The 127,417-nt window shown below is 38.1% G+C and overlaps 5 protein-coding genes and 1 pseudogene across 11 annotated transcripts; 2 read left to right on the forward strand and 4 right to left on the reverse strand.

Moving 5' to 3' along the window:
- Nucleotides 1-5,842: 5,842 nt before the first annotated feature.
- LOC128861544 (carboxypeptidase B-like) lies at nucleotides 5,843-7,468 on the reverse strand (annotated as a pseudogene).
- Nucleotides 7,469-19,119: 11,651 nt separating this feature from the next.
- On the reverse strand, nucleotides 19,120-52,076 carry LOC128860224 (carboxypeptidase B). Of its 3 annotated transcripts, none has more exons than XM_054097584.1 (8): nucleotides 52,005-52,076; nucleotides 47,156-47,393; nucleotides 24,907-25,113; nucleotides 24,662-24,770; nucleotides 23,504-23,815; nucleotides 23,246-23,356; nucleotides 19,680-19,834; nucleotides 19,120-19,563 (listed from the first exon to the last, which is right to left on the reverse strand). In XM_054097584.1, exons 2-8 carry the CDS (start codon nucleotides 47,233-47,235, stop codon nucleotides 19,272-19,274), a joined length of 1,266 nt encoding a protein of 421 aa, XP_053953559.1. In that variant the 5' UTR covers nucleotides 47,236-47,393; nucleotides 52,005-52,076; the 3' UTR covers nucleotides 19,120-19,271. The 3 variants fall into 3 exon arrangements, with proteins under 3 accessions (XP_053953559.1, XP_053953557.1, XP_053953558.1); XM_054097582.1 differs by having other exon boundaries at nucleotides 51,964-52,052; XM_054097583.1 differs by having other exon boundaries at nucleotides 51,978-52,045.
- A 35,319-nt stretch (nucleotides 52,077-87,395) lies between these two features.
- LOC128860607 (carboxypeptidase B) lies at nucleotides 87,396-92,086 on the forward strand. The gene is made up of 3 exons (XM_054098234.1): nucleotides 87,396-88,490; nucleotides 91,486-91,590; nucleotides 91,683-92,086. The coding sequence occupies exons 1-3, from the start codon at nucleotides 87,688-87,690 to the stop codon at nucleotides 92,017-92,019; spliced, it is 1,245 nt and encodes a 414-aa protein (XP_053954209.1). The 5' UTR covers nucleotides 87,396-87,687; the 3' UTR covers nucleotides 92,020-92,086.
- A 10,497-nt stretch (nucleotides 92,087-102,583) lies between these two features.
- LOC128861548 (nuclear valosin-containing protein-like) lies at nucleotides 102,584-106,843 on the reverse strand. 2 transcript variants are annotated; one of them, XM_054099748.1, is made up of 11 exons: nucleotides 106,682-106,843; nucleotides 106,408-106,531; nucleotides 106,206-106,294; nucleotides 105,955-106,129; nucleotides 105,671-105,883; nucleotides 105,201-105,595; nucleotides 104,628-105,133; nucleotides 103,662-104,556; nucleotides 103,260-103,589; nucleotides 102,942-103,160; nucleotides 102,584-102,876 (listed from the first exon to the last, which is right to left on the reverse strand). In XM_054099748.1, exons 1-11 carry the CDS (start codon nucleotides 106,736-106,738, stop codon nucleotides 102,796-102,798), a joined length of 3,084 nt encoding a protein of 1,027 aa, XP_053955723.1. In that variant the 5' UTR covers nucleotides 106,739-106,843; the 3' UTR covers nucleotides 102,584-102,795. The 2 variants fall into 2 exon arrangements, with proteins under 2 accessions (XP_053955723.1, XP_053955722.1); XM_054099747.1 differs by having other exon boundaries at nucleotides 105,650-105,883.
- A 3,077-nt stretch (nucleotides 106,844-109,920) lies between these two features.
- Nucleotides 109,921-111,832, forward strand: LOC128861549 (PH domain-containing protein DDB_G0287875). Its single transcript, XM_054099749.1, has one exon. The coding sequence runs from the start codon at nucleotides 110,040-110,042 to the stop codon at nucleotides 111,501-111,503; it is 1,464 nt and encodes a 487-aa protein (XP_053955724.1). The 5' UTR covers nucleotides 109,921-110,039; the 3' UTR covers nucleotides 111,504-111,832.
- On the reverse strand, nucleotides 111,599-117,804 carry LOC128861550 (uncharacterized). 4 transcript variants are annotated; one of them, XM_054099753.1, is made up of 4 exons: nucleotides 117,384-117,804; nucleotides 117,194-117,305; nucleotides 111,983-112,260; nucleotides 111,599-111,687 (listed from the first exon to the last, which is right to left on the reverse strand). In XM_054099753.1, exons 1-4 carry the CDS (start codon nucleotides 117,402-117,404, stop codon nucleotides 111,616-111,618), a joined length of 483 nt encoding a protein of 160 aa, XP_053955728.1. In that variant the 5' UTR covers nucleotides 117,405-117,804; the 3' UTR covers nucleotides 111,599-111,615. The 4 variants fall into 4 exon arrangements, with proteins under 4 accessions (XP_053955728.1, XP_053955727.1, XP_053955726.1 ...); XM_054099752.1 differs by having other exon boundaries at nucleotides 117,381-117,803; XM_054099751.1 differs by having other exon boundaries at nucleotides 117,194-117,311; nucleotides 117,384-117,802.
- Nucleotides 117,805-127,417: the final 9,613 nt, after the last annotated feature.

Here is a 127,417-nt window from a genome sequence, read left to right on the forward strand (position 1 = left end):
TAAGAACTCGTAAATTTAAAATTGTATATTTTTTTTTGTTAAATCTCATTTACATGTAAGCTTATATAAAAACATAGTATGTGTGTAGACTTAAAAAATTCTAAAAATATTTTACATTTATTAGCAGTACGTGGGCGCCTTAAGAGGTTAAGGGTATTCAGAGGTCCGAAAAAATGATGATTTTCAATCATTTTTTTGCTAGTCAATTGCTTTATTTTACAAAAATAAAAACATAGCACTAATATAACATCAAATTTCATTTCAAAAATTTTGTTATGGTTTTCAAAAACCATATAAATTTTATTGAAATCTACGAAGCAGTTTTTAAGTTACAGTGATCACCAGTTCAAAAAACATAGTTTTGAGAAAAACGCATCTAAAGATTTGCTATCCGATTTGCGAGCGCCTAAGCGCCCCTTGTTAATTGTTGAATAACTCGAAAAGTATTTGTCGGATTCACTTCAAGTTTTCACACACAAGATTTTTAAGATATTATACTGCAAAATGCAAAAACAAAACTCCAATTTTTTGAAAATTCTGACTACCCCTAACCCCTAAAAATATTTTCCATCAAAAAAAGGTAACAAAGGCGTAACAAACTTTGACTGTGGTTTTTTACATCAGAATTATTTACTTGTTGCTTGTTGAGTACAAAATAAACGAACTTAAACATATCCAAGCTAAAAAATTATTTTGCGTTACGTCACTTTTGTAGAACTTCTTTGCCATTCTCAAAAGACTGAATGAATTGTTTGTGCTGTGGACCAATCAGCAAGTGTTGTTACTGATAAACAGCGCCGGCACCACATTTTTCCGTGAACCGTGAACATTGTAATTGTCATGAACAGCATCTATCTTTAATTTAGTAATTTGTCATCGCTTGACCCTTAAATATGCGTTGTTATTTATATGCAACGAACTGAAAACTCGCGTTTCTGAACTATTCACCTTAGCCTGAGTATATTTTAAGTTTGCAACATTTATTTTAACAGCTAACAACACTTATCCTCTCTTCTGTTGCTACTTTCGCGCAGTTAAATGATAGCAACAATAAAAAGTAAGTAAGTTTTAATCTCAATTTTCGCAAGTGATGATAAAACCATATTTTTGCAGGTGGGTTCGTAACAAAATATTAATTTCTTGCAAATAATTTCCAATTTGATAGCGCGCTGATAGTTTCAAATATAAACTAACCTTTTGAAGTATTTTATTACTGTTTTTCATTGTTGTCCTTACCACTTTTTCACCTAATGAAAACTCCAAAAATGGTAGTACCTTTGACCATTATTCCTTCTATTATTATTAGTGTACTAAATACGAGTAGGTTCTTAAATAAAAAATATATTTTTCTTTCTTGCATTCAAAATATTTTTTTTCATGCATAATCGTGCATTAAATATATGAGAAGTTAAATATTTGAAGTGGTATTCAAGGGAGTTAAGTGCCGGATTGTTCAATAAATTTTGCAGTCCGGAAAGAAAAACATAATTTTGGGGTTTGAAATGCACTTTATTATTCAGTATAATCTCCCTGAGTCACAATGCACTTGTTCCAACGAGATTTCAGTTTATGAATTAAATTCCTAAATTGAGAATCTGGAAGGGCTGCAATATACCTCATCATTTGATGAAAAACGCTTTCCACGCATACATTTTTTTAGTCTGGAAACAGATCTGGTGAATACGCTGGATGCTACAACAATTCGAACTTTAATTTATCGATTTTAGTCATTGTCAAAATGCTCTTGTGACATTTTGCATTGTCCTGGATCTATTTTCAAGAGTTTTCTCCTAGACTTTTCAGCTGATCTAAAAGGTTAAAATAATACTCAAAACGTATTGTTTAACCAGTTTGCAAGTCATCCACAAACAAAATTCCTTTCCCATCCCAAAAAACTGGTGCTAAAATCTTCTTGGGCGATTTCTGGACTCGAACTCGTGCGGGAGCCGAAGAACCAGATTTACACCACTTTTAGCCTATTGTTTTGATTTAGCATCATGGTGATAGACCCAAGTCTCATCCATAGTGATGAATCGATGCACAAAATTCACTTCATCCTTTCGAAAACACTCAAAATGTCGCATTCGAATGTATTTTTGTTCCATTGTTAGCGAATGTGGCACCCATTGTGCACACAGCTTTCGGAAATCCAATACTTCAGTCAAAATATGGCTTACATCACCCAATAAGCTGCAGGTTTTTACTAAATCTCTTTCAGTCACTCGATGATTTTCCAATACGATTTTCTGAATTTTTCCTACGATTTCTGGTGTTGTTGCAGTTTTTGGACGACCTTGACGTGGATCTTATACGATCACGTTTAAATTCAGTAACCCATGTTTCTACTGTACTAATTCACGGCGAAAAGTTCTTATACACTTTCAACATTCATTCATAAATTTCCCTTGCTTTTAAACGCTCCAAAAATAAAAATTCATTCACTGCACGATACTTGATTTTTTCCATTGTAGAAAATATTCTGACACTCTAAAATGACTTGTAAAGAAATAATGTATTGGCAGATTGAAGTGAAACTTCCCTTTTTTTGTGCCAATGAATTTACCTTTACCGTTTAAGAGAAATGATTGCTGCACGTTCAAGACGTTTGATCTCCTCCTTACAGGAGTTGACAAGAAGAGATCTGAGCATGGCGACGACTGCGCCGTGATCGCAGCTTAACTACAATATCGGAAAAGATCTCTCCCAACAACGATTCCTAAGCATATTGAAAGCCTGCAGGATCGCGAAGACCTCTGCTTGAAAAGCACTACTAGTTTTCGGCAGTTTAAAACAGACTGAAATATTGGCTGATTTAGAGAAAACCCCTGCTCCAACTCCAGATTTCATCTTAAATCCGTCGGTGAAAATAGAGGTACTAAGTCCGTGCAGATTCTTCCCTCTTTCTAATCCAACCTTCTTGGAAAGATAGCCCTAGCACAACCCTCAAAAACCCAGTTTGCGGATGGAGAGACCTATACGAAGTACGAAAAAGATAGAGAAATATGCCTCAAAATGCTATCATGTCATACAGAGGCCAACCTTCTTCAACCTAACAGCGCTCTAAGCAGCATGGATTAAACTTGACAATCAACAGACCAAGTGCAGAATGACGTTAAGGGCAGAAGTGGGGCACGTTCTGCGCGTCTCAGTAATGCCAATACACGCAGTCTTCTGCACTCTCTCTAATTTAGTGGTGTTATAGCTCTTCCAAAGAAACTAGGCAACCATATGTCAAAATTGGCAGAAGTACTAAATTGTATACCCAGAGCACGGCCGAACATAGATTTACAGAAGTAGAAAGCTGTACTCTCCTTTTTAGCTCGATTTTGATGTGCGGCCCCCAATGGAGCTTGGAGTCAAGTATTACTCCAAGATACCTGATTTCCGACGAGAGCGTAACCAATAAAGGCATAATATAACTTTCTCAAAGCAAAGTTCATTAGGCCAATGCAGTCTGAGAATTCCCAATTCGCGTACAGTAGGGCCGTTACATACGAGCGAGTTGCCCATGGTTCAATTTTGAAGATTTACTTTTCTAAATTATTAAAACAAAATTTACACTGAAATATTTTGAAGAAAATATCAAATATGTATTGTACTATTGGTGCTAGAGGAGAAATAGATGTTCAAAATCAAAAATTGTAAACTTTTCTGGTGAATTTTGCATAATCGTGCAATTCTATTTGTATCAGTTTGGTGGTTCTTCTCTTCTTAATTGGCGTGATAACCGCTTACAAAGGTCCAAAAATCTTGCGCAAAGTCTTTCTCTCAAACACCCCAAGCGTCGCTTCATCGGATGTTGTCATCGTCCACGATTCTGCACCATACGTTAGGACGGGCGTGATGAGAGTCTTGTAGAGTAAGAGTTTTGTTCGTCGATAGAGGACTTTACTACTCAATTGCCTACTTAGTCCAAAGTAGCATTTGTTAACAAGAGAGATTCTGCGTTGGATTTCAAGGCTGACATTGTTATAGGTGTTAATGCATGTTCCTAAATAAACGAAGTCTTTTACAACCTCGAAATCATAACTGTCAACAGTGACGTGGGTGCCGATACGCGAGTGCGCCGACTGTTTTGAAGACAGGAGGTACTTCGTTTTGTCCTCGTTCACCACCAGACCCATTCGCTTTGCCTCTTTATCCAGTTTGGAGAAGGCAGAACTAACAGTGCGGTTTTAAGGCCGACGATGTCAATATCACCAGCATACGCCAACAATTGTAGGCTCTTATAAAATATTGTGCCTGAGCGATTAAGTTCTGCGGCTCACACGATCCTCAGGTTAAAGAAGTCACACAACAGTGGGTCACCCTGTCTTAAATTTCCTTTGGAATCCAAGGCTCGGATAAGTCTTTCCCAATTCTGACGGTGCTGCTCGTATTGAGCAACGTCATCTAGCCATATTAGTTTTGCGGGGATACCAAATTCAGACAACGCGGCATACAGGTAACTCCTTTTCGTACTGTCGAATGCAGCTTCGAAATCGACGTAAAGATGGTGTGTGTCGATTCTCTTTCATGGGTATTTTCCTAGACTTGGCGTATTTTGAATAGTTGGTCGATGGTAGACTTTCCAGGTCTAAAGCTACACTGATAAGGTCCAATCAGGATCACACAATACGCTCGCTAGAGCATTATAGGCGTATGAGGCTGTCGCCAATGCACCAGTGAAAGGCGAACGCTATCGAAGCTTTTGAAGCCCGTGATCTCCACAACATTTGGTTCCAACAAGACAGCGTTACTTGCCATAAAGCCCGTGAAACAATGGATTTATATATGAATTGCATCGGCGTTTCGGTGAGCAATTTATCTCTCGTCTCAGACCAGTTGATTGGCCACGAAGATCGTGTGATATCACACCTTTGGACTTGTATTTTTGGAAGTATGCAAAGTCAGTATGCTTTGAGGATAAACCAGTTCCAAGTGAGACATTTGAAGTCAACATTACTTAAGTTATTCACGAGATACCTACCGATGTCCTCCAGCGAGTCATTCAAAATTGGTGTTTACGGATGGAAGAATTACGGCGCGGATGCGGCCAACATTTCAAAGGTATTATATTTAAAAAGTAAATGTCTACACAAAAATTATAAAGATTGCCCAGTCAATTTGAACTTTCGTCGTTCTATTTCAATTTAAAATCCCATACCTCTAAATTGATCACTCTTTATAGTAGTTTCACGGAGAAATATATCCTTGTTTATAACACTGACCAACACTGGTTACCCAACTCGAATACACACTAATAGTTTTAAAAGAGGATACCTCCAGAATCAACATGGCTGAAGACAGCATTAGTCCGAAGGTTCTAAGTTTTTTTTACATAGGCTTATCGGGTCTCATTGCAAATTGTTTATCAAAAATATGATAGACAAAATGACTTCGAATATAATTTCTCTTCTCAGATTTCAGTAGACTTTTTTTGATGGTACATTTTAATCCTCTGCCTCCTACTTTAATGGGTCCTTTTAACGCATTCTCAGAGTATGTGTCATGAAATTTCAATAAAAAAGGCTGTTAGAGAGTTAAACTTTTAAGCAGATACTTTTACTGGGTGTCACCGAAGACAAATAACTCGAACGGGTTAAGATGAATGAGCGAAAGCCAAAAACGGAGCATTTGAAGGCAGTTCCCCAAATAGGCAATTGCCTTACAATAGATTTTCCAAAACACGGTGTAGTGTTAAAATTAGCTAGGATTGACTTCATAGACTTGGAAAAAAATTCAAAACCTATTTACATATCCATCAAGCACTCCAGTTAAACCTCACATTTTGCAATATAAAAACCACGAAATTAATTCTATGCCAATGCATTTACCTTCAATTAATCAACCCACATTATCAACTACCGTTTATAACTGTGAAGTTTAAGGTCATAAACTTCGGCAATAACAACTGAATAAATTTATTGCCGCTATATTATTCGCTCAATAGTGCAACAAAATTAGGTCGCTACAATTAAAGTATTCTATATATATGTATATATCATCGTTCTCTGTCGTTGTGTAATCACAAAGGCGCTTTTCACTCGAATGGATATTTCACTGTCACTTTCTCAAACAAAGCGTGAATTCCCACCCAGGTTTCCCTCACCAAACGATCAATGTCAGACGCTGGCGGCTCAAAACCACTACTGCCACCAGCCGGCAATTCCATGGTGTATGATAAAGTAAAACCATCATTGAAAGCGTAATCATCGCTAGCACCAGCCGCTTCACCGTAAAGTGCAGTCGATGCACCCACAACGTACTCAGTGCCACTGTACTCGCGTATCGCTTCCGCACCAACTAAAGCCACTTCGTGTAAATCCTCCCAAGTGTCTGGAAATTCACTGAAATACACAAAAATGTCATGAAGAGACTACTGATTAAATAAATTTCAAACTTTTTGTACTCACGGTCCCCAACCCCAAGGATAAAATAACGCGTTGCCATATGAATGCACGGTCAAATATAGAATACCACGATCACGCAATGTATGCATAATATCACGCACTACCATCGTCTCGGGCTCCGAAAATGCACGTGGTCCAGCATAAATATCTGAGCAAGGGTTCGAAGAAGACCCTTTTTCCATCCAATGGAAATCAAAATTTCGATTCGGATCTGTTCCATAACAAACTGTGCCATTCACTTCAACAGATTGACGTGTTTTACGCCAAAGCCTTGTCTCACTGGACAGTTGCGTGTATTCATAGCCATCCGGATTTACCACCGATAATATAACGCAATCGTAGTTGATTAGAAGTTCGGCATGATTTGCGAAATTTTCAACCAACTCTCCAATTGAAAACACAACTGTTGCCGGTGATATCCATTCGCGTGCATGAAATCCACCATCAATGAAGATCACTTTCTTGCCCGCACGTCCATCGCCATTCGTAATGGTAATTGACTTCAGCAGTCGTCCTTCATATGATTTACCAACAATTTTGACAAATACACGTGATGGGTAACGACTTGCCAAGTCATCCAAGTATGCATTGATTTCGTCATGGGAATAATAACGTTCGGTGCCAAGGCGACCAGTGCCGGTGTATGGTTTCGACTGGCGGAGTATGCGATGCTCCAACACTTCAGCGTCGATGGCGCGTCCGAAATTTAAATTTTGTAATTCAAATGGTATTTGTTGGTGTTGCAGTAGCGCTTTAAAGCTATTCTCGTGTTCGGATGAGGACTCTTGCTGGGTGGTTTAAGCTGCGGCTTAGGGAAAGAAAGTCATATTTGTCCCCATCCGTTTTGGCAAGTAGGCGAAGTGCCTCTAGTTGGTCAAACGTATTTGGTTTAACTTCATACACTTTATATCTGTAAAAATATTTATTTGTGTACATATAAGAATTAGTAGCTTCATACCCCAAACTGTGATTCCGATCTTACCCTTCATATCTGCCAGCGCTTGTGAGTGCTAATACTCCGCACAAAATCACTAACAGTTGCAAAGTTTTCTCCCACATTTCCATGGCTTAACTGGGCAAGCTCCACTAAATGACTGAAGCCATGAAGAAATGCACTGATATAGGGAACGTCTCGTCACAGCTGATAATTTCACTTCCACTTGGAGTGTGAATATTTATCGTTCCTCGAATTGCTTGGCCTTTGGTGCAATAAGGCATTGTCGATTTATCTTCAGAACTAATCGTGAAAACTCCGTTGCTCTACCAGTAACGCATATTTGATAACATAAATAGCTTTGCGGGTAATAACGTCGTAAATATTTAATAGTTTTTCATCTAATCTCACTCTTCGATAAGGCAATAAGCAGTTGCTGTTTAATTGATATTACTAAGTAATTAATGGAGTAATTGACAAAACTAAGAAAAATATGTATTAGTCAGTGTATGATGACGAGAATACTTTTATAATGTTTTATAATGCAGTATTTAATCACACAGCACAACTAATTGAGATTTTTGGAGCCGCATATAATCCTAAACGTTGACTGTAAATAGATCATTTATGTGGAAAAGTTATAATCTAGAACAACTAAATTTATGTGTAGGGTGAAATAATTTTTGTGAAACATTTGAACTCCCATATTTCTTAATTAATGCTTTTTCAGGAATACGAGGGCGATTCAATAAGTCGCTGATGACGAGCGTGCCTGAGGGAAGTTGTGTTATTCCATCTATCAAACGATGACAAAACAAATTTTTGATAGGTTAATTTGGATTTGGCTAAGATGGTAAAGATAATTTTCGTTAAGATGTAAAAAGAGCAGTATCGTTCGGTAATTCGCGTTTTGGGTGGGAAAAATGCGACGAGATAAAAGCAAAGTTGGATGCTGCCTATGGTGACGCTTCGCCATATATGGCCACAGGTGTTCAACGAATTTAAACGTGGGCGAACATCCGTATTTGATGAGGAGCGACCAGGACGCCCGACAGTCGAAATTACCGAGGAAATCTTACAAAAAGTCCACGACATGATTCTTGCTGATTGACGAATGGAAGTGCGTGAAGTAGCAGGGGCCATAAGTGTGTCGACCAGTGTGTGTAATTTATTATTATTATTATTATCCCACGCCACTCTCCCCCCCGCATACCGCGCGAGGCGGGGTCCATTTTCACGGAGCACGACGGCAGTTTCGTGCTGCAAGTCGTGTCGGCACTTTTTTTTTTTTGTGTTATGTTTTGTATTATTTTATTAATATTTATGTCAGTGTTTATTTATTTATGTCAATGTTTTTCTAATAATGTTGCATGTTTTTAAAATGACTGCTTTTTGTATCTTATGATGTATAATTGGGTTGATGTTGAGTTCTTTTAAGCTTTTAATAAATGTTTTGTGGAGTATTCCAGTTGCTGAAATCACAAATGGAATTGTTTTTACAGTTTTTTGTTTCCATATTCGTTTTATTTCTTGCGTTAGTTCACTATATTTTTCAATTTTTTCTACATATTTTCTGTGTATGTTGGTATCATTTGGGGTGCTGATTTCTATGAAGTATGTTATTTTGTTTATTTTATTTATTAAAGTAATATCCGGTCTATTGCTTATTACAGTTTTATCGGTGTGTATTGTAGTGTCCCAGTATAGGGTATGTTCTTCATTGTCTAAGATGTTTGAAGGGATATATTTGTAATATGGATCTTTGTTTTCTTGTAAATGTTGTTTATTGGCTATTTCTTGATGTATTATTTTTGCAACTATGTTGTGTCTAAGTGTATATTCTGTGCCTGCTAAAATTTGACATCCTGCGGTTATGTGGTCTATTGTTTCTGGGTGTATTTGGCATCTTCGACATTTGTCGTTAGTTATACTTGGATCTTTGATTATGTATTTTTGATAGTTTTTGGTGAGAATTACTTGGTATTGAACGGCAATTATAAACCCTTCCGTTTCAGGATGAAGCTCTCCTCTCTGAAGCCAAGTGCAGCTATTCATTTTGTCAATATTTGGGTCTTCCATATGATGTAAGTGTTTTCCGTGTAACTGTTTCTGTGCCCAAATAGTTTTCTTTTCGTCAACAGTTGTTTGGGTGATTGTTATTTCAGTGTTTTGTAGGTTTAGTGGGGTGTAGTGCTTATCTGCAAGGACTATTGCTTTGTGTAGATCAGATGTGTGGGTGTGGAAAAATTGTCTTAATGTTGAGATTTGGCTATTGTGGAGGTTTTGGATATCAATAAATCCTCTTCCTCCTTGTAGTCTTGGTATTGTAAGTCTTTGTGTGCATGAGTTGGGGTGAAGTTTTCTATGTTTGGTAAGTTGTCTTCTCGTTGTTCTTTCCAGGTAGTCAATATCAGTTTTAGTCCAGTTTATTATTCCAAAGGAGTAAGTGAGTATTGGTATGGCATAGGTGTTGATTGCTTTACAGAGGTTTTTGGAATTTAGTTGTGTTTTCAGTATCTGGTTAAGGCGTTTTTTGTATTGCAGTGAAAGGTGGTTTTTAATAGAGGTGTGGTCTATTTTTGTACTTTGTTGGAATCCAAGATACTTGTACGTTTCATGTTCTTCCATGTTTTCAAGGATTTGATCGTTTAACGTTTCAGTCAGTGTGTCAGTCCATTTTCCTTTCTCTATGTGTTGTGCTTTACATTTACTGATGCCAAAACTCATTTTTATATCGTTTGTTATTTGTTCTGTTATTTTTAAAAGTGCTTTTAGGTGTGTTTGTGTGGAGGCGTATAGTTTGATGTCGTCCATGTATAGAAGATAGTTTATCGTGTGTTTTGTAGTCTTTTCGTGTATTATATTGTATCCATATCTTGTGTTGTTGAGGGTGTTGGAAAGAGGGTTCAGACAGAGACAAAACCAAAGAGCACTTAGAGAGTCACCTTGGAAGATTCCTTTTTTTATGTCTATTTGTTCTGTTGTTATTGTTTCTGAAGATGTTATTAGATTTATTTGTGTTTTCCATTTATTCATTGTGTTTTGTAGAAAGTTTATTAGTTTTGGGTGTATTTTGTATATTTGAAGCACTTTGATTAACCAGCTATGTGGCACGGAGTCGAAAGCGTTCTGGTAGTCTATGTAGCATGAATGTAGGTTCCGTTGTTTTGATGTGGCTTGTTTCATAATTGTTGTGTCAATTATAAGTTGCTCCTTGCAGCCCTGACTGTTTTTTTTGCATCCTTTTTGTTCATCAGTTATGACGTTTTGTTGTGTTAGATGAGTTTCTATTTTCGAGGAAATTGTGGAGGTGATTATTTTATATAGTGTAGGTAGGCATGTTATTGGTCTATAGTTGGACGGGTTGGTAGTTTCATTATTTTTTGGTTTGATGTATGTTTTGCCTATTGTAAGAAATTCTGGTAGGGTTTGTGGTTGGTCTATTATTTTATTAATTGCTAGTGCTAGGTGATGGTGTGTTGAGGTGAACTTTTTGTACCAGAAATTTTGGACGTTATCTATTCCTGGACATTTCCAATTGTGAGTTTTATTGATTATGTTGGTTAGTTCCTCTGTTGATAGTGCGATATTGTGTTGTGGTTGTAGATCTTTTTGTCGGTGTTCTTCTTGGCGAATCCATGTAGCTGATTCGTTGTGCTGAGTAGGTATTGACCATAGGTTTTTCCAGTAATTCGTTATTTGTTCTTTTGTTGGTGGGATAATTCGAAAGTCTTCTTTGGATGCTAATTTTTTGTAAAAAGTCTTTTGGTTATTTGTGAATAGCTTGTTATCAGTCCTCCTTTGATTGGATTATTTATAACGTGTTAGTCTGGCCGCGTACACCTTAAGTTTTTGTTTATGGGTGTCTATTATTTCGTCTAATGGTTTGTTATTTTTTTGTTGTAAAACGTTTATGTGTTTGATTATATTTTTTGATCTATTACCATTCTTGTATTGTGTTAGACGTCCTAAGTTCCTCCGGATTTCATTTATTTTATTTTCAATTCGTATTTGCCACTTATGTTTTCCCGAGTTAAATATTTTGTTGTTTTGTGTTATAGGATGTTGGTTGTTAAGTATTATTGTAGTTATTGCAGCTACGTATATATATGTGTGAATGTTTTCTATTGTGGAGTTATAATTGAGCATTGTTGGTATTATAGTGTTGTTTATAGTTTCGATATATTTAATGGTGTCTTTTTTAAATATTAATTTTGGAATTCGAGGGCGACTAACTGGGTGTACACCTTCCCACTTTATTTCAGCTCTGTTTGTGTTTCTATTGGGACTTTGTTCTTCATTATTATTTTGGTCTATTAAATCGTTTATTTGGTTATTATTATTAGGATTTTGTGTAATGTTCTGCTCTATATTGTTGTTATGTATGCTAGCTAATTTATTGGCTACTTCTTGTTTAATATTTTCAATGTTAACGTCGGTTAAAAGCTTATTTGTCATTATTGCTCGCTTTTGGTCTGATACTCTTTGTGCAGTTATTTTGTGTTCGTATTGTGGATATAATTGTATAAATAGTCTATGGAAATCTGTTCTGTATCCTGTTTTCAGTGTGTCCAATTTCGTTGCAGTGTAGTAGCAGTGCATAATATCTTCATTCATTTTTGTAGTCCATGCTATGCGCTGCCTTGGTTTTCCTGCTTTTGTGGTTGTCTGTTGTTCAGGCAAAACATTTGGAGCAGGTTGTTGGCTATTGTCATCATGATCGGGCTCTTGATTCCCGCGTCGTTCCCGACCGTTACGACGCTCGTCCGAGGCTCTCATATTTCGTGGAACCGTTTTTTCACACTAGTAGATGGTTAGTCTATTCTAGTGGTTGACTGGGGTCCGCGGATTCGTCATTTCCGTAATGCCAAAGGGGCATTCCTTTGCGGTTTTTGTTTACAGTTTTTCTTCTGGGTTCACAGTTTTCCTTCAGGCATGCATTCAACCAGCCAGTATGCTAGGCTTTTTGACGGGATTGTTCTTTTCGTCGTCTAGACTTAGGTACCGTGGATTCGTCACATCCATGATCCCCTATCGGAGGATCCCTATCCGGTTTTTGACTAGGGAAACCGCGGGATTGTCAAGCCCGTCATCCCCTAATAGGAGATGCCCTTGCGGGCTTTTGACTAGGGAAACCGCGGGATTGTCAAGCCCGTCATCCCCTAATAGGAGATGCCCTTGCGGGCTGCACGAGAATGTCACTAGACCGGAACCCGCCAGAAGCAGAGGTCGCGGTGGGCCAAAGGATATTTGGACAAGGTCGACGCGATATTGCACATTTGCAGTTTTTCCAGTTCATAGTATATAACACTGACTTCATGTTAGAGTTGAGTATGCGCAGCTTAGTTTTTTGACTGATTTGACCTGACCGCTATGTATTGCGCAGCAACTCTTATTTGTAACTTTACTAGCCAGGTACGCAAATCGATCAACGCATTCGATATTGCTGTTGTCTAATAACAAATATGGCCTTTGCACTGATCCGTGGCCACTGCTCAATATTTTCATCAGGCCAGCACACTTTGCATTTTTACTTAAATTCTCTAAATTATTCTGCAGGTCACTCAATTTCTGACCTATTAGACATCGTCAGCATACTCGATGTCTTCCAATTGAGTAAAGTGCGTCCATTGCTTACGATGGCGGCCACTGATTGCGGAATGCGTTGCGGCAGCAATTCACAACGCAATTCATGCAGTTTGGCCGCGACAACTCCGGATGAATGTGCTGGTGCGTTTTGGTGGTGAAACAGCACGTTTTTTTAAATTGTTTGTGAAACAACTGTAGTATTGTTTAGAGATAGTGAAGGTGGCACCGTTCGTATCCCAAAAAATCGTTGCCAAGACCTTTCGGGCCGATGGGACTGTTTTAGCCCTTTTTGGAGCAGATTCACTGGGAGAAATTCATTGTTTTGATTGTTGCTTAGTTTTTTGCGTGTAATGATGAATCCAGATTTCAATATCGGTGACAACTTGAGGCAAAAATTCCTTCGGACTTTCCTTAAATTGTCCCATACACTGTTTCGCTTGGAATTGCTTGTGAGTAATCGCGACACCTATCGGGCCGACAATTTTTTATCGCCAATTATCACGTAAAATATTACACACACTGAGCCGAAGGTGTTTACACTAGTGCTCCATTTCTATGTAAAGTAGTGGATCTCCTCTACTTTTCTTATATATAATAATAATAAACACCCGGTAGTCATTATGTGTCTAACTGTATTGTAGTTGACTCTCATAATCTTCATCTTGTTGATCTCCAATCCGGCAGTGTCTGCCAACGTGACTTGTCTGTCCACCTTGGCTTGCATATCTGAGAGTTTTCTAAGAGGAGAGGTAGATATGAATAACGAAGTCCAGGTGCGCAAATTGTCTGGTTTACTCCATACGATGCCTCTTTTGTGCAGGGTCGATTAGCCAACCATATTAAGTATCGTTTGATTGTGTCGATTGCTTTCTTAAATACGAATAGCATATAAAACGGGGAGCGCCACCCAACTAATTGTTCTACTATGATGCGAAGCGTGTTGGCTTGGTCAACACAGCTTCGGGGAGGATGAAATACAGCTTGTTCGTTTCTTAAAGAGCGTTCGATACACTTGAGTCTGGTTTGTATAATCGTGGCTAAAATTTTATAGACGGTGTTGAGCAGGGTTATTCCTCGCCAGTTCCGTACGGCGAACATCGGAAAGAAAATCATATTAAATAATAGGAGTGAGTTCTAGGAGATATGTTAGATGCCTCTACACTCAGAAAAAGTCACTGATTAGAGTGCATTTATTATCGGCCTTTAATATTAGCGGTATCAGATGATGGTATCATCAAACTTTTTATGGCCTAGCGTGAATGGCATCTGACAAACATGCCAGTATGGAATGCTCGGGAAATATTGAATTTAAAGGAAACACGTTTGCGAGATTCATTTTCAATTACTGCACTTACATTTTATTTTGAAATTTCCTTCAGTTTCATTATAAAACACCGATTTCCATATATTTTTAGATTAGTTTACATTTTTTTCTGTTGTTCATTTATGGTACACCCGTGTTATTTAACAAAACAGCAGCAACGTTTGTATCGAAATCAACAAGCAGTGCTAATGAAAGATACCAGCTCTGTAACAATAACACCTCTGTTAGTTTAACATTGTTGTGAGCTTAGCAGTGCCATAATAAACTAACTATAAAAATAATGTGGTAACAGCGTACTGAATGAGCTTTTAACAGTTAAAGAAGGGCTTTTAATCCAACAGCTACCGAATCTAACTTGATGCTGGCACTGAAAATGAGACATTCACGGTGCATACAGAATATATAGACGATTTTCCGACCCAAGTCCACACTTGCAAATTATCCCTGTGCTCTGTTAATAATCATGAATGCCTCCGCTACGTACTCCAGTCCTGGGGTGTGTGTAAGCCTTTGAAATAACTTTGCATTGCCGTTACTATCGGTGCATTATCTTTTCGTTTATTTAACAATTTTATTGTTATTTAAACTTTATGTAAATATATCTGTCTAATATGTAGATAAACTCGTGACAGGGAATATTTTTGTAGCTGTTAAAGTACATACATACAATATTTCCATTTTAATTTTTCTACTTAATGTGGCTAAATTTTTTTTCACAGAGGTGAATATAGCACTAAGTACTTCAACTATAATTCTGGCAAAAATGTCAAAATTACAAAAAAAAATTATTTCTAACAGCAGTCAACCACCAAAAAAGCCAATAAGCACATCGGCAGGAACCATCGTTAGCACGAAACCGTCAGCCAGTATTTTCAATGTGATTTTGTCTAAACACTCCAGTTCTTTTGAGAAGGGGTCCCATTAAAATCTGAAGCACTTTCGAAAAAGACGTATTGAATGGCCTCTTCCTCATCTTTAAAGCTTCCACAGATATCGTTTAGAAGTTTTGCTTATATGTCATTTACATAGACCTAGTTTTACAAGCCACCACAATGGTACCTTTGTTATACCGGCTCAATTTCTTATTCACAGTCACAATTTCTGTAAAAGTCATTGTAAAGTACAGCCATTCTACTGGCTACAGTGTCAATAGTGCAGTGACCCATTATAACATATGTGAGGACGCTGGTAGTGCATCTGTTGAATCCCAGCATACATTTTGTTCTTTTAAGATTCAGTTTCGGCCAGAGTGCTTTGGAGACCCTACAGTTAGTAGTAAAAGTTTCCGCGAAAAGTTTCAAGTCAATACAAACTTGTTTAAAGGAATGCTTATGTACTCTACCACTCTTTCATTTCCCTCCACTCCAGAGTGGCCAGGAACTGAACAAAGTGTGGTGTTGTGTTGTTGGATGAACGAGAGCGACCTACTGCATTCTTTAACACATCTTGAGCCGTCAGTATAAATATGATGACAACTATCATCTGATATCACTCTGGTCTGCCAATCCATTCTGTCGGGTATTCGTATTTTATAGTGTTTTGTTCAGATCAATCTTGTGAACCAGGTAGTCTGTTTTCGTTGAGTCAAAATGGGTATGATGATCGTTAGCACTAAAAAATATCAGAAATGTGATATGCTCCAATGAAATTCTTCGTGAGTAGGGGTAGATTATGCAGAATTATGTAGAATCATAAGTTAGCGTTTGAAGCCGAGCCGCCTACGTGGCAATTTAAAAAATATTTATATAAACGCCTATATTTCTATAGAGTCTTAGAAATCCGATTACCAATGCGAGCTCACCAGCTTTTGCCCTATAAATGACGTAATCTTAGACTATTTATAGCACATTCAACTTCTAATTATCCGGAATTATCAGCTTTTAAGAGGTTCCCATATGGCATTATTTAATTAATGCTCTTAATTATACAGAAAAAACAAACTCTTTTAAGGGGCTTACTTTGCCTTAAGCGGCCCCGGTGGTCTAGAGCTCGAATATTTAGGGTATTTTCAGGAATTTTTTTTACAATAAAAAAAATGAAAAACATACAAAAATTACATTTTTTTGAATTTTAATAACTTTGAAAATGGCACTTTTTTTGGCTATAGAATACTAGAATAAAAAAACCAAAAAATTTACACAATGGCCCGGTTTTGAATTTGAAGCTCTAAAAATCGGGTTTTTTACAGTTTTTAAAAAAAAAAGTACAAAATAATTGAAATAATAATAATAAGACTTTAGTACGAGCGATAGCCATTGATATTGTGAACAACATATTAAAATTTCAGACGATTGCATTAATAGTTTTTTTTTTTTTGACAACACCAGGCCGAAAAAAGTAGTTTTGAGATAAAGTTCAGTTTAAAGTTTTGAGAGTGGATATTTTCCATTGATGCCGCCGCGTGACGAATCTGAATCTACCTGCTAAAACGGCTGTAAAATCGTAAATACTGGGAATACCTTCCAACAATTAGGCAGTATATTCTTAAATGCCTATACTTTCGAAATATCAAAAAAAAATTCTAGACCTCCCTTAAACATACCAGCATACAGTATTTCTTTTCTTGTTTGATTTAAACAAATACTGAGCTTTTCATATGTTTCTATTTCTTCACCTAAACAAAATTATCTAGTCCAACAGAAGGGTAAAATTCTAAAGATTTTCAAAAAAGTAAGTATTATGGGTCTAACTCGTATTTTAGTCTTTTTAACTAATATCATATTTTATTTCTTTAAGGAAACTTAAGGGGTAACACCACTCTACACGCGTAAAATAAACACGATTTTTAAAGAATTTTTTTGTGTAGAAAGAAAAGGAAAACAATCACTCTGATTTGGGAAGTTATTACTTATATACTAAAATACAAAACTACAAAGTTTGATCGAAAAATTTTACAAAATGGCGGCATTGGAGACTTTTTTGTAATGTGGTTTGTCTTGAAGGAACTCCGCGGCACGCAGCACAGAGGGTGCAAATTTTAATCTGGAACAAGGAAATTTTTTTTTCTTAATCTAGATAAGAATAGCTAGAGAAACACGTAGGGGATTTAAAAAATATTTATTTTTGTGGAATTAGCAAGCATTTGAAGGAAAATACTCTATTTTGGACTAAAAAAACGGCACTTAAATAATTATAACAATCGTTTAAATTAATCTATCGAAAATCCCCTACGCTCTTCTCTTAAGAAGGTTATTATACAGACGTAGTGAAAAACCTGATTAAAAATATTTAAAATTGTTTGAGTTATGCTGCGTGCCAATTTCAGAAAACGTGTTTTGAGAAAAACGCGTTTAAAGTTTGGAAATTTGGAGAAATCGTTAGGTAGCAGTCACTAATGCTTGGTTAAAAGCTTAAAATATTTATGAAATAAACTTCGGTAACGTATAAAACTTTTTGTTCTGTATTTTAAAAGGTTCAAAGAATTTTTTAAGCTTATAAAAAAAAAATTTTTTTTTGAAATTTCTACAGTGGTGTTACCCCTTAAGCAATTCCTTTACTTAGATTAACATTCTTATTTATAGTTACTTAATAATAGGACTATGAATAAGTTCGTGCGGTTTTACAACAGATGGCGTAACTTGATTATTATTCCATCGATCCACATTTCCAAACATTCATTGGAGAGCTACTGTCGTAAGGCACAAACGTCAGTATAAGTTTTTTATTTGAAGCGTAAACAACAATATTTTTACCACACTTGAAAATGTCGAATTTCGTGCCAAATAATGTGTTTTTGCGGGGAATTCTTCTTCATTATTTTAATATGAAGAAAAAAGCAGCCGAAAGTCATCGTATCTTGGTGGAAGTTTATGGTGAGCATGCTCTATCTGAGCGAACGTGCCAGAAGTGGTTTGCACGCTTTAAAAGTGGTGATTTTGGCTTGGAAGACGAAGAACGCGAGGGTGCGCCGCCAAAGTTCATGGATACCGAATTGGAGGAATTGCTCGATCAAGATCCGGCTCAAACGCAAGAAGAGGTTGCAAAAACTTTGGGAGTTGATCAATCAACCATTTCCAAACGTTTAAAAGCCATGGGAATGATCCGAAAGGTAGGCCATTGGGTGCCGTATGAATTGAAGCCAAGAGACGTTGAACGCCGTTTTATGGCATGCGAACAACTGCTTCAACGGCACAAAAGAAAGGGTTTTTTGCATCGAATTGTGACTGGCGATGAAAAGTGGGTCCATTACGACAATCCAAAACGTCGGGCAACGTATGGATACCCTGGCCATGCTTCAACATCGACGTCGGCGCAGAATATTCATGGCCTGAAGGTTATGCTGTGTATCTGGTGGGACCAGCTGGGTGTTGTGTATTATGAGCTACTGAAACCGAATGAAACGATTACGGGGGATGTCTACCGACGACAATTGATGCGTTTGAGCCGAGCACTGCGAGAAAAACGGCCGCAATACGCCGATAGACACGACAAAGTTATTTTGCAACATGACAATGCTCGGCCACATGTTGCACAAGTGGTGAAAACATACTTAGAAACGCTCAAATGGGATGTCCTACCCCACCCGCCGTATAGTCCAGACCTTGCGCCATCCGATTACTATCTCTTCCGATCGATGCAACATGGCCTGGCTGACCAGCACTTCCGTAATTACGATGAAGTCAAAAAATGGATCGATTCGTGGATTGCGGCAAAACCGACCGAATTTTTCACAAAGGGAATCCGTGAATTGCCAGAAAGATGGGAAAAAGTAGTAGTAAGCGATGGACAATATTTTGAATATTAAATTTGTAACCATTTTACGTCAATAAAGTTTCAAATTTCGAAAAAAAACCGCACGAACTTATTCATAGTCCTATTATATTTCATCAAAAACTAATTCAATTTAAAATACATAAAGTTCTTCTTTCTTCACTCTCTTTTTTTAATTTATTTTTTATTTAAATTTAATTGTACACGCAGTTGCTACTTAAATATAAAACTAATTAACACACACAAAAATAGTATTAGGTACTTAAGTACATAATTAACATTCGCCACAACAACACAATACCATAATATTTGCACTAATACACTAATACAAACTAACGTGTCGAATAAATTCGATGAAACCAGCGAATGTCTCTTTGCAGATGTGAATGATATCAGAAGTAGCCACTTGGAAATTCTCACCAGGCAACTCGACCGTAAAGGACATGGGGATGCCCAAATTGCCATACGCATAATCATCTAAGCCGCCAGAAGCCTCATAAAGAATACCAGCCGAAGTGCCAATGGTGTAGTGGGTGCCACGATATTTGGCTATTTGGTTGGCGGCGCGCTGGGCGACCGAATGTAGCAGATTGCGTGTGGGAGCAACAGCATTTCTAAAGAAAAAATTGGTAATTAACAAAATTAAATTTGTGTAGAATATTAATAATAAAAAGCTGTATGTTATTGTAAAAGTGATGGCAAGGGTGGAAAGACTTGAGCTTTTGCTTACTTCGAATAGCCAAAGGGATAAAACAAGAACTTTCCAAATGAGTGCACATCCAAGCTCAGTTTTATGCGATTTCGATTGTACTCCAAATAGCGTGCGATGGCAGCAGTTTCCGGTTCGGATGTGGGACCAGTGCCTGAGTAAACCTCAGAGCAAAGCTGTAAAAATTAAACACAAAGTTAGCGAAAAATTTGGATGTCAATACAAATTTACGTGTGCGTGTAAATAGGAAGGTAAAAATTAGAAATTAAAATTCAGTCAGACATCATTTTTTCATAAGAATGCACCCATTTAAAACAAATGCCAAAATTAATAGGAGCAAATCAGATTTTGCAAGTAAAGTCAAACGTTTCAACAATTTCAGAAGCTTCATTAACCGAGTGGTGTAGAGAAGCCTAAAGAATGACAGTGTCAACCGTATAGGTAGCAACTGTTAAGCTTTTATTCTGTAGTATTGGCATGTCAGCAATGAAGATTGTGTACAGCGTTGGCCCAAGTGCACTGACTTGCGGAGCTTTATTTCGTAAATATCGGAAGTTTCCCCCTGTATATTAACAAAAAAATGCTTCTGGGTTGGGGAATAAGTGTCCGTAGCAGCCCGGGACAAGGTTTCATAGGCGAGTCTACAGCACAGAAATGATTTTCAAAGTTCACAAGGGCGACTTTGACGCCGGCGACACGTCATGCAGTGGAAGGTCTTCGGAATTCGATGAAGAACCTCTGAAATCACTTTTGAAGGAGAACGGTAGCCAAACCAGTCTTGAATTGGCGGAACAAATGAACTGTGATCATAAAACGATTCTCAATCACCTTCTCTCAATGGGATTTACTGAAAACTTGGAAGCCTGGGTGCCTCACGAGCTCAACGAAAAAATCAAAGATAGTCGCCTTCAAATTGCTTCTCAGCATTTCGCCCGCCATCAAGCAGCACGCGGTCATAAACAGAGCTTTTTGTACCAATTCATCACGGGAGATGAGAAATGGTGTCTATCCATCCATATGAAGCAAAGAAAGAAGAGGGTGGCTCCATGAGATACACCAAAGCCGAGAGTCAAACCGGATCTTCATCCAAAGAAGATCATGACGTGTGTTTGGTAGAACTGGAAGCGCAAGGTGCACTGGGAAATGCTCGAAAAGAATGCTCTGGTCAACAAAGAGCTTTATATTATCCAGCTACACTGCGTGAATGAGGCTATTCGACTGAAAACACCTGATCGATATGGTCAAGTCTTACTCCTCGACGACAACGCCAGACCAGAGGTCCTTAAAAACTGGCTCTTTCACACCAGACCAGGCTACTTTTGGCGGAACAGTATCAGCAAATTGGTTGAGAGGTGGGAAGAGGTTGTAAACAGCAACGGCGAATTTTTACTTGTTGATATAATTTTTGTTTTTTGTTTAAATAGAAGTATTCGGTAAGAACATTACGAACTAATTCCCCAACCTCATATGATCTCAGAAAGAGGTAAAGAGGAGTGAGTAGTATCTCTTTAGTTTATATATCAGACCTAAGTGCCGAACTGTGTCAAAAGCTTGTTGTACATATGCGGAACAACTTTTTTCTCCTCAAAACATTCAATTATGGTTCTAACAACCTGATGACATTGCTCCGGCGTACCATGCATATGCCAGAAAGTTAATTTATGATCAATAATGTATATTTTCAGCAGGCTAATCGACTTATGTATATGAGGATAACTCATTTTCAGGCTTGTTTGGTTAGGTATCATTATTATTTCAGCACATTTCCACTGAACTGGGAAATGGCTCTGGCTGAACTGCTTTTGAAAAGCAAAACTAAAAATAAGAAGTATTTCTTGGGAAGTTTTTTAATTGTCCAGCCGTCAATGTTGTCGTGATCAGGGGGCGTTAGGTTTTTTATCCGTGTAATTTCGGTCTGAACTTCGAATAGTTTTACCCAACACATCGGATTGTCCATGGGGCAAGGACAGTCAAGATATGATTCGATACTCTGATGGTCCTGGCTAAGCTGGAATGGCTCAAAAGTTTCTTTTAGATTGTCAGGAAAGCGAATTTTCTTCTTGCTAATTGGCGCGATGACTGCTTAGGTGATTTTGGCCAAGTTTAACAAAGCGCGCCAGCCAAGTCTTTCTCCACCTAACCTTTCCAACGCAGAGGAGGCCTTCCTCTCCCTCTGCTTCCACCAGCTGGTACTGCATCGAATACTTTCAGAGACGGAGCGTAGCCGCTGGGTCTTTATTCGCTGCATTATGCCCATGTCGTCGTAAAGCTCATACAGTTCAACGTTCCATCGCTTGCGACATTCGCCGTCGCCAACGTGCAATGGGCAAAATATTTTCCGCAAAATTTTTCTCTCAAACACTCCAAGTGACGCTTCATCGGATATCGTCATCGTCCACACTTCTGCGCCATCCGTTAGGACGGCCATGATGAGATCCTTGTAGAATGTTAGTTTCGTTCGTCGAGAAAGGGCTTTACTACTCAATTGCCCTCTTAGTCCAAAGTAGCACTTGTTGGCAAGAAAGATTCTACGTTGGATTTTCAGGCTGACATTGTTACTGGTGTTAATGCTGGTTTCTAAATAAACAAAGTGAACACTTTGCATTTATTTACATAATCTGCACAATGTATTGTAGATATATTTTACAGGAACCTGACGTATTGAAGGTTGGTTAAACATCTAGTACCCTTTCAGAGATTATACTCATCATCTCTATTTGGATCGTCCTTTTTGAGATAGTCCCAAATGCCTTCTTCTTTCATCTCAGATAATTTGTAAGTAAGTTCCTTGATAGCTTTGTTAAGTGCTGTTTTATCAGTCGGATTTCTGCTATTATGCCAAATCCTTCTCAAACGTTTTATGTGTTGCACTAACCTAGAAACTTCGTCTGAATATGGTAGCTTGTTCCACAGGTGCTGAAGCTTTTTTTATTGATGGATGAAGAAGCGAAATAGGCTGCATTGTGTATTTTGTTGGTGAAATAAATAGTCGGTTCTGCGCTACCGGAACGACCTGAATTTAAATCAGCCTAAAGACTGGCAACAGAATTCCTTAAAAATGTATCGATAATGTTTCATACTGTTCCAACAAGAACGAGGTTAAGGTGGGTACTATCAGGCAACAAGGTTATGGAGAAAGTTCTTTCGGAGGCGTGCGATGTCATTCACATCAGTTACCTCCACAAGAGTAAAATGATCACCAGCACATACGAGAGCCGATTTGAAGCAAGAGTGTATCGATTTGGAGAGGAAAAAGTTCTCTTCCCAAGGCAATTGCGAAAATCAGGTTACGAATTGCACCTAAATCCAGTTCACAACTATTTTATGTTCACCACTATTAGGAGAGGACTGTACGGTAAGAGACTTCAATCAAATAAGGCGATCATCGATAAAGCAAGCGCCTATTTTGAGGGTCTCGAGGAATCAACGAGTAGAATGTAGGGAGGGTATACAAATTTTGAAAATTGGTAGACATATTGAAAACCGCCTAAGCTGACAAATAATTTTTTTTTTTTTTGCTGAATGGGATTTTTCTTATTGCCAATTTTAGGGACTTGGGCGCCAACTATTGCACTTGTGCTACTTACATTTTGACTTGCACCAAGATAATTCCAGTTGTTTGGGAAATTACGATTGATGTCCACACCAGCGCAGGAGCGGCCTGCGTAGCGATGACGATTTTTGCGCCAAAAGCGATCCTGATAATGAACAGAGTGTTAAAAAAGTGAATCCCTTCAATACAAAAATCTTAACTTATGAAATAATATTTATACAAAACGCCACTTAAGTGATTTAATAAATAATTTAAGTGATCTCATAAATTACTATATCTTTCGGTTACTCACATGCGTGAATGAGTACTCGTAACCATCGGGATTGACCAACGGCACCAGGTACACCTCAACATCCTGCAGTACGCGTTGGAAGGCGCGTATATTATTCAACAGCTCATTGGCCAAATAAAGCACAGTTTGTGGTGTGATCCACTCGCGTCCATGCGCTGCTGCCTGTATGTAGGCAACACGACGATCACGTACACGGCTGTTCAGCGAGATGGAGAGCGCAGCAATATGGCGACCCTCAAAAGAGCGGCCCAACGATTCATAGCGACAATATTGCGGATGACGCGCGGCCAAAGTACTCATGAAATTTAAAATCTGTCAAGTTGAAATAAAATTTTAAATGAAGTAGTTGAAAGCAAACAATTTGCATATGAATTAGGGGTGTCACTTTTTTCGATTTCTACGATCCCTCGATTTCGGAGTATCTTTAATACAATCCCGGGGTTTCCGGAATTTTTTGCTTGTAGTTAAAAAGCTTATTAAATTTTAATATAATTATGTGACAGTTCTAAGCCGCTAAAATGTCTCATTGATGACTTTTTCCCCTGATAATGTTGTGCTTCTTTTCTAATTCGAAAAGGGTGAAAAGTTTGTGTAATTTTTCTAATTTTTGTAGAGAGTTTGAGACTTGGTTTTATAAAATTTTTAATAGACAATGAGATACACTTTTTTTATGTAGGAAAAATAATAAACATTCAAAACAAAAAACGAAGGAAAAATAGCTGAAAGTGAGCAAAATGTTTAGATGTTTTCATAATTTAAGGTTTTTTGAAAAAAGTTGATGCAAAAAAACTTAATATTTTGTGGTTGAAAGAAGTTCATATATTTTTTTATCCCGTGAAATCGGAGCGGAATAAGCGGAAAGTAGTAGATTTTAATACATATTGATTTATGTAAAAATAAAAATTATGTAAGGCAATGTAACTTTTTGTAACAAAAGCAAAGAAACATTTTTTAAGAAGAAAGAAAAAACGAAAGCATATTCATATTTGCTAAACAGTTAAAGCCAAGTTTCATTTTTTTGCTATAAAAGTGATTTTTACTGTCTCCAATTAGAAACCCCGAAAAACTCGCAATTTTTGGAACATAAAAAATACCGCGATTTGGGCGTCGCGAAATTGACATCCCTAATCATTTATGTTATGTATTACGTCTTGGTACCTCTGAGTAGCGCGGAAAATGTGAGAAAAAACCGCGTGCCTGACGTCGTGGCCGATTCAGCTCACATTCGGAACCCTCACAATTTTCCAGTGTATCATTGAAAGCGTGCCTGCAAAATATGTAATGAGAAATTTGTGTTTTAAATAATATTTTTTTTTTTTTTGTCTAATGTATTTGTCATAAAATCGCCATCTATTCTAAGCGTAACTATTTGATAAATCAAAAAACATATGCCATTCACTTACATTTCCTCCATTAATGGCTTAACCACAAATTGGGCATTCAGATCGTTGAGACGTGCCTCGAAAATTGGTTGTTCTGTGGGTGAAACTGTCACGACCGACATATTGCGTGTGAGCAACCAAAAGTCCAGTTCAGCGGATTCTGTTTGCAAATCAACAAGATAATTGAACACATCCTCCCCGTCATGAAATACAGTGTATTTGTTGTAGCTGCGAGAAATATTACAATATATGAAGAGAAATAAAATAAAAAAACTGTATTAAGGATTCAATTAAAATTTGTTTTTAAAATTACTATTGGAAATTGAGTAATTCACTGCAATGAACGATTTTTCCCCACAAAATCATAAAGCGGAAAGTTTATTTTTATGCACCTCATTCTTAGTTATATTACTGAAACAAACATGGTGATCTTATAGCAATCATAGCAATTCCAATAATTTATCACAATATTCAGTAAGGTTGCCATTTCATCAAGTATAACCTCCAAAAGGCATATCTTCCCGGAAAATACCCAGTTTTGGCATAGCAACTACGACAACAACCAACATAGCAATCATTGAAGCGAACATACGGTAAACCACGTTTTTTCCGGTCGCCCCTCGGCAGGCAATGGCAAACCTCCGAGTGTATTTCTGCCATGAAAATGCTCCTCATAAAACATATCTACCGTTCGGAGTCGGCTTGAAACTGTAGGTCCCTCCATTTGTGGATCAACATCAAGACGCACACCACAAATAGGAGGAGGAGTTCGGCCAAACACCCGACATATATTTACTATATACGCTATAAGTTATAATAATATTTTTATTTGCATATTCAATATTCATTATACATTATGAAATATATAAATTTGTGCAATATATTAAATAAACGACATTTCAGGAATTTCATTGTACCTTCTACTCAAATATGAACAAGACGTTATCAATAAAACGGTCCTCGGATGGCATATGGCAAAAATAAATTTTTTGTTTTTTGGTAGAACTGTTATAAGCTTACATGGCAAATTTCAACGTGATATGTCACATAGTTTGTTTTCTGTGCTACTGTAAACAAGTCAAGCTCGAGTGTGTTCTTCGAATTCTCTTTTATGACTTCAATTGTCTCAAACTGTTTTCCACGGAGCGGCAACTTGAGCTTGGGAAACAGAAAAAAGTCACATGGAGCCATATCAGGCGAATACGGTGCTTGCGGAACGATATTAACATTATTTTTGTTGAAATAATCGCGAACAAGACGTGATGTATGAGCTGGCGTATTATCGTGATGCAAGAACCATGACTTGTTGTCCCACAATTCCTTCCTTTTAAGACGAATGTTCTCGCGCAAACGCTTTAAAACGTCTAAATAATATTCAGCGTTAAACGATCGGCCTTGCGGAAGGAACTCCGAGTGCACCACACCTTCGTAATCGAAAAAAACAGTCAGCATAACCTTAATTTTTGAGCGACTTTGGCGTGGTTTTTTGAGTTTCGGCTCCTCCGGGGAGCCACTTTTGTACCACTGGAAAACACGTGCACGCGATAGAGCAGAGTCCCCATAGGTTGTCTGCAACATTTTTAAAGCGTCTGAAGCCGAAATTTTGTTGGAATAACAAAATTTCAAACAAATTCTTTGTTCAACTTGAATTTCCATCGTTAAATTCGAAGAACACACTCGAGCTTGACTTGTTTACAGTATCACAGAAAACGAACTATGTGACATATCACTCTGAAATTTGCCATGTAAGCTTATAACAGTCCTACCAAAAAACAAAAAATTTATTTTTGCCATATGTTATCCGCGGACCGTTTTATTGATAACGTCTCGTTTATATTTGAGCAGAAGGTATACTTATATAGGCCGGGAAGAAAAATTATATTAGGTGCGCAACTAAGTTTTTGCTGCATATTTTGAGGCTATTCACGGATCAAGCCATTTTTTGATGTCTTCATATGAATGGAACTGCTGGTCAACTAGACCATGGGCCATCTATCGGAACAGATGATAATCGGACGGAGCAATATCTGGAAAATATAGCGGGTGGGGTAGGAATTCCCATCTCAGTGTTTCCAGGTAGGTTTTAACGGGTTTGGCAACGTGAGGCCGAGCGTTGTCATGCTGCAGAATCACTTTTTCATACCTCTCCGCGTTTTGCAGCCGCTTTTTGCGTAGTACTCGGCTCAATCGCATCAATTGAAGTCGATGGTTTTGCTTGGTTTGAACAGTTCATAATAAATAACACCATCTTGGTCCCACCAAATACATAGCATAACCTTCGCAGCGGGAATATTAGGCCAAGGAGATGACGTAGAAGCATGGCCGGGCAGTCCCCATTACTTTCTTTTCTTTGGATTGCTGTAATGAATCCAGTTTTGATCACCCGTCAGAAAGTAAACCCTTCCTTTTTTGCCTCTGGAGCAGTTGTTCACAGGCGAAAAAACGACGTTCAACATCCCTTGGTTTTATTTCATAAGGAACCCAATCCCGTGTTTCTGAATCATTCCCAAAGCATGCGATCGGTTGAAAATGGATTGGCGGGTAACTCCTAATACTGAAGCAAGCTCTTCTTGCGCTAGACACGGGTCCTCATTGAGCAATGCCTCCGATTCAGCGTATTCGAAGGTTTTTGGCCTTCACCCGGACGGTCGTCAACATTAAAATCACCATCTTTGAAGCGACGGAACCAATCTCGGCACGTTGTTTCACTTAAAGCAATATCTCCATAAACTTTTTGTAGCTCTCGATGCGCTTCAGCCGCCGTTTTTTTTTTCGAATGAAAGAGGAAAATCAACACTTTGACGATTATTCGGCACAAAATCAGACATTTTCACAAAACCAAAAGTATGCGATACCAAAACAAAATCACTAATGTGTCGAGGCAGTTTGTTTACCATATGTCTAAGCTTGGCTTATGACGTTTAGGTTATGTTAGAATCGACTAGCACACACTGCTAGCGGCATCTACTCGTATTGACAAGCAGCGGGAACTTTGGTGCGCACCTAAATGTGCAGTACTAAATGGTTATGTTCATATTAAGACTGCGTTTTAGTTATGCACCACAGTGTTTCAATCGAAAAATTTTATTTTTTACTCACCGATATAAAATATAACCTACAGTATAATAATTATCTCCAATTCTTATCCAAAATCGAAAACTTAAAAAAAAGAATAACCCTAAGAAGCAATCAAAACAATTAGGCTTGCACCTTTCGTCAAACTCACACTAAGCCTAAAGCGCTTACGAACTCAAAAACCTATTGCAGTGGGACATATTCATATGTATGCAATTATTTATATATATTTGCAGATACATATATTCACAAAAATCCGAAGCGCTAAGCTGCTAATGTCATTAGAGTAAATTATCATTTTTCGTCAACGTCTTTGCACAATGGTAGGATTATATGGGAAAAAACCGATTAAGTGTGAAAAATTTTTAAAACCCAATAAAAACAAAAATGTTGATGAAATTCGTCAAATAATACACAGGCAGCACAGGTATAAATTTAAAACAAAAATTATAAGATTCTCACATCAAAAATGCGTTAGGCATACACAATAATAGTCTCTACAATAATAAAATTAACACCAAATATAATAAAAAAGATAACAGTTATTGCAGCAGCAAAGAGAAGAATTTCGAAATACTTCCATTATTAACAGAATACGCGAGTCTCGGGTTTTTTTTTTTAAGGTATTGAACTTAAAGTGCTAATACAAAACAGAAAATTGTAGGAATCAATTTTTTGGCATTGAAAATAATTCGCTGGAAAACATGCAAAAGCGACATGGCATAAAAATCGTCACGCAAGTAAAAATGTAAGCCTATCAAATACCGCCGTAGCCGAATGGGTTGGTGCATGCCTATCATTAGGAAGTGCGTAGCTTCGATTGCGCATACATGAAACAGCAAAATGATAGTAAAAACTTTTTCTAATAGCCTCCGAGCGTATTTCTGTCATGAAAAAACTCATAAAAAACCATTTGTCGTTCGGTGTTGGCTTAAAACTGTAGGTGCCTCCATTTGTGGAACAACAGCAAGACGCGTGACACAAATAGGAGGAGGAGCTCAGTCAAATATCCAACAGAAGTATAAGTAATGAGTAACAATAAAAGAGCAAAATTATCAAATGCCGAGCGATTTATAAAACATCGTGAAACTTTAAAGAAGAATATAAAGATTTGTAGCCATTAAAAAATAATGCGTGCATATATTTTTCAGTCGCACCTTTGATACATAGTAAGAACGCAATGGCTAAGAGAAACAGAGAGGAAAGTGAAGATGGAGAACCCAGTGAAGTTACTAGCAACAAAAAATATGCAATAAAGCCAGAAAGTGAAGATTTTGATTTCCATATTGGAAATGGTTTTTTGAGAGATGTGAAAAAAATGATCCAATTCTTTTATGTCGGAATGTAAACGCTGAATAACTTTTTCATTTAGCAACCGATCGACTTCAACATAATATATGTACATGTTTTCGATACGTCAATTCAGTATAATCTCAACCATGGATCACTTTACACTGAAACAACGCGCTAAAATAGTGACGCTATACATCGAATATAGTCTTTTTATTGTTCTAACTCAACGCGCCTATCGCAAAATTTGCCTATCACGGCAAACAGGCACCGTCTGACAACACTATTCGTCGTTTGGTGTCGTATTTTTTTGAGCTCGGAACAGTAAGAGATCGTCAACATGCCGTTCATCAACGACCAAGACGTTCCAATGAACTTGTTGAAGCAGTGAGGGAGAGCGTTGCCAAGGAGCCAACAGTGTTGTATCGTCGTCGCGCTCAGCATTTTGGCGTCAGTGAAACCACAAATTAAATGATTTAAATTTGTTTCCGTATAAAGTGCAATTGACACAAAGAATATCACCGACAGACCATTCAAGTCGCTTGGAATACGGCTAAACAGTGGCTCGAATGGTTGACACTGAACCCAATTTTTGGAAGCAAATTTTAATGACTGACGAGGCACATTTTAACCTCTCTGGCAGCGTGAATAAACAAAATTGCCGCATTTGGGGAATTGAAAAACCACACGAGATCCATGAAACGCCATTGCATGACCGAAAAGTTTGGGTCGGCATTTGCGACAAAACCATCATTTGGCCATATTTTTTACCGAGAAAACGAAACGGTCGATGGAAACCGATATCGATGATGTTGGCTCATTATGTCTGCCCGCAAATGCGTGAGAAAGGCTTAGACGGTAACTGGTTTCAACAAGATGGTGCGCCATGACACACTGCGAATGCAACAATGGAATTCCTGCAACGAAAATTCCCAGGGCGTCTAGTGTCAAAAAGAGGCGACACCAACGGGCCACCCAGATCACCTGGCATAAACCCCCCGGACTTCTTTTTGTGAGGTTTTCTGAAAAGTAAGGTTTACGCCAACAAGCTGCAGACCATTGACCAGCTTAAGGCAAATATTCGTGCCGAAATCGACGCTATAAAAGCCGAAATGCTTGGCAAACGCAGAAAAAAGATCGCAGTTTGTGATTGCTATTAAAGGTGCCCACTTTATTGATTGTATTGTATTCAAAAAATAGTTTTAATAAATTGTAAATAACCAAACCAAATAAAAATACCTCACTTATACAAATCAGTTTTTTTTTGTTTTTAAGTTATTCAATGTTTTCACGCCGACATATAGTAAAAGATGGCTTACCAATAAAAGCACAAAATTTAATAGGAATGTTATCAATAGATTCGTTTTATTCAATATAATTAAACAAAAAACCAATTAAATTTGTATGCATTGGAAACATTTTTCTTATTTGTGTGAGTAATTCGGAAGTCTTTGCCGCAAAAACAATTATGCATAAAATCAACGCTTTAGACTAACAACTTAGACAACTATTCAATATAAGTGGCACCTGGAAAGTGATGAGTCCATATTCAAAGATCTTATTGAGGATTTGCGCTAATTGTCTACAAAATCCAATGAAGACTAACCTCGCATCGCAAAACTTTTAAATGAATAAAGTTAAGTTTTGAAAAAACTGCGTAAAAAGCACATTACATCCTCGATTGCCCAAAACCAAATGTATTCGGTATAAAACTTTTCACGACTCAAGTCCAGCCGGTCAAAATTACGCTTAAATTAACAAAGAATGGCATTTATTTGGATTTATCTCTTGACTTCTTAGGGCTTCATGCCGCTTAAAGACATTGACACTGGAATACCTGGAGGTGTCAATCTATAATTCTGACATCTGAGTATGTTCGCCCATCCAAAAAATTCAAAACATATAATGACGATGAAAGCGATAACGAAAATACTAAATATTAATTTTAAAACATTCAAAAATATTGTAAAGCCTTTCAAATTTTAAAATAAAACAAGTTAAGGGGGCAGCTCCTCCAGACAATGAGTTTTTCAATTATTTTTTGGGAAAAACTGAGAGTATTTGGTATCTTGAAATAAATTTCACATTGATATTCCTGCTTAAATGAATATATATAATTATGTTTAAATAAAAAAATAAAAAAACAAAATTGCGGTGTTACAGCTGCTCAAACGTGGCTCCTTTAATTTGCGCCGTGGAATACAGCCTCTTGTAATCAACAGAAATCAACCAGACAAAAATTCTTCATTAAACTAATTTATTCCGCTTTGCACTTACCTACTTTTAACGAAAAAAAAAAAGAAAATTGAAGTGAAAAAGAAAAAAATTACACTTATTTTTTTAATTACACTTTTTTAAATTTTATTTATAATAATATAATATATAAAATTAAAGGTTCATGCAAAGGCTAATATGTTGAAGAATATCACTGTAAAATTTTAATTTGATACTTTGATTACTTTTTGAGTTATATTCGGCAGCGCGGAAAAAAACGTATTTCGAGAAAAACGCGATTAAAATTTTTGTTCTTACTCAGCTTTGATTCGACGCTCAGCACTTCACTGGCTCTATAAGAACTTTTTAGACTTTCTATTAAACTTAAAACATTTAAAAGATATTCTTTAGATTGTAAATGAATTTTTAAAGCGAAAACAAAAATGGGATTATCTGAAAGTGCTAAAGGAGCTGTACCCTTTAAATTTGTTTTGCCTTTTAAATTTTATGGACTAATAGCATGCAAAATCATTTTCAATGATAACGCCTTTTGCGTGTTGGCAAAGACTGTGATTTTTTTATTTTAATCTGGTAGACAATTTCCCAGCACTCGTTTTTTGAATATCATATCCAGCACATGTTTGCCGCAGCTCTGAGTTACGTAGGTACACGGTCCATTCGATCAGTCAAAGTTTTGACTACTTTTTCAAATATATCTGGCCGTACGGTGCTAATGGTGGCTTAAATAGTGACTTTTAAAGTTTCAAAAATTTCTGGTTTGTCGGCATAAGTCAGTGACTTAACATAGCCCTATACAAAATTATCCAGATTCGATAAATCGCGTGAGTGAGGAGGCCACCATCACTTCTGGAAAGAAAGTTGTCACCAAATTGATTTTGCGCTATTCATAATGACTTGGCAAACCTTACCGAAATATCAGCACAGTTCGCCACTCTCAGTTCTCAAACCATAATTATCGATATCGATATTTCTCATGAAATTAACAAAACACCCGGTACGTCTAATTAAATGCACGAGTATAAGCAGATCTCTCGAACAAAACAAAAGAAATATACATACATATATTATAATTAATTAACCAGTAGCAAATGCAGAAAATACTGCAACTCTGCCGGTAGTGTCAAGTGCAATGCGGACATGGCTGGCACGAACAGCTGTATAACAACTTAGCATACTTATACTTTACCCCTTGTAATACATACATACAGACATATTGTATGTGAATATGTACCATGTAGTGACCAAAACAAGTTTCCATCTTCGCAAGCAAATCAAAATATTTGTTATATTTTACGACATTAACGGAAATATTTTAACTTATTTCATTTATTTTTAACCTTTCGACACTGATTCACTGATGGATCAAAAGTGGAAGAGAGGGTTGGCGCTAACGCATATTGAGCGGAACTAAGCATCTGTAAGGCATTTCAACTTCCTAACTATTATACTGTGTTTCAAGCTGAGATATTTGCTGTAAGGAAAGCAGCAAAGCTTGTATGTACAGATGCAACAATTAGCTGCACAATAAACTTCTACTTGGATAGCCAAGCGGCTATAAAAGCAATAAAATCATATTGTGTATTATCCAAAAATATCCATGAATGCAAGGAAGCAATTAAAAAGCTCAGTCGTAACCGCAGGCTTTGTGTGTATTACTAGGTTCCGGGGCATAATTCATAGAGGGAAGTGAGATACTTAAACTCCTGCGCACAATTCGAAAAGAACTAGGAAACGCATGCTAAGAAAGGCGAAAGGCTTAGCTTAACCTATTGGAAAGTTGCCAGGATCATGTGTAAACACGTATATGATAACAGGTATACTAAGTCGGTTATATCGTTCGGAGTAGGAAGGAACTGCAGAACTTTAGTTGGTAACTACCTACCTTGGGCATTACCTAGTTGCAGCATACGCTTACAAGCCAAATTTAACCCTTAACAACGTTTGCAGGAAATGTAATGAACCGTGTACAAGAGAAACCCTGGAGCATCTTCTATTCCACTGTCTGACTCTCTGTAAAACTAGACTATGCTACCTGGGTGCTCTCAGCTTTGATAGTCAAGAAGCGATCACTAAACTGGAGCTTGAGTGTCTCTTAAAATTCGCGAACAGTACGCGCATCTTGAGTGATGCCTATTTTCGCTAAATAGGACTCTTATCTGGTACGAGTATTGCTATGGACCAAAATGGTCTCTATGTGGGTTCGGCCAACCAGAATAGCGTAAACCCAAAACCCTTTCGACACGGCTGATACACACATATGTACATGCATCAATTAAAGTTGAAGCAACAATAAAAGTGTCTAATTTAATTTAGATATTACTTTAAAAACCTCCTTCAATCAAAGGTGGAACCTCTAGGTACAGCTGGTATATTGCTAGTCGGATAGTGACAAGGGAATCGATAAGGTTTTCTTTGTCTTCCTTTGAGAACTTTAAGTCCGCTGAACCTGACGAAATATATCCAGCAATGCTTAAAAAAGGAGGAGACAGGCTGATTGAGGCCCTGAAAATGATCTTCACAGCCTGTCTTGCATTTGGTGATATATATTACCCAATGGCGACGCGTAAGAGTAGTATTTATACCGAAACCAGGAAAAGATGACTATTACCTAGCAAAAAGTTTTACACCAATCAGTTTGACATCGTTCATGAGAAACATATTCGAGTGGGGGTATTGCCGAGAAGTCCACTTAGTAGAAATCAACACGGTTAGCAGAGTGGAAAATTACGTGAAACAGCCTTACACGATCTTGTTAGCAAGATTGAAGCCGGGCTGGAAGCTGACGAATGCACAATGGGAGTGTTCGTGGACATTGAGGGGGCTTTTGATAATGCCACTTTCGGCTCGATATGTTCTTCTGCCGAACGACACGGAGTTAATCAAGCCATCATAAAATGGATATATTCCATGCTCTCTGAGAGGCTATTAACTGCTGGTGGGAGCAGTGACGAACAAATCACAGTCAGGGCCAAGCAAGGATGTCCCCAAGGGGGTGTTCCTTCTCCGCTGCTGTGGTGCTTCGTCGTAGACTCTCTATTAGTGGAGATGCAAGAACTCGGTTTTCACGTCCAAGCATATATCAATTTCAAACATTTTATTTCAGCATTGCTATTCGAAAGTCAGGTCGAAAGAATGAAGCTGTACCGTTCATATCTCTAGAAATCTCGACAAATTTTTCAAGTTTTTTTTTTTGTATAATATCAATTCAGGTAATTTACTCGTAAAAAATTGTTTCATTATAATATTTTTTTTTTTTTCATTATAAATAATTTTTTTCAACAAAAACTCGGTTCTGAATCCACCACAGGGTGATCAATGTGGCGTTTAAAATTTGATCTATCGGCGTTATTTACTTTGTCAGTATTTACGAATGATTTGTTGAACAAAGTTCTCTTAACAGACTGTTTGAAGATGCGCTAGATTGAAGGTCTGTATTTTTATCGATGTATTTTCTCTGTATTCTATCATATTTTCAGATGAAGCTCATTGCCATCTCTGTGATCATGTTCAGAGGCAGAATTGTTGCATTTATGAGCCGAAAACTTTACAAGTCACCAGAGAGAAGTGAATGCATGCACAATGTACATATAACTGTTTGGTGGCATCATTTTTTTCGAAAAAGAGCAAAAAAACTCCATTACAGCCAATGGCGAACATTACCGCGTCATGTTAACCGATTTTTCGTGTTGTCAAATTGGAGAGCCATAGAAGACATATATAGCGGCAGGCTAATCACCTACCCTGTCAGAAATCAAAATAGATTAACGAAACCAACGCAAGACTGAGTATCGAAAGGAGTGAACAAGAAAAAACGACTAAGTAGAAGACATTTGATTTGAACAGAGCGGCTGCATGTATTTGAATATATATTTATATAATTGGCGCGTACACCCTTTTTGGGTGTTTGGCCGAACTCCTCCTCCTATTTGTGGTGTGCGTCTTGCGTTGTTCCACAAATGAAGGGACCTATAGTTTCAAGCCGACTCCGAACAGCAGATATTTTATGAGGAGCTTTTTCATGGCAGAAATACACTCGGAGGTTTGCCATTGCCTGCCGAGGGGCGACCGCTATTAGAAAAATGTTTTTCTTAATTTTGGTGTTTCACCGAGATTCGAACCGACGTTCTCTCAGTGAATTCCGAATGGTAGTCACGCACCAACCCATTCGGCTACGGCGGCCGATTCAGCCAGATTATAATAAATAAATTTATTCATTCCAACAATATATCTGTATTGTATTATCATTCTAAGATGGCAAAAAATGCCCTTTATATATCAAAATTTTGAATAATAAATAACTCTGAAAATTATAAGTTTTTTTTTCAGCTTATTTCTTATTGCACTGAAGCCTACAAATAAACCAATTTCCAGAAAAATGGCAATATCCAAGTACCTGGATCACTTGATGGCATTTGACTCTATTAGAGTAAACATTTTTTTGTCGATCGCCATTGGAAATGTTACTCGAACCATTTAAGGAAAGAATTTAAAATTCGACTGACGGAAGATGTAAAGGTAACTGTGGAAGTAATTTGTGTTTGAAAATGTGTTTCAGGTTTAATGGCACGGTATAATAGGCAAGGTAATAAAAAACAATCATTGGAAAATAATAATGTTCCTTTTATTTATAGCCAAATGAACAATAAATTTCAAACCCTAGGCGTACCATTTTGAAAAGATGAGTCGCCTTAATATACCTACTCAAACATAAATTTCTAATTAGCATTCGGTTTAACTAAATTCGAGTTTTAGTTTATTGCTTTATAAAAATGTTGCATTATTGCTGATTATTACGCATGTGTATGTGTGTGGGTATAAAATACCTAAGCTTCATACTCAAACATTTATTTAAAAATGCAGACAATTTTAATTGCATTGTCCTCTATATATTTTCGTCTGGTTAAATTTAGAGCCAGCAACATTGGCGCCAAGTTGTTAATTAGTGGAAGAAAATTAATGTATTAAAAAAAAAAAAAACAAATTAATTTAGCTGTTAGCTTTGGTTTTTTTTTATATTAAATAATCGAAGATGCACTTCCAAATTTTTTTTTTTTTGTTTTTCTTAATAGTTTTTTACTTAAATAAGTTTTATATAAAAACAAATTTTTTGTTTTGTTAATTTTTTCTTAATACTTTGAAGTAAGGCAACATTATAAACTACTATAAAAGTTAAATAACAAAAACAATGAAAATAAAAATTATTCTGAGTCTGAACTACACCTGGAACGGGAAATTCAGACTTTAGATATAAGAGAAAACTGTCAACCTATATTGAACTGTATGTTCTTTCCAAAAAAACGGGAAGGAATAATTATGTGATCCAGTAATAGTTGCCAAAATACCTCTGGTATAGCGCTAAATTTTCATACAGACTAGAAAGTTGTGGATCTTATGCAAAGCATTTCTTAATTTCTGTAGATTAATTCGGATCACTGTCCAGTATTGTGTAATTTGTATTATATAAATAAATAAATTGGCGCTTACATCCTTTACTTGGTGTTTGGCTGAGCTCCTACTCCTCCTTCTATTTGTGATATGCGTCCTGATGTTTTAGCACAAAAAGAGGGGCGCCTCTGAATAGTAGGTCGTTTTTTTGAGGCTCGTTTTCATGACAGAAATACTCTCGGAAATTTTAGGTACTTTTTTACAGAGGCTAAACTCATAATTTTCAATAAAAACTTTAGTTCTTCCTATAAGAAAATTAATCTAGGTTTTTTCAATAATAATTTTAATTATAAAGAGTACTACTGATGGTCAAACTTACTGCTCCTTCTTCAAATTCTTCATAATCAAGATCCTCCAACATATGCTTACACTAGAGTAATTTTTGATATTATTAAATAAATACATTTTCGCATCACTTGCAACAGATAATTTTTTTTCTAGCAACTCATTAGTGTTTTAGTGGCTAATGAGTCACTCACAGATAAGAGTCGCTGTCAACAATTTGTCCACGCTGGTCGGCTGCTCGTCTTGGCATTATGCAAATATTTAATTGGTCCAACAGTTTATTATCGCTTGCAGCTGGTTTGCTATTATTATTATTTTCATTTTTTCAAAATATCTGACAATTATGTCATTGTTTGCTGATGGGCGATAGATATCAAAATAAAAACATTATTTTTTCATCTTTTTGATATTTTATGCACGCCGGTATGTTACGCATAAAAATAATCGGTTGCAACAGTCAATATATATTTTATTTTTAGTAATGGAATTTTTATTTAATTACTACATATTTATGCAAATTAAATGTTGGCTGAGTATTTCATTTCTGGCGCCATGAAAAATTTTAAGTGAAGCATGAAATAAATATTTAAAAAATTAACTCTAAATTAACTCAATGATTGAAATGTTTACATAACTGCATTTAAATGAACCATCCACGGAAGCCATCTAAGAAAATATTTTGTCAACTAATCTCTACACATTTATACAACATCCAAACATACATATATAAAGTGTCACTTCAAAAGCCAGTTAACCAAAAACAATTTATATTTGTGAACAACATTCAGTGATTAGAATAGCCTGCCCTTGACTAGACGATTAACCCAGTGTATAACAAACTTTGAAAGCGGAAGCAAATGCACATTGGTCACATGTTGTGTTCGCATAAATCATTTATCATTTATGTGCCTTTTATTTATCTAATATATTTTTCAGAAGTAGATTTCAAAAGTAGATTGCGTTTCATCTATTAATTCGCTGCTTATCTACACGCTATGTTTAGGCTATGCGCGCTTTACGACAAATTTGCATGCGAAAGCAACAACAAAGTTATCGTGCAAAATTCACCACTTGCGAGTATGAGAGGAGATTTACCAGGTTTGCTCATTAAATATGGTGAAAAAGAAAATTGTGAGGAGAACTTTAGCTCCCACGTCACTTGGGAGAATCGGCTGCCGAATTCTGCTCGATAATTTCAAATGCATTCACACACTCGTCCAATCAGCCGTTGTTCAGATAGCAACGATGCAACATGGATGGAAACTGCGTGGAAACTGCGTTCGTATGTCACTAACACAATCATACATCATTATTTTTTTCAATAAAATTACTAGTTTGTAAAACGTATAACGCCGAAAAGAATACAATAGGCTTCAGAAAGTTCTAAATACTCTCTTTAAACTAAATTATTACATAAAATAAATATGTAATTATAAATATTTAAATCGACACAGTTTTCCACCAACGTAAAAACGAACTGTTTTCGTCAGTTATTTTTGCCTCGTTTTTTCTGGTAGCCCATGAAGTGTGAATGCTGCCCAGTTTTGAAATGAGCTCATTGGCTCACTCTCACTCAAAATGAAAGAGTTTCGCATCTTATTATCTATGGTTCAGACCGCAACAAAGAAACATGAGCGGAGATTTTTTTTCGTATATCACCAACACCTCTGTAACGTCAACCCATCAGCTGATTCTGTTAAATTTGCTCAGGTCCGAATAACGGTCTGTTATTGAGGGGACCTTCTCAATATTTTTCACCGTGGCAAATTTCATTAGTCCGTTTTCATATAGGGAAACTTTTATTACTTCATATCGTAAATTTTGGAAGAAGGAGACGAGGAAAGGAGAGCGCCACCGAGTTTCAAGACGCTTTGTGATCTCGATCTTCTGAATATTATTGTTGGCTGAAACTAAAATACCTATAAGAACCTGATCTACTAATACTCATAAAGTGCTTCCAAACAAAAGTAGGACTATGAATAAGTTCGTGCGGTTTTTTTTCGAAATTTGAAACTTTATTGACGTAAAATGGTTACAAATTTAATATTCAAAATATTGTCCATCGCTTACTACTACTTTTTCCCATCTTTCTGGCAATTCACGGATTCCCTTTGTGAAAAATTCGGTCGGTTTTGCCGCAATCCACGAATCGATCCATTTTTTGACTTCATCGTAATTACGGAAGTGCTGGTCAGCCAGGCCATGTTGCATCGATCGGAAGAGATAGTAATCGGATGGCGCAAGGTCTGGACTATACGGCGGGTGGGGTAGGACATCCCATTTGAGCGTTTCTAAGTATGTTTTGACCACTTGTGCAACATGTGGCCGAGCATTGTCATGTTGCAAAATAACTTTGTCGTGTCTATCGGCGTATTGCGGCCGTTTTTCTCGCAGTGCTCGGCTCAAACGCATCAATTGTCGTCGGTAGACATCCCCCGTAATCGTTTCATTCGGTTTCAGTAGCTCATAATACACAACACCCAGCTGGTCCCACCAGATACACAGCATAACCTTCAGGCCATGAATATTCTGCGCCGACGTCGATGTTGAAGCATGGCCAGGGTATCCATACGTTGCCCGACGTTTTGGATTGTCGTAATGGACCCACTTTTCATCGCCAGTCACAATTCGATGCAAAAAACCCTTTCTTTTGTGCCGTTGAAGCAGTTGTTCGCATGCCATAAAACGGCGTTCAACGTCTCTTGGCTTCAATTCATACGGCACCCAATGGCCTACCTTTCGGATCATTCCCATGGCTTTTAAACGTTTGGAAATGGTTGATTGATCAACTCCCAAAGTTTTTGCAACCTCTTCTTGCGTTTGAGCCGGATCTTGATCGAGCAATTCCTCCAATTCGGTATCCATGAACTTTGGCGGCGCACCCTCGCGTTCTTCGTCTTCCAAGCCAAAATCACCACTTTTAAAGCGTGCAAACCACTTCTGGCACGTTCGCTCAGATAGAGCATGCTCACCATAAACTTCCACCAAGATACGATGACTTTCGGCTGCTTTTTTCTTCATATTAAAATAATGAAGAAGAATTCCCCGCAAAAACACATTATTTGGCACGAAATTCGACATTTTCAAGTGTGGTAAAAATATTGTTGTTTACGCTTCAAATAAAAAACTTATACTGACGTTTGTGCCTTACGACAGTAGCTCTCCAATGAATGTTTGGAAATGTAGATCGATGGAATAATAATCAAGTTACGCCATCTGTTGTAAAACCGCACGAACTTATTCATAGTCCTATTAATTCTTGTCGGATCTAAGTCAGATCTTTTTGCAGATCAGACAGCGTTACGTTCCCTGTAGTAGCACAAACATACCCTTACAGGTATTCGGTGCTTTTTTAGTTGCGTGAGAACAATCGTCATCGATAACGGTGGTTATCTATAATGACTTGGGAATAGTGAACTGTATATTCGGTAAAGTTTGGTAAGCCTTCACGAATCTTTTAACGTCAGAAAAACGTTTCCAAATTGTGGAAATTTACTAAAATATAAAAATAAATCTGTTCACGAAGTTCATAGAGCACTGGCAGCATCATCGGTTCTTATTTCTGTCGAAATTAGGAAGGAGCTGCCGTTACAGTGGATGGCGAGCGCTATAGAGCCATGCTGGCTGCATTTTTGTTTTCAAAAATTAATCAGCTAAGCTTCGACGACATTTTGTTCCAATAAGACGACGCAAGTTGCAATACAGCGCGCTTAACAATCTATTTATGGGGCCGACCAAATGGACCATATGGGATAGGATGGACATATGCGAATGTAGTATTAAAAATATGAATGCCATGAAATTATCTACCAGATTATAATTAAAAATATTCACTTCAATAATATTTTTACTTTGCCTTATCATTTTAAGATCTCAACCTATTAAAAACGTACACAAATGTTGGTGGAATGGCAGTCCTTGGCCGGATATAAATCAGAGTCATTCCGGTAACGTAGAACCAACTGTCTTGGGACAGAATAGAAACGCTCGCTCCGGCTCTGAAGGCATTCGATGGAGGTGAAGAAGGACTTGGCTTCAATTGGTGTGTCCAACTGGGGCCGGTTAGCATGAGACCAAAACGACTGGCGCGCTTTGTTAAACTCGACCAAAACCCCAAACACTGATTGTACTCAGCAGTGGTAAGACCGATTATATTATATGGAATATTAGTATGGTGGCCGGTACTTGATAAAAATATTAGAGTGAGCAGATTGACTCGTATTCAAAGAGCAAAAAGCTTATGTATAAATGGAGCTTTTAGAACCACTCCTACAGAATCATCAAAATTTTATACTTACTTCTTCTTCTTAATTGGCGCGATAACCGCTTACGCGATTTTGGCCGAGCTTAACAAAGCGCGTCAGTCGTTTCTTTCTCGTGCTAACCGGCGCCAGTTGCACACACCAAGTGAAGCCAAGTCCTTCTCCACCTGATCTTTCCAACGCATAGGAGGCCTTCCTCTTCCTCTGCTACCACCAGCTGGTACCGCATCGAATACTTTCAAAGCGGAGCGTTTGTATCCATCCATTTGTCTATGTCGCCGTAAAGCTCATACAGCTCATCGTTCCATCGCCTGCGATATTCGCCGTTGCCAACGTGCAAAGGTCCAAAAATCTTACGCAGAATCTTTCTCTCGAACACTCCAAGCGTCGCTTCATCGGATGTTGTCATCGTCCACGCTTCTGCGCCATGCGTTAGGACGGGCATGATGAGAGTCTTGTAGAGTGTTAGTTTTGTTCGTCGAGAGAGGACTTTACTGCTCAGTTGCCTACTTAGTCCAAAGTAGCACTTGTTGGCAAGAGAGATTCTACGTTGGATTTCAAGGCTGACATTGTTATCGGTGTTAATGCTGGTTCCTAAATAAACGAAGTCTTTTACAACCACGAAATTATAACTGTCTACAGTGACGTGAGTGCCGATACGCGAGTGCGCCGACTGTTTGTTTGAAGACAGGAGGTACTTCGTTTTGTCCTCGTTCACCACCAAACCCATTCGCTTTGCCTCTTTATCCAGTTTGGAGAAGGCAGAACTAACAGCGTGGTTGTTAAGGCCGATGATATCAATATCATCGGCATACGCCAACAATTGTACGCTCTTATAAAATATTGTGCCTGAGCGATTAAGTTCTGCGGCTCGTACGATGCTCTCCAACATCAGGTTAAAGAAGTCACACGACAGCGAGTCACCCTGTCTGAAACCTCGTTTGGTATCAAACGGCTCGGAGAGGTCCTTCCCAATTCTGACGGCGCTGCTGGTGTTGAGCAACGTCATCTTACATAGCCGTATTAGTTTTGCGGGGATACCAAATTCAGACATAGCGGCATACAGGTAACTCCTTTCCGTACTGTCGAATGCAGCTTTGAAGTCGACAAAAAGATGGTGTGTGTCGATTACTACTTACTACCAATTGATTTATATGGTAAGCAACTAGCTGTCGAGTCAGTATTAAAGCTCAGGGAAGTTCAACTAAAATGTTCCTTTATCCTAGCTACTACAGATTCTCGTGACCGTGTAGGGCTTCATTTTAATAAATTCTGTAGCACGATATTCCCTTCAAAAGATGTCTGGGACAGAGTACAGTGGATGATGAAAATTGAATCAGTATACTTACTGACGGAGCTAAGCTTGATGAGCAGGTAAATGGAAGAGTTTACTTCGAAAAGCTAACCATCAGTGCATCTTAACAACGTAATGTCGGCGAGAGGTCTAACTTCGATGTATATAGGTACTTATACTCGGATAGTCTGGCAGCTCTGAAATCATTAGCGTCATTATTTATATACTCGTCAAAAATGGCAGTTGAATGCTACAAATTAGTATCACAATATTTAGAAGTAAACCTGACCAGGCCATAGAAATGTAAAAGGTAATTGCAAACCAAACGAAATTGCAGAAAAAGGTACTACACTAAACATTCACCCAGATAATGTACTAATACCGATTCTCTTAGCTACGTGCAAATTATTAATAGATGGCACTATATTCAGGCTGCTAATGCCCGTTGGAATGGGCACCTTTGAAGGTACCACATAATGATTTCTGTCGAAGCTGTCACGGTATTGAAGGAGATTTAACCGTGGAACTCCTCCTTTATACATGCATTTCTCTCTACAGAAAAAGGTTTTCCACACTCGGTTTCGCCTTTCTTAGTAGCATTGAAGAGGTATTCACAAAAAGAGGTTGGTTCAGAAAAGACTCAGGAGTGTAAAAGATGAGCTCCAGTGGCATCAAAATGGGACTATTCAGGTCTAAGCGCGTCGGAACACAGCCACTCAACCCAACCTAGATGGATGTGGCATAGATAAGCGTAGAATATCATTTTGGCACACCCCCCAAAAAAATTGCATCGTTGTTGCATAGTCGTCCTTCAATATTTGTGCCTGAGGGTAGTACTTCCTACGGGCTACTCCGTATGGAAATGGAAAAAACTTAGCTCACAAAATTTTCGGAGAAATACTAACCGAAATTTGGAAACTTTTACTTATATACTTTTCGTGGGTTTTTGCTTCGCTTTATCAGATATTTTCTACGGCCGACAGGGATTTTTCATTAGTCTATACTCATTTTTTACACAATTTGAAGCATAATATTGTACATTATTTATCTTTTGTACTTTAAGAAAATATTGCAGCCGAGCATTGGACACTTTTTCCGAACTGGTGTTTGTTGTGCCCCAACCGCGCTACATCAAATGACGCATTCAAACAAATCAAGCATTTTCCGTTTTAATTTCCCCTTTTTTCAGTTCGATTGTCGCATCTATTTACTTTAACTCTATATATGGTATATTATTCAGTAATATTTAAAAACCCTTGAAACAAAAATAGTATTTTTTCCCCTCACTCTTCATTTTTCCTACCCTCACTTGTTTTCAAAAGAAGGTTTTCATACTAAAGCAATGATTAAGCTAATTTTTACTGACCACGACCTAAACACTTAAAAAATTCTTAGGAATTATAATCGAAATTGTTTCCTTGTAAACAAATTCTTATGACTTGCAACGCCACTCAATAGACCCACATGAAAAAATTATACTTAGCTACTTAAGAGATACACTTTGCTATATTTGAATTATTGTACAAATCATTGAATCTGGTATGTTATTGAGTGGTTGAATGGCTGCATCTGCCTTCATATATGTGCATAGGTACATCAGCGGTTGCTATAAATAAGTTAGACAAAAACAATGCAAACAATTAACGTGTGCGAGTACTTCCACTCGTGTAAAGCATATTTTGCACATACATACATATTACATATGTTTCTATTTACCAGTATTTTGTATCTTAATCAAAACCAAAACAGTTATCAGAAGCATGGGTAGAGCAAAACCAAGTGTACTTGTGCATTGGCATTCAGTAAAATAACTGACCACTTAACCAAAAAATATAAAATTCATAAAAATGAAAAGCAAAAAATGCCAATAACAGAAAAGTTAATAATGAATTTGTATAAAAACATTAAACTACAGCTGATTTTACATTTGTTATACATATACCATTCGCAAAAAACTACTAGTACATACGCAATATTCCTACTAATTGAAAAATATTTTGATTGCCAAAAAGTTAAATTTGTGCCAAATTTTAAAATATTAATTATTTGCGTGCAAATTTGTGAGCAAACTAAAATAGAATTTTAAAAGCATTCGCTTTTTTTATTACTCGGCCAAAGGTATGTGAAATGTGGGATTTTTCAACAGCGAGTTTGTGTCTTAAGTCTTTTGTTTTTCGCACAATCAACAGGCGTTTGGCGCTGCATTGCGTAAGGTCAACAATTTTGTATGGCTTACACAAGGAATTAAAGTGCGTTTAAAAAGTGAATTGAATGCTTAAAACCAATTGGCTAAATCAATTTGGTATTGCATTGTTTAAGGTCGATTTAAGTGGAGAAATAAAATAGCAATTAAACTGCAGAGTTCATGGAAAATTTGTAACTTTTGAAATTATGCATAGAAGGAACGAAGATATTAATTTTAGTATTTAAGATTAAAACCTAAATTTCATGAACAAAAGCAACATTAAAAAATGTATTGGAGTTACCGCTAAAGGTTGCTTTTGCATTTTGCAAGTACAGTACAAATGACTGTAGCACTAGGGCTTATTGACATATTTTCAAACTTTATTTATTTCTTATTTAATTTTAATATTTTTTATAATTAATAATTTAATAATTTTCAAACCAAAACCATATCAATCCAAGCTCCAAACTTTGTGCAAATTTAAGAAAGAAAAATTTTGGGTACGCTGCTTTATCGGTCATGGAATTTTGACATAATAAAGTACAAGTTTGAAGTTGCTCAAAAACTCATTACTTTTTGAAAAGTATTTTCCGGGTGTTCCGTGTTTTCTTTCATAGCAAAAAAATACTTTCCAAGTATGTATAAGCCAGATTTAGTTATGGAATAATATTATTGGACACCAAAGTTTTTCCTCAGCTGTTCTGCTCTTGCAAGATGTAAAGCAAAAATATTCTGGTTTTTTAGCTTTTTAACTAAATGGAGATTTTTTAGCTATTATCTTTTTAAACAGTTGGTTTAAACAGCTGACGCACGTTTCGTGCTTTCTTTCACTGTCAAACATCTTCAATTTGGTCTATAAATTAACCATGAATCGTCTTACAAACGAACAACGCTTGCAAGTCATTGAATTTTATTATAAAAATGCGTGTTCTGTTAAGAAAGTTTGTGTTTAGCGACGAGGCTCATTCTTGAATCAAGGGGTACGTAAATAAGCAGAATTATCGATTTTGGAGTGAAGATCAGTCAGCAGAATTGCAAGAGCTACCAATGTATCCAGAAAAGGTCACAGTTTGGTGCGGTATATGGGCTGGAGATATCATTGGACCGTACTTCTTCAAAGATGCTGCGAATCGTAACGTAACTGTGAATGGTGAGCGCTACCATGAAATAATATCCAACCTTTTTTTACCCAAAATGCAAGAACTTGACTTGCATGAGATGTGGTTTCAGCAAGACGGTGCCACATGCCACACAGCATGCGTAACAATGGACTTGTTGAGAGGCAAATTCGGTGAACATTTTATTTCACGTTCGAGACCTGTCAATTGGCCACTCAGATCGAAAGGCGATATAACGCCTTTAGATTATATTTTGTGGGGCTATGTTAAAGCGCATGTCTATTCAGACAAGCCTGCTTCAATTAACGCATTGGAAGACAACATTAAAGCATTTATATGTGGAATACCGGCCGAAACATTGGAAAGAGTATGCCAAAATTGGACTAAGCGGATGGACCATTTGAAGCGCAGTCGCGGTCAAGATTTGCATGAAATAATCTTCAAACATTAAATTATATGGACTGTACTATCGATTTAAATATAAATTTCATGCATTTTTCTGAATTTTATGTGTGTTTTTTTGAAAAACTTTCCTATAGCTCTTAAAAAATCACCCTTTAGTTAAAAAGTGGTCAAAATGCAAGAAATATTCTTAAACATCTGAAGGACCAAACCGACTATTTGAAATCAGTTTAGGCTACGGGAGCTACCGCCCTGCTTTAGGAAAGGCATACTTAGGATAAGTAGCTCATTGTGGAGCCACAGCCATTTTTTGAAGGATGACAACTTTTTGAACGAGCCTTGTATGGCCAAATAATTTTTATTTTAAAAAAATAGATCAAAAATTAAAATTCTCTAGATAAAAATAAAAAATATTTTTCCGTTTCCATTTTACATGGTTTTAAAGAAACACTCAAAGCACACAATTTCAAATGAAGCGAGGGCCCTACTAACTGATATATTGGGCAATAAAAAAAAATGTAAGTAAAAAAAAAAAATTTTTGGCATTCAAGCATTCATTAACGATAAATTATCAATTCCGATTGAATATAATTTTCCACCAATTTTAGTAATTCGTTTCTTTATTTGTTTCATATGAAATTCTTCCGTCTAAACTTTCCTTCAAACTGTCTCTACTTACCCCTCATATCGATCCAAATTCGATGCACTTGTCCCAGCACTTAGCGCCAAGAAGGTTATACTAAATATATGAAGCCACATTTTTAGAAAACTAAATTTTTATACAGTAGAAAATGTGATAACTAATTTAAGTATATGGCACTTGCAGCTGTCGATTTAAAAGGCACTTTAATTTGATGAATTATTTCGTCGTAATTTGTATTAGCACTTTCGAGTTCTCATAATCGTTGATTTATTTTCTAAAAAAGTAAAAAGTTAATTTATTAATATATTTCCAACTCAAACAATCGCTATTTATTGGCACGATCAAAGCATAGGCAACATAAAAGCGGTGGCGACCCTGCCAACAGCAAGATGATTAAGTACAGTGGTGTGAAGATGGGCATTTCGTGAGCATGCGCAACTTAAGTACAGCACAGCAATTGTAAAGTTATTTATGTATGTGCATATGTCTGTCAGCTGAGGAAGAGTGTCTGTGATGTCGTATTTATTTTGCAATAATGAAATAATTAAATAAATGAACGGATTTTTTTAACCATTTTTAGATAAACACAACTAACTGTGATTTTATTCAAGCATCCACTCGCATTTTGTTTTTTAAGCCGGTTTATTTACATGTGCATATTTTACGTAAGGAATTCCTATGATTTTGTTTTCTGTCATTTAGCTTTGATCCCAATTTAGTTTCGTATATTTCAATACGAAAAGTAAACGAAATTGACCTATCAACGAGTGTATCGAAATGACCGAGTCTATTAAATAATTAGGCTTACTCATCTACATCTTGTGTGAATGTAAAAATGTGTATGTGTGTGTGTGAACATTTCCTAGCTACTCACACTTAAAACATTTAGCTCTTATTGGATCTATTGGTGAAATTACGGCTCGTATCAAAGGAAAATGCCGAGTCATTCAGATATGTGAAAAAAATGTGTCACCCTAGCAGGCACGGCAATTTGTCGTGAAGCTGTCAGAAAAAACTAAAATTAAAAAAAAAACCGTGATAACGAAACAGTATATCGAAATATTATATGATGGAAAAATATTTAAAAAAAAAATGTAAATCAAAAAAAATGTATTTAAATTAAAAAAAATGGATCGAACTGCTGATAGTTTTCTATGAGTATCCTTTCCGTGGCAAGCAAGCTCTTCGAGGTTAGCCATTAGCTGGTGAGCTGTAATTTCTGTAACTTTTGGATACGAGTATTTTAGTGTCGCAAAGATTTTTGTTGAACTTTGATCAAAACATATATTTGGGTCCCAATTTTTTAACCCACAGGGACGAATCTTCGATAGCCAATGATGAATTTAACTTTACTTATGGAGTTTATTTTCTGTAGTTTAAATATTTTGTGGTCGACACAAACTTTGCTCCGGTTGTTATGTAATTTGAGTAAAGTAAAAATAAAACAGCTGTAAAGTTTTGTTGCTAATTTGTGATGAATCCGCTTCTTCTATGAAATAATTCACAACAACCCTATTTGCCTATCGCACGGCTGCCGGTACTACGTTACCGGAACAACCCGGAGCTATATTTCAAAGACTGTCACTCCAGCAACACTTCTCAACATTTATGAGTTAATGCTCTCCCAACTACAACAACAAAAACCCTTTTTGTTTACCATAGTCAACATGCTAGCTTCATTTTGGCGAAATTTCGCGACCTGTTTTCAATTCAAAAATGAATTCATAAAATCTAGTTATTGGACTAATTTAAACCATTTTTTGTTTTAATTCTCACTAGACAATTTCTGCTAATAACTGGTATTTGTGCCATACTATATTTACATATACACTTACATATGTATGTATATGAAATAGATTTTATTTGTCCCTGAACAATGAATTTTCAAATATTGGGTATGAGAGTAAGTTTTCGCCCTCGTAAAAGAGGTGTCGCTGCTGATACTACATATTTTAGTATTCGCTCTAGGTGGGGGGTCATTTTTCCCAAAATCACTTTCCCAAAAAAATTTTTTCCCAAATTTTTTTTTCCCAAAAAATTATTTTCCCAATATTTTTTTTCCCAAAAATATTTTTTCCCGCTTTATTGTTTTTTCCCGAATGCATGTTTTCCCAAAATAACTTTTTTCCAATAGATAGCTTTCCCGAACAAATACTACTGAAATTAATTTTTATTATTCTACTATTTCACATTTTTCGACGATTCCGACAATATGAGTGTATATAATAATCAAAAATCTTATACTTAAGTAATCGAAAAAGATTCGAAAAAGTTTTTCAATATACATTTTTCAATTCGGATAAAAAGACAAGGTAACGAATGTATCCAACTTCACTCATATAAACAAGTTTTTTCACGTCATTCTTTTCGTGTCAAAATTTCATGAGCCAAAATTTGCTGCCTAAAGTCAAAATTTCTAATTATGGCGGAATTAATTGAATGCAAAAAATCATTTCTTTTCAAATAATAAAAAATGTACTCGCCCATTCATTGCAAATGTATATGCGATATTTTACAGACGAACGATATTTTGGGAAAAATATTTTATGGGAAAATTTATTGGGAAATTTTTAGTTTGGGAAAAATGGCATTGGGAAAATTATTTTTTGGGAAAAAAAAATTTGGGAAAAAATTTTTTTGGGAAAGTGATTTTGGGAAAATTGTACCCCAATCATACTGGTGACTTGAAGGTGTATATTTCAGGTCTCGATCGCAGTAGTTGACATTCGTTTGAAGCGTAAAGATCTTTGTTTATCTGGTGTCAAAAATGTCTACGTTCCTTCCGAAAAAAACAGCATTTGCGGAAACTCATGCTTCATTATTACCTCTAAAAGAAAAGTGGAGCTGAAACGTGTCATACATTGATCAATATTTATGGTAATCACGCTCCATCAAATACAACATGTAAAGAGTGGTTTCGACGCTTCCAGAGTGGCGATTGCGACGTGACTGATAAAGATTGGGGGCATCGAAAGAATTCAAAGATACTCAACTACAACAATTATTGGATGAAGACGCATGTCGAACCCTTAATGATATGTCTATATATTTGCATGTTGACAGATCAACCGTTGGTAATGGTCCAGACAGCCGCTACCACAGGTGCCACATCAGTTGGAGGATAGGGATATCGAGAGACATTTGGTGACGTGTGAGATGCTTTTTGAACGGCAGAAAAGAAAAGGTTTTCTGCATCGCATCATCACAAGCGATGACAAATGGATTTATTATGATAACCCTAAGCGTCGAAAAAGTTGGAACCCGCCTGGTAAGCCAGGTGCATTGACAGCGAAAAAAAAAAAATCATGCTTCAAAAGATATGTTGTGCATCTGGTGGGATTAGAAGTGTGTCACCTATTATGAACTCCTTAAACCATATCAAACCATCACTGGCGTTTATTACCCACTGTAGCTTAAACGTGGAATCGAGCTCTCAAAGAAAAGCAACCGGAATGGGACGGTAGACATGACAAACTGATTTTGCTACATGGCAACGCCAGGCCATTCGTTGCTAAATCGGTCCAGAAATATTTAGAGGGGCTGAATTGGAAAATCTTGTCCCACCCGCCGTATTCCCCAGACATTGAACATTCGGATTACCATCTGTTCCAATCAATGCAGTCAGAGTCAGCACTTCTTGAAGAGCGATTCACTTCTTACGAGAGCATCGCGAACTGGCTCAATGAATGGATCAAGTCAAAAGAACTCGAATGTGTCGTCAGAGGAATCCGTATGCTGCCTGAAGGATGGAGTAAAGTTGTAGCCCCCAATTCCCATAATACTATTATTATTCAATTGTTTTCATAATTCGTAACTTTGGCTAAGAAAGGACGGAAACTTACTTCCATACCCATACATTGAAATATGTATTAATTTTAAATTATGTTTCGACCCATTTGTAGTTTGTTTCCGTTTAAGTAAACAAGTACTTTTTTGCTACCATAATCATCAAAAGGGAATTAATTTTTCCCCCTTTTCTCCACCCTTCTTAAATGCAACCTTTTGGGAGGGAGCGGCTAAATTTTAATATCACTAGTGAGCTTAATCTTTATTATTGAATCATAGTATGAATCATACTTTACAAAAAAAGAAAAAAAAATTATGTAAAGTATTAATAAACAGTCAAAACTTTTTAAAATGTCGCGCTGTTGTAAAAAATGTGTATGGGCTAATATTGCTTTTAAAGGACTTTATTTTTAAGGCATAAACCTGGTTACTCCACAGCATTTTTTTTTTTTTTTTTTTTTTGTTTTGTACTCACTAGCACTGGCAGTTAGTGGATATCTATAAATACCAAATAAAATCAAGTCCTCACTTCACTGGTCTGTATCTACGAGTATATCCATAAAATTTCATTTTAACCACCATAAAAAGCCGTTATATATTCAGTATTGAAATGATGTTAGAGTGTAATTAAATACGAAAAATTATTTGAAAAATAAAGAATACTCCCAAAATTGTTTCTAGAAATTCAAATGTTGTGTAAAATTGTTCTTTTTTTCTCTTTTTAAGCCCCCACAAGTCTTCAATAAAACAGACTTTTGATCGCTAGACCTCCGGCTTAAACGGAACTACATTAGATGCACTTTATTAAAAAAATTATCTTTTTTAATCAAGTTCAGAAGCACAATATCCTTGAATGTCCTTTTTGGCAGCCACCATATATTATTATTGTAGTAATATATAAAATAAATTTTTATAAAATGTTTGCTTTTATAATTTTTCCCATTCATTTTAGAACGCTTGATTTTCACTGCTTTAAAGCACTAAAAATAAAGGAATATTTGCTTTTTGATTTTTGCCACATATCACTCTTATTATTAGAGTTTAGGATTTTTTATTACTTCGCTACTCGTACACTATCAACAACAATAATCGAACGCACCGCCAAGAGCCGTTAGAGCTATCACGTCCGTACCGCTTTCGATTGTACCGCAGACTGATGTTCACCTTCCGCCTTGGCTTCGGAAGAAGACCAGCGCACGATTAGAAGTAGAAAAATTTTCATAAAAAATACAAAAAAAAGTATAGATTTGAATAAGAAATTAAAATAATGAAGTGGAAGCTGAAGCTGAAACCGAAAACGCGTTAATAGCAGCGGCAGCGCAATCAAATCTCGCCAAAATGTTGTGTCGATGCTTTAGGTGCCACAACAACAGCAACAACAACCAAAACGAAACAGATCAGGCGCTATTTGATATTGTTTGTTGTTTTTTATTGTTTATAGGCAGCTAAGGCAGTGGTTGAGAAAGAGTGAGTGTCAAGGTTAAATAATCCGAAAGTCAGCGACTATATGGCTTGTTATTTAATTCATTTTATTTTATAACTATTTTATTATTGTTGTTGATGTTGCTAACAACGTAAGTACATACATACACATATGAGGTTTATCTTTCTTCTGCATACATATAAAATATATTACTCGCTCATAATGGACCATTGAGCCCTTTTCGATTTAACAGGTTGTTTAATTTAATTGGCCTTTGATGATGCCCATCAAGCGCACGCACTTAGAATGCTATTTATAGATAAGTACATACATGCATAGGTGTTCCGCCTAGCATACCCATGCTGATGGATGTGCTTATGATGGCGGAGGATCCATGTAAATTTTTGAACACAACCACGAATTTAAGCTGTAAAATTGTATGTTTGCCGCGGTTGGCTTTTGGCCTAACATGACATGGTCTCTTTAAGACAAAGTTCAGCACGTCTGATCCCGTTGTCGTTCGAGGTTCCAATTCGCATGCAAAAAATGCTCAAATTACGCTCGAGAATGCTACATTTGAATATTTCATTCGGCTTTAATATGCACATCTTCTGTTCCAAATGTACCCAGAATTCAAAAATAAACGAAAACGGTTCACTTATTTAATTATATTTAACTACTTTATTCGCTCCAAAGAAATCTTCAAGGTAAGCAATACTTAAATTCCTTAGCTTCTTCCACTCTTCCAAATATTTTTCGTAAACCAACTTGCTGCGCATACTTCTTTATAATTTCAAAACGGTTTCCACGAGCTGATAACTTGTGTCGATGGCAGAGAAAAAGGTCGCACATCAAGAGATGCTATGGAGCTTTTGGTCCGGTATTAACGTATTTTCTGCTGTCAAATAGTCGCGTACGAAATAAAACCATAAGTTGTTTCTCCACAATTCCGCACCCTCCGTAGCAAAAACTCTATTTCTCACGTTTCAATACAACCACATAATACTAATTATTTACCATTTAGTCTGGTGAAAGGAAATCCCAGTTGACCACTTCGCGACAATCAAAGATAATGATCAACAAAACCTTTATTTTAAATCAACTTTGTCTTGGCTTGACTGAGAAGTGGCATTCCGGTGGGCATCGAAAGAAGGCGGATTCATTCCATATACCCTCATAACGCACTCGCCCTTGTTAAGAATTTAACTGGAAGCAGCGATATTGTTGGGAATACTTTTGCCGTTCCCACGAAAGTCGGTTCTACGTCACCGGATTTATATCTGGCCAAAGACTGCCACTTCAACAGCATTAACCAAACATTTATGAGGAATGTTTATACTGTTAAAACCACAACAACAATATTATTGTCATATTGTTCCACAAATGGAGGGATCTACAACTTCAAGCCGACTCCGAACGGCAGATATTTTTATGAGGAGCTTAGTCATGGCAGAAATACTCCCGGAGGTTTGCCATTGCTTGCCGAGGGGCGACCGCTATTTTTTTTATACTTTTTCTTCATTTTGGTTTTTCAACGATATTCGGAGGCTTCCTATATAGACTGTACTCCTAGAGTTATTTCCTCGAGTCATTCCGTCTTCAAAACTGAGATTGAAGGATATATGATTGATGTACTCTTCATAGGCAAGTGGGTGCCTGCCTTAGCAAGCTCGTCAGCTCTCTCATTTACCTCTACTCTCTTGTGACTGGTACCCAGTGAATTGTGACCTATCTATTCTCGCAGAGCCCATTTATTTTAGAACAACAGTGCTCCACGCATTCCTAGCCTGAAATACTTTTGTAGATCAAACTGCGGGCAGAAGGCAGCCGCTTCTAGTCCTTCCGTCTTTTTGATTCCATCTGTAAAGAAATGGTGTGCGTAGTAATCGGATTTTAAGCCCTTCTGTTCTATTACAAAACCAGGCCTCTTGCCAAAGTTTACTTGAGGAAAATTATAGTCTGACTTTCCGCTAATGTCCTGTATATTACTGAGACCAAAAAGCCTTCGTGAGAATTGTCCAGTCTTCCTCAGTTTTGGTGCCGAACTTTTGCCTGATTTTTTTACTACTGATAATTTGATTAGATGCCAGTCGAGAAGTCTTTCTATTGTCGCCGTCCACCATACTAACGAACCATAGAGCAGTGTATTATTTTTGCACTATCTTCAGCATTCTCTATTTAAACCACACTTCGACCAGTCTCATACACAAAACACCACATACGATTATTACGCTCTGCACAGAACCACGCAAGACACAAATATAGGCTATGAGCAATTCCGGGTGGGTACTTATTGAACATATGTTTCTAACAGATCCGAAGATTTTTCACTCATAAGTACGCACCTACCGCGCAAACGTCAAGCTTGCGTCACGACGGTCACACTTGAGCAGTTGTTGTGAAATGCTCAGTCGCTCGTTGTCAACCGTTTCAATTTCTGTGGGGGTTACGCTTTGTTACTAAAGCTAAAAGTATCTATGAATGTTGCCAAACAACACAACTCAACCATAGTTCTTAATTGTTTCTGCTATTTTGATTGAATTCTTATTTCTTCCCCGAAATGCGATCGCTTGTGAGGCGGATTCTCAAAATTTCATCGCCAACATAACACGTGCCAATTTATCTGTAGCCTCATCTTAAAGCGGCTTAAGAATACTTTTCCGCTAGCTTCTATGCTTCTTATTCATGTGAATATTAAGCAGATTACTTTCCAGCTTTGTTTTATGGAAAGTAGTTTTGTTAATTAAACATTTAAATCACTAATTTATTTATGTATTTTGATCTCATGTTTTTTTCATTCCGAGCGCGAGTCGCATACCAGTTATTGGCATAATTCTTTTTGACCTTAAAGGAATCATCACTTCTATGGCATTGTTGTTATGATTTCAGTTGTCAGACCTCCAACCTCAACTTAAAAGAATAAAAACGAAAAAAGTTTTAGAAACCCGTTCGACTCCGATCATTTGTTTCAGATTAAGCTTATGGAATAATTAATAATTTTTTAGCTTATCATGTTGGTATATGTATGTGTCTGTATGTGTAAGCACTCTGAGTCCCAAATAATTCCTGTCTTTTGCAGTGCACCGAGAATTGATCTTTCTCTTCAGCAATTTACACCAATACAAGGTGGAGCTGCATATTAGTACGAGTATACTAACAGATATGTGGTTAAAAAGATAACCGAACCTTGCATACCAATTAATAGACTATTTCCTTAAAGACCTCCACTGTAATTAGGTTTTCTACCTAATGTTCGAGTTTACGGAAATCCGTTTACAGCATCAATGAGGCAACCATATAATTTTGATACCTTTCTATTGTATAATACTAAGTGTCTGTTAATTAGTTCTAGTTCACCAAGGAATATAATATGTTCCGAAATTTTTTAGGCATAGATTTTAATATGCATTCGGCGGCGCTGGATATAATACTCTGCATGCCACATATTGACCTTATGGCGGAAAATCTGGCAGCGAAATCCGCGAGCAGGTTAGTGACTGTTGGAGTATTCACCTGTAGAACCTTCGGAGACAGCTCAATAGGAAAGTGGAGTTCAGGTTGCACAGACTACATGACTCCGTACTTTAATTGGGAGAGAAGGTTTCGTATTACAACTGAAGAAGAGGGATGGCACAAAGGCATGATGCCTGGCCATAGGACTTTTCACATCTACACAGACGGCTCTAAAGCTTTAGATGGAGTAGTAGTGGGTATTTGCTGCTCAAAACTAGGGATAAGGCAGCCTATAAAGCTGCCAGACCACAGCAGTATTTTCCAAGCTTATGGGATAAGCTGTAGGGAAAGCCTCGGAGCTAGCCTACACAAGAACAAGAAAGAACTCAACAATTAAAATATACGTGGACAGTCAGGCAGCAATAAACTCATATTGTATTAACTCCAGAAATGTTCAACGGAGCAGGGAGGTCATAGAAAGGCTAGTCGCAAACAGTAGGCTCCATATCTATTGGGTACCTGGTCACAAAGACATTATGGGGAACGAAATAGTAGATGAGATATCAAAAAGTTCTGTTAGACTACCATTTAAACAAGAGAACGACATACTAAAACCGCTTAATACAATATACAACGAAATGGACGACTACATGAAAAAGCGAGTGGAAGCTAGGTGGACTAATCTGACCACATGCAAAACAGCAAAAGTTTTGAGTAGAACTAACGATAAAAAACTGACTCAATGCGTACTTACGCTCTCGCGAAAAGACTGCAGAACTATCATACGTATGCTGACAGGTCATGTATGCTGACAGGTCATCTATTGGCTGCACATGCGCACAAGACAGGGATTGCTAACACGGACAAAAGCAGGAAATGCAGAGAGGATGTTGAGGAAACTTCAGAACAACTTCTGTGCGTTTGTCTGAAGGACGTCTCAAAAGCGGATCTCCCAGCTCCACTTAGATTCACCAAAAGCGCTGACATCCTACATGATGTCTACTTTTAGTATTCAAAAGAGGTCGGTCTCCATCTGGTATCGCTAGGAACCAAAAAGTCTATGCGTGGCTTATTGCCAACCAGGCTAACCTAAAGTACTCTTAATATGCATATATAGATATAAATAGTTACTGAAGGAACTAATTTAATTATTAATTTTTTTATATTGTTGAATAAGTTTCAAACATATTAAATTTGTTTTAAACTCTTTCCAGGTTGCTTGACGTGGAATTGCTCATTAAATTTAATACAAGACATAAAATTTATGATCTCTTTACTCAAACCCTAAGTTAATTCTAAGCTTAAAATAAAAAGTAGGTTACATTAAAGCAATGATTGTTACAAATGCCGAGCTTGGGGCTACAATAGCAACGTAGCAGTGTTATTGATAAATTTCTCACAATGGGTGTATATGTACTAGTACTTATAACTTTAATCGTCGGCAACAGCCACTGCAACATAAATTAAACGAAAAAAATGAAATATTCATCACTGGGATATTACTCTTACCAACCTGAATTGACGTTTTTTATTTTTTTTTTTTTTAATATACATATCAAACGAAGTTCGCGCTTTGAATATCCGGCAGAAAAATCCCAATCAAAACAAACCAGAACCACCAAAAATCGATATGTAGAAATGATATTAATAGCTCTAAAATTCGCATAAGTGACAGCTGAAAAAATAAACACAAAAACAAAATAATAAAAAGAAAGGAACCGTTTCTAAAAACAAATAACAGCAACAAATTGTCGCAGTCATTGACACCCGTACCGCCTTAAAATGATTTTTTGTGTGGTTTTGCATTCAATTGTTCTCATAGATGTGATTTTATTCTTATTCGTTTATTGTTCAACCGTATAATATTTATACATAATAGTTTTACCTGTTTCGCTCGACTTCTTTTACAAATTGACACCTTGCAAGTGACGGCTAGATTTAAAATCACTCTACCGAGGCTTGTTTGCGTCACAGCCAGCTGAAACTTCGTCCAGTCTATACAGGGGGCTCCAAATAAAGAGTACCTTTTTTAATATATTTTTTGACACGCACAGCGTCCAAAGTCTTGATTTTCAACAAGTATTACGATTAAGAGATCAAATCAATCTGTAGTGGCATTAATCCATTCCCAGAGAATTTGCCTGAATAAGTTGATGAGATGGCAAACTTTTAAAGTTAGTTTCCATTATGTTTCTTACAAACAATTCAACACGAGGAGGAGCTCGGCCAAACATCTAACAGAAGTGTACGCGCCAATGATTTATTTTTAATCTAACCTTTCTTTTTTGTTTAAAAAATCTGGACCATTAAGACCTCCTATTCCGTTTTCGCCCACAACTCATCTAAAATGATGTCACTACCAAATTACTCTCAAAATTCGACTTGGATATGTTTAATCTTGTATTCTATCATTTTTAAGTCTGTATCTTAGTCCCCAGAGAATGAGATGAGTTGCTTGACGGTGAGAATATCGAAAACTTCAAAATGAATATGTCGCCCAGACTGAAGGTTCTTGTTTTTTTTTTTTTTTTTAAGCAGGTTTAGGACGATGCCCCTTTCCCCCTTGTCGACTATAATAGTAAACAATATTCACGCTTGTGGTGATCACAAAACTTCATCTGCAGAGTTAGATAATATTTGGATTCGGTGAAATGGCAAAGAAGTTTACACAGTCTACTAAAGAACAAACTAAACGTGGTAATCGAAGTATTGCCGATATTGACGAAATCGGCATTAACAACCGCGCTGTTAGTTCTGCCTTTTCCAAACTGGATAAATAAGCAAAGCGAATGGGTCTGGTAGTAAACGAGGACAAAACGAAGTACCTCTGGTCATCAAACCAACAGTTGGTGCACTCGCGTATCGGCAACCACGTCACTGTTAACAGTTATGATTTCGAGGATGTAGAGCACTTCGCATACTTAGGAACCAGCATTAACACTGATATCAATGCCAGCGCCAATGAAGAAGAGAGGCTGCTGCGAAACTGCGGTTTTTTGATGGCGTGGCGTGTGGTAATTGCTTATTAATATGTGAGTAATCTATGTAGAAAACTTCAATGTTCTTAAAGCAGAATAGGGGTAGAAGCAGAAGAAAATGTGCTTCTAATAAAGCCCTAACAAACCAAAAGAAATTGAATTTTGCTTATTAATTTTTACTTCTAAAAAGATATTACCATTCTATCCACCCTGTATTCTAAGTATGCCTCTATTCTCAACATTTTCTTGTGTATATAATATATCTACATATATATATACAAGTACATTTATGCTTTAAACGATTGAGTTTTGGTTTCACTCTTAAAAAATATTCATTGAGTCAAAGGAATCGAATATCGGCTGTAAATTTGTCTCTAGTAATCTCATTATACTGTATATTAATAGAATATAATTTCAGTTCTAACCAGATTTGAACAGTTAGAACTAAAGTTTATGGATATTTTATATTTTCATGATAGTTACTATACATGCAGAGGCGTTAATCAAAAGTAGTATTTATGAAAAATAATTTTAGAATATTGACCAAATCGTAATCTTGTCCATGCAAATTTTTGAAGAAGGCTTCAAATAAATCGCAAAGCTTCGAAAATATTCACGAAAAATATATTCATTGCAAATGCAATCGTCATTCGATATCGGCAAATACATACAGTCATCAGCTGCTGGCACCCATTTCTATTTCTTGTTCATCGACCTTGACTGGTTTATATGTCGGCAATTCAAAATAGCAAAACATAGAGCTGGTCCTCAATGTGATTCAATACGACCGCAGATTTTCTTTCATAAATAAGACCCAAAAAAAATTTGTCGAAATGATTTTTTTTTCTTTTCATCATGTTTTTTTATGAAATTTATGTACGAAACCCAAAATCTGTTTAATGTAGAGACCGAAAGTAATCCTCACGTTCAACATTTTTAATGAAAAAACCAAAGGCTTCCAAATATTGTAATATAGTTCTGAGTTAATGGAAGTGGATATATTTTTATATTCTATAGGAACCTTTAAATTTTAAAATTTTTTAAATTTTTAGGGATATCAATAAAAAATCGATTCGATTTATAATTAATTTCAATTTATATTTTTTTGAGTGCTATTGTTTTATCAGAAAGAGTTATTAAATTAAAAATATTGACCTATTTAATTATTTTCTGACGTGATAACGTCTTATAATTCGATGTAGACAGTTGCACGCACCAAAAAATGCGTCGTTATCTTGCTCATACGTCGTTATCTTGCTCATTCGTCGTTATCTTGCTTATGCGTCGTTACCGCTTGAACTGAAAGCGAGAGCGCGGAACGAAGGACAAAGAGGCACAATCGGCCCCCGCGGTCGGCAACGTTCGACATCCTCTCTTTCATCTCTCTTACTTGAGTGGGCATATATATGTATGTATATCCGCATATGTATATAAATTCACATATTTGTATTTGCATATGCCTTCTTCCTGTGTGCATGGTAATGAACCATTTCTCTGTTGAGATAGGAAAAGTAGGAAATGTAAGGTGATGTTTTGAGTGTAATGTGTCTTGAAAAAGGTAAATCGATGATGTTGCCTCTTAGTGTTGTTGACTTATTAACATCTGATGCACAATCGAAATTGAACATATCTTTCATGAATTTGATCAATGTTTCGTAATTGTTCACTTTTGTATAAATGTAACTTGACCTATCCCATTGCGATTCCATTTACCTCCTGCTCTATATCCGTACAAAATATCTATCAAACAAATAAAATTAATTTTTTTTTTTTGAAAAATGCAACCATTCCATCAGTATTTTCTTATGACGTTGCCACGTTAAACTATCGTCAGTAAAATGACTTTACAGACAACCTCTTTTTTTGATTGAAAATAAAACTTATTGTTTGAGAGTTATTTTTCTCTCGGAAATAATAATCAGTTTTTTGGATTTTTTATTTAGTTTTATTGCATTAAGCTCCTTCTCAGTTTGTACTAACCTCCCCCTCCTATTTGTGGTGTTCGTCTTGATGTTGTTACACAAATGGAGGGACCTCCAATTTAAAGCCGACTCCGAACGGCAGATATTTTTTACGAGGAGTTTTTTCATGGTAGAAATGCACTCGGAGGCTTGCCATTGCCTACGAAGGGGCGACCACTATTAGAAACATCTGTTCCTTCATTTTGGTGTTTCGCCGAATTTCGAACCTACGTTCTCTCTGAATTCTGAATGGTAGTCACTCACCAACCCATTCGGCTACGGCAGCCGAGTGAATTATACATGTACATATAACATATATGAGGGCGGATATAAGAGGTCGTTACTGAGAGGAGTTGGAGTGAGCATCTCGCGCTGTCATCTATCAAACGACAGCAAAACAAATTTCGGACTGATTGATTGGTTAGTTTAGATTTAGCAGCTATTCGAGTAAGATGGAAAAAGAGCAGTATTGTTCGGCAATTCTTTTCTATGACTGCAGTTAAATATTGGTTTAACGAATTTAAACGCGGGCGAACCATCGTTTTTGATAAGGAGCGACCAGGAAGCCTGGCAGACGTGGTTACCGAGGAAATCATTCAAAAAGTCCACGACGCGATTCTCGCTGATCGACGAACGAAAGTGCGCGAAACCACAGGGACCATATGTGTGTCGACCGGAACGGCAATTAATAGTTTAAATGATAAATTGGCGATAAAAAACTTGTCGGCCCAATAGGCGCCGTGATTGCTCACAAGCAACAACAAGCGGATGCGGCTGTTAACTTCGAAACAATTGTTGTATTTTTACATCGGCTTATCACTGTTGATGAAGCCTGGATTCATCATTACACACCAGAAACAAAGCAACAATCAAAACAATGGATTTCTCCCAGTGAATCTGCTCCAAAGAAGGCGAAGATAGTCCCATCGACCGGAAAGGTCATGGCGACGATTTTTTGGGACGCGAGGGCGTCATATTCACAGATTTTTTTAGAAAAGGGAAGAACGATCACTGGGCAATACTACAGCGAGTTATTTGATCGCTTTCACAAAAAATTTAAAGAGACACGGCCGTATTTGGCGAAAAAGTAGGTACTGTTTCACCACGATAAAGCACCAGCGCATTCATCCGGAGTTGTCGCAGCCAAACTGCATGAATTGTGCTATGAATTGCTTCTGCACCCCCGTATTCACACTATCTGGCTTTCTATGACTTTTTCTTGTTCCATAAAGAAAAGGCTCGCGGGAAAAAAATTTACTTCAAACGAGGAAGTCGTCGTCGAGACAGAGGCGTATTTTGGAGAACGCGAAAAATCCTACTTGTATCTTTTTAAAAGATGACTATGTTAAAAAATATAAAAAATATTTTTTTGAAAAAAGGTGTCTTCATTTCTAATGCCGGTACTTATTGGACCCCCCTCGCATGTGTATGTACAATATAAATATTTATAACATGAGTGTATTTCGTATGGTTCTAAAAATGTATAATTATTTCCGTCACAAATGCGAAAGACATATTCATATGGATTTAACCATTTTTTTATTTACTTAAATTTTTTATTCTAATAGAGCTTTAATCAAATGCATGAATTAGGATTTGGCTTCTTACGATTTTTATACATTCGGCATCTTCCGGTTTTCAAAAATCTATGTATATGTGCGCGTGCTTAATATGTTATGAATTACCAATAGAATTTGGTCACTAAACCAAAAAAATTTGTTATACCATCAGATACGCACACATATAAAAGTACATACATTAATATTGAATCTGCAATTAACATCGATCACAATTACTCAATTGAGGATATTCACCTAAAATAAGACCTTCGAATGGCAAATACTGCGTACTATCATTTGAAAATCTTCTTCTTTACGGTACTGCGCAAATTTGGAAGTTAAACGTCAAATGTTATTGATTTGAGTTAACATTTCAAGCGCTAATTTCAGTTGAATATTTTAAACACTAAAAAGAAGAAAAGATAAGCATAATTATGTTTTTTTGTTTTTTTTTGGAAGCATAATTATTATTATTTTTTTTTTTAAGCATAATTATAGCAAACGCAAATTGATACAAAATTCATGCATAAGTAGTTACTTGAGCGGAGGTGAATGATTTGAAGAAGCTAACTTAAGATGAAAAATACACCACGTTTTTATGTTCAAGAATGTGCGGTTGAATACTTTGTGTCATGGAACTTTGTTCGAGTGAAAGGAAGGTTAGGGAAAAAAATTATTTTGAAAATAATTTTAGGTAAATGACTATATAGGTATGTGTGTTTGGCTTTATAATTAATTAATTAATTATAATCATTTTTCATATGTAGTAACGGACGACTTTGGGAGAACTCTAAAGCGAGTATTATTTCTCCACGAGGTGTAACGATAGAAGATATTACGCCCTGACCAGTGAATCAAAGTGTCCGGATACCTCATGCTCTATACAGTAAGTATATGAAGTGAATGCATTTCTAAGGACTTTTTGTGTAAATTACGTTTGCAAATAAAATAAATCGATTCAGTTATTAATTTAACAATAAAAATAAAGAAAATAATTTAAATAAAAAGAGTTGTGGTACTATTTACAAATAGAAAAGCTAAACAAAGTATTTATTGATACCCTCGTAAGCAGGTTGTGCATAAGAGTCTGTTATCTGAATGTTGTATCACTTCGTGGAAGAATTTTTTTGCTTGAAGCGACCCGGATTTATACCCGGCCAAGGACTGTCACTCCAGCAGCATTCACCGTATGTAGGTAGGGGAATGTTTATGCTGCTACAACAACAACAACAACAACAACTGCTCTACCCATTACGACTTGAGTCTCGAGGACTGCCTTGGTCGATTTTGGTATACGAGGACTGCCCGTTATATTTTGCGCTCACAATAAAATAATAATGAAAATATCTCTCTTTGCTGTTTTTCAAAATATTCCCCTTGGAAGTCAATACACTTTTGTATTAGCCTTAACAAATTTTCGCAGCACTGGATACCTTCAAAACGAGATGTTTAAAGTCTTCAACAGTTTCTTCAGGCGTTGAAAAACGTTGACCTCGCATTTTATTTCTGATTTTCAGGAGCAAAAAGAAATCATTAAGTGTCAAATCAGGGTTGTAAAACCGGATGACTCGTTCGATCTTTTGAGTAGTTGGATAAAATTGGGTACCTTGTGTCTAGCCGTAAGTTCTGCTTAGTTCTGTAGCTAGCTATGAGTTCTGCTTTAAGTGAGTTCAATCTTAAGCTTAAGCCTGTAGCTCAAGAGCTGAGTTCACCTAGCATCCTTTGAATAATCCCACTGATCGTTGGGCTGCCATTACCTTCACATAACCAGCGTACGCCACCACTTTTAATCCACATCTATTTAGTTCAATCAAGATTTTACTTATCACTCATAGCCATAGAAGCGGAGTTAATACCTCTGCCTGAGGAGTTCCCCTATTAACCCTCTTAGTTATGTTAATATTTCCCATATTTGCTTTGATTATCCTGATTTCTTGCGTAAAGATGACCCAACTATTAATGCAGTTTCCCACCCCTAAGTCTATTAACGCCCGTTGGATGGCATCCGTGCTAACGATATTAAAGGCACCTTCTCTATATCCGTATATGTAGTTCGAACTGTCTGAGCTTTTAAGGTGTACGGGTATATCCAAAAATTTTTCAAAATTTTTTATCAGGAAAGACAAAAGACTGATTGGTCTAAAATCCTTTGTTGATTCATTTCTCTTCCTACCTACATTTGGTATGAAGACGACTTTTAGTAGTATCCAACTATCTGGAATATGACCTAAGTTTAAACATGCTTTGCAAATTTCCACCAGCCATGGTAGGATACAGTTCATGGTTTCCTGTAACATCTTTGGAATGATCCCATCCAAGTCCGGAGATGTAAAAGGGGAAACAGGTTTGATTGCCCATGCAATCTTATTGCATCTGCAAGACGCTGTGGACCATATTGACTACACCTAATGCTTCTACTCCCACATTTATATGAGAAGCATGCCAGAAAATTACTGTTTAACAGAAGTTGTCCAAGTACCATCTAATTAGTTTCTTGACCCAAGATGCCATTGAATGATATTTGAAAATTATACATTTAAGTCTTGCAGAATCCCTGCTAGATTTAATAGACGAACAAAACTCAAAACTTATCACCACGTAGGAACCTATGATAGGTGTGGTGTGGCACTATTGAAAATGATAAGTAATGATATACTTATCTATATATTTGACTGCATGACTTAAGACAGATACTTTTCCTTCCCGTCCCAACAGTGTAATATTCATTACACGCAATCCAAAAATATAAAATTTAAATGCAATTGGTACTGAGATATCTGGGTGCCTTACCCCATAGGCAATGGTGTTTAATTTGGTACACACACTAGGGTTAAATGGCTAAATTTCTATCACCCAGGTGAGGACTTATATATACATATTTTTCTCGAAATTTATTATACAAGTACATATGTATCTGGAAGTAGCTCTACAGGAATATACGAGAGCGGTTCAATAAATACCCGTGTTTGATGACAGAGGGCGTTACTGAGGGAAGTTTGTATTAGCATCGTGTGCTGTTATCTATCGAACGACGGCAAAACAAATTTCAGACTGATTGCTAAGTTTGTTTGGATTTAGCAGTAAGACGTGTTTCGTGATTTTTGCTAAGATAGAAAAAAGAGATCGTTTGGCAATTCGCTTTTGAAGTTGAATGCTGTCTATGGGATGCTTCACCATCTATAGTCACAGCTAGATATTGGTTCAACGAATTTAAGTGCGACCAGGACGCTCGACAGAAGTGGTTACCGACGAAATCATTCGAAAAGTGCACGACATGATTCTCGCTGATTGACAAACGAAAGTGCGCAAAGTAACGAGGCTATAGGTGTGTCGACCGGAACGGCAATTAAAAGTTTACATGATAAATTGGTGATGAAAAAATTGTCGGCCCGATAGGTGCCGCGATTGCTCACAACTAACAACAAGCGGAAATGGCGTTAACTTCGAAGCAGCGTTTGGAGCAATTTAAGCGAGATCCGAAGGAATTTTTGCATCGAGTTGTCTCCGTTGACGAAACCTGGATTCATTATTACACACCAGAAACTAAGCTCAAATCAAAACAATGGATTTCTCGCAGTGAATCCCTTTCAAAGAAGGCAAAGAGAGTACCATCGGTCAGAAAGGTCATGGCGACGATTTTTTGGCATGCGAGTGGCGTCATGCTCATGTGTTCTTAAAAAAAGAAGAACAATCCCTGGGCAATACCACAGTGTTTTATTATACCGCTTTCACCGTGATAACGCAGCAACACTTTCATCCGGAATTCTCGCTGTCAAACTACATGATTTGCTGCCGCACTCCCGGTATTCACCCGATCTGGCTCCCTGCGACTTTTTATTGTTCCCTAACATGAAAAAATGGCTCGCACGAAAAAAATTTAATTCAAACGAGTAAGTCCTCGCCGAGACAGGGGCGCATTTTGGAGAGCTCGACGAATTCTATTTTTTGGAGGGGATAAAAAAATAGCCGGAGCATTTGGGAGAAGTGTTGAACTATTGAAGACTATGTTGGAAAATTAAAAAAAAATTAAAATTTTGAAAAAATGGTGCTTTCATTTCTAACATGGGTAATTATTGAACCCCCCTAGTACATATCTACAGAAATATATATGGCTAAGGTGGAAAACATAAGGGTTGAAGTTCACTAATGGAGTTAGTTGCGAATTCTTTTTAAAAATGTCGGAGTATGAATTCGCACCAAGGGGTTAGAGGTAGTCAGAATTTTCAAAAAATTTAATTTTTTTTTGCATTTTTTTTAACTATAATACCTTAGAAATATTGTGGGAAAATTTTAAGTGAAACCAACAAATACTCTTCGAGTCATTCAACAATTAGCAAAGGGCGCTCGGGCGTTCCGGTAATCGATAGCAAAACTTTAAATGCGTTTTTCTCAAAACTCTGGTTTTTGAACTGGTGATCATTATAACTTAAAAACCGCTTGGAAGATTTCAATAAAATTTATACTGTTTTTGAAAAACATAAAAAACTCGCCCGAACTCCGCTTATTGAAGAATTTTTTTTTCAAAAATTTCGCTTTTTTTAAAAAATTCGTTGTCGTTTATTTTTCTCGAAAATCTGAAAAATATTTCCTGAGACCGCCATATTGTTAATTTTGAAAAAAAACTTCAATCAGGCACAAGATTATTTATTAATAAAACCAATTTCTCTTGTCCGATTGTTTTTAGATGGATCTCCAAGGACTTGTGATGATCACCGCAAGGGACTTCTAGAGAAACGGGCTCCACTCAAACAGCGATAACTTTGACAATTATTTGTTTTTTTTTTTAATTTTGCTAAAGTCAAGTCAAAACGTGATGTATTAATGTTATGTTTCTATATTTGTAAAATGAAGCAATTGACTAGCAAAAAATTATTGAAAATCAACCCCTAGATCAATTTAATCGAATTAACCCCTAAATCATGCGACTTTGATTTTTGTATCCTTGAATTCCTTGACGTAAGGTCCAGAGTCGTTAATGAAATTAAGCCAAATAGTCAATTAAATTTCTAAAACCACGAGACGTAAATTTATAGTCCATGCTGTTCTGGTACGTATATATGTAGGTATAACCTCCTTTCTTTAATATCATAATTAAAATTACTCAAATTTCAAAATCGATAGTCTTAATTGAATACTTTGCAAAGTTGTTCTGGCAAAAAGGGATAAGGTACCTATGATAACCTTATTCAAGCAACGGGGACTATTTCAAATGCATTATAGCTCAGCTTAATATGGCAGCTTACACCACATAAATAATTTTATTCCTTGCACCCACGCCAATGTATCAAAATTACTTTTACATTTTCCATCACTTTGATTGAATGCTAATCAAATATGACAGCGGTGGACAACAAACACTTTTATAACTGCAAAACCAAAAAAAAATTAATCATATACCAAATGATGATACACAAAATTTGGAGACTCTTCAACAAATGGTTTCATGCTTCATAGTTTATCAGAAATTGTTTTGTTTTTGTTTGCAATTGAGATCAAAGCACCACATGAGTTACTGCAGTAGGAAGATACCATCAAAATACGGTTTTAGTCTTTAAATTTCATATTTGTCTTTTACTAGATTGTTGCCAAATTTAATTAATTCATTAGTGTTGACCGTTTTATAACCTTGGCCATGATTTCGTTAAAAAAACCAATATTTGCATAAAACTAAAAATTCATGAAATTCACTATTGCTTTCAGTTTAAATGCATGTGACGCTGTCAATAAAAGCTGCTTTTGGCGTGAGCTGTAAATCAACATAATTAGTTCGATTTATTTAAGATAATTGGCAAATTTGAAAGCTGATTTTTAATACTCATACATACAGTTACTTTTCTAGACAAAATTTTCTACCGAATTACTGAAACGTAAATAAATTTTGTCAAAAAACAAGTTTTTTGTGTAAATTACCTAAATTACAGAATAAATGTTACACTTACGAAGTAGAGTAAAAAGAATTTTCACAGCGTTTTTCAATATTATTAGAAATTTTGAGTATATCTAAAAAGCACTACAGGAGACTGTAAGCCTTAATGTATTAACCTTTAGTGGTCCAGAAAATCTTGAAATTTATTTTCCGCCAAGTCTAAGACCCTAGAAAAGGTAACTTCTTCTCTCTTATTGAGGAAGTAGAGGAAAGACAAAGAAGTACTAGGGCAATCTACCGGTTTTATCGCAATCAAAATCAGTAATAGGTACCAGGTGTCACTTAAACCGATTTAAATATTGTATAGAATTAAATAAGAAGAAATTTAGAATAATCACTGGTACTCTAACAGGGTATTGTAGGTTGAATTACGATCTTACTAACCTGTGGATATACTCCAATGGAACTTGCAAATTTTGTAGGAAGAAAGATGAAACCGCCAAAAATGCGCTGACACATAAGCGACAAAAGCACCTGGAAAGACATATTTTACCAAAGAAGAAAATGGAACTCAATTAAATGGTATAAGTAATTTCATTTATTAAGAAAGTTGGCCTCAGAGATACTCTAAATCCATAAAAGGAGCGCAATAGTTATTTCAAATTGCAGTGCTAAATCTCCCTCTAATAATAATAATAATAATAACAATAACATTAACAAGCATAATAATAGTAATCATAAGTGAAGGCAAGCAGCCGCTTCAACAATATTTTCGCACCAAAAACTGTAATCATAAATAACTAATAAACTAATATGACATTTTATGCACTTGCACTAACATATGGAAAACTGAAATTCCTGTAATTAAATATTGAATTAAATGCATTATAGAAAGCACCTGCGCAACAGCCAACAGATAGTAACAACGTCCCTGGAATTGCTGCGGGAGAATCAACAGCTACCAGCAGCATACAAGCAGTTAAAAATTGAAGTACACCAAACTCTCTATTTACACGATCTTTTTTTAAATGATTTTGAAATTACGAGGGGGTTCAATAAGTACCGGTGTTAGAAATGAAGACATAATTTTTTCATAAAGTTTTTATTTTTCAACATAGTCCCCTTTTATAAAGATACACTTCTCCCAAAGCTCCAACCATTTTTTTAACCCCTCCAAAAACAGGATTTGTCGAACTCTGCAAAATACGCCTCTGTCTGGTGATGACTTTTTCGTTTGAACTAAATATCTTTCCCTTGTTAGGGAACAATAAAAAGTCACAGGGAGCCAGATCGGGTGAATACGGACCGTGCGATAGCAATTCATAACGCAATTCAAGCAGTTTAGCGGCGACAATTCCGGATGAATGCCTCTGGTGCGTTAGTGTGGTGAAACATCACCCTCTTTTTCGCCAAATGCGGCCGTGTCTCCTTCAATTTTGTATGTGAAAGCGGTCCAATAACTCACTGTAGTATTGTCCAGTGATCGTTCTTCCTTTTCCTAAAGAATCCAAGAGGATGACGCCGAATCTTTAAATAAAAAATATTTTTCTAAATAAAACATGAGTCCTAAAAAAATACCTTAATAAGTAAAAATGTTTTGTGTAAGATTAAGTAAATACCTACCCGAAATCGACTATGCATTAAAAGTTCATCATAATGTCTAGGCTACGTTTAGCTGGATAAAGAGCATTGTACAAGGTGGCGCCAAATTAATAATTGTCGGAAAATAATTAATTGTGTTAAATGGCGTCGTAAGTAAATCATATTTGAAACTTCTAATGTCGAATAAAGATGTAAATGTCGAATAAAGATTTCCCTTACTCAAAAAGATTTTTTTTTCTTTGTTACAACGAAAAAAAAACAACAGAAGCAGTTAATAATCTGAATAAAAACCGACATATGGGCCGGACATATCTGACATATCTACATACTGATGACAGCATTTTTGGCCTAGCCTGTACGAAACGGACTTACCAAGGAGTGGTAAAATTTGGGAATTTTTTTTTTTCAATTTGAATTTTTATGTATTATACAGTGTGTTTTTTTTTAAGGGTTAGTTTTTCAAGTTGGCACTACTTTTTTCATAGATGGTCTTTTTGACAGCTGTCACTTGATTTATGCTCAGTTTGGTTTGCCACTTCATAATGAATAGACTTACACCTGAACAACGTTTGCAAATCGTGCAAATTTATTACGAAATAATGGTTCGGTTCGCGCGACGCATCGAAGAAAATTTTGTTCAGCGATGAAGCTCACTTTTGGTTGAATGGGTATGTCAATAAGCAAAATTGTCGCATTTGGAGTGAACATAATCCACAAGCCATTGCTGAGACGCCGTTACATCCTCAAAAAGACACTGTTTGGTGTGCTCTATGGGCAGAGGGAATCATTGGTCCATATTTCTTTAAAAATTAAGCCGGCCATAATGTTACAGTCAATGGAGGGCGCTATAGAGCTATGATTAATGACTTTTTCGTGCCTGAATTGGACGATGTTGATGTGGACGACCTTTGGTTCCAACAAGACGGCGCTACATGCCATACAGCCAACGCAACAATCGCTTTATTGAAGGAAACTTTTGGTGACCGCATTATCTCGCGCCGTGGACCTGTGGCGTAGCCTCCAAGATCGTGCGATATAACACCGCTGGACCATTTCTTGTGGGGCTGTGAGAAGTCGCTTGTCTACGCAGATAAGCCCGAGAAGATTGACGTCTTGGAAGAGAATATTCGGCGCGTTATTGCTGACATACGGCCCCAATTGCTGCAAAAAGTGGTCGAAAATTGGGCCTCTCGGCTGGAATTTATTCGAGCCAGCCGCGGCGGCCACTTGCCCGAAATCATTTTTAAAACATAATGGCAAACCCTTATCTTTATAATAAAGCTAAATTCTTGGCCATAACATTAAATTATATATGTTTTATTTCATCTTGAAAACCTAACCTCTAAAAAAAACACCCTTTATAAGTTTTGTACTTAAGGCTTGAATTTTCACTGTACATTAACAATTTTTTTTGTGTTAAAAATTAATTGTTTTTGTTTTATACAAAAAATAATATTGTATAGCTAATTTTTACTTGTTTTGCACGGTTTTATGGGAAAATATTTAGTGTTCTTTCATCTTAGCCAATTTTTTAAGTTATGGAACATATACCATATAGCGCATGTATTTTTTTATACGATTCTTTTTTTTTTGCACGCTTTTCTAAGGAACGTATCTGTCGTGTAAAAAGGAAGTTGGCTGATTGAAAAAAGTCTGACTCAATTTGGAGCTCAAGTATCAGGTCAGTCCATAAGTTCGTGCGTTTTTGAAAGCTGGTTTTAAAATTAATAAAAATATGTTTAAAGTATTTATTAATCAATAATATATTTTCCTTCATTATTTACAATACCTTCCCAATGTTTAGGCAAATTTTTAATTCCCTGTTCAAACAATTTCTTGTCCTTGGAGCCAAAATACGCTTCGATATCTCTTTTTATAGCTGCTTTGGAGGAGTAGTTCTTGTTACTCATATGGGATTGAAGTCCACGGAAAAGGTAATAATCACAAGGTGCAATATCCGGAGAGTATGGTGGATGCGTTATTAGTTCCCATCCGAGCTCGTTCAGCTTGCCTAATGTTTGAAAAGTGAAGTTGTGTGAGTAAGCTGACATCGTAAAGATAACAAAAGAATATTTTGGATTTATATTGCATGAGCATTTGACTTTGAGAAAGCTCTATTCAAAATAAGTGTCGTGTTTGCTCACTGTTGATCGAAAACAAGAAGGTATTGATGATTCTGAGCAGTGGCAAAACTATTATACATGAATTGAACTTCGAATTGCTCCCACATCCACCGTATTCGTCAGATTTGGCTCTCAGCGACTATGGACCGTTCCTAAACAACTGCTCGCAGGTAAGAAATTTCGCTTGATTGAAGAGGTTATCGCTAGAACTGAGGTCTATTTTGTTTGTTTGTGTTTTCTTTATTACGACGTGGAGTTTTCAGCCCAGGTATTGTGTATGTGTGTAACCAAAATTTGAATTTTCTTATTTCAGTTCTTGCATCAAGGTTGCACCTACCCTCTATACCATCTGCAATAATATGGCGCGCGAGCTACTTCACATAATGAAGCTACAAACACAGCCTACAGGGCGGATGAGCAACTCTGTAAATGGTATCAATATAACATTTGTTCATTTAGCACTGCCAGACAGCCTGCAAATTTAGATTTTATTTGTTATTTGCTTACATATGAATGCATAACTTTTATTTTATTACTTTATAAGTTGCCAAAACTATGTAAGCAATTAAACCTAAAACAAAAGAAAAATATAAAAAAGTTAGTCAGGAGAATATTGCTTGGCATGCAATTGGTTAAATTTGAGCGCTTAAAAATATATTCGCTAAATGTATGCTTAAGTGTGTAATTTATGCAGTCGCGTACCTCGCAATGCTATTATTCTATATAATTTTCAACCTTCTCACCCCACAATTGCTTATGACATAATATGTTCAATTTGCAGCAGACGTTCGTCATGAAACGTCAACAAATCCTCCCCTGCTTGATAAGGTTGACAAAAACACACATTCCTTAGCGTGACGTTAGTTCACCATATGGAGCTATGAACTATTAATAAAGTAAATAAATATTCGCAAAATGCCTGTGTAAGAGCAACATTAATGGTCCAATAATGATATAGAGGAGGGTAAAAGTAAATTGCCAATGGCGTGTCATTTCGTCATAGCAGAAAAAAGTGACAGTCGTTGCAAGAGGACGGCAAGGAAATCAAATCAACTGGTTGCAAGGGACAGTGGTTTTGGGCAAATTTGTTGAGAATCAGTATTTATATATTTCTTTGGCCCTGCAGAAAGGATTAGCATTACTCAAAAGTAGTTTATATATATACATATATATATAATTGGCGTGTACACCCTTTTATTGTGTGCCAAGAGGCGGCCGCTATTAGAAAAAACGTTTTCTTCATATTGGTGTTTCACCAAAATTCGAACCTACGATCTCTCTGAATTCAGAATAGTAGTCACGCACCAACTCATTCGGCTAAGGATGTTGGCTTAGCGAAATATGGACAAATGACAGAAATTTGCTGTCGAATTGAAACAGCGGGAAGCTTTCTTCAATTACAGGAAAGTTCTTTCAATAAAAGAATATACATGAAATAACGTCCTCGCTACTTTAAATGTTACGTTTGGGCTGTTTTGGTGTACGATATGGAGACATGGACGCTAAAGGTTACGAGTATGAATAAATTAGAGGCGTTTGGGATGTGGTGGAGATGATGAAAATATCGCGAGTTGTTGCAACTGTGTGTGCAAGGTAAAATGAAGGCGAATGTCTTGGCTACGATTAAGACTATTCGGCAGTTAGTTGAAACAGCACAAAGCAGAGGCAATTGCCATAATACTATTATATCTAATATTTTATAGATTTCAGAAAAATAAGAAAATTAATGAACAATTTATTACTGTGATCTCTTACTATATGTATTGTATTAAGACTTTGCAAATAAAGAAGGAGGATTATTTTATGAATTCTTATCTTGTTGATCATAAACATTAATTTTTTTTTTAGGTTTAAATTCTTCATCGAAAATAACGACTATTCCGATCAAAAAAAAAGAACCTATCTGTTGAGCCTTATTTTTTCTTTCGTAAGTAAAAAGTAATCTTTGAGTTATATTTTCTCATCTCATAAAATCTATGCGGAGCCTAAGTCCATGGAAGTCTTAATGAAATACCGCCCAACCCAATGTAAAGTTGAAATCGAAACAATTAAAAATGAATTAGGAGAAGATTTACTTCCATAGCGGAGTTCAGGCGCGCTATTTTTTTTTTTATTTCGAAATTTTTTTTTTTTTTTGAAAAACCAAAATTTTCCAATTTTTCTTGAAACTTACTGAGCCTTAAATTACTCATAACTACTTTTAGAGCAGAGCGCTCCACTTTGACTTCTTCTTCTTTTTAATTGGTTGAGTTTAACAAAGCGCGCCAGTCGTTTATCTCTCGTGCTAACCGGCGCCAATTGGACACACCAAGTGAAGCCAAGTCCTTCTCCACCTGATCTGTCCAACGCAGAGAAGGCCTTCCTCTTCCTCTACTACCACCAGCTGGTACCGCATCAAATACTTTCATAGCCGGAGCGTTTGCATCCATTCGGACGACATAACCCAGCCAATGTAGCCGCTGGATCTTTATACGCTGCACTATGTCTATGTCGTCGTAAAGCTCATACAGCTCATCGTTCCATCGCCTGCGATATTCGCTGTTGCCAACGTGCAAACGTTCTGAGCGATTCATTAATAAACGAAATATTTTTCTTAATAATATTTTTTATAGACATTGATCTAAAATTTCAAAATCGGAAAAGATACATAGAGCTGAAAAAATATGCGCATGTAGGTATTACAAACTGTTCTACAATATTTGGAAGCCTTCGAATTTTTTTCATTGAAGATTTGAAAATAATGATTACTTTCGAACCCTGATTTCTAGCCTAGGTATTGCTACTGACGGAAGTTAACTTTAATGTTTCCTCTCAAGTATCAAGGAAATTTAAGCATCATTTTTTAAAACCATGTAAAACAAATTACGATCTTAATAAACCATTGCCTCCGGATGCTAAAAATTTAACTCGCACTATAGCACTTTTTTTATACTGGCTTTGCTTTTGAATCCCTGCGCCATGGCTTAACCAGCGCCGAGTGCCACTGTTGATCTTAATTTTTTATAAATGAAGTTTTTGGCTGAGTCTTACACGTTAACTTGCCGATCCGAAATTTGCACTTATGCATAAAAAGCACAATCTTTCGGTATCGAAATCTTAAAAGACACGAAACATTTTTTTTTATGTCGTGGGCGTTTTATGTCGTTTATGGCGATGATTGTCTGTATTTACACGTTTCAGAGATGGTTGTGAGGACATAAATGACAATGAACAAGTGAGCCGCCCAAAATCAGTAATCACCGAAAGCTCCATCGAAATTGTTCACAAATTTATCAGAAATGAACCGAAATCATCGTTGAAATTCATGGAATCCGAGTTGAATATCTCCAAAACATCGATTTATCGCATTTTAACTGATCGTTTGGGCTAAAGAAAGGTCTGTGCACGTTTCTTTCTGCACAAGTTAACTGAGGACCAAAAATTGCTCAGAATTAAACATTCGAAAGACCTCATTAAAGAGGCGAGAAAAGACGAGAACTTCCTTTACAACATTGTAACTGGTGATGAAACGTGGTGATTCCAAGATGAATCTGAAGCTAAGTGTCAAAGTGCCGAATGGAAGGCTCCAGACGAGCCACCATCGAAAGCATCGCGTTTGGAGAAGTCAAAAATCAAGTCGATGCTCATTTGTTTTTATGATTCCAAGGAAATCGTCCACAAGAAGTTCGTGTCAATGGGCCAAACCGTGAATGCGATTTTCTATCTTGGCTTTTTGAAGCGTTTGTTGCATCGCATTCGTCGAATTCGCCCTGAATACCGCGAAGGAGGAAGCTGCTGGCTCTTATTGCATGATAATGCATCATCTTATCGATCCGCTCTTGTGACTGATTTTTTGACTAGAAATCGCATTTTAACCATCAGTCACTCACCGTATTCCCCTGATATGGCTCCCCGTAACTTCTACCTATTCGGATTTAGCATTTAGCAATGGAAGGAAAACGTTTTGCGTCCGTAGAGGCCATCTAAAAGGCTTGTACCGACATCCTGAAGGTAATTCCGGTCAATGACCTGAAACACTCTTTCGAAAAGCGTTTACATCCCGCAAAATAGTGTATCGAGGCCAGAGGGGACTATTTTGAATAAATAAATTAGAAGTTATCAGAACAAAGCTCCTGACGTTTCTATTTTAGATTAGTTAATTTATTTCTGGGTTCACCTTGTAAAACTTATGTATCGAGCGAGAAGAGTCGATTCAGCCGTGTCTGTCCATCCGTGAATACGATAAGTCGAGCAAAGATTAATGAATTTCAATGAAATCCAGGTGGATTGGTATTAAACGCCATACCAATCCATGCCATATAACGGTAATTTTCAAAAACGTAAAAAACGTTACATCTCTGTTACTAATGAAACAAATTTATTAAAAGTGATTGTCCCAGAAAACGATATACAATGAAAGAAAAATTTTGGAAACATGGCGGTGCTAATCAAAAATATTTCTGGATAAATGCCTGTATTTCGATAATGACCTAATAAGCCTCATCCACCTCTTGTTGCTTCCCACCTCATTTGGATTCGGCTTATAATAATAACTACGCCCCCGTTTTTAACACACTTTTATTAAGTCGGGTTGTATGTATGTATGTAACGAAATCTTTGAGCATAATTTTCACTGGCTTCTAAAAATCTGATCGACTTGGAATTTTGCACACCTTTTTCCATTATCCTTATTAGGATTGCCAGGATTAATATTTGCTTTTTTTACCTGTGGGCAAAAAGTAAGGTGAATTTGGTTGTAAAATGAAAAATCTTCATTTATTCTTGTAAATCAATTTCATCCCCTTCAAAACAATCCCCTCTCGATGAAATACACTTATGCCAACGATTTTTCCAATCCCCGAAAATGCCAAATAATCCATTTCCGGTATAGCCATCAGCACCTTCTTCGATTCAGCTTTTATTTCCTCAATCGACTCGAAACGCGTTCCCCGGAGGGGTCTCTTGAGTTTTGGGAATATCCAGAAGTCACACGGAGCCAAATCAGGCGAATACGGTGGTTGCGGAACGATATGCGTGGAATTTTTGACGAAATGGTCACGAAGAACGAGTGCAGTGTGAGACGGTGCATTATCGTGATGCAAAAACCAAGAGTTGTTGGCCCATAATTCTGGTCTTTTTGACGAATTCCTTCACGTAAACGACGCATAACGCTCAAATAATATTCCTTATTAACAGTTTGGCCAGGTGGAAGGCATTCATAGTGCACCACACCACGAAAATTGAAAAAAACTGGCCAATGGAGTGGGGTAGCCATTTCTCAGGCTCCCTCCACGAAATAAGTTCTTCATCCCGATTACTTCTTTATCACGGCCGATAACTGCATAGCTTTAGACTCACAGTCGATAAGAAAGGAATTAAATATAACACGAATATGTCGAATCATTAATTCACTAACTGCAATGATAACAATAATTTTCATTCATAATAAAAAATAGTTTAAAAAAAAAACTAAAAAACACGCTTTTTTGCTAATCGAACTAAAAAGTAGAAAATAAAAAACACGCTTTTATTGCTAATGCATTTTGCTTCACTTTCATAACCCTCTGTACATAGGTAGTTGCCAATAGATTGATTGTAATATTTACTATATCAAGCATCCCACGCTTTTAACTCTAATTTGAATTATTCTATTTGTATCTTAATTTTTGTTATAATTCTGAGGTAGTTGACTATGACTGATCGTTCGATTTGCTATTACTTCATTATAGGTCCTTTTGTCATTAAAATTTATTTTCTACTTTTTAGTTCGATTGGCAATAAAAGCGTGTTTTTTAGTTTTTTTAAACTATTTTTTATTTTATGTTAAGTCTAAATTTCCATCTATGTATGCGTTTGTTTGATTTCAAAAATTAGCAGCCAGCTCAAATTAAATTTTACTAAAATGTGCGCGAATCCGGACCGAATTGGCACTTCCTTACTTGTTTGAATTTCTTTTTATCATGTATTAAATACATATATATATACTCATTTACATACTGACAATACATAAAACGCGCAAGAAGGAAAACTTTGTCAACAAGAAAGCACAGCGCGACAGTTGGTAAGGTTATCGATGGGTAAGGCACAATTTACATATGTTTATGTATGCGCCCATTATTTGGTTGTGGCACGTACATACATAATATTTATGAAAATAGTCTGTAAGTATATAAATATGTACAAAATACCAAAATACATATAGTTGTTCGATCTCGTGTTCAACGACCATACCCAACTAATAAAAAGTTATGCTATTTTAGGCCAATGCAAACTTTCGGCAGAGCTGCCGACGAGAATTCAGCAAACTTCGACTTTTAAGTATATGAACTGTAACAGTAGGTAAAGTTGATTAGTTGTGTGTAGCTGCCGTTTTGTCCCTGTAAGGAAAGTATGTAAATATTATGGATTTAATTCGATGTCTTTAAAAGAAGAGTCTTGTCTTTTATCCCTAAACCATATGAATAAAAATCCTTAATTAACCCCCATTTTGGCAAACTGTTCTTGCTTAATCCAGTGTTTGGGGTCTTAAAAGGATTAAACTATAGAAAAAAATATTTTTTTTGCTTAAATGTTGTAAAAACTTTTAAATAATGAGATCCAAAAGAAATTATTATTAGGGTATATAATTTGTTTAGCATTTAAGGGCCAGTTTTTCAGTGCAAGTTTCACTTTGCTCAATTTTACAGGCTTAAATTCAGTTAAGAAATTCAACATTAGAAGTAGCAACCAGTAGAAGATAGTCTCTGCCTACTAACTGCAGGGTCTCCAAAGTGCTCCGGCCAAACTGAAAGTAAAAAGCACTAAATGTCTGCTTGGGTTCAACAGATCAAATAACCAGCATCCTCACAGGTTTTATAACGGGTCACTGCACTACTGGCACCCTAGCCAGTAGAATTGGTGTATCTCACAATGACTTCTGCAGAAGTTGTGGAGATAATGAAGAAATTGCGTCGATGCAACACCTCCTCTGTGAATGTCCTGCACTTCAAAGAAGTCGTGCCAAATAACTTGGCGATTATTTCATCGAAGACCTGGGAAATTTGCAAAATGTCGCACTGAAGGGTCTACTTACCTTCTTAAAAATCTTAAAAAGATCTAAGTGATTTAAGCGACTTGGTTAGGGGATGGAAATTAAATGCAGGTATCACAATAGGGCCACCGAGTCTTGCAGTCTTGTCTTGAACAGGCACCCTGGTTAGCCTAAAGTAGCACTGAGAAACTGGCCCTAACTCGCTATTAAATTTTAACTTAAATTAAACGAATAAAAGTTGATTTTTTTTATTTTTAAATTTTATAATATATTATTGTATTTTTTCAAATTATTGCAAAAATCAGTATTTTATAATGCTTTAGCAAGACTCATGTAAATAATGAAAAACAAAACATTAGTTATCCTAAGAGCACTTTAAAATTTCTACACTGCATACCGATGAGCAAAAAGACCCCTGCTTCCATTTCGTGTGTATGGCGCCTTTCCGTACTTTTTATTGAAAAAGTTTACGGCCAATTATTTATTTTCATTTTATATGAACAGCTTCACGTTGTTGCTTACAAAAAAATACTAATAAATTACTACAGCACAGGTTTTTATTGACAATTTATTTTTCAAATAATTCTAATAATTCTGCGCAAATATAATCCATTCCCCTACAAAAACCGTATAAATTCTAGTTGCAAACTTTGTGGAAATTAAAAAAAAATCGAAAATTTTTATGGTACAAAAATTTCGAAAATGTATTGTAGTTTTTTTAGCCTTTAAATTTAAAAACAATATAGTACAAGTTTCAAGTCACTCAAAAGTGCAGTTTTTTTTTTTTTTGCTGATGGTGTTGAGTAGTTTTCTCCATATATAAGTAGGAAAAAAAATTCGCTCATTTTGTAAATTTTTTTTTTACTTTTTTTTAATTAAGTTAATTCCTTGAACATTACAAAAAAAAAATTTTTTGTATTTTTTTTACTTACATTTTTTATTTCGACACTGTTTGAAACTTGTATTATATGGTTTTAATTCGAAACTGAACTATATTTTCATAAAACAAAGTGCGTGTAGCGTAGTACACATAACAGAAGTGAAACTTTCGAGGCAAACAAAAAAAGAGGGAGAAACCCGAGAGAGAATGAGAGAGAGAGAAAGAATATATATCTATAAATTCGCAACGTTTGCAGAGAATACAAATAAACGAAATTTTTCAAAAAACGGAGAAGGGTCGGCCGGTGTTGGTAAACGCCGGACACAAACCGTGGCAACAACGCGCACTACTCCGAGCGTTTATCACCCGCACAAACGCAGCGATTCCAGGACCGCAGCAACGGCACAAATTACCGCAAGGCAATACCAATAAATCCGACGCCGGAATGGATAGCACTTTATAGTACGCACAAATACTAGCCAGGAAACGGAAATAAGCGCCAAAAAATAGACACCAAAAACACCCCCAAAAAATTGGGACCAAAATACGACCCAAACAGTAGGCACCAAGGAAATATAACGCCAAAAAGTAGGCACCAAAAACATATTTCCTACAAGTTTGCACCAACAAACAAGCGCCACAAAGTAGGCAGTGTTATTTCTCTATAGAAAACTCAGCAAAAATAGCCTAAAGTGTATCTAAGATATATATAAGGTATATCTCTCTCTCTCCTTTTCCTCTAAGTTATATCTTCTTTCTCTCTCGCGGAACGAAAATGCTCAAAACGTTGCAAGGCCTTGAAATTTTACTCTCCATTCTCGCTCGTCAACGCCTAAGAAGTTTCACTTCAAAAATATTTATAACTAAATAAATATATTAAAACAACTCGTACACATTTCTCTAGATAAGGTTACCCAGATGGAACAGCTTACTTTTCAAATAAAGCAGTAAACATTTGTATGCGTCAATGCTTTTACGTAAATTACGCCTTAGCCTTCCAGATTAATATAATATTTTTCTTCCTTTCTACTCTTTCAAAATCTTTTTTTCTTATCCTTCTTCCTCTCTACTCTTTCAAATTCACATTTTCTTATTTTTCTTCCTTTTTACTGTTTCAAATTCTTATTTTCTATCCTTCTTCCTCTCTACTCTTTCAAATTCTTATTTTCTTATCCGTCTTCCTTTCTACTCTTTCAAATTCTTATTTTCTTCCTTTCTACTCTTTCGAATTCACATTTTCTTATTCTTCTTTCATTCTACTCGATTTTACGATATTTCTATTAAATTTATATACTATTATACACAGGTAAACTTTAAATATTTAAAAAAAAGTCTAAAATTATCCCTTTCGACTATGGTATGTCCCTTGTATCCTTTGAGAAGTGCATATATGGAAACACCATTTATTGTTTCCCAAATTTCCGATTGAACGTCCCCACAAACTCAAGTTTCTTTCTTTTGAGTTCAACTGGGGCATTATCGCTTTCATCAAGACTAAAATAAAACATCTGTACTAACACAAGTTAGATTCACTTTATTTGACGATCATTTGCCTTGAATTGTATTATTAGTTCAGCTTGTGCCAAAGTATGTAAGGGTTCCATGATAAAACCTGAACCCTCTCTTATTGGTCCTTGTGGATAAAATTGGTAATTTAATTGGGATTATTTTTTTCTCTCTCTCTTTTACAGCTTTTTTTTTTGCAAAGCCAACAATAAAAAAAAATAGGTCAATTATTTTAGTTGCTTCGAGTGTATAGTGAAGATACCAACAAAATCCCTGCGAACCATGCGTAAAAATATTCGAGATATTTTAAACATATTTTCAAACCTCTACTCTAAATCTCGTGATATTCTACAATCGTCGTATTATATCACTAATAATGGCCTCCAATCTATGGATGAGATCAATGACCTTGAAGTAATTTTTTATTCTAATTCTTCATTTACAAGCCATATCAATGGTATTATCTCAAAGTCATACTCGATCTTAGGTTTTGTTCAAATTCTTAGACCTTTACAAACCTAAACTACTTTACAGCGCTCTAGACTTCATCACCAATTTGCTATCACAAGAATAGAACGGCTAGAAAATATGTTTCTTAAATATGCCCTAAGATCTCTAAAATGTTCTGTGCCATATCCCTCTTATAGCTCCCGCTTGAGTGCAGGAGGTCGAATCTATCGTTTTCTTTATGTTTAATTTAATTCTTATTATCTCATTAGCTTTATTTTTCCGACGAGAACGTTACGAAGCTCTTACCCTTTTTATCTCAAGATTTTCAAAACGAATTTCGAGTTCAATGCGCCTCTTGCTCGGACACTACGCGAATTTAATGGGATCTCAAAATCCATAACGATCGATTTTACAATAACTAAAAATAAATTATCTTCTTTGTTGCATCACTTAATTCGCTAATCCTCGTATAATTTTATTCTTTTTAATCATGATAATAATATTTCCGACTGGGTCAAGCAATCACAGTTCTTTACTGTCACATGCTGTCGGCAGGAATTGTTGCGTGCAACTCTGTCCGCTCTAATATATACATAAGTATAGATATGCGTTGTATGTATGTCATATGCACGTAAACATACCTATGGCTTTGCACAGGGTCCTTTAAGTCCAAGTCCGAATTCAAATAAAACACATTTTTTGAATAGGAATTCAGTATCTGTTTATTGAGACATCTTTGTTTGTAGTAGTCGCCCGGTCGCCGATATCCACAATTTTCCGGAAATTTTCACTGACATGAAATTATGACGGGAAATTATTCTTCCCAGGAATTGCGTCTGTAAGAAATTTATTATTTCTTTAGGTGTGTGACATGCGAGGCGAATCTATTAAAAGTGGTATCGATAAATCAGCTGATTTTTTTTCCTTTCGCCGTGTCCATGGGGCTGTCAGCCTAGAGTGGAATTCATTCTTTGTTTTCTACTTTGCCTATACTTTTCTTTGACAATCAAACGTACAAAATAGTGTTGTTGGTCTAGTGCCCCCACCTTTAATGAATGAGCCTTGATGACATGTAACAAAAAATTATTCAAGGCGAATCGATACTAGGTGATATTGCTTCTTCAAATGCAACAATTTTGGTTGGTTATTGGCAAATTTCAGCTGAAGGAAGAAGAGTGAAAAAAATACAAATACTGCTTGGCATCTTGGCAATCAGGCAACAGTCTGCTGATGAACGAACACCACCATGTATAGATATGAAACTATATACCATTCCATTAACTTCTTCTTCTTGACTGGCGTGATAGCCGCTTAAGCGATGTTGGCCGAGTTTAACAAAGCGCGCCAGGCGTTTCTTTCTCGTGCTAACCGGCGCCAGTTAGACACACCAAGTGAAGTCAAGTCCTTCTCCACCTGATTTTTCCAACGCAGAGAAGACCTTACTCTTTCTCTGCTACCATCAGCTGGTATCGCATCGAATACTTTGAGAACCATAGCGTTTGTACCCGTTTGGAGCGTTTCTAACATGGAAAGGTCCAAAAATCTTACGCAGAATCTTTCTCTCAAACACTCCAAGCGTCGCTTCATCGGATGTTATCATCGACCACGGTTCTGCGACATACGTTAGGGCGGGCATGATGAGAACCTTGTAGATTGTTAGTTTTGTTCGTCGAAAGAGGACTTTACTACTCAATTGCCAACGTAGTCCAAAGTATATTAGCATTTGTTTGTAAGAGAGATTCTGCGTTTGATTTAATTAATACTGGTTCCCAAATAAACGTGGTCTTTTACAACCTCGAAATTATATATTAACTGTCAACAGTGACGTAGGTGACGATACGCGAGTACGCCGACTGTTTGTTTGATGACCGAAGGTACTTCATTTTGTCCTCATTCACCGCGAGATTTATTTTTACTTCTTTATCCAGTTTGGAAAAGGCAGAACTAACAGCATCAGGTTGAAGAAGTCACACGACTGCGAGTCCCCATGTCTGAAACATCGTTTGTTATCAACCGGCTCTGAAAGGTCCTTCCCAATTCTGACGGCCTCGCTAGTATTGAGCTACGTCATTTTGCGTAACCATATTTATATGACTCGTTATTAATATGACTCGGTATCGCAATGAAATGTGATGGTAAATGCCTTCGCAGCTGTTTTCAAAAAAAAAATAGCCTAATAAGACCAACTAACCGCAATGCGCACCAAACAGAAAGTTAAAGGAGTGTAGAAGTTTCTCAACCTATTGCCACCGACATTTAAATGCCCAAACACTGTATTTAAGATTTTTTTTACGTCGTGTATTTTAATTACACTGTTTAATTACAGCTTTAAACTAAATAACGGCAGATGCCATTGAATTTAGAAGGACCCGATTAAGTAAGATACGCTACGAAATGTTCGATCAGTCGCAACGCAAAGCATTGTTCGATTTGCTGCCCATTCTCATATACGAGCAAGCCATTCCCATAGATTTTTAATAATGTCTAGATCTGAGGAATACGGTGGTCATGCTAAAGTTTCAATATTTTGGGGCGCAGTCCATGCTTTGACCACACTTGAAGTGTGTACAGGCGCATCATCCTGTTGAAAGATCAAATTGTTAGATCCAAATCTTTCACGAATCTCGGGAAAAGATGATTCCAACAGAGTTTTATTGCTGTTTTCCGTCATTTTTTAGTCTACAATTTTCAATTGGAATGCGCCATAAGTACGATATTCCCGCCCATACCATATAACCCTCCGTCACAACTGTGATGTCGACTCAAGTACCTTTCCTCCATTCACCGAGATCATTATTTGTAACAGATCTCCAAGACATGGAAAATCGACGCGGCGTTCTTTTCGAAATTCTTCTTCTTCTTCTTCTTTATCTTTTATTATAGGCTTTACCTGTTTTTCTTTACACAACAGTTAGGATACATACATGTTTATACATTAAAGTTTACATATATACATTGATACATAAATACATTTTAATATTTAGGAATATTACACATAAATTGTTGTACATTCCTGTACATTATAATGCATAAATCTCATATCATTGTTGTGATTGATTTTTGGCTGAGGTAGATATCCTATTTTCTGTCCATCATTTTGGTAGTCTTCCTAGTCGTCTTCTTCCTTCTGGTATCCCATCTCAAGCTATTTTTATCAACCGATGGCTAGGAGCTCTTGTACATGTTCGTTCCATGCTCGTTTTCAGGCTCTTATGAATTTTACAATGTCGGTCACCCCTATCTGTGTTTTTATCTCCTCGTTTCTTATATAGTCTAGTCTAATTTTCCAAGCTATGACCCTAGGGCATGCATTTCAGTAGTCCGCAGTAGTTGTTTCGTTTTCATGTTTTCTGTACGAGCTTCTGCTTCATAAGTCAATATCGGCCTTATAATTGTTTTATAGATTCGTGTTTTATTTCCTATGTTCGTGTACTTGTTTTTCCACACGATTTCTCGCAGGCACCCTGATATCTGTGCACCGGTTGCGCATCTCTCTCGCACCTCTGTTATTATATCTCGATTACTACATACATCTACACCCAAATATTTAAATTGCATTACTAATATCATATGGCGGTCAGTCTCCAACTTGCATCTTTTAGGTTCTTTTGATGTTATTAAAGATTTAGTTTTTTCAGTTGAAACTTCCATATTGCATTTTTTGCAAGTTATAACAAAGCGATGCAAAAGCCTTTGAGGATTATCTTCGCAATCAGCTACTAGAACAGCGTCGTCTGCGTAACATATTATTGATTTCATTGGTCATTTTGTATCCAGCTAATTGCCTTACCCCTGAGATAATTTTATCCATAAAAAGGTTGAAAGGTTGTGAACTTGAGGAATCACTTGCCGTATTCCGGTAGCGCCATTTATACTTTTAGTATATTTACCATTATTTTTGTTGTGCACGTGGTATTAAGATCGACGTATTGAGACTGATGACTTGTAGGATTTGTCGAGGCTCCTTTCTTTCTTTTAATATTTGCAGTGCATGCTCTAGTTTGACGCGATCAAACGCTTTTTTAAGATCAACAAAACACATAAAAGCAGGATTATCGAACTCGATTGACTTTTCCATAATTTCTTGTAAAATAAATATATAATCCGTTGTGGACCTGTTTTATTGTTGTTGTTGTAGCAGCATAAACATTCACCATACTTACATACCGGGAATGCTGCTGGACACTCCTTGGCCAGATATAAATCAGGGTCGTTTCGGTAACGTAGAACCGACTGTCGTAGAAACGGGACCTGTTTTGACGAAAGCGTCGCTGCTCCTCTTGTTCTTGTAGGTAAGGACGGAGTTGCGACAACAAAATCTTAGTGAAAAGCTTTTGAACTGAGCTTAGCAGGGTTATACCGCGATAATTCTGTGGATCATCTTTCTTTCTTTTTTTAAAAATCGTATCGTAACATTTTTCTAATAGCGGTCGCCCCTCTACAGGCAATGGCAAACCTCCGAATGTATTTCTGCCATGAAAAAGCTCCTCATAAAAATATCTGCCTGTAGGTTCCTCCATTTGTGGAACAACATCAAGACGCACACCACAAATAGGAGGAGGAGCTCGGCCAAACACCTAACAGAAGTGTACGCGCCAATTATTTATTTTTTTTTTATTTTTATCGTAACGCTTGATTTTCACTCCTGCGGTATTTTTTCATTTCTCAATAAAACGTTGAAGAGATCTGTAATCTCTTGATGAAGATTTTTCGAAATTCAAGGTGTTTTTTTTTTTTGTTTTTATGCTTAAGATGTGTGGCGCTTTTATAATAGCCCTTCGAATGGTGGATTTACTGGCTGCAACATTTGCCATTTCTTTAATTTTTGCTGTTGAAAGGGCGGAATTTGATGTAATCTTGATTTTTTTGCTTGTTTCCTCTGGTGTTAAAGCCATCGCAGTTCTGCCTTTGTAATTTTTATCATACGGCACAACTTGTTGCACATAAAGACCCAAAACATTTGGACTTCGACTAATCTGTTTGGTAATTTGGGAATTTGAAAGTCCCTCTGAGGTTAAGATATTGATTTGTCGACCAAACAGACTGAATGCTTAAAAATACGATCCCTTTTCCGAGCTTTAATGAGCAAATCATCTAACTGAGCGCCTCTATTTCAAGTGAACCAATAAATCAAGCATATATTACAACTACTGATATGTTGCTGCTGCGAAATACCGTTAAATAGTATAATATTTTGATATATGTTTGTTTTCGACCAAGATGCAGTCTTCACTTGAATTACCAGAAATCCTTGTGTTACTAAATCAAATACGGTGGCTTAAATAACCATTTTCTTCCATAAAAATATTGCCTCTAATCAAGCACACCGGACTGCATACGGTTCGCGAGTGAAATCGCGCGAGTACATTGCAAATTTTCTGCTTAACAACAAACAAAGGCTGTGAAAGCTAAAAAAGAAACTTGAGCTTGAGTGACCCCTTTGCATGCATCCATAGCCATAAGTTTGGCCTCGAACGTATGCTACAAAAGCAGGCTGTGCTCATTTAGCCTAACATTCGTCGCACGGCTAGCAGATGGCACAGTTTATACAACGCAAGCTGAACTGGCAAACACTTAACGAATCCTTTTTTCGAAAATTGGCGTTCCACAACATCAGAATATTTGACATTTCTCATTTGAAATTCTATTTATTAAATTGTGCTGAAAGTCAAGAGAAAAATTCTTCTAAAATTTCAAATTCGTAATTTCGTTTTTTTTTTTCGTTGGAAACTTTGGAAATTGGCATTTGCCAATTTTGTGCACTCAAATAAAATTCGAAACTAAGTATTATGTCCATACAAGTAGTTCTATGAAAATTAACTTAAATAAGAATAATTTTAAATATACAAAATTAAAGAATAAAAACAAAATAAACAACTTTTGGTAATGGTGTTTGTGTAAAGTGAAAATTCGACGGCGTGATTATAATTTATAGCAATTCAACCAACTGAACAGCAACTAATTCAACGAAAATGCCGAGTAAGCTGAAGAAACGTAGCACTAAGAAGCGCACCATGAAGGCCCTTTCGTTATCGAAATTCAAAAAGCTTGTTGTGCCACGCCCAGACGTCTTGCATGGGTATTTGCGTCATGACGAGATCAATCTCTATCTGGAATATCTGCAAAATCGCTACAGTTTTGTGCACGTGAAACTACTGGGCCAAACATATGAACGCCGCCAATTGAAAGCCATCGAAATAGATTGGAATAGTGAGAGGAATTTAGAACTAACCGAGCGTGAGCGTTCGCGATGCCCATACTCGTGTGCTGAAAAAATGACAGCACTGGTTCCGCCGGCAATAAGTAATATGCACAATAAATTGCTGGGTCGTCGTAATACGATCTTCATCGAGGGTGGCACACATGCGCGCGAATGGATGACCATATCGGTGGCGCTCAATTGTATCTATCAGCTGACCGAGAAACATATGCGAAACTATGAGTTGCTGCGTAAGCTGCGTTTCATTATTGTGCCCGTCACGAATCCGGATGGCTACGAGTATACGTTAACGAAAAATCGACGATGGCGTAAAAATCGGCGACCAATCACACATTCCCGCCACATCGGTACCGATTGTAATCGAAATTACGATTTTCACTGGGAAAATGGCCCATCCAAAACTGCGCGCAATACATTTAAGGGGCTAAAGCCGTTCTCGGAGCCGGAGACGCGCGCCATGCGCAACATCTTGCAACAGAATGAGCAGAGTTTATTGTTCTTTCTATCGTTGCACTCGTATGCTGAGTGTATTATGTATCCGTGGGGATATTGCAAGTGAGTTAATACAAAAAGTTCCCGCAGAAAGGGGTATTATAGCCTAGACAGACGGAGGCTTTCATCGGGATTACCGATGCAGTTAATCCTGATTAAAATTTTAGTGTGGCAGTGGATTGTTACGCAGATTAGTGAACAGCTGATTTATTTATAGTATAGTTTTGTGAGTAAACGATGGACCGTAGGTAACAAATACGGGTATAAGATGCACTGATAGTAAAAAATAACTTTTTATTAAAAAACGTCTTAAATTGCAATTTCTCAAACTGCTCCGCAATATCAAAACAATTAATGTAAAGTCAAACGAGTTAGTGCGAACTAGCATTGCATCCAGTTTTACTTGTTCTTCTCTTTAAAAGTTTTCGGATAGATATTAACTGTCATTTTTCGTCAATGTTGCCATCGAAAATTCCACTAATCCGCTAAATTATGAGAATTAAGTCTAGCTGTCACTCCGCATTAGTTGCACAGAATCCTTGAGCTGCTATAATTCCGAATTAAATCGATAATCCCGATTAACGCCACCGACTTTCTACGCTATTATAATCTAATCATAATCTAAACTATTCATGCGCGATTATTAAAATTTAATTAAAAAACATTTCATTGCTGGCACTGGAAGCGATGTGCAATATTAGGTCCCCTCCGCTGTCTTCGTGCCCTTACCCATATACCCGACAATCATTCCTTAGGCGATATCATTTCACACTCGCCTTCTTCATCATGATTTCGCGGAATACGAGCAATTCATTACCAATGTTGTTGTTCTTGTAGCAGCTTACTAAACCCTGTCAGTGCGAAGTAGCTACCGGCCCAAATCATCTAACTGTTTCAACAGCTTGGATCCGAGAGAGAGGAGCCTAAAGTGAGTAGGTTTGATGGGGCATGTGAAAAGGTGGTTAGTATCGTGCGGCGTGCCTTCACATGTTGGGTATGTCGGGGTTGTTGTTGTAGCAGTACCTTTGCCGTGTCAGTGTAGCGTAATCACCGGTCATTTTCATCTAGCTCATCTAACGGTAGGCCCAGGAAACTAGCTGTTTCAACGGGTTGAATCCAGAGGGAGAGGGGTGTTTGATGAGTGGGTTCAATAGGGCATGTGAAAAGGTGGTTAGTGTCGAGCGCCATATGTTTAGTATGTCGGGGTCGATTCTGTCGATAAATAGAAGTTTAGTCTGCTACCGTATCCAAAACGCAATCGTGCTTACGCGGCGCTCTCGGGGTAGCTGAAACTCTTCATCTGCAATAGGTGGTGGTTGGACTCCGACGACGCCATTCAAAGGTCAAAAGTTTAAGAAGGTGGTAAGTGCCTCTCTATGAATGTCATTTAGTGTATGTCTGTATACTCTACGTTTCAGTAATTATAACTTTATTTTGTCCTGGATCAAATAGTTTGAGAGATGAGTCCGCGCTTGGGAGGCGGCTCAGGTTCTAACGAGGTGTCTGCAGGGGTGAAGCCTTCGGTAACAGCTGCTTGCTGAGCATATTATTGAGCTCTATGACGGGGAGCATTGATGCCTCATTGTGTAGGTGCTGTAGGGTGGACAACGGACGTCCCATGGCTATCCTGATTGCAGTATTTTTTGACATGTCTAAAGCTTTATCCACTGAAAATAACAAGTTCTAGGCGACCAGCCAGGAGCAGCATAATTCTCGTAACCAATGTCCCTGTTTATGGTTCTATTGTTGCTGGTGTTACATTTTTAAATGGGTGTTTGGCCGAGCTCTTCTTCCAAATTCAAATGCGGGTATTCAGTCTTACAAATGGAGAAACCTAAAATTTTATGCTGCCTCTGCGCGGCGAATGGTTTTTATGAGGACTTGTTTCATAGCACAAATACACTCAAAGGTTTGCTAAGCCGTTGGGTCGCCGCTAATAGAAAAACCTCTTCCTCCAGCCGATGTTTCAAGACCACAATGGGTTTCGAACCCGTGCTCAACCAAATAATAGTGATGCACAAACCAATTCGACTACAACGGGCGCCATTGCTCCTTGGTAAGACTAATAATGGAGCCAGTCCATAAGGACTAGATATGGATTGTTCCCACAACTGTTTGATACCCAGCAAAATTGCTGAAGTTGTGTTGGCGTTACAACAACAAAGCAAGTATTGTTAATTTTTCGTGTTTGACTGTCTTTGGCTGGGTGAAGTTATCGCATTTTTGTGAACATGCACTGTTTACATGCCGCATTTTATTGAGCGTCTCGTGCAAACTAAGGTCTACCATAGATTTCGCGGAAAATGACCGGCCAAGCGCTATGCATTCGATTGTTGTTGTTGTTGTAGCAGCATAAGTTACATGGAGCGACCGTCCTTGGCCGGATATAAATCCGGGTAGCTCCGGTAACGTAGAACCTACTGTCGTGGGAGCGGTCAAGAATGTTGTTGTTGGTGAGCGTATTCGAAAGAGTCCAGAAATCTCTATGTGGTAGGCCTTTTAGGCATCAACAAATTTTCCGAGCGTCGAATTTTAGCGAAAAAGCTGGAGATGTTCCATTGATGCCTTATGAAGTGCAACCCGTTCACTGAAAGCGGTCAGCGAGATTAATCACTCCTTACTAATACTTCTGTCACAGGCGAGAGAATTAACCCTCCGTTGGACACCTTTTTTAAAACCATCGGTTGGGCACACGGGTCTGACCTTCTTTCCGGCTGTTCGAGGATCCTTTTTAAAGGGTTATATTCATAAATCGATAGAAAATTAAATTTTAGGATGCTATCTGAAAGCTCAAATCGTTAACTATAATAGAAATAATAAAAAATTCACGTCTAAAGTCGAAAAAGCCAGTCTGGTCAGACCGGGGCCCAGTACTACCAAAGGCTGAGTGTTGCTATTTTGGTTCTTGCGCCTAATTCGATCACTTACGACACTTACTAGTTTTTCGGAAATCACTTATTATGGTAAACCATCAATTATTTTCCTTCGAATCGCAGCATATTTCAAATGCATGAAATTTTATATTCATAATTCAACATTTTTTTATATACTTTTCCAGAGAGCTTCCCGAGACGTGGCAAAAATTGGAAAAGTTGGCCTTAACCGGCCGCAATGCCATTAAAGCGTACAACGGAAGGCATTATCGCGTTGGAAGCATAGCCAAGTTCGTCGATTTGAAATTTACAATGAAAATTACACATTTCATTTATTTTTTTTTTTTTTTGTTTTTAATCCATTATTTTGTGCATTTCATAGATTAAGTAAACGTTGTATATCTGGTTCAGTTGTTGACTATGCTTTCGGCGTCATAAAAGTACCATTGGCTTTGGTTATGGAATTGCCATCGCATGCATTGGGTTTCCAACCAGCAGCGGAATCAATCAGCCCCATTGGGCATGAAAGTTGGTTCGGTATTCGCGAAATGTGCAAAGTGGCCTACGACTTGGCGACACCATTTTTTAGCATGGAAGGAGCACAACTTACAAATAGAAGTAATAGCGACAAAGAACAGCCGCAACCGCAATCACCAATAATTAATAAGCAGTCATTGCACGACGTAGTTATGCCCACAAGCGATACGGTTGCATTGTAGGATACTTAAGTGGCTGTTAAATGTTGAACAAATTGTAAAATGCAATTTCGATTTTCAATAAAATAAGTAGATGTACCAAAGACAATGCACTTTGATTGACTAATACGCGCACTTTATTTCGTATGCACACCTACAGGGTTTGATTGAAAAGTAATGAGCCTAATTTTTTTTAAGCAGTTTTATTAATCCTTTTGGCTTATACAACTAATATTCTTCAAAATAGGACCCTTGAGCATCAATACACCGCTGGTAGCGGTCCTTCCACTGCAGGAAACCTTTTTTAAACTCATCCCCCGGAATCGCGTTCAATTCGACTGTCACAGTTTTTTGGATCGCCTCGATGGAGTCGAAACGCCTCCCCTTCAGCTTTCTTTTCAGGCGCGGGAACAAGAAGAAGTCCGGAGGGGACAGGTCTGGGCTGTAGGGAGGGTGGGGAAGCACCGGAACCCCCATCTTGGCCAATGCGGAGGTGCAAAGGAAGGCGGTGTGCGCCGTCGCATTGTCGTGATGAAGGGTCCAATTGTTGACGAGGTCGGGCCGAACCCGGGCGACGCGGTTTTTCAGCCAAAGGAGCACTTGGCTGTGTTCGTAAATGCGACATGACTTGCAGCATAAGCATCAGTGGCAACACTGCAAGTTTGACATTTGATACTTCTTATACAATTTTTGACAATTTGCAAATACGTTTGTTTGCATTTTTGAACTCATATAATACTAAAATGGAAATTTTGCTGAATCTAACACTAGACGAAATTTGTGAGCAAAGAAAAGATAGATTTTCTTTAAATTTAAGAAAAAGAAGGCTATTGAAGTCAAAGAGAACTTCGTCGAAGTCCTCAAAATACCTCCAGGATGTAGCTTCTCTACCGGAAGAATTATTTCTTTTCTTAATGCGCTTAAACGTTACCAAGAGATTTAAGAATTTTCTCTGCGCTGTGGTGACGTCCAGTCTTATATTGGGATTTACATTTTTAACTTCGGTCACAACTTTCTTCCACAATACATTTTTTTCCCTTCTACCCGATTTAAACTCGTCCTCCATATTCAACCGTACTCTCAGCAATAACTGTGTCTCCGCATTACTGAGATTTTCACTAAAAATTTAAAAATAATAATTTATACAATTATTATTAACATAATTTAACTAAATTTCAATACAAAAATTAAAATAAAACAGTTTTGCACTTACTTTTCATCAGACATCGTAGTTAAATGCAATAAACAATTTTTTGATAGAAATTATGAGTGACAACCGATAGAATAGTTGTTGTTGTTGTTGTTGTTGTTTTAACAGCATAGCCGGTTCTACGTTACCGGAATGACTCGGGTTTTTCCCGACCAAGGGCTGCCGCCCCAGTACACTAGCCCTGTCTAGTGTATCGTATATCACCCCACCCCTTACGTCACTGGAGCAAACTCTCGCAGCAAACCTGCTCCAAATGCTTCTCCTCAGGGCTGGAGTCGAATCCAACCCTGGGCCAGAAGTATTCTACTGCTGCGTCTGCCATCAACGGCTTCACCCGAACTCCACCTCGGTTAGGTGCAACAAGTGCAACGGGTGGAGCCACCTTAAGACCTGCTCAGGCCTTAAGTCGCACAGGGAGTGGTCCACACGGTATGTGGCCACGTGTTGCTCCCGCCAACAGGCGTCTGATGCCTCCACGGCTACCACACCCCCTGATAGGCCGGCACTACCAACCGCCACCACAACCCACACCTCCACGGTGAGGAGCCTATCGGAGCAACACAACTCCCCTTCAACCCCTCCCATCCCTTCCTGCTCCAACCCCAGTGCGGGGACAAACCAGCAGCTCCTGGTCCCCCGTACAGTCTGTTCCGTGTGTCAGACCGTAATACCTCGGAATCTGGTATCAGTCCAATGCAATTCCTGCAGTGGCTGGTGCCATTTTCGGAGATGTTCCGGCCTGCGCACCACCCGTGAGTGGACAACTGCCTTCGTTGCCCCCTGCTGCAGAGCTCTGCACCCACTACCGCCCCCGGAGGCGCGGCCGCCCACCACCATCAGGCCGCAACAACCACAGTGGATTGCGCAGCAGGTCCAACGTAGACAACCCCACGCGTCCCTCACCCCCCGGATTACACTGACCTCACCGAGAAGCTTCAAGCTTCTCCAGTTTAACTGCAACGGACTTACGAGTAAGGTCGACGAGATAGTCGACTTTATGAGCCGGCACAGTATTAAAATAGCTGCGGTCCAGGAAACAAAGTTGCACGCTAGGTCATCTCTGATCACCAGGGATGGCTACAACGTGCACAGACACGATCGCGAGCGAGACAATGGTGGTGGCCTAGCGTTCATAGTCCACCACACAGTGCAGTATCGCCTCATCGATGAAGGAATCGACCGCAGGGACAGCACCTTAGAATGTCAAGGTATAACTGTCCGGTCAGGCGATTCCGAGCTCGAAATATTTAACGTATATATACCCCCTGTCACCTGCTGCCCGGCAGGATATCACCCTGATATAGATGCGCTCATCAGAGGTGAAAACCGATTGGTTGTAGGTGACTTTAATGCGCATCACGATCTTTGGCATTCAAGCCTACCAAATGATCGTAGGGGACAGCAATTGGCAGAGCAGATAGACGACTCGACATTCAGCACTGTGAACGACGACGCCCCCTCCAGGGTAGTGGGCAATTGTAGCAGCTCGTCTGACCTAACAATAGCTAGCGCGGGTTTGATAAATAACATAACGTGGCGACCTATGCTATCGCTTGCATCAGACCACTTGCCCATTATCGTCTCGATTGAGAGACCTGCCGACTTCGTTTCCGCGAATCACCGGTCCTATTTTAACTTTAAAAAAGCTAATTGGGCCGGCTTCACGGAATTCACCGAGGACACCTTCGCCGCTCTTCCCATCCCCACTGATGTGCGCGTGGGCGAACGCGCATTCCGCAAGGTGCTCACAGCTGCTGCGGCTCGCTTCATCCCAGCTGGATGTTATAAGGACATCCCTGAAGCCCTCCTACTCCCACTCTACACGACACACCTGGCCCCAGCCCCACATCAGCACGGATTCCGACGAGTGCACAGCACCACCACGGCACTCACCGCCATAAACGCCCAGATAAATCGCGGGCTTAACCAAAACCGCCCCTGAATTTGAATTTGAAAAGGTCGAGCCAAGGAGCACCAGGAGATTTGGTGGCTCCTAAAACACTCAGGCTAAAAAAAAAAAGCCCATTGTATTTAAAGCTCTGGAAAGGGGGTAGATAGTCAAGGAGGGAGGGAGAAAAGTATCATAGAAAGAGATAGGAAAGAATAGAGACAGAGATAGAGATAGTTAGTCCTGTGAGAATTTTCCAGATTCTTTGACAAATTTGTAAATATCCTCCAGTTTTAGAGAACGAATAATACTCATTCTCATGACATCGGAACCCAATACTCGTAGTCGCGCTCTAGCAAAGGCAGGACACTCACAGAGAAAGTGCTCAGTGCTATCCGCCTCCTCCAAGCACGACAGGCATACCGGGTCCTCGATGATTCCAATGGTGGTCATATGCTGACCCCATGGGTTGTGTCCTGTAATGATGCCGACCATCAACCGAATGTCTTTCCTTCTAAGTTTTAGTAGAAAGTTTGACAGTTTTCTGTTCGGACTTGTCACAAAACACTTTGCAGTTCTGCAGCGTTCTAGACCGGACCATCGCTCTTTATGTAGATTGCCTACATAATCGTTGATCCAGTTCTTGATTCCTGCGGGACTGATTCCGATTATTGGCTCTGGTCCCTGTGGGGGCACCGCTGATCCACGGTTGGGCAATTCGTCGGCAATTTCGTTTCCTTGAACACCGGAGTGTCCTGGAACCCATATAAGTACAAGCCTGTTCTGTCTTGCGACAGAATTAAGCTTCTTCTTACATTCTTGAACAATCTTTGAGGTTTGCTTCGCGTTCTCCAGGGCCTTCAATGCAGCCTGACTGTCACTGAAGACTCCAATCTGTTTCCCGCTCCATCTCCTCTCGATTATCCATTCGGCTACTTTTAGGATGGCAAAAACTTCTGTTTGGAAAACAGTTGCCATTCCCCCCATAGCGTAGTGATACTTATTACTATCGTTTAAGTACCATCCGGCTCCAGACCCTATTTCAGTCTTGGACCCATCGGTAAAGAAAATATCCGTCAAACCTCCCTGCATGCCTCCTGGATCTGACATCAAATTTCCTTCCGAATGAAACTGTGGGTATCAGGTCATCTTTAGGTGCCAAAAACAGTGGATACTGCTCCGACAGCAACTTAAAGATTTCTCTGTGTCCCGAAGCTCCATCTTCGTGCCAGAAACCATATTTATGGAGTCTACACATAGCTTTTATTGCTTCCTGTTGTATCTTAAGATCCAGGGGGAGCAAATCAAGCATAGCATTTAGGGCATCTCCAGAGGTTGTACTCATGGCACCCGTGATGCATAAACATACACTTCTTTGCAGCCTGTATAGTTCCCGGATTGTGGACTTAACCATGCTCCGTCGCCACCAGACCACAGAAGCGTAAGTGATGATTGGTCTGATAAGTGCCGTGTATATCCATAGGACCACAGCAGGTTTCAGACCCCAAGTTTTGCCAAAGGCTCTACGGCATTGCTGAAAAATCTTCAATGCACGATTCACCTTCAGTGAAACGTGTGTCTCCCAAGTCAGCTTCTTATCCAAGATTACTCCTAGATATTTAACTTCGTTGGAAAGACCAAGTGTCACACCTTTCAGTGTTGGAAGACTGAGTCCATCCAATTTCCGTTTTCTCGTAAACAAGACTATAGTTGTTTTGTTCGGATTAACGGAAAGACCTTGTCTCATGCACCAATCATCGATTTTGTCAAGAATCCTCTGCACGTTCGTGCAAAGCCTCCTTAAGGATTTATCCGATGTTAGCGCACAGACGTCGTCCGCATATGCTTGGACGTGAAAGCCGAGTTCCTGCATCTCCACTTATAGGGAGTCTACGACGAAGCACCACAGCAGCGGAGAAAGAACACCCCCTTGGGGACATCCTTGCTTGGCCCTGACTGTGATTTGCTCGTCATCGCTCCCACCAGCGCTTAACAGCCTCTCAGAGAGCATGGAGTATATCCATTTTATAATGGCTTGATTAACTCCGTGTCGTTCGGCAGAAGAACATGTCGAGCCGAAAGTGGCATTATCAAAAGCCCCCTCAATGTCCACGAACACTCCCATTGTGTATTCGTCAGCTTCCAGCCCAGCTTCAATCTTGCCAACAAGATCGTGTAAGGCTGATTCACATGATTTTCCACTCTGGTAAGCGTGTTGATTTCTACTAAGTGGACTTCTCGGCAATACCCCCACTCGAATATGTTTCTCCACCACTCGTTCCAGACTTTTCAACATGAACGATGTCAAACTGATTGGTCTGAAACTTTTTGCTAGGGAATAGTCATCTTTTCCTGGTTTCGGAATAAATACTACTCTTACGCGTCGCCATTGGGATGGTATATAACCAAATGCAAGACAGGCTGTGAAGATCCTTTTCAGGGCCTCAATCAGCCTGTCTCCTCCGTTTTTAAGCATTGCTGGATATATTCCGTCAGGTCCAGGGGACTTAAAGTTCTCAAAGGAAGATAAGGAAAACCTTATCGATTCCCTTGTCACTATCCGACTAGCAATATACCCACTGTACCTAGAGGTTCCACCGTTGCCACCGTTGTTGTTCATGCCACTCTCAACTTCAGAGATAGTTCTACTACCCGGAAAGTGGGTTTCGAGTAGAGCATTAAACGTTTCCGATTTGGAAATGGTGTATGAACCATCAGGTTTTCGAATGGAATCCAGCCTTACTGAGCGGTCTAAATGAAGGACCTTACAAAGTCTCGCTGTTTCCCTCATTTCTTCGACGTTACTGCAGAAATTTCTATAGGATTCAAGTTTGGCTTGCCGTACTTTTTTCTTATATTCTCTCTGTGTAAGTCGATGATTGGCCCAGTCCTCTTCTGTTTTGGTCTTCAAGGCCTTATTAAGAAGTTTTCTGGACCGTACACGAAGCTTCGACAGTTCAGGGTTCCACCAAGGAACCGCTTTCCCCTGTTTGCTTTGCCTGAGTGGACACAGTTCCTCAAAGCAATTGATTAAAGTACCTTCTAATTTCTTAGTCGCATCTTCAAATCATTTCTGCTGATTTGAGTTTTTTCAGGTTTGGTAATCGCTCTGTTACAAGCTCACCATACCTGTCCCAGTCCACATTTCGAGGATTCCTACCGGAAGGTATTGATATTGTGTCAATTCCCAGTCGGAATTCGATAAGACGATGATCAGAAAGAGAGTCCTCCTCCAAAACTCGCCATCGGTTGATTTGATTTCCAACAGACCTATTGGTAAGTGTTAAATCAATCACCTCTTGTCTCCTTCTGGTCACAAAAGTTGGTTTGTTACCAGTGTTTTGAATGACCAAATCGGATGACAGGATAAAATCCAGTAGCTTGAGACCTCTGGGGTTGCATTTGCTGCTTCCCACACAATGTTCTGTGAGTTTGCGTCACAGCCCACTATTAGCCCCAGATTATTGGATTCTGTGTACTTGACCACTGCTCTTAGCTCCCTCGAAGGAGGTGGCTGTAAAGAGTCGTAGGGTAGGTAGGCCGAAACTATAATAGCTTCGACACTGTTCCCACTTTTCAAGTACTTTATTTTTGCAGCAACGATATCTCCGGAGCATAGCTCTTTTAACATCGTGTGTTGATAATACATGCATGATAATACATGCTCGCGGTCTCACATTCCCTTCACAATGAAGTATTTGTCCCCACGACATAGTACTTAGACCACAGATACGCTTGTGACATACCCATGGTTCTTGTATAAGTATTATGTGTGGGTTTGTTTGCAGTTTTGCATGCCTACGGCACAAGAGAGCCGTAGACGCTTTGCTATGCTGCAGATTTATCTGTGTAAATATTACTTCAGTCATGAGACTGAGTATATTTACGCTTTGTCCTCCACCTTATCCTGGACGCGGAACTGGATCCGCCCCAGATGTAGGTGGGGACGGCACCCGTACTTCGACTTAAGAACCTTGAGGGACCCAAGATCGATACCCAGTACCAGGTGGGAACCCGCCTCCGAAGTGGTAGCGGATTTCTGCCTGGTGCACGAGTATACTCTCCAGAGAGTCGTGTCAAGATCCTTATTCTGAACACGGATGCGTTTGAGGAGTTCTGCTGAATTACAGGAAGGACCCGGAATCCAGACACTCGCTCGTACCAGCCTTTCTTTGCTACTCTTAACAAGAATAAACTTGCTGTTTTCGCAGGCTGGGATTTTTGCTATCGCTTTTTCTAGCCATTCTCGGGAAAAAGCATTGGAACAGTGCACCTTTACGATGCCGTCCACCACGCTTTTCCCCTCGAAAGTCGGCGCGTCTTTCGACTCACCGATAGCTTTCCACAGATAGCTGTCAAGATAGTCTTGTTGCCCTTTGGACAGTAGACCATCTTGTTTGTCGGTATGTATCTCCACCGTCATTGCCTTTGCTGCCATTCTCGCGAATGATTCGCCAGACGTTGACGGAAGAGTGTCATTCGACATTTGAGGTCCCTTAGCCTCTGCCTTGTCAGGCAAAGGTTTGTCTGCCTTGGATGGGGTCGAGGATGCAGGCATTTCCGAATTGCGTTTTTCAACTTTCCTCTTCTTTGCCTTCCTCCTCTTCCCGGTCGTTGGCACAGACCCCGTTTCGTTTCCGGAAGAGCGCAGCGCTACAGAGGAATCCTCTGTTCTGCCACGCTTTCCCGTTTCCGTTACAGGTGTCGAAGTTGACGGAGCTTGAGTCCTTGCCTTAGCTAGTGCTTCGGCTTGCCTCGCCTTCTGTCTTCTTCGTTTGATCTGCCTTGCGGTTAGACCAACACCTGCGTTCGACTCTCCAATAACTTCGGTCTTTTTACCGGTACTTACCTGATTCACACCAGGTTTAACCGTTGTCAAAGACTTACTCGGTACCAGAGATCCGTCTGAGTCTACTGAGAGATTGTCCGCCATCTCCACATCCTCCACAACTTGTTCAGTTGCTTCAGATCGTTTCGATGGCGGTGTATCGCTCACACTCACTCGGCTCTCCATTGGCATATCCAATGTGCCATGTTTCACCACTAGTAGTGCGCTTCCTCCGGAACCCTGGGTGTCAGTTCCGGTCATAGGGGAATGTGGGGTTCGGGCCTGCACATCCGATGCCCGAGCCGTCGATTGCTCGACGGGAGGATTTCCCAAAAGTGGGTTACCTCGTGCAGAAATATCTTTATTTAGCCTCCACATTAAGAAAAGAAATGCATTTTATCCCTCCTGCCAGGTTGTCGGTACGGTAATCTCCACATAGTACTTGGGTGGCCACCAATTCCGCCGTTCCGCGGATGAGTGGATACCCAATTCCTATATGAAGCTGCCCTCTTAGTTCGTGGTAAGTTAATCTCCATAGAATGGGGTTAACTCGCCACTTAAGCCTCATCCCCGCGGCAAGGAGACCGACCCTGCGAGAGGGCTGTCCTAGTAGCGTTGGACCTAAAGCAGGCTTTCGATACAGTCAGCCATTCCACGCTACTAGATGATATTTATCAGTCGACACTCCCGCCAGGGCTAAAGAGGTGGTCCGCGAACTACCTGAGCGGTCGGCACTCGTCAGTGATTTTTCGAGATCAAATGTCAAAGCAGAGGAAGATTAAGCAAGGCGTACCGCAGGGTGGTGTCCTTTCACCCTTGCTTTTTAACTTCTACATCTCGAAGCTCCCCCAACCACCAGCGGGAGTTTCCCTGATCTCATACGCTGACGATTGCACGATAATGGCGTCGGGCAATGACATCGATGGCCTGTGTTCCAAAGTGAACAACTACCTCACCGACCTTTCTCGCTTTTTCACTGCGAGGAATCTCCAACTTTCCCCCACCAAGTCCACGGCGACCCTTTTCACCACCTGGACAAAGGAGGTCAAGCTGTCCCTTAAGGTAAAAGTCGACGACACACCAATTCCGACTGTAAATAACCCCAAAATTTTGGGTGTAACCTTTGACAGCTTGCTCTCCTTCTCTGCGCATACAACCGCAATTGCCACAAAAATCCAAAATCGCAACAAGGTCCTCAAATCGCTGGCCGGCAGCACTTGGGGCAAAGACAAAGAACTGTTGCTTTCGACATTTAAGGCAATTGGCCGGCCGGTTCTAAACTATGCTGCGCCTGTCTGGTCGCCTGGTACTAGTGATTCGCAGTGGACAAAGCTTCAGACATGTCAAAATACCGCCATTCGGACAGCGACCGGGTGCCTCCTGATGTCACCCATACAACATCTACACAACGAGGCACAAATGCTCCCAGTTGCGGAGCACAACAAATTGCTTAGCAAGCAGTTCCTGCTGGGGTGTTACCGCAGGTTTCACCCCTGCAGACACCTGCTTGAGCCTGAGCCGCCTCCCAGGCACGTCAGGAGACACCTCCTCGACTACGCTGACGAACTCCAGGACAAAACTGACCGAAACCTACTGGACCGGACAGTATTTAGACAGTCAATAAACGACATTCACCGGGAGACCGTTACCACCTTCATGAACTCCCGTCCTGTGAATGCCGTAATCGGAGTCCAACCACCACCTATTGCAGATGAAGAGCTCCAGCTTCCCCGTGAGACTCGTGTAACATTGGCACAATTACGTTCTGGATATTGTAGCAGGTTAAACTCCGACTTATCCAGAATTGACCCCGACATACCAAACACATGTCCGGCATGTGAAGGTACCCCGCACGACACTAACCACCTCTTCACATGCCCCCTCAAACCGACTCATCTAACCCCCCTCTCCCTCTGGACCCAACCCGTCGAAACAGCATATTTCCTGGGTCTGCCCCTAGATGAGCTAGACGAAGACGACCGATGATATACTTACACTGACAGGGCTAACTTTGCTGTTAAAAAAAACAACAACAACAATAGAATTGTTGTCTTTTTGAACGCTTGATTATTGCAGTGCTGCCATATTGGCATTTCTGAACGTTCTGATTGTTATGCAATTGCAGTTTGCGCGTCATGTTGCATTTACGAACACAGCCCTTCTTTGTAAAATGTCGCGTCCTGGAGGTACAAACTGTTTAGCTTTACGCAAAATTTGATCGAGTAACGTTGCTCCAACGATCACTGCTTTTTAGCCACTGCAAAATCCTAACACACTTTTAAAACAGCTTTCACGCGCGGAGCGATGTTGACTGCACTGCTGTTGCCAGCGAACTGGGACCGGTTTCCAGTCGAAGGGGAAGGTCCAACGATCATTTTTCCCCACCAGCCGATTCGGTTGATCGCTTGACAGACGCTCCGCGCGGGGAGGCTCATTACTTTTCAATCAAACCCTCTATGTATGCTAGGAGTTTTATTGGCATACATAAGCATTTCTTTTGTTTTGTGGAATTCTTTATTTGATGCTAAATGATTTCCATCTAGCACAAGAAAAAATTTATTGATCGCAAACATGTAGAATGCATTTGTTTGCACGACTTTAGCATTTAATCTGTATTACCAATACTAAACATACACAAATCTGTTTATTTGTAACCCAATGGTGAATGATTTAACGATTTACAAAATACATCGAACTTGAATTCACGGAATAGTTTGTTAATACAAAATTATACTCAAGTTCGGCACTTTGTAACTTGAAAACAAAAAAGATCTGATGCTGTTGTACATATATTTTATAGATGCATAAAATGCGGAACTACAATAATCATCTGCCAATCGTTAACTAACTTTTTTTTTTAATGTATGCCTATATTTATTCAGCGTTTTCCGTCATGGTTGTCGGGATCCTTGGGGCCGCATACTTCAAACGCAATTTTTCATATGTTTTACGATCCTGAAATAAAACATTTATTATCAAAATTTTAATTTCTAAGTGCCAGTGTGCATCGCCTAACAAACCTGCGCGCTAACTGAAGGTCGCAAAAGTTTCAGAGCTTGATCAAAGTGTTCCTTTCGCACGCGCAAATCGGTCGAGTCTGGATTGTGGATAGACTCTTTCAAAGCCAACATGGCGGATTGCCGCACGAGACCTGCCAAATCGGCACCGGTGTAGCCATCTGTACTTTCAGCTAATGCAGTAAAATCTACATCCTCTGCCAATTCAGGCCTTGTACGATTCTATAATGAATAAAAAAAAATGTATGTAAATTTAAAATTAGAAGAATAAGTTCAGTTGTCTTGTGAAAACTCCGCTAATTGGAAAATAGCATTTCTCACCTTTGTTACAGCCTGCAGTATTTCGGCGCGTTCTTCTTTCTGTGGCAGACCCACATACAGTATGGTATCTAAACGGCCGGGTCGCAAAATAGCGGGATCTATAATGTCTGGCCGATTACTTGCTGCCAAAATATAAACTCCTTTGCGCTCCTCAACGCCATCCATTTCGGTAAGTAATTGGTTAACAACACGCGTTCCCGAACCGCCTTCATTTGTATCCGAACGCTTCGGACATAGTGAATCAAATTCGTCGAAGAAGATTACACACGGCGCCGAATTGCGTGCACGTTGGAAGCATGCCCGCACCGCTCGCTCGCTTTCACCAACATACTACGAGAAAATATGAATTATGATGGCGTTGAAAGTGTTGCAATTTGAAAAAAAAAAATAAAATATACTTACCATATTCATTAATTCGGGGCCCTTAACAGATATAAAATTAATGCCTGCCTCATTGGCTACAGCTTTGGCAAGTAATGTTTTTCCACAACCAGGTGGACCACAAAGCAGAATACCGGAGGGCGCTGTCAAACCTAATGTAATTAACTTTTCTGGGAATTTCACAGGTGCCAGCACTGCCAGCTGCAGCTCTTCACGTATGCCCTGTAGTGAGCCGATATCGGCCCACGTCACGTCAGGCACTGTTATAAAACCTTCACGCTTCGATGACGGCTGCACGACTTTAACAGCTTCCAAGAAATCTTCTAATGTTATGCAGAATTCCGTAGCATATGATAAATCGGTAGGTGGATTATCTAACCAATTCAAAAGCTCTATAAGTGATGGTTCTGGAATATTTTGTCCTTCTGCTATGTTCGCCTTAGACGCTGATGTGTTTGGAGGATCCTTTAATTTTTTGTTGTCTGTGGTGGAAACCACTTCCGACATTTTTTCGCTACTGTCCGCCATTTGAGCATTTGTAGTTTTGTTTGCATTTTCTTCGGCCTTGGATACATCTCCGCCTTCTTCGTCAACATCCATTGTTTCCGTAACCTTTTTTTCTGAAGTTGATACTTTCTCCGTCGATGGTCCATTAGAATTACTTTCCGTATTTTTCTCGGCATCTGCTGTAGCTTCCTTTAGAGCCCCGTTAGGTTCCTTATTTGACTCTTCATCTACTGTTTGCCCGTCGACTGACTTGGAAAGTGCAGCATTTAAAACTTCACCTTTGGCAGATTTGTTTTGATCAGCTTGTTTGTTGCTAGCATCCGTGCTTTCATCTGCTTCATCGTCCAAATCAACTATGGTTATATTGCGCTGTGATTCTAACTGAAAAGCGCGAATACAATCTGCACACCTGATACATATAGAAGCAATTTAGAATTATTTTCATATAAGAGCTTAAAACACATTTATCAAAAAACGTACTTCCTTTTAACAGCGATAGTTGCAGCACGTGAAACTAGTGCCAAGAGATCAGCACCCACATAGCCTGGTGTCAGTTCTGCTATCTTATCGAAGTCGCATTTAGAGTCCACTGAGAGACCATAACAAATTATTGTCAATATATCTTTGCGATCCTTACGTGTTGGAATGCCTATAGCAACCTCATGATCGAAACGTCCAACACGACGTAATGCCGGATCAAGGACATCAGGTCGTGTGGTTGCGCCTATTACCAAAACACTTTGACCATCTTCTGTCATTTTCAAATTATCTAAGCTGCTAATCAATTGTGATACAATTCTCCGTTCCATATCTTTTTGTGCCATAGAGCGATTTGAAGAAATAGCATCAATTTCATCGATGAACAAAACGCTAGGTGCATAAATAGTCGCCTGCTCAAATACATCACGTATACGTTCTTCCGACTCGCCCGACACTCCAGCAATCAGCTCTGTAGCAGCGACCTCAATCAAAGGTAAATTTAGTTGCTAAAAAAAAGCAATTCGTTAATAACTGTGAACAGATTAAAGTCATCTTTGAATTTGGAATAGTTACCCCAGCAATGGCATGTGCAAGCAGAGTTTTACCACAACCGGGTGGTCCATGTAGTAGTAAGCCACGTGGTGGCATTAACCCCAATACAAAATAAATATCCGGTGATTTTATATGCATTAATAATTCACAAAGTTCTTTCAACGTTTTTTCCATGCCACCAATGTCTTGGAAAGATTCGCGTGACTTCCGAAGGGAAACCTCCTTTTTGAATTTGCGCTGACGTAGTTGATTTATTTGATTAGAGGCCAAAGTTGGAAAGGGAACTGAAGCTGGATCGCTGTTTTGATGATTGTAATTGGATAAGCGATTGAAACGCTGACTTTGTTGGCGTAATGGATGGGTCTGATGCTCATTATGAACCCTCTCGTATGGTTGAGAAGACCTCTCGTTCTTTTCTAATGATATTAAACGTGTATTCAAATTGGCGTTTGAATATAAAAGAGATATACCTCCATTCATCTCCAACTTACGCTTTTTATTTGGTTGTTGTTGTTCTTGCTGATGCTGGTCAGTTGACTCCGGAAACTCGTGACGCTTCTGGGCACCGGATGTTACAGACATACCGCCCGTGGAATCTGTGGTGGCTGATGTAGACGATCCCTTGGAAGATGATTCCGGTGGAACATTGGATTTCGTAAGTATAACACCGGAGTAAGATTTTGTTGTACTAGTGGCATTGAGATCTGTTTCGTAGACAAATAATACAAAGATTAAAAAATATGTGTAAATCTTCAGATTTCTTTTTTCTACATACTTCCGTCAGTTGACTTGCCATTGGCACAATTATCATCTGCACTATCGTCATCGCTGCTGATATCAATCGCTTCGCCGGCAGATTGTTTTGTCACTGCTGACTTTGAAGCATTTCCCTTGGGTTTTTGATAGAGATTATTCATTAAATTATTCATCAAATTGCTAGACACAGAATCCTAAATGAAAATTAGAAAAGTTGGATAAAGATGATAAATAATTAAAACATATAATGACTCAGCGTATCACACTTACATCCATTACTTCCAGATCAGAACCATCCGAATCCTCTCCGCTTGAAGGCTGACTTTCCAAACCGTAACTATGCGACACAACGCGATAAGCTAAAAAATTAAAAAAAAAAAAGAAAATGTTCCACCGATTAGTGAGAAATTGTTCGCTTTTATCGTATATTATTACAAGGTTCTTATTGAGAGCGCGACTAACAAACACTCACCTTGCTCAACTAGAGCTCGAAATGGCGCTTGTTTACGACGTGTGTAATCCGGATAACGCTCCATCAGCTGTCTGGTCATCACGCTCACGTCCAAAAACTTCTTATCTACGTTTTCTTCCAAATACTGTAAGAAAATACCCATTTAGAAATATTAGCATATAAACATGTACTCTTTTGCGTAGCCGGAATAAATTGTTTGAAGCCCCAGAAACATAACCTCAAACAATTGTTCAAATATAAACGAGCAAAACCACACGCTATTTTCAACAAATACCTGCTTAACGCGATTAATTATTAGAGGATCATGTAGCACAGGTTTACTTTTCTTCATTTTTATGCCTTTTCTAGACGATATTGGGCAGCTGAAAATATAGTAAACTTTTATCAAAATCCCGACGCCCGCTACTAAAGCGTTTAATTCACAGAGATGCCAGAAAATTTGAAGAGCTCACTGCAATGGCCACATTCATGAAATCATTTAATACCTAACTCTACGCTTACACTGACAGAGCTGCTATGGCCATTAGTTGGCAAAGGCTCTGTAAATTGTTTTTGTGTCGCAAACTTCCTAACACTTAAGGCGTTTCTTCTTACAATTTTCGCTTCCATTTAGTTTTGACACAACGCGAGAAACTCGAGTACAAGAAGAATGTACACAAGGTATTACTTCACTAGTTGATTGGTGCCTGACTGTCAAGCTAAGTCTTTTAATCTGTATAACAAATGTTAATACTTTTGAGCTTTGTAATACATGGAACAAGACAAGTTTACTAAAAGTGATAGCATTTGAGAAACATCAAAATTGCTAGGTAGTTGGTTTTGCAACATATGATTTTATTAACCAAATAAGAAGTTCGCATCTCAAAGCGAATTACTTGTATAATCTGCTGGAATATTGCAGCATGGAAATTAGTACTCGAAATATTTAGAAGGAATAGAAATGTTTAGCTATTTACTTAACAATACAATAAATGCGATAAATCGAAAAATGTTGAATGTGGACGCGATTACACGTAATTGACTGACACAGTAGGTGCCTAATTTTATTACTCAGTTTTGTTACTCATTGCTGTATACATTTTTTTGAAGTTGCCACAAGGATCTAGAAAATTTTAAAATGAAACATTACTCATATAAATTATTAATTTTCTGGCTATGAAATATATAATAATGGCTATGTATTATTATAGTTTAGTTTAAATTTGGAAGTATACGAATCCAGACGGCAGCACTATAAGATATCGATAGAATTGTCGATTATAATGACCACACAACGATTAATTCCAAACTACGCGATTGGTCGAAAAACAGCTATTCGGTTAGCTTTAATCGAAATAATGAGAGAAATTACAAGATATATATTCAAGTGCATAACTCTTTGGGGCAATATTTAGAAGGTAAGAACAAAAACCAAAATGTGTATACAAAAACTTTAAAATTGTTAAACAACTATTGAATTTTTAGTTCCGTGGTAACTTGATCCTACATATTTCTCTGTAATACAAGTACGTGCCCATTCCATTTCAAATGGAGTATTCATAATGAAATGGAATGGAACACGTCAGTCGACTACCAGTGTATCGATCAATTACACTACCAACAAGTGTGTCATGCTAAATAGTTACTGAAGCAGGCTATTGCACTGCTTTACACTTTCAGTAGACTTATCGAGCATAACTTGTATGCCAGTATGGCAGCAATAATCGATACGGTTATCGAATACGATATATTACGTCAAGTTGGTTTTATTCATGTAACACATCTGTGTTCAATCGCTGGATAAATTACTAATGAACGCAATAATGTTGCCTTAATTACGAACGCCAAAACTTTAACTAAAAATATTAAGAAAGTATATCGTTATATTTCATTGCATTTAATAAAATGTGTGTCTTTTTAAGAGCTTGAGAAATTAGAATGATAATACAAAACGGAAATATTGTTGAAATGATTTTTTTATTATATTCTGGTAGATAATTGCATGGAATTTATTTTTCAAATATGATATCCGACATATTTCTGCCGCGGCTATAAGTTATGGCGCTCACACTCACCAACGTAAACATACGCCCATAATACGAAAACGTATAGCGCCAACGGTTGCGTTGAACATTGCAATAAATCGACTGTTAAACGCACTATATACCAAATTTAGCCGTAACCTTGGTTTGAAACAATGTTCCTCCTGTATGCCGGGCTTTAAGCGTGGTTGATAGCTACCGAAACATTATTTCAAATATTGTTTCAAACATCACGTGAGCTATAATGTTGTGCAATATGTACATATACTTCCATACTTCTTGAGAAATCGATTAGACATAACTATAAGCAGGGCAACAACTTTCTTGAAAATATTATATATTAATGGATGTTTAGAGGAGGAATATATTTAACCAACAAGATAGAGAATATGGTCTCACAATTTTTAACTTGAAAATAGACGAATTCTCGCGTAGTAATTTACTTAAAGAGTTGAAGCTGTCACCATCGGTGGAACTAAAAAATCGTTTGAATCTATTTGGTCATATATTTTAAGATGTTTTTCTAAGGCCTCTCATTTACATTAATATTTAATTTAAAGCTCTGGAAGCACTTTCCAGGTATAAACAGAAATTCTCCAATCCTCTGTTTGTACGATTGATGTCATGTGCACTCTCTGCATCCACAAAATAACTGATGTTATATTTCTTGTTTTAATCATACTCATCCACACAGTAGCATTGTTTCCAAAATGCCTTAGAATAAAAAAAAAATTTAGTTACTTTAACATTTGCAAACATGCCCATGTATGGGTAGAATTGATTGTAATGTAGAGTATACACGCTCCTACCGTTGTATCTACACGTCTTACAATGAGTTGGGCGACTGTTTAGTATGCACCTTCTAGCATGATATACCTACAACGCGTTGCCAACTTTATTATTCTCGTTTTCGTGTTGTTGCTTCAGGAGTCAATTAAAATTTTTTCAATAATAATAACTGATGAGGTTTTATTTTGTATATTAAATAAATTTTTTTTTTGCAATTTTATTAAAAACAATTTTATTAGTATTTTTATATTTGTTAAATTTTTGTTTGAAATTAAAGAAAAACTTTAATATTATTTTTTGTATTTCTTTTTATTAATTGTCTGTGTAAACAACTAAAAAGAAAAATGCAAATAAAGTTTATTGTACATTCTGCGTATACACGTTTCAACTCACTGTGCAACCGCTAACTCCCCCTACCAAATATTAAAACATTTTAATTTTCATGCAACCGTTGGACTAACATGAAAATCGTCTATTCGTCACTTACTATTTATTGCCGAACCTAAGGCGCCTAACAAAGATCAAGAAGGAGAGCTTTTAAAGTGAATTATGAAACAAAGTATTACGCGAATAAATATAGCGAGCGACACATTACGTGGCGTGAGAGCATAGCATAAAGGTCTTGCCTGCACTGTGACGTGTAAGTGCCTCTTAAATATCTAGTATTCGATATACATTAAACTATTAATCGATGCATATTTGGTTTAAAGCGTTGCACATTTGCAAAGTGTAGTGTAAACAAACAATTTGGTATAGGCAATATTAGAAGAGTTTAATTCTATAAAGTGAAATAACCACTTAATTGCAATAGTATCTTTAAATATGGGTGGCTGTCGCTGTGCATTTCGTGATTGTCCTGTTGGGACTTGTAAATTTCCCGGCATGCATTTCTTCCACTTCCCCATAAACGACCCGGAGCGCTACATTCGATGGTTGAGCTTAGCCGACACGATGCAATATCTTGAAATGCCACTGACTTTTCAAAGAAACCGAGTAGTTTGTGCTAGACACTTCCGAGTTGAATGCTTTAAGAATTATAGAAGAGACCGGATAATGCCCAAAAAGTCGGTGGAACCCACACTGATGCCACTCAATGAAGATATGGCGTTAGACTACTCTAAAGCGGCTGAAAATGGTGGACCTGAGTTAATTAAAATACCGATCTGCACTATTAAACATTTGATCCCACCCCCGAGTTATACCTTCCCTTTTACACTGCACGACAACTTGATTCCAAGTGAGTACATCGCTAAAAAAAATATTACTTTGGGAAATCCTGACGAAGCTAAGCTGCAAAGTAAAAAGAGAAACTGGGATGCAGCAAAAGAAGTTGAGGATACTAAAATTCCAAAAAAAATGAAGATATTAAATTCCGAGGCCAGAAGTATACCTTCTACAACCAGGGAAATAACATTACCACATACAATTATGAAAATAGATATCGGTGATAACTGTTCTATGCTGGATCTTCCTGTCAACTCAGATGCAAATATTTTACAAGAAGAATTAGATGAGGCAACGGCGTTTGATGACGAACAATACGATTTAGTTCAGCACGAAACTTGTGTAGATGAACGGGATATTGAAATTCAAGACAATATTTTGCTTAATGAGGATTATGAAGATCTAATGAAGCAGCTGGAAGATAAAGATGAAGAGGGTGAAGAAACTATGGAGGAAATGGCTGAACGCATAAAACAGCTGGAGGAGGAACTCGAGAAATCTAGAGAAGAATTAAAAAACAAAACAAATACTTTGAATAGTACCAAAACGGAATTGAGAAAAGTGAAGACCAAATTGAAAGCTCATGAAAATGAGCTTGAATTAAAAAACAAATCATCAGAAGAAAATCTTCGTCTGCAAAAAGAGAACGCCCAATTACGTGAAAAATGCAAAGAATATGAGAAACAAAACAAGCAAAAAGAAATAAATGGAGTAACTACAAGCCAAGCAACATCATCAGTTGTAATAGAAACTGCTGCTGCCAGCCGCCGACAGCCTGCAGCTACAGCCAATAACGCTCTATCAAAAGCACAACTTTTTAATGGTGTTAAAAAGTATATTTCATCTTCAATGCTTGCATTACTGCGTATGGAGATGTTCGCTAGTGCTGATCGTAATTGGAAACCAGATGAAAGACGAGTAGCAATAGACTTACTACAACTTGGCGAGGAAGTATATAAATATATAAGCGATGAATGGCGTTTCCGTTTGCCAGCAATGGCAGAAGTACGGTTGTGGCTTGACGATGCTACGAATTCTGTCGATGATGAAGAAGACCTTTAGTTATTGATAAGACAAGTTTTTTAAATTAGTTATTAAATTAGAACTATATTTGATAAAGGTTTATTAATGAACTACTCTATTTCATAAGTACTATATTGGTCCTCTCTAGCCTTCAATGCGCCAATGTTTCATCGAGGGCAGTTGTGGCTACCGGCTGATCCAAGTTGCAGATAATTGATGTATTCTATAGAATAGAAAAAAGTGTATGTATGTATATAATTTTTTATAACTTGGAATAAAAAACATAATTTTTTAATGTCTATATAAAATGCTTAATATAATTAACTTATATAGAAAAACTTTTTCCTATGTAATACATTAAGTTAAATAAAAGTATTTTTTATATATAAAAAGGATTTGCGTTTTATCTTTTGATAACGTAGAACTCAAGTTATGTTTGGCATTGATGAGTCAAGTACTAATACAAATATGTACCTATGTATGCGTACATATACATTAATTTATTTTATTTCACATACCTGCGCTTGTAGGACGCAAATGTCTTGCGTAGATGCGTCACATACTCGACCTGTGGGACAGGTGCCGTTCACATTAGTCGGCTGTGTTGCGCCAAAACAAAAGGCAAATGTGTTACGACTGGTGCATGCGAAAACATTATTTTCATTGCATAAACCACAACTGGAAGTGTCGCCACAGCTGGCGGTGGCCCCACCGCTCTGGAAGCAAATATTTGGTTGATCCGAGCAGACAAGACCATCGTCGCAGTGAAATGTCTGTTCAGTTATGGGAACAGTACCTGCGAGAGAGTTTTAAAGAGAATGATTACTATGCACTTAAAGTTTTACATATATATAGTCCTGCCATAAGTTCTGTTACAAGTTAAGTCCGTTGTAGATATGCAATTAAAATACTACGGCTGAAAGCGTCGTAGCTAGTGTCGCTTTTCTTAATTTATACTGTAATTTATTATTGTATAATTTGTTATAAAATAAAAATAAATACTTTTTGAAGTTAGTTTCATATATTGGGTTTTCCAATAAGAGGTGTTATTTTGATATTCAAAGAAAAATGCTATTGTTTTAATATAAATGATCGGATGTTTATTTCATTATATGGTAAAGAGGAAGGTATGCCGTTAATAGTGGAAAATAAAATCAAGCAAATGACCACCACGACCACGCTTACATGACAATATCCTTTTCATAAAATTTTCCATAACCGAATTGCAAGGTGGCTGCCCTATGCCCTCGATAGCCTCATGAATTCCATCTTGAAGAAAAGTCGCAAAGTGTTAAATCACAAGATCTCGGTGACCAATTGTGATCACCTCTTCGAGAGATAACACGGACCGGGAACTTTTCCCGTAAAAGATCAATGATTTCTTTGCTTGTGTGGCCGTCTTGTTGAAAATAAATGTTGTCCACATCAATACCATCCAATTCCGGCCATAAAAAATCGTTAATCATCTCTCTATAGCGCAGTTCATTCCAAAATAACACCTGTTATTGGAAAACTCTTTATAATCATGTAAATATTGAAAAAAAAATTAATTTTCATTCGAAAGGTGATCATTTGCTTTTATACCATCCTTCTAAAGATTAGGCCATTCAGTTATTGGAGCGCGTACTTTTTCCATGGATATTGGCGTCACTAGATTGTTAGAGATTCTCCAAATTTCTGTGCGGTCTTCGGCAGGTCATTTTCTCCAATTCTGACCACAAACTGTATTTAGTCCAATGGATTCAGATCTGGATTTCTAGATGGCCAATCTTATGCGAATATGAACCTAGGAATATTGTTTTTAGCCACTGCTGGCCTTTACCTAATGGGTTGGAGCGGAATCTTGCTGGAAGATCCAACGCTCCCCATTGAAGAGAGTACTGCTGCTTAACCACGGCTCATCTGCTGGCCACACTGAACCCTTAGAACAAGATACTGCTACAACAACAACAACAACAATATTTTTTCGTCTTTAGAAGTTTTAGCATATATTTACTTATTAAGAACTTCTTTAAAAGTGGACATTTTCTCATCTGTGAAAGTAATATTTCCATGGCCGTTGACCGCGTGTCATCGAATAGCTGCTTGCATCTGTCGAGGTGACCAGTTGGGCGACGGAACGCTTTCATGCGGAGATCATCTCTAATTAGTCTTGACCTGGACAAGATTTTCTGTTTTCTAGGGCGATTTCTGCGAATTCTTTCTCGAACGTATTTTATGGCTGCACTGGTTCGAACCACATATGACGACCACCAACATCACGCATCCCTCACCTCCTGAACTACGACAATTCTCCCGCGAAGCTTCAAGCTTTTGCCACTAAACTGCAACGGACTTACGAGCAAGATTGACGAAATAGTCGACTTCATGAGCCGGTTCGGATTCAAGATAGCTGCGGTCTAGGAGACAAAACTGCACGCTAGCTCCGCGAGAGAGACAACGGTGGTGGCCTAGCGTTCATAGCACACCATTCAGTGCAGTATCGTCTTATCGATGAAGGCATCGACCGCAGGGACAGCACCTTAGAATGTCAAGGTATAGCTGTCCGGTCAGCCGATGCCGAGCTCGAAATATTTAATATCTACATACCCCCTTGTCACCTGCTGCCCGGCAGGATATCTCCCTGATATTTGTGCGCTCATCAGGGGAGAAAACCGATTAATAGTAGGTGATTTTAACGCGCATCACGATCTTTGGCATTCAAGCCTGCCAAATGATCGTAGGGGACAGCTATTGGCAGAGCAGATAGACGATTCGACGTTCAGCACTGTAAATGACGACGCCCCCACTAGGGTAGTGGGCAATTGCAGCAGCTCGCCTGACATAACAATTGCTAGCGCTGGTCTGATAAATAGCATAACCTGGCGACCTATGCTATCGCTTGAATCAGACCACTTGCCCATTATCATCTCGATCGAGAGACCTGCCGACTTTGTTTCCGTGGATCACCGGTCATACATCAAATTTAACAAAGCTGATTGGACCAGATTCGCGGAATTTACTGAGGACATCTTCGCAGCCCTACCCACTCCCATCGATGTGCGCGCAGGCGAACGCGTATTCCGCAAGGCGATCACAGCCGCCGCGGTTCGCTTCATACCTGCTGGACGGATCCGGGAATTACGTCCCAATTTCCCAGCCGAAGCAGCCGTTATGGCGAACGAGCGTGACCGCCTACGCCAGGCCGATCCCGGGGATCCTCGAATAAAGGACCTCAATTCGGAGATCCGGCAACTGGTAACCCAACATAAGCGGACCAAATGGGTAGAGCATATGAAGTCCTGTAACTTCACCTCTGATGTGAGCAAGCTCTGGTTCACCGTAAGGTCCCAGTCGAACTCGACGAAGCACAACGACAAGGTGGCTATCACCTTCAACGGTCGTACTTCGTCGGACCCGAAGAGATGCGCGAGCTATTTTAGCCGGCAATTCATACTGCATCCTCCGGTCGACAGATCCAAAAGTTGTGCCACCAGACGGTTGCACAAACTGCCATAAAACAGTGCACCGCTTACTTTCACCAGCGACGAGGTTCAGGGGACCATCAAACACATGAAACCATCAAAAGCCATTGGCCCCGACGGACTAAACATGCTGATGTTGAAAAAGCTGGGTCCATTGGGAGTAGAATTCCTCACTAAGGCCTTCAACCTGTCTATGGCCACTCTCATCATTCCTGATAAGTGGAAATTAGGGAGAGTGGTCCCACTACTGAAGCCTGGGAAACCCGCCAACCAAGGGGAGTCTTATCGTCCGATAACTCTCCTTTCCCCAGTAGTGGAGGAGCTTGAAGCCCTTCTACTCCCACCCCTCACAGAATACCTGACTCTAGCCCCACATCAGCATGGTTTCCGTAGAGTGCACAGCACCACCACGGCACTCACCGTCATAAACACCCAGGTAAACCGTGGACTAAACCAAAACCGCCCCTGCTAGAGGACTATCCTAGTAGCGTTGGACCTACAAAAGGCTTTCGATACAGTCAGCCACGCCACGCTACTAGATGACATTTTACAGTCGACACTCCCGCCAGGGCTGAAGAGGTGGACCGCGAACTATCTGAGTGGTCGTCACTCGTCGGTGATATTTCGAGACCAAACTTCAAAACAGAGAAAAATAAAGCAAGGAGCAGGGTGGTGCCCTTTCACCCTTGCTTTTTAATTTCTATACTTCGAAACTCCCCCAGCCACCAGAGGGAATTTCACTGGTCTCATACGCCGACGACTGCACGATAATGGCGTCGGGCAATGACATTGATGGCCTATGCTCCAAAGTAAACGACTACCTCGCCCGCCTTTCTCGCTTCTTCACTGCGGGAAACTTAAAACTTTCTCCCACTAAATCCACGGCGACCCTTTTTACCACCTGGACAAAGGAGGTCAAGCTGCAACTTCAGGTGCACGTCGATGATACCCCAATTCAGACGGTAAATAACCCCAGAATTTTGGGAGTCACCTTTGACAGCTTGCTCTCCTTCTCAGCGCACACAACCGCTATTGCAACGAGAGTACAGAATCGCAACAAGGCAGCGCTTGGGGCAAAGACAAAGAAATGTTGCTGTCGACTTTCAAAGCAATAGGCCGACCGGTTCTCAATTATGCCGCGTCTGTCTGGTCGCCTGGAACCAGTGATACGCAGTGGACGAAGCTCCAGACCTGCCAAAATACTGCCATTAGGACCGCGACAGGATGTCTCCTGATGTTCCCAATTCAACACCTGCATGACGAGGCTCACATGCTCCCTGTTAAGGAGCACAACAAAATGCTTGGCAATCAGTTTCTGCTTGGGTGTCACCGTAGGCCTCACCCATGCAGACACCTGCTCGAGCCTGAGCCACCTCCCAGGCACATCAAGAGACACTTCCTCAACTACGTGGACGAGATCCAGGACAAAACAGACAGACCACTCCAGGATCAGACAGTGTACAGACAGGCCATTAACGACATTCATCGGGAGACCCTTACCACCTTCTTAAGCTCCCGACCTCCGAATGCCATTATCGGAGTCCAACCACCACCTATTGCAGACGAAGAGCTCCAGCTTCCCCGAGAGTCGCGCGTAACTTTGGCACAATTACGTTCTGGATACTGTAGCAAGTTAAACTCCTACCTATCCAGAATCGACCCCGACATACTAAACATATGTCCGGAATGTGAAGGTACCCCGCACTAGCTTAACCTTTTCATATGCCCCATCAAACCCACTCATCTTACACCCCTCTCCCTCTGGACCCAACCCGTCGAAACAGCTAGTTTCCTGGGCCTACCGTTAGATGAGCTAGACGAAGACGTAATTACACTACACTGACAGGGCGAAGATACTGCTACAACAACAACAACAACCACTTCTTTTTTTTTGTCTGTCATTTCAGACATTCGAGAAAAAATCGATTGATGGTGCGATAAACATTTTCGAAATATTAAGTTTTTTCAGCAGTTCGTAAATCTAACTTGCACTTTTACCACACTTTTGTAATGCAATTACTGCAGCGCGACTCCCCTTAGCTCCTCACTCCATTGTTAACCAGCGAAGTATGCCACGAAACTGAGTATAATTTGTGAGTAGACAATGCATACGAACAAAGGTAAAAATAACGGAACTTTTTTCTGCGAATTCTAAAGTTGTCACAGAATTTATGGCAAGACTAAGTACATATATTTGCATGCTCTTGTATATACGTACATATGTACATATGCGTGTATGAATGTTTTGCATGTAGATGTACGTACCTCCATAACATAAATGAAATGATGTTTCATTAATGCACGCCGCGGTGTTACTCTGACAAACATTGCATCCTTGCCCGGCTAGATGTCCAATTCCCATTAAAAGAACGAAAATCTGTAACTTAGAAAAATAAAAATATAATAAAAAATTAACATAAAACATAAAGCGTTATCAAATCGGTCTTCTCACTACAATTTTGTGTCTTTTTAGCATTTTGCTGATAATTAATCTAAATTCAAAATGTCTCTTTTGAGCAGTTTTATTCACGACTATTCATCAAAAACTACTGTGTCTTCGCCTTTTATGAAATTTGCGCAACCCGCGATAAGTTGTTTGTTTAGAATTCTTGCATGCGCTCCTTCCTGGTCTGTTGTAGGTGTATATACCCTGCAGTAAAATGTACTATTTCTAGATTAACGAGTAACTACTCCAGTTCAGTAGGGTATTAGTGCATTTATTGTTTTTTATTTCTTGATGTGTTTAATTATAGGTACGTACGATAACCGGAAGTTGTCCGAACACTAGCTCAAAAGTAGATAACAAGTGGTGAGGTGCAAATTGAAGTACGGAGGCGTCAATGCTGCACGATAGGTCTTCAGTGATTCAGAACTAATGATGTTTCTTTTTCTCGTAATAAGGGGTTATATACAGTTGGAATTTTCAAAAAATCGATTGTTGTTTTTTTCTTAATGTACATATATTTAAGAATGCTCACAGAAAATTTAATATCGTTCCGGTGAATATTTTCGAATATTTACACGCAAATTTTAAAAGGCGTTTCAGAGTGCTTGAAAGTACAAGGTCGGAGCGGCAGCGCGTGTTTCTCAAAATGGTCTTTTCAAAGTCGGTAACCAACATTTCTCGGCTAAACCGATTAGTCTCAAATTTTAATACGAGTTTCTTAAATATATTTTTTAGTAATTAATGGACGATTTTTTCTTACCGATAAATATTTTTTTTTATAAACCATTTAAGGCCGAAATTTGGGTCCAAAATTGATATTTTTTTTTTTAGAAAACGCCATTTTGTCAAAAAAATTTATTTTACTTATTCCTTCTATTAATTACTACATTACTTTAACCACCGCAAAAAGTCTTTTTTGAGAGGAGCGCCCGGAGATCAGCTGTAGCTAGTTGTACGAAAACTTTAGTTGTTAAAAAGGAGCACAAACCGTCCTCTTTCATTATATTCAATATACATACATATGGCTATGGTTTAAATAACGCAAATTTTCCTTTGTACTATATGCTGGTGATTTAAAGGTATACTCAGTGATCGCAAGTACAGCAAACTCCTATCGGATTTAGATAACTTCGTTGCTTGGTGTAAAAGAAGTAAGTCAGATTTAAATATTAGCAAGTGTTTTTATGTTTCTTATTCTAAATATTGTTCTCTTATACCCACTTCCTACCACATTGGTGGTTCGATCCAATCGAAGTGGTATCCAATCAAACTGAAATTATTGATATCAGTGTGGTATTTGACTCTTAATTCTCTGTCCAAAGACACTTAAACTACACCATTTCAATGATATTCCGTACTTGCGTTTATTCGACGTTTTAGTTCGGACATTGTTGATCCATATACTCTAAAGTTGTTATATACGTCTCTAGTGCATTCCAAGTCGGAATACGCCGTCTTTATTTGGAGACTATGTTGTGCTTGTCATATTAGTAGGCTTGAATGTGCCCAGAAAGCTTTTGTGCGTCATGCTTTGCGTTCTTTGAATTGCACTGATCCAATTACATCCTATAAAAGTCGATGCTTGCTTATTCGTCTAAAAACACTAGATGTTAGAGAGACTATTCTCTCCCTCACTTTCTTTTCGACTTGATGAGTGATAAGTGATTGACGCCTCATCGCTACTTGAGACAATTAATTGCAATATCAGAATCATGATATTTACTGGTTACGGATGGTTAGAACTAATTATGCTTCCAATGCTCCGATTTCTAGAACCTTGAAAGAATTTAATTGCCTAGATTTTTCTTCAATAAAGTACCACTTCAAATTATTACTAATTGAAATTTTGAACTAAATTCTTAGTATGATATTATCTGATATTCTATCCCTATAAGAAATGTTACCCTTTCTTTCATTCATTACGATGAAAATAGGAAATTATAAGCTTAATTTATTTTTGATTGAACTAAATATCTAGCATTAATCTCTTTTTCATAGAAATACTGCATTTTTTTGACTATTATGGTAAACTAGCTTTAACCCGCGGCCCCGCTCGCGTAGGAGTAGTTTTGAGGGATTTAGGATATGTATATACAAGAATTATAAACAATAATTTCATAGAAAATAATTTTTTATTAATAACCATAATATTACAATACCCGGCATCCGTTGCCAAGCCTCGTTGAATAAACTCAAAACAACCAATCAGAAAAATATCAAGCAAAATTATTTTTATTAATTTTCTATTTCAAACCGTTTTTGAACTTTGTATTTGGGTTATAGTTGAACAACTTATGCGGATTATGAAGTCTAGAGAGTGCTATAAATAGTGGGAAATAGAAAAAACTAAGATTTATTAGATTAAATTTAAGCAAATATTCGATTATTAGTGACGAATGAGAGTGGTGGCGCGGCCTGGGGGCTATGGGAAGGATGTTCCATCATAAAAACATGCCTCTAACCTTCATTGGGTGAAAGAAAATATGAATGTATAAAAATTTTTACGTCATTTGGTGTTGTCGTTTCGTAGTGATGCGCGGACAACGTACAGACATTCACCTTTATAGTATAGTTGAATGAATAAATTAATACATATTTTCAATAATATTAAATATACAATTTGTAGAAATATTGAATTTTTCTTTTTGCATTCTCATATGAAAATACGAAACTTTTACACAGGGCGCATGGCAATATTTTCGTAATGTCGTCGTGCACTTAGAGGACATTTTTTTCGTTTTAACTGTTCATTATCCGAAACCTGTGGTGGTGCTTACATTTTGCCTTAGTTTCGAGTGTAGTACAAAAGGGTGGCGTAGAACGAGCCCTCGTGGTTCGTAATAGTTTTTACAATGGGGTATGCCATGCCGATGGCATTTGCTTTTATCTTCCAAGATCACTAAGCTTCAAATCTAATGTTATCATGCTTATGCGGCTTCTCTCATACAACAACAAGAATTATACTTTGAACAGCAAATATTTGTTTAAGTCTTAAAGTTTCTTTTGAAGTTGTTATACATAACACATGGGCTGAAAAAATCCCGGGCGTAACAAAGAAAACACGTTTTTTTTGTTGAAAATTAGCTTTATTCTTCAACGTAATTTCCGTCAAAAACAACGCAATCATTCCAGCACCGCTCTCACATTTCAACATCATTTTGTAGAATGATTTATCTTTTGCCTCAAAATGGGTCTCAGTTCCTTCCCTCAGTCCTCTTCATTCGAGCGAAATTTCTTACCTACGAGCTTTTTTTAGAAACAGCTCGTAGTTGCTGAGATTAAAATCTGGCAAATACGGTGGATGTGGGAGCAATTCGAAGTTGAATTCATGTATAATAGTTTTGTCACTGCTCAGAATCATCAATACCTTCTTGTTTTTGATCAACAGTGAGCAAAGGCGGCACTCACTTTGACTAGAGCTTTCTCATAGTCAAATGCTCATGCAATATAAAGCCAAAACATTCTTTTGTTATCTTTATGATGTCAGCTAACTCGCACAACTTCACTTTTCGATCATTCAAAACGATGTTGTGTATTTTTTTGATGCTTTCTGGTATTATCGCCTCATTGGAACGTTGCGCATCATTGATGTCTCTACGACCATTTGAAGTCAGCAAACCATCGTTTTATAGATGTTTCTGATAGAGTGGAGTCCCCATAACACTTTTCAAGCCAGGTAATAGCAGTATTTTTTCCGTAAAAAAAGTGTAAAATTAAAACACATGAAATTCTTTTGGATCCATTGTTTTGAAAATAACAAAAGTAGCGTTACTCTTGGAACAATAACTCTCGAATTAATGATTAGAATATCATGAAATTTTAATAGCTGTCTTTTTAAGGTTAGTGCTAACTGAAAAATAGGTGAGTGCAATAAAACTAGTGCCATCTGGGTTTTAGGTTCGGGACTTTTCAATCAATGTGTTACATACTGGTTGTGTGTTTTACCATTGACATTTCTTATGTTTACTTTCACGCACGCACTGAATATGTACGAGGGCTGCTATTTTTGTTATGAGAGCAACCAATATATTATAAAATCTGATGCACTATCCTTAAGGTTTCCCGTTATTTTAACGTTAATGCACTTAAAACGTAATAACGGGCGGGTTTTTGTTGTTTTAATTCAAAGAAAAAATCAAAATTATGCCGGTGTTGGTGTTGTATGTTTACCCAGCCTTGCCAAGCTCAGTGAAACTATCGGTCGTCATAGCCAATCTCATCTATCGGTTGTCTCAGGAGACATGCTGTTTGGACGGGGTGGGAACAGGGTATCAGTTGAGTATATACGAGCCAATTGTGGATAGGTACGAGCTTAATCTGCTACAGTAATTAGCCCTGCTTAATTACTCCTCAATTGTCGTAATCGATGGCCCAAGGTTTCAAGGTGATGTTTTGTTGGAATCTGAAGGCACTCCCTAACAGTTTTAAATGCGGTATTTTGAGAGGTGGGCGGTCGTCGAAGTCGAGTAGGTTGGTGCGTGACTACCATTCGGAATTCAGAGAGAACCTAGCTTCGAATCTCGGTAAAAAACCAAAATTAAGAAAATGCTTTTCCTAATAGCGGTCGCCCCTCGGCAGCCAATGGCAAACCTCCGAGTGTATTTCTGCCATGAAAAAGCTAGTCATAAAAAATATCTGCCGTTCTGAGTCGGCTTTGAACTGTAGGTTCCTCCATTTGTGGAAGAACGCCACAAATAGGAGGAGGAGCTCGGCCAAACACCCAAAAAAGGGTGTACGCGCCAATTATAATATATGAAGGGTGGTTAAATTTAAAGGGCCAATGTTGAGTGTGAACCACACCTAAGCGTCAACGACACCGTTGGACTACTTTCTTTGGGGTTATTTGAAAGAAAAGGTGTACGTCGATAAACCAGCAACAATTCAAGAGCTAAAGGATGAGATAATTCGGCACATTAACGGCATAGAACCTTAATTATGCCTCAGCGTCATCGAAAATTTGGACTATCGGACCGATTTGGCCGATATTTTGTTCCATACGTAATTGAGCCATACCAATATTATCTTGCTAAAAGAGAAATGACAATAATTTCCTAAAAAAATTGTATTTTATTCAAAATCAACACCGGTCCTAAAAACTTAACCACCCTTTATATATTTTGACAGGTTTTTAACTTCATCCACTGCATAATTGTTGCAACAGCATGAAACATGTCCCATGCTTTTTTGGAGGGATTCTGCTGTAGTAACAGTTATTTATCGGATATAAATTCGGGTCGTTCTGACTTCGTACCAAGGTTCATCATTCTAGTGGCAGCGTCTAAACTGGAACTGGCTTACCGCCACCATCGTTTAGTTGCCTTTGCCCTATGTGCTATCGACTAGCGCTTTCCGTACTTCGATACGATTCTGTATTCTGGTTGCATTTGGTATGGCATGGACATGATATTAGGCTCAAGTTTGACCTCGTTGGTCTTTGTTGGGGACGCGATAGTTGTAGACTTAGTAAAAGAGACTGTAAGGTTCCGCAGAGTTAAAGAGTGTTAAAAGAATGAAAAGGTAAGAATATACGCCAATTTCCAAACAACCATAAACATATGATAGCCGGGTAAGTTTAAAAACATAGAAATAAACGATACTAGACAGGAGATACGAGCATGTGAGCAGAGGGTATTTGAATCTTCCTTGACTAGGCATTTGATCTCGGAGAAGTCACTGATAGTTTTCGACCACATAGATAACTCCCCACCGTTTCAGTCCTGATGCGTGGCAAGATTCTAGTGTTGTCTGTAAAATAGCAGTAGCAAAAGCTCGACAGTCGGAAAGTCAGTCGGGGGAAAGGAAAGATATCGGGTGATTTGACTTCTTTTGGTTGGCAGGCTTTCCAGATTCCAGTAGTAGCAGCACTCTTCCTGCTTTCAACTTTTCAGAAATTTTAAGAGAGTTAAGAGACTGGCTATGACCCTTATGAAATATTCTACTCGTGGCGAACAATTCGCTCTAAATGACTTTAGGGACATTTGTCTTCCCGATTAAAGTACGAGTGAAATAAGCTGAAGTAGATAAGCGGGAGGAAAGAATTCATCTCGGTATAACACACAGCTAAATGGTGAAATTTTTGATGCAGTTCGAATAACAGCGCTATCAAAGGATTATTCTTAACTAGGTCATTATGGGTCAAACAACTCCCCTGTTTTAACGACTTCCGCTTAATTGCCTTTCCGCCTGTAAGTATTTTTGCAGCGAGTTGATAAACGAAAATCATTTGCCGAGCTGATCGCTGCATCTCTCAAAGAGCCTATAAAATGACAATTTTAAAGCTTACACTGCGTGCGTATTACAGGTATGCCGGATGCCCTAATGCATTGTATTATGCTCTACCTCTGCGAGCAATACTATTACAAGAGATCCTCGAGCACAAAATCTTACGAGCGCTGACAAATTTACGAGCTATCAAGCTCACATGAATAAACCCATAAACGACTAGCTTCGGTAACACTCCCTCGGTTATCTCATTCACCCTGAGCTAAACAACCACATTTAATCGCTGAGAACATTGAATTAATGAGCCATCCATCATATAATAGAAATGCATCGCTCGGCTTGGAAATGCACTAGGAATAGGAATAGAGAAAGTGTGTACTCATATAGTGAATATATATATAGGTTTCTTTAACTCCTATTAGGAGCTTAGACACCCTATCTCCAGCTCATGCTGGTGACGGTGTCGGCATCTCTTAAGGTTTTTATATTCCAGAATCAAATCTGAATCCTAATACGATATCCAAAGGTCGTCGATGGCTGGCTTCCTTTTGATTTCCGAGGCATTGTAGTCATCGATTCGTTAGCAAGTCAAAATCTGTCCAGTAGGTTGCTAGCCTACCTGCCTTAGCTTGGAGATAGAATTCTAACAGCACCTCCATGCAGGTATTTCCACGAATGGTATTTTATTTCCTACCTACCTTGCATATCTGTCAAGCATTCCCCGATCCGCCACCTGGGGACGCGTCCGATGGAAGACAAGCAACTACGCATGGAAATATTAAAGTTGTTAATTAATAAATATTTTAGTAAATAGCTACTTCTTAATATCTATGAGGAGGAGGTCTATACCTTAATAGCTCCATCTCAGATATTGAAAATGCTTAAAGTAATTTTCGATGCTAAAACCTGTTTTTGTTGTTCAACTTTGGAAAAAAAATGGCACCCTCGTGCGTCTGAACTATGTATCTTCAAAGCGTGCCAGTGTAACGTCATGGTTGGTTTCCATTTAGCACTTCTTTATTGGCTTAAAAATTCCAACGGATTACACTTAGCCAATATGACATGCGGAGCGCAGAGGTGGTGTGGGATATAAAATAGCATAAACTGTGAATTTAAGTTGAAAATACTCTTAATATTACTTTTTAAACACATTTTTGCAGATGCAAAAGATACCAAGTAAGATATGCATTAAAAAGAAAACAATATTTTTCGAATATTTTTACTGCCGAAAATTGAGTGCGCGATTGCAGCACTTGCGAGCGAAATAGGACTCGAATTAAATAACAAAAAACCTTTATAACTGGCGCTTAAGCCATTTTTGGGTGTTTGTCCGAGCTGCTCCTAATTGTGGCGCGCGTCTTGATGTTGTACCACAAATGGAGGGACCTACAGTTTTAAGCCGACTCCGAACGGCAGATATTTTTTATGAGGAGCTTTTTATAGCAGAAATATACTCAGAGGCTTGCCATTGGCTCCCGAGGTGCGACCGCTATTAGAAAAAACTTTTTATATCATTTTGGTGTTTCATGCACGGAGATTCGATCCTACATAGTTACGGCCACCACCAGTCCTACTCAACAAGTGAACCATTACAACACAGTGAATATTTCTCATCTTTGGTTGATAAAACTTCAATGCAAAGCTCATCTTTATTTAAGAAGCGGTTTACATGAGTTCGTCATCCGAATGGGATAAAGTTTTTTTCTTTTAAGTCGGCCAGTCAGCAGCAAAGAAGTCCAGTTTTTAGTCTGTCAATCCTTTTTCAATCTTCGACAGCATCAGTTTCTTGAAATTTTGTCACAAACCTTTGAACTGTCGACTCATTCAAACAAAAATCACGAATTTGGCGATATGTTGTTTTGAAGATCGACTATTTTGTTTGTTCTATTGTGTAAAATTTTATACCTGTCTACTTGACAAGTGTCAAAGATTACATCAAAAAAATATACAGTCTAGGAATTATTCACTATTGACTTCTAGGCATCCCTTGTGAAAGATCCTTTATACCGCCGTTAGGCTGTTACTAATAAATATTATGTGAATTAGAGTCCTCGAGTATACGAAGTGTAGCTATTAAATAACGATACTGGTGCGGTAAAATATTGCATTATTAGGGTTTTTCAATTGGCGCGGGTCGATTTTGGCGCCCTGTGGCAGCCATTTTGTTTTGGTGTCATCTGTCAAATCTTTTGTTTATTATTCAGTTGTTTATGCCAAATCATTATGGCAAGTTACACGATTGAACAGCTCGTTCAAATGATAAAACTTTATTATCAAAATGAGTGTTCATTAATGCAAAGGTTGCGCGCATTGCTCCCATTTTTCGGTAGACGTTATTTAAATTCCAGGCCGTTAGGCTCTGCTTCTAGTTGTCTCGATTATCTAATATTATCATTTATAATTATATTTTATGTAAATAAATCAATAACTTCATACATGTTTTTTTATTAAGGCATTCAAAATTCACGCTTTCTCTACCCCTACAACGTTCCATCTTCTATTGTTCGAAACAGTGCTGGAAGTCTTCTTCATCAGAACGTGTAGCGCCCTTTCTGACTACTTCAGGCCCGACTTTAGATGATCTGGTTAGTTTACCACCACTTGATGCTTTCATCCAAGGAGAGGCCTTGAATGCCAAGTGCACACTGTTTTCGCATTTTTACGGATAGCTCCAGGACCGAGCACGGTTCCGGCTCTGGTGTCTACGTGGAATCAAGCGAAACAAAACTACACTTCGCTCTTGGAATGCACGCATCCGTGTTTCAGGCGGAGAGGTTTGCTGTTTAAGAAGCGATGAACTTTATTGTGGAAAACAGATGGAGAGGCAGATTTGTATGTGTATGTAGCGACAGCAAAGCTGCGCTCATGGCCTTAGACAGCTCTTCAACCACTTCGAGGTTAGTAGAGTACTGTAAATTCAGGTTAAACTATGTCGGGTCCTAAAGTTAAACTAACATGGGTCCTGGGACATGTGGGTATCGCGGGTAATAAAATCTCTGACTCTTTAGCCAGAATGGGCGCTGAGGCCAACTTCTTTAGCCCGCAGCCCGTTCTGTCACTCTCTTCTGCAGCCATCAAAGCCACGGTTAGTAAACGGATTACTCTAACCCACAAGCGAGCTTGGTAGGCTGAGAAAGGCTGCAGATGGACAAAACTGATGTTACCTGTCATGTCCGACCGATTGTCGCAGTTCCTTCTCTCACTAAGCAGTGGGGACTGTAGGCAGCTGGTTGGATTGATGACAGCCACTTTTCATGAGCAAAGCACATGCACTCTGCCCATGAGACGGCGGACCACTTTCTCTGCACCTGCCATGCCTTCGCTCGAATCAGGCTTGAGGTCTTTGGCATTGATGTGTTAAGAAGCGACCACCTTGGCTCCTTGGCATCACAAGATCTACCCAGACTTCTTCGGAGGCCGAAAATTAAAAAGCGGACCCGAGTACAGTACAATAGACTTAATTGTTTCTGAGTGCTGTACTTGCTAGTCTGTCCCGACAAAAAAACAAAAAATAAAAAAACATGTATAGCTCTTTCTTTATCACAGCTTCACGGAGTCAAATCTTATTTCTGTTAATGCACATTTAATTATGAGAAACAGATTGAAGTCGCATGGCAAAAGGTCTGTCGGATGGCCAAACAATGGGATGCTACCAGTATACTTGGCTAGAAATATCGCGACAGAAAATGCTTGACAGAATTGCTAATTGCAATCTAATTTTGAGAGGAAATTTTAAAGATAATTAATGAAAGTGGTCTAAGTAATATTTTTCTTGTTTCGAGATATTTAATGAATTCCATTTGAATAAATTAAAAAAAAAA

Source organism: Anastrepha ludens, chromosome 4 (assembly GCF_028408465.1).
Source record: "Anastrepha ludens isolate Willacy chromosome 4, idAnaLude1.1, whole genome shotgun sequence".
NCBI lineage: Eukaryota > Metazoa > Arthropoda > Insecta > Diptera > Tephritidae > Anastrepha > Anastrepha ludens.

Bases quoted from the DNA above. Each gene is read 5' to 3' on its own strand.
- LOC128860224 (XM_054097584.1), bottom strand. From the start codon at position 47,235: ATGTGGCTTCATATATTTAGTATAACCTTCTTGGCGCTAAGTGCTGGG. The intron at 23,357-23,503 runs GTGAGTAACCGA...GTTCATTATCAG, and splicing joins ACGAGTACTCATTCACGCAT to GATCGCTTTTGGCGCAAAAA. The intron at 19,835-23,245 runs GTAAGTAGCACA...TAATTTTTACAG, and splicing joins ATCTTGGTGCAAGTCAAAAT to CTTTGCTCTGAGGTTTACTC.
- LOC128860607 (XM_054098234.1), top strand. From the start codon at position 87,688: ATGCCGAGTAAGCTGAAGAAACGTAGCACTAAGAAGCGCACCATGAAG. The intron at 88,491-91,485 runs GTGAGTTAATAC...ATACTTTTCCAG, and splicing joins TATCCGTGGGGATATTGCAA to AGAGCTTCCCGAGACGTGGC. The intron at 91,591-91,682 runs GTTCGTCGATTT...TGCATTTCATAG, and splicing joins CGCGTTGGAAGCATAGCCAA to ATTAAGTAAACGTTGTATAT.
- LOC128861548 (XM_054099747.1), bottom strand. From the start codon at position 106,738: ATGAAGAAAAGTAAACCTGTGCTACATGATCCTCTAATAATTAATCGC. The intron at 106,130-106,205 runs GTAAGTGTGATA...ATTTTCATTTAG, and splicing joins CTGATCTGGAAGTAATGGAT to GATTCTGTGTCTAGCAATTT. The intron at 105,884-105,954 runs GTATGTAGAAAA...TCTACGAAACAG, and splicing joins TGGCAAGTCAACTGACGGAA to ATCTCAATGCCACTAGTACA.
- LOC128861549 (XM_054099749.1), top strand. From the start codon at position 110,040: ATGGGTGGCTGTCGCTGTGCATTTCGTGATTGTCCTGTTGGGACTTGT.
- LOC128861550 (XM_054099750.1), bottom strand. From the start codon at position 117,404: ATGCTAAAAAGACACAAAATTGTA. The intron at 117,312-117,380 runs GTGAGAAGACCG...TATTTTTCTAAG, and splicing joins TAAAAAGACACAAAATTGTA to TTACAGATTTTCGTTCTTTT. The intron at 112,261-117,193 runs GTACGTACATCT...ACTCTCTCGCAG, and splicing joins ATTTCATTTATGTTATGGAG to GTACTGTTCCCATAACTGAA.